Source organism: Protopterus annectens, chromosome 1.part1 (genome assembly GCF_019279795.1).
Source record: "Protopterus annectens isolate FY-2018-M chromosome 1.part1, PAN1.0, whole genome shotgun sequence".
NCBI classification, from domain to species: Eukaryota; Metazoa; Chordata; order Ceratodontiformes; family Protopteridae; genus Protopterus; species Protopterus annectens.
In genome coordinates, this window is record NC_056726.1 from 1,035,239,064 (window position 1) to 1,035,383,242 (window position 144,179).

A 144,179-nucleotide genomic window follows, 5' to 3' on the forward strand; every position below is an offset into this window, starting at 1 on the left:
ACACAAATCCATCACAAACCAACATTACCAAACACTATCTTTATATATGATAAAATTAAATGTATATTATATTAATAATATCTGTTCTATACTAAATTAAAAAACAATAATAATAATAGTATTAATAATGATAATAGTATGTATAATAAATAAGTACCATATAAAAATGTAAGGTGCTTTATTTTACTTTGTCTGAAGAAGTGCAGGCAGTGTCCTGCATGAAAGGTTTGGGATTTTATCGACTGGCGTTATTTGTTTAGCCTCCACTTTTTTGTAAACTGAGGAAACTAAACTGCACAAAGCACATGTTTCCCCACAAGAGGGAACTGCAGATAAAACATTCCTTAGGCTTTCAGAATTACTCAGAGCAAACGTAACATATGAGTCTGACAGTTCAAAATTTTAACAAATTAAAGCTGCAGAAACATGCACTTATCAATTGTTTGGCCATCTTTGTCAGAAAGAGAATTATTAGAATTAACAAAACACTTAGCAGTAGTTGGATTAATTAAAACTACTGTATATCTGCTGGGTCAAATCTGAGATGAGTGTATAAAAATTTGAAAGGCTGAGGAAATTTGTACATTGTATCTGCTTTCTGAGGAGCAGCAGGGTGACTGGCAGGAAAACCACAGATTGTGACAAACACATCTCCAATACTTCAGCAGTGCACTGCTGGAATGGGAAGAGATTCTGCGAATTCCACTGTAACAGCTCATACTAACTTCTGATGGACTAAGAAACCTCACTGCTCTCCCTCTGAAAACACTAGCACATTCTGGAAATAGTCTCAGAGAAAGAGAATTCCTCATAGGGAGATTTGTGTACCATGCTTTCTTCTGCATCTGAATCAGAAATCTGAAGAGAAAAAGGCATCACCTGTCTAATCGCATTCCTCTACAGATTCAATTTCCTCAATCTAATTAGGAAACGAGGAATCTCTTCCTTTTTCTTTTCCCAGAAACCACCATTTACGAATGGCAAACAGCCTATACAAGACCCTGAGCCAGACCTCATTAATTAATCCTGTCCAGTTGAACTGGTGGAGAAGGTAAATGTTTAGAGTTATGTTTCTTTTTAACAGTAACATTGAAACAAATAGGATTATTAGTGACAGCAGCAGCTTTTCCAAGGATGGACACAACATTCTGGCTAAGCAATGGCACTTTTCCTACCCCTTCTCCCAAGGCCAACAAGACTGACCCTCCTTTGCCTACTGAGGAGACTCCAATAGCTGCAGAGACATGGCTGACCTCTAGCCTATAGTGGCTGTATGTGCTACACAAGTGAGATCTGTGGAAAATGAAGAGTGGTCAGAGGAACCTGCTTTAGCCATTGCAGTCACCCACCTGTGGCTGAGACAAAGAGCTAGCCTGCTGTGGCGGCAAAGGCTGTTTAGTTATCTTTTTTTTCTTTTGTGTCTGGAAGAAGGACTGGCCACTGGACAAGTAGTTTGTTCTGTGGTCAAGCCAAACCTGGTGCTGCTTTCATGGGTAAACTAAGCAGCTCGAGCTGGTAAAAATTTTAAAGCATTTAAAATTAGCTTTTCTCAGTTAAAACACAGTAGAAAGCACTGTAATATACTTTATTAGCTCCTAAAAGTTAATTAAACACAGTTTCAATACAGAGAAAAAAAAGTTTTAGATTGTTTAAACTAACTTCTCAGCTGTCAGAAACACAAGTGCATTCCCATGTAGCCATACAATAGCCATTCAGAATCTCGGGACCTGTTAGACTGAGGCCTAAAATGTGGAGACTGTATGGCCAAAAGATCAGACTTGTATATACCAAATCCAAGATGCTATTTATTAGACTATTCCCTTTTCTCTGAGGTATGGGGAACTTAGAGTTGATATATAAAAGTTTGTAGGGTGTGGGGGCTTGCCCCCCTCCTAAAAGATATTTTACAGAGAAGACTGATTTTCAAGATCCCCTCTTCTCTGGGTTTCCATTCTTTTTCGGCACTTGGCATTTTGAATGCTGACATTTCAATACAGAGCCAAAGTACAGTAAAGTTGCATGACAGTCAACAAAAACACATACTCCTAACTTAAAAAGGAAAGTAAATTTAAACAATGAAAACATAATAACAATATTTTTATTTTTTAGGTATTTACAGTTTGTTAACCAGGAAAGTCCATTTGGCTGAAGTGAGCCTTTTTCAATGGAGGCCCGGGGAGAAAAGCTCCATGTACATACAAATTTACAAAACAGAGACTTAAAATAGGATTAATATAAAATATGGCAAAAGCAAAACTGACAGAAATGAAAGCATAAGATTGCACAACTTAAGAATTAATTATGAGGTTATGTAGGCAGAAAGGGAGTAAGTGGTAGTAAGAGAGAGATGAGGAAGGAGGGAAGCATGGCAAGTGTTAGCAAATAAGCAATTGTACGAGTGAGAATGAAGGAAGAAAAAGTATAGCTGGTGTTAGATAGAACTTTGGGAGAGAAAGATTGGAAAAGTGGGAGGTTAGGAGGGGTGAGTGCAGGAGCATTCCCAAGTAGAAGAGAGATAGGAATGGAGCAATGTCTTTAAAGAGGAGAGGTTCTGCGTAGTTCGGATATGGGGAGAAACAGAGCTCCATTTTTGTGCTAGGGAAAATGACAGTAGGAATTGCACAGGAGTACATAAGGGTGTGTATACTTTGAGAAGATTCTGATTATTAGACCTGAGAGATCGATCATGGAGATACAGAGTAAGGATGGAGGAGAGGGAGGGGCAGAGAGATGGTTTAAAAATTAGTTTATGAGTGCTAGTGAGCTGAATGTAAGACAGATAATTTGGACGTTCCGGCCAGTTCAAGGAATGTAAGGCATTACAGTGGTGGGAGCAGGATTTGGAGCTGCTAGCAGACTTGGAGATCTTATTGTAGAAAGATGCCAGTTTAGTCTTAAGGGTGGCTTGTAGATTGGAGAGGGAAGGAGGTAGGTGGTAGAGACTGTAAGCTTAGTTGAAGAAGTAAGTTAATGATTATGGAGATAAAGCATTCTGAGCTTCTGTTGAGTCATCTTGATGTTACCTTGAAGGTGAGTGTCAAACTTTAGTTGTTCATCAATATTGACACCCAGAAGCTTAGTATGGGGGACTATTTGGATAGGAGTCATGTTATGGCTTACTATAGAGAAGGAGTTCTTGTTTAAGTTGCTGTTTTTAGATGGGGTAAAGATCATGATTTTGGTTTTAGATGCATTTAGAGGAAGGTAATTGCTTAACATCCATGTCTCAGTGCATTTAAATGCAAGCTGAGTTTCATGCATGAGTTTGGGGAGAGATTGAGTGGAGTAGATGATAGCAGAGTCATCTGCATATTGGGGGATACTATGATGAAACTCATTAATGAAGATGTTAAATAGTAAAGGACCCAGGATAGAGCCTTGGGGATGCCTGTCAGAGTGTCAAGGAATGGAGAGGTACAATTATTCCACTCGATGGCCTGCAGCCTATTTGTGAGGTAACCAAAAAATCAGTTGATGGAAGAGGAGGAAAGATTGAGTTGAGTTAGCTTGGACAAAAGTATTCTATGGGAAATGGTATCAAAGGCCTTGGATAGGTCTAGGAGAAGGGTAGATACAATGTTGCCAGTCGCGTGCATGGTTGATGATATTGAGGAAAGATAGAAGGGCTGTGGTGGTACTATGTCCGGGTCTGAACCATGCTATGTCGATGAGAAGGTAGTTGTCTAACAGGTATGGTAAAAGTTGCAGATGAATACATTTTTCAAGGATTTTGGAGATAGGAGAGAGAATGGCTGTAAGACAGAAGTTGGAGATGTTGGTGTTATTGCCTTCTTTGTGTAAGGGAATGATATGGGTCTTTTTACAGAGGAGGGGTAAATACGACTCTTGAATGGAATGATTAATTAGTATGCAGATAGGGAAAGCTGTGCCATCAGCAGCTAGCTTGAGGAAGGTAGTTGGTAAGTTGTCAGGGGCATTAGAGCAGGGGTTTAAGCACTGGAAATGTTTTTTATAGTGTTGACAGGAATGGGTTTAAGGGAGAATGGAGAGTGATGGCTGGCTGTGGTGATAGAGAGAGGAGTTGTAGATGGGAGATGTGGAAGGAGCTGAAGAGTTGCTGGGGAAAGATGTGGTGAGCTTGGCAACATAGTCTATGAAGAAGGAGTTAAATTTAGTGACTATGATATGATCTACGGCATTTGGGTCGAGGTATGGGTTGTCTTTCCTGCTGGTGTTAAGGAGGGCAGATATACTACTCCAAAATTTCTTGGGGTTGCAGTGATGACTATTTTGAAGCTTAGAATAGTAGGATTTGTGGTCGGCAACAATTTGTTTTTTAACTCTATTACAAAATTGTTTGAATTCAGTATGGAGGTTGGGAGTTTTTTATTTTTGTTAGAGTTTCCATGTTTTTATCATGGGTATGCATTAGTGTTATTGTTTCTTTGGAAAGCCAGGGGGCAGTTTTTGATTTCACTCTTTTAGTTCTAGGAGGAGCAAAGTTGTTCATGATGAATGTAGTATTAAAGTAACAGCATTGTCAAAAGGAAGAGGTTTCAAAGAGTTCCAGTTCATTTGTTTTAAGCAGTCAGAGAAGGATTGAGTGTTAAAGTTTGTGAGGGTTTGGGTTAAGATATAATTATGCTGAAGGTTAACAGAGGAATGTGAGCAGTGGACAAAGGTAAGGGGAGATCACTTAGGGAATCGGGCAAGGTCAGAGATATTATTGGGGGGGGAAACTAGTATCCAGTCCATAATACTGCCTGAAGAGTTATATTTGTTGGGCCTGGTAGGAGAGTTAATTAAATGAGTGAAATTGTAAAAGTTAATATTCTGGGAGGCTATGGCTGAGTGAATAGAGGTCCACTGGATGTTAATATCCCCTAGGTTAATTGTTTCATTACTTATATTAGAAGAGAACCAAGAGAGAATATCTTCAAAGATGGGTATTTTGTTTCTGGGTGGACTATACATGGCAGCTATAGCTCTGTTTTTATGGTTATTCATTTTTAGCAGGCCAGTGTTATTTTGGCTGTGGAAAATTGAGGTATAGGGTTGGTATAAGGTGTTACTGTTAGAGAGGAGGAAAAATGTATGGCTATTCTACTTCCTTTCTTATGGGTTCTGTTGTTTCTTATGATTCTGTAGTTGGGGGCAGTGATTTCATAGTCTTTCAGGTGTGGTTTGAGCCATGTTTCAGAGATTGAAAGAATGTCAGGATGGTTATGGGAGAACCAGGTGTGGAAGTTGAGTAATTTGTTGCAAAGGCTTTGGACATTAATAGTAGAGAAGAGGAAAGTTTGGGAGGGAGGGGGTGAAGGTGTTGAGATAGAGTTTTTATTTTGTGTGGCAGGGGATCCAGGGTTTGGGTACATGTCTCCAGAGAGGAGGATAGAGATTAGTTCAAGAAGGAGGGATAAAAGTTTTTTTATAATCCCCAGAGTTGAAGTAGGAGTGAGGATAGAATTATGCGATAAAGGTTTTGAGGAATGGGTAGTATATTAGAGGTGATCAAGAGCTTTCTTTTAAAGAGGAGAGAAACATTGGTGTAGTAGAGATGAGAGGAAATGTAGGCTGAGTAAACAGGTTCATTTCTGGTGTGTGTGGAGTTTTTGTGGTAGGGTTAGGAATAAGTAGAGTCAGAGAGGCAAGTGAGGTGGAGTAGAAGGTAAAGAGACAAGGGAAGAAGATTTGTGAGTATTGCCTGTACCAGTGTGGTATGTACAGTCATTGTAGTGTATATAGTGGAGACGAAATGAAAGTATAGAAGGGTATAGTGATAGGTGAAGTGGTGAGTGATGTTAGGAAGATTTAAATGTTGAAGTTGGGGTGTGAAATTAACAGAGGAGGTAAGGAGGAAAGATTTCTTTCCAGCAACATGTCATGTGTTTTTCCAGTAGATTTTAAGTAGTGTGATACCTCTACAATTAGAATACATCTTTCTGTTCTCCTTTTGCAAATATGAACCACTATCCCAATAAGCAACTTGAGAGGCAATGTCCTGTCCTTCCACACAACATAGAAAAAGCATGCTAACCATGACAGCTCTACAATATTTAGCACCTTCAACATATGTGCCTAGATCTGGTCTATTCTCACATCCATATCACAGTGGAAAAGTTTAATTGTCACAGGGGGATGGAAGGGTGGTCTAATGGTTAAGGTGTTTGCCTTACAAACACAAGGTGCAAGGTTTGAGTCTCACAAGGAATAACTGGCTAGGCTTAAAATGGCTTGCAAGGGCAGTTAGCCTAGTACTAATCTATGAACCTATGAACAATGACCTAGTAAACAAAAATGAATCTGGGTCTAAAGCCTGTTTCTGACACTATGTCTCAAGAAGATATGTCCAAAGGATCCAGAGGTTCATCAAAGTGCCTTTCCATTTCTTGACAAGGTCCCTAGTTTAGGTCATCATTTCTCAGCCTTTACTGGCAACAGTCTAAGAAGTATTCTACCGCCTGCAACTTCTAAATCCTTGTGTATTAGTTGAAATATATTTGAGGATGTTGAAATGTTATTCTAAATAGCCTCATATTTGCATTAATTAGATTATTTTTGTTGAGAACTAACAAAATGTTTGTGCTCATGTCTTATTTTCTTTTTAGTAAAGCAAAACTTTAAAGTCCCTTACGTAATTTTCTTCTTTAGGAAACACACGCACACAGACACACACACACACACACACACAGACACACACACACACACACACTCATGAACATATGCATATTTCATAAATGGGCTCTAATGTTCTTCTAGCCCACCAATATGCCAAAACATTTACCCCCATTCTGTGTCTAAGTTGTTCTTAAAAATATCTAAACTAGTGATTGTGTTAAAGAACAACTTAGACACAGAATGGGGGTAAATGTTTTGGCATATTGGTGGGCTAGAAGAACATTAGAGCCCATTTATGAAATATGCATATGTTCATGAGTGTGTGTGTGTGTGTGTGTGTGTGTGTGTGTGTGTGTGTGTGTGTGTGTGTGTGTGTGTGTGTACATGCATGTGTGTGTGTGTGTGTGTGTGTGTGTGTGTGTGTGTGTGTGTGTGTGTGTGTGTGTGTGTGTGTGTGTTTCTTTTGCCTGTACATCTCAGAAAGCCCTGAAACAATACACAGTAAAATGTGTTTGAATTCATAGTTTGTGGATAACTGATAATTGACCATAGGGTCATTTAAGATGCAGACACTGCAATGAATTGAATTTTAAAATTATTGAATTAATTGCTCTTTGTCACATTCAGTGGCAATTTATTCTATATACTAACCATGGAAAAAGAAATTTAAATCAAAATGTTTCAACTCATGGGTTACTGACTGTTACATTTTCATATTCCCATATTAAATTATATAAACGTAATTCTTTGATACTGCTTGATTTTTAAAGGAAACAGATTCTGACATCTCCATACACTTATGAAGAGTACAACACCTTGTGTATATTTTGTCGTTATCATTGAAGGTGCAACAAGTTACAATTTTATTTCAAAGTAAACTTTTTCTGAAAAATGTAACACTCACAAATAGCTTTGCTATTTGGTTATAAATTTTCAGATTCTAGATATAATCCTATTACATGGTACAATTAAATGCATTTTGTTTAATTGGCTCTGCTTACAAAGTAAAATAATTACTCTTCTTTGTTTTGCCAAGTGAATTAACTTGATTAGATCTTAGTTTGTTGGTGTTTTTCTCATGTACTATTTTGTACAAGAATGCCCAGAGATAGGTTGCTCTTTGTTTTACAAGTAGTTATTTAAGCTGAGAAGAAGGTTACAGTGGTGATTCTGAGAGCTATCTAGAAGTACACGTTTACAAATGTTATTCTCAGTAGACTGTAGTCTTTGGGTAATGTAGATGGGATGAAAGGTAAGAAGTGGTCATCCATTTTCCTGTTTAGGAAGGATGACATTTTTGGCTAAGGTCATACATAAATATGATATTGTGTAGCAGAAACGTAACTGTAAAAGTACTTTATTAGTGATGTTGTCCATATGGGCAGAGAAAGTAAGAGTGGAGACTAGGATGAGTCCTAGGTATTTTGATTTTGTCAGACTTGGAAAATATTATTTTGATTATCAGTGATGGAAATGCAATTAACACGAGGTAATTTATATTCAGAAAGAAAAATAATAACATTGTGTTCTTGTAGTTATTTACAACCCTATTACAAACTTTAGAGAATGATTGTTGCAGCTGATCCTTTTGGTTTGATAGGCATTTGTTGGACTCTAGTAAGAGGATGTCATCTGCATATAAAATATGGTAAGATTTGGAAAGGTCTTCAGTTTTGTCAGTGAACAGAAAAAAGAGCAGGAGCTCTAATGCATAGCCTTGTGGGCTCAAGTATTGAGGGTGCCTATTGTGGAGAGAGCATTGTTTGGGGTTACTTGAAAGGTTCTATTCTCCAGATAACTTTGGAAGCATTGAATAGTATTCTGTCCAAAATTTGTTTATTCATTTAATTATTTTTCTGTTTACTGTATCAAATGCCCTGATCATGTCTACATATACTCCAGCAGTTATTACATCATTACTGAAGTTACTGTATATGGAGTCTGTTAATGCCACTCAACCTCTTGGAGTAGGGAATCTGGACAAACCTATACATAAGAGGGGGACAAAGGCCCAGAAATAAGTACACTTTTTAAATATTGTTCTCACAAACTTTGAAAGTTGCTAGAATAACAGGTTTTGCATTAGCATGAATTTTCTGAAGTGTATGAAGTCTAAAACTCAAATGTATGTCACGATTGTCTGACTTTAATTCTCAGTGATTTGCCAGAAAATCAAACTTTTGTGAGGAACAGAGCAGAAATGAGAGGCAAAAACCTGGGCATTCTTTGAAAATCTGGTTTAAAATATGGTATGCTAAGTTGAGAGGTATGTGTCAACTGCAGACAGCAAAGGTTGTGAAGCCATGCTTTTAATATGATGGAGTATCATACCTATTCAAGGCCTTGAGTAGTTGTTTGTACAGTATCTTTTCAAAGATTTTTGCCAGTGGACATACAGTAGATAGGCTGATAGTCGTTCAATGCTTTGGCAGAGTCTACTTTAGTAGAGGTATAGTAATGGTGGTATAGTAATGACATGTGGTATATCTGGGGGTACTATTCCAGTAGTAAGGGACAGATCGTAAATGTAGCAAAGTGGACTGACAATTTGGTCAGTTGCTTTTCTAATAAAATTTAGGTAGCGTAAGAATTTATTTATTTATTTATTTATTTTATATTTGTTGACTGGGCTAGTCTAGCTGGATACATATCCATTTTCAGCAGAGGCCCGGGGAGAAAAGCTCCATGCACAAATACATTAAGGCATTAAAAACTTAGAAAAAATGACTATCTTAAATTATACAGCATAATATGTAAAGAAAGTAAATTTTGTGAATACTGTACAGAGACATTAGAGTAGATTTTGGAGATAAACATGTTTTAATTCAATAGAGGGGTTACAAATATAATCAGGCAACAGTTAAACATAGTAATTAAGCATCAACATTCATTTGAGAGTAAAATAAAAACCAATAAGTAAGAAAAAGAAAAATAGAGACTAGGAAGGACAAAATGCAGGTAAGAAGGGGTTAGTAGTTGATAGTCAATGACTTTCAAGGTGGGGTATTTGTTATAAAGCATGAGGTGAGGGGGGAGAAAAAGTGAAGAGTATTTTTCAATCAGGCTTTGAGCAGGGACAAAGCCATTGTCTTTTTAGGTAATGTTTGAGGTGTTTCTTAAAGAGTTGTGTAGATGAGAGAGAAGTGAGTGTATTTGGAAGCTTATTCCAGATTCTACCAACAACATTGGAAAAGAGTGAATCTCCTGCTTTGTTATTAGATATATTGTTGGCAATCTGTAACTTATTAGCTGAGCGTAGTGTTGTAATATTTTTGTATGGGGAGATCAGATTAGATAGGATAGGGGTGTTGGTGAGGTGGTGCAGAATTTTTTGTGCAATCAGCAGTTGATTGTATTGTAGTTGGTTTTGTAGATCTAACCAACTGAGTTGTTGAAGGTTGAGACAGTGGTGGGTTCTATAAGGTGAGCCAGTGGCAAATCTAGTAATATTATTGTAGCTAGTTTCCAGTTTGGAAAGGTTAAGCTTAGATAGATTGGTATAAATGGCAGAAGCATAGAACAGGGTAGAAGTAAGCTGAGTCTGGGCAATAGATTTCCTAGCTAGTGGGGTAAGGAAGGGTTTTATTCTATACAGGGAGCCTAGTTTTTTATTGATGGTTTTTATAGTATTGTTAACATGGACATCGAAGCTGAGGTTATGGTCAATAGTTATGCCGAGGAGACGAGCAGTAGAGTCAGGGGAAATACAAGTACCATTGTCAGAAGTAATGGTAAAGTGGATATGTGGGGATTTTTGGGTGGGAGTAAAAAGTAAAAGTTTTGTTTTTTTGGGGTTAAGGAGGAGGCAGCGTTGGGTAAACCATTTTTCTACTTTGTTAAATACAGTTTGGGTAAGGGTCTGGAGGGAGGAGGAAGACTTGGCAGTACAGATAAGCGTAGAGTCATCAGCATATTGTATACAGGTGGTTTGAGGAAAAGCAGTGTGGAGATCATTAATGAAATGGAAAAAAGAAGAGGTCCTAGGATAGAGCCTTGGGGTACTCCAGTGTCCACTGGGAGGGTGGGGATAGTTTATTGTCCCAGAGTACTGCTTGTTTTCTGTTTTCAAGATAGGATTTAAACCAAAGGATTGCTTGTTGGTCAAGATATTGGGCTTTTAGTGCATTGATAAGTAGGTTATGATTAACCATGTCGAAGGTTTTGATAGATCAATAAATAGAGCAGATGAGAGAGAGTTGTTGTTTTGATTCTTGTTAATACAGTCAGTAAAAGTTAGCAGGGCAGATGTAGTGCTATGAAAGGGCCTAAAACCGTGTTGGCAATTAGCAAGCAAGTTACTGTGGAGAAGGTGCTGAAGTAGTTGATGGTGGATACATTTTTCAATGATTTTAGCTAAAGGGGAGAGTAAAGCATTTGGACGGTAGTTGGAGATATCAGTGGATTTACCTCCTTTGTGTAAGGGGATTATATGGGAGATTTTCCATAAGGAAGGGATGTAACCTTCTGAGATAGTTCTGTTTATAAGGATAGAAACAGGGTATGCGATGGCTTTAGCAGTAATTTGAAGGTATTCTGCTGGGAGACAGTCAGCAGAAGGGGTGCAGGGTTTAAGTTTGTGAAGGAGTTTGCAGATAAAGGTAGTTGGTACTGGTTGTAAATGAAAGGGGGCAGAGAATTGTTGGTATGTTGTGTAGGAGTGGGGGTAGGGGGTGATAGTGTTTTAGTAAGGGTTTGAATGGCTTCAATGAAGTAGTTGTTAAAAGCATTTGCTATTTGCAGAGGGTTGTTATGGGGGATATAACTGGGAGAAGGAGTTCTAGCCTGGCCTGGTTTGAGAAGTTTATTAATGCCAGACCAAAACTTTTGAGGATTTTTAGAGTTTGAATGTTGAAGATGGGAATAACAGTTCTTTTTATCTAAGATTATATCTTTTTTGACGGCATTTCTTAACTGTTTAAAGTAGAGGTGATCTGCTGGGCATTTGGAGGTTCTCCATTTTGCCCAAATTTTGTTCCATAGGAACATTTTTTCTTTGGTTTGTTTTGTAAGCCAAGGAGCTATTTTGGTCCTGACTCTGGAGGAGTGAATGGGAGCATGGCTATTTAGAACTTGAAGGAATGTAGAATTAAAGAAGGAGATAGCTTCATCCAGATTGAGTAGTTTTAGTAATGACCAATTGCAGGCTTTTAGTTCATTGATAAAGTTCTCAGATTGGAAGTGTTTTTTAGATCGATACGTGATAAAATTGTTGTCTTTGGGGCTAGATTTCTTTTGCTTAACTATGTAGGTTAGAATATGGTCACTAATGTCATTTGGGAGAGATTCTGTCAAGTAAGTTTCAGGGTGACTATTAATTAGTATCCAGTCAAGAGTAGTTTCTTTAGTACTAGGCTTATGGATTATAGTGGGGGTATTTATTGTTTGAGGGAAACCAAATAGATTTATATGGGTCTTAGGGTTGGAAGAATTGCATAAGGTCCAGTCTATATTAAAATCTCCTAGTACTATTGTTTCTTGAGGAAGGTGTGTGGATAGGCTACTAAGTATGTTTTCTAGGATGGTAATATTATTTCCTGGAGGGATATATGAACAGATTATATAGATTGATTTAGAGCTATTTATTTGGAGTTGAACAGTAAGGGTCTCAGCATTGGTATTTGAGGGTAGTGCTACATCACAGGGAGAAACAAGGAGTTCAGATTTGAACAAGATTGCTATGCCGCCGCCCTTTTTTGAAGTGCGGTCACATCTAAGGATATTGTATCCAGGTGGGATTATTTCTTGGTCATGAGTAATAGGTTTTAGCCAAGTTTCTGTTAGACAAAGAATGTCGAATGCATGGGCTTGAAGGAGAGCATGCAGTTGGCTAATTTTGTTGTTGATACTACGAATATTAAGATGTGCTATTCTGAGGGAGTTATCTAATCCAGAAGAGGAGGAAGCATTGTTATGCAATTGTTTTTGTAGATTGACATTTAGAGGGGATGGGCCAGGATTAGGATGAATGTCTCCACCTGTTAGTGGTGTTGGGCCAGGATTAGGATGAATGTCACCACCTGTTAGAATGTTTTTGGATAGTATCAAAGAAGTTTTTAAAATTTTATTAAGTTTGGGTGAGCTTAACCTATTGAGGAGGTAAGTAACATGAGTACATCTATGGAACTTAGGATGCAGATAAGCTGAGGTAGAGGTAATGTTACAATGAGAGAGGCAGTTGGGAAGTAAGGTTGGGAGAGTTTGTAGATGGGACACTTTATGGGCCAACACATAATGCTCATAGGCAGTGAGGGTATAGGTTGAGGTTAGAAATATAAATAATAAACAAGACAGAAAAAAGTATGTAAGCAAAGGTTTATGTGAGTAGGCCATTTGGAATGGCAGAGTAAGGTTAATGTAAAGTCAAAGGTGGTTTAGAATATAGTTGAAGTGTAGGATAGGTTAATTGATATGGTATAGAAGGATAAGTAGGTAGAAGGGTAGGAAGAATATAGTGATAGATGTAAGAGTAATGGCTATAGTTGCGGAGAATGGATAGAGGAGATGAGGGAGTGTGCTAAGCAGAGGGGTAAGAAGGAGAAGCTATAGAAGAGTAGGGTAGGTTAGTGCTGATAAGGTATAGAGATAAGGGGAGGAGTTTATAACTATGTAGTTGTGGTGTTGTGATAGGAAGTATAGTAGGTGTGGTTTGTTAAGTATAAATGTAACAGCACTGGGGGTGGGTGGGAATTGGGGGTAGGGTAGAGGAGCGGAGTGAGCCCGTAGGGCGAACGGAGCGGGATACAGCAAGTAGTGAAGGAGACAATCAGTAAGCAGAGCACTCCAGACAGAGAAGATGAAGCAGGTGAGTGGCTTCAAGCGGAGCAGGTATAGTTGTAGACCAAGGATAGAGAGAGGAAACAAAATTGCATACTAGTCTGCTAATGGTAGACAGTGATAGGAGTAGAGGTTAGGGGCAGTGAAGGAGAAATATAGGAGTGATTATGCAAGAGGGTAAAGGAGGAGAAGCTGGAAAGAATAGTGTACAGGGGCAAATTAGAACAGATGGAAGGGGGGTGAGGGTAAAGTCCTGGTTAGACTGCCACCTGGTGTTCAGTGGTTGTACAACAACAGGTGACAGAGGGCAGAAAAAACTAGTAGGGAAGGCTAAGGAAAGCAGTGAGTGAAGGAAAGAGATAGACAATACTGGACTTGGAGAGGACTCTGGCTGCTAGCATTCCTGACTCAGGGGCCAAAGGTAATTCAGTACAATTGCAAAATACAGCTGTGAGTAATTATCAGTAAGGGTCATGTCATAGGACGTACTTTGTAAAATACTGCACAGGCCGTAGTAAGGTATTGGGACAGCACAGTAACTGGATCCAACTGGACACGGATTGAAATTGTTGAGGGTATCCTTAATGGCCAGGTAGGTTCCTTAGTGCAGAGTAGTGGATGGTGGGTTTGTAAAATACTGCACAGGCCGTAGTAAGGTATTTGGACAGCACAGTAACTGGATCCAACTGGACACGGCTTGAAATTGTTGAGGGTATCCTTAATGGCCAGGTAGGTTCCTTAGTGCAGAGTAGTGGATGGTGGGTTTGTAAAATACTGCACAGGCCGTAGTAAGGTATTGGGACAGCACAGTAACTGGATCCAACTGGACACGGCTTGAAATTGCTGAGGGTATCCTTAATGGCCAGGTCGGTTCCTTAGTGCAGAGTAGTGGATGGTGGGTTTGTAAAATACTGCACAGGCCGTAGTAAGGTATTGGGACAGCACAGTAACTGAATCCAACTGGACATGGCTTGAAATTGTTGAGGGTATCCTTAATGGCCAGGTAGGTTTCTTAGTGCAGAGTAGTGGATGGTGGGAATTCAGATAGTAGGGTCTGGGTCAGGAGCGCACAGCAGCCAAGTAAGATAGCAGAATAGTAAATAGGTGAGTTTCATGTTTTAATATTTTGATTCATTTCTTTGACTGTAATTTTAGTGACATGAAAGGTGACTGATTATTATCAATAGTATAGAGGTCAGGGTGTTACACTAGGAGATGGATTTAGGTTTGTGTATTTCAGAAAGAAACTGATGATATATTTGGTGATAAATATGATAAAGTTTTTGTAGTCCTCATCCTGTTCTGTGTCAGAAAAAGTATTTTGTGGAGCCTTTCAGGGATAGCACATTTACTTGTTTAATCTCTTTCCAAAATTTCTTGTAATGCCAATAGCAGAGATGTGTTTATCGTCTAGGTAAATAGCTTTCACTGATTTGGTGACTATTCCACTTTGTTTTCTCTGTGAGATGCATTCCTGATGTAGTCAAATTTTGCAAGCTTCATCCCTCTGTTTCATGAGTTCTAAAATACAAATTGAAAGGCATGGGGATTTATTTTTATAACATTGAAAGTTATACTTTAGATTCAAAGTGCATGTATAGCAATGAACTTTCCTAACTGTTGGCAATGCTAGGTATTCATTCATGAGCCTGTCTTAATTTCAGGTTATTAACATGTCAGCATTTTGCCTTTTCAGTCAGCATCAGAACAACAGCAGCAACAACAACAACAATAACAACTACAACAATGACAACAACAACAGCAAGTAAATAACATTTTTTTTTATTATAAATACTTATAAATATTTATTTATTTAATTTTCTATTGAAGTTCACTGTTAATGTCATGTATATTGATGCAAAAAAAATAACATCTGGTTACATCTTTATACTAAACAGGCATGCAGTAAATTTGAAGGAAATTATATGACAGAATATCAAGAAATAAATTATTAATTTTCTATGCGTCCATTTGTCTTCTGAATATGCCCAGGAGATTACCCTTGGCAAAACATGCTTGGGCAGGGTATAAAATTAGCCTAGTTCTCTGTGTGCAGGGATTAACATGAGCTTAGTTCTCTCTGGGCGGGGTATATGGCTAGCCTAGTTCTCTGTGGGCAGGGTATAATATTAGCTAATATTAGCCTAGTTCTCTGTGGGCAGGGTATAACATTAGCCTAGTTCACTGTGGGCAGGGTATAACATTAACCTAGTTCTCTGGGGCAGGGTATAACATTAGTCTAGTTCTCTATGGGCAGGGTATAACATTAGCCTAGTTCTCTGTGGGCAGGGTATAACATTAACCTAGTTCTATGTGGGAGGGTATAAGATTAGTCTATTTCTCTGTGGGCAGTGTATATCATTAGCCCAGTTCCCTGTGGGCAGGGTATAATATTAGCCTAGTTCTCTGTGGGCAGGATATAACATTAGCCTAGTTCACTGTGGCAGGGTATAACAGCCTAGTTCTCTAGGGGAAGGGTATAGCATTAGCCTAGTTCTCTGTGGGTAGGGTGCAACATTAGCCTAGTTCACTGTGGGCAGGGTATAACATTAGCCTAGTTCTCTGTGGGCAGGGTATAACATTAGCATAGTTCTCTGTGGGCACTGTATAACATTAGCCATGTTCTCTGTGGGCAGAGTATAACTTTAGCCTAGTTCTCCATGGACAGGCTATAACATTAGCCTAGTTCTCTATAGGTAGGGTATAACATTAGCCTAGTTCTCTGGGGGCAGGGGTATAACATTAGCCTAGTTCTCTGTGGGCAGGGTATAATGTTAGCCTAGTTCTCTGTGGGCAGGGTATAACTTTAGCCTAGTTCTCTGTAGGAAGGGTATAACATTACCCTAGTTTTCTGGGGGCAGGGTATAACATTAGCCCACTCTCTGGGGCAAGGTATAACATTAGCCTAGTTCTCTGGGGGCAGGTATAACACTAACCTAGATCTTTGTCAGCAGGGTATAGCATTAGCCTAGTTCTCTGTGGGCAGGGTATAACATTAGCCTTGTTCTCTGGGGGCAGGTTCTAAAATTATTCTAGTTCTCTGTGGGCAGAGTATAACATTAGCCCAGCTCTCTTGGGGCAGGGTATAATATTAGCCCAGCTCTCTGTGGGCAGTGTATAACATTAGCATAGTTCTCCATGGGCAGGGTATAACAGCAGCCTACTTCTCTGTTGGCAGGGTATAACATTAGCCTAGTTCTCTGTGAGAAGGATATAACATTAGCATAGTTCTCTGTAGGCAGGGATTAACACAAGCCTAGTTCTATGTGGGCAGGGTATTTGGTTATCCTAGTTCTCTGTGGGCAGGGTATAACATTAGCCTAGCTCTCTGTGGGCAGGGTATAATATTAGCTAATATTAGCCTAGTTCTCTGTGGGCAGGGTATAACATTAGCCTAGTTCACTGTGGGCAGGGTATAACATTAACCTAACTCTCTGGGGCAGAGTATAACATTAGTCTAGTTCTCTACGGGCAGGGTATAACATTAGCCTAGTTCTATGTGGGAGGGTATAAGATTAGCTTAGTTCTCTGTGGGCAGGGTATAACATTAGCACAGCTCCCTGTGGGCAGGGTATAATATTAGCCTAGTTCTCTGTGGGCAGGATATAACATTAGCCTAGTTCACTGTGGGCAGGGTATAACATTAACCTAGTTCCCTGTGGCGGTGTATAACAGCCTAGTTCTCTATGGGGAAGGGTATAACATTAGCCTAGTTATCTGTGGGCAGGGTGTAACATTAGCCTAGTTCTCTGTGGGCAGGGTATAACATTAGCCTAGCTCTCTGTAGGCAGGGTATAACATTAAAGACTCTGAACAGTAGTTCGCGCACGCAGGACAACGTGCACGGCCCCAACAAACCCGTAAATTCGAAAAAAGTGAGCCAGCATTATCGCTCTTTCAAAGACCAATTTATTAAACAAAGTATAATGGCAGATGACCATTATACAGCAACAGCCGCTTATGATATAGCCTTTATCAATGTTACATGTGAAACAAACCACCATATGAGTCCCAAATTTATAGTACTCATTTGAAGGGGCATGTATATGAGAAAGGGAGAAGGACACAAACATTTGGGAACAAAAAAGATTATTCATACATGCAGCAACACCAAACCTATCAAATCTATAAACATATTTCATATCATAAAAATTGAAAATTATTGCAATAATCAACCTGTCTCAATTGTTTCATATGAATACATATAAATGTACCATAAATTTTTGTATAAATATACATTCACAATGAGACATATGAATTTGTATGAATATATTCCATATAGTTGAAAACTAAAAGGTATAGTGTCCGACCAACCTATCCCATTTATTGTTTACTTCAATACCTATAAATATAACTGCATATAACATGAGAACAACCTAATATATTTTACAATTGCCCTGTGGTCTCGTATTTCAATTATTACTGTCAATAAACATGACCATTGAAACTCAATATTGTATGAAAAAAAAATGGTACATAACAACACCCCCACCCTTATGTTTCATGGTATTAAGCCTATTCTAAAGTGTTTAGTCCAGGTCTAAATAAACCACCCAATTTAATTATCCATATTTTCCATCCGATTAAGTTTTGATGCCATCCAGCTTAAAACCCCTGTGTAGAGTTATCCTATCTATAACGACAAACTTGAAAGCCGCAGATGGATTCTCCATGGCATGTTTAAAAGAGCATTGGCAACACGCTTATTTTTGCATAGATGTTCCTATTCTGATTTCACTGGTCCGACGTCTCCAACATAAAATGCAGAACAGGTACAGGTTGCAATAGACAACCCAATCCATACCGCAATTAGCAAAAACCCTTTCAAAATTCTGAGGTGTTTTGCTAGAAAATTCTCTGGTTTTATGTAAATGTTGACAGGCCACAATGGATGCAGCCCTGTAATATTTCTCCAGATAAAGTTCTTTGCTGTGAAAGACTTGGAATATATCTTTTGTAGTGTAAAAATATGAATTCACAGTTTCCGCCGGGAAAATTGGCATTGCTCAGGCAACACCCTACTTAAGACATCTTGACAATAATTCCCCAATGCTGATTGATGAGATCTCTAGCGATTAGTATTACTATAGGCCGTTATTACGTGGGTTGCTTATTATTCTGCCTCCTAGATTCCTATCCTCTGATTTGTAACACTCTCGACGTGTTAATCTATTGGTTTGTCCTACAACATTAGATAGAAGTTGAGAATTGTACCGCGTTGTAAAATCTGTAGGATAAATCCAACTAGAATCAAAATAATCCTGATCAGATGAACAGATATGTCTAATTCTCATAATTGAGACTTTGCTATGCGGATGATGTGGCGTGGATGGAACTATTGGCATGTAATAAAGCATTGTATTTCGACAATACTTTATTACATGCCAATAGTTCCCATCCACCACATCATCCGCAATATTCCAAAGTCTCACTTATGAGAATTAGACATATCTGTTCATCTGATCAGGATTATTTTGATTCTAGTCTGATTTATCCTACAGATTTTTACAACGGGTTACAATTCTCAACTTCTATCTAATGTTGTAGGACAAACCAATAGATTAACACGCCAGAGTTGTTGTGTTACAAATCAGAGGATAGGGAATCTAGGAGGCAGAATAATAAGCAACCCTTATGGTTAATAACAACCTATGGTAGTAATACTAATCGTTTTAGAGATCTCATCAATCAGCATTGGGGAATTCTTTTGTCACAAGATGTCTTAAGTAGGGTGTTGCCTGAGCAATGCCAATTTTCACCCGGGAAGAAACATGAATTCATATTTTACACACTACAAAAGATATATTCCAAGTCTTTCACAGCAAAGAACTTTATCTGGAGAAATATTACAGGGCTGCCATCCTTGTGGCCATTGTATGGCCTGTCAACATTTACATAAAACCAGAGTATTTTCTAGCAAAAACACCTCCAGAATTTTTGAAATAAGGGTTTTTGCTAATTGCACTACGGATTGGGTTGTCTATTTGGCAACCTGTACCTGTTCTTCATTTTATGTTGGACAGACGTCCAGACCAGTGAAATTCAGAATAGGGGAACATCTAAGTGCAATTAAAAATAAACGTGTTGCCAATGCTCTTTTTAAACATACCATGGAGAATCCATCTGCAGCTTTCAAGTTTGTCGTTATAGATAGGATAACTCTACACAGGGGTTTTAAAGCTGGATGGCATCAAAAACTTAATCGGATGGAAAATATGTGGATAATTAAATTGGGTGGTTTATTTAGACCTGGACTAAACACTTTAGAATAGGCTTAATTCATGAACTTTAATACCATAAACATAAGGGTGGGGGTGTTTGTTATGTACCATTTTGTTTTTTTCATACAATATTGAGTTTCAATGGTCATGATTTATTGACAGTAATAATTGAAATACAGGATACATTTTAGGGCATAATTTGTAAAAATATATTAGGTTGTTCTCATGTTATATGCAGTTATATTTATAGGTATTGAAGTAAACAATAAATGGGATAGGTTGGTCGAGACACTATACCTTTTAGTTTTTCAACTATATGGAATATATTCATACAAATTTCATATGTCTCATTGTGAATGTATATTTATACAAAAATTTATGGTACATTTATATGTATTCATATGAAACAATTGAGACAGGTTGATTATTGCAATAATCTATTTTCAATTTTTTATGATATGAAATATATTTATATAGATTTGGTAGGTTTTGGTGTTGCTGCATATACGTATATGAATAATCTTTTTTGTTCCCAAATGTTTGTGTCCTTCTCCCTTTCTCATGGTACATGCCCCTTTAAATGAGTACTATAAATTTGGGACTCATATGGTGGTTGGTTTTTTCACTTGTTTCCAACATGTAGCATTGATAAAGGCTATATCATAGCCGAAACCGGTTTGCTTGTATAATGGTCATCTGCCATTATACTTTTGTTTAATAAATTGGTCTTTTTGGAAAGAGCGAATTATACGTGCCGGATCACTTTTTTCGAATTTAAGGGTATAACATTAGCCTAGTTCTCCGTGGACAGGCTATAACATTAGCCTAGTTATCTGTGGGTAGGGTATAACATTAGCCAAGTTCTCTGGGGGCAGGGTATAATATTAGCCTAATTTTCTGTGGGCAGGGTATAATGTTAGCCTAGTTCTCTGTGGGAAGGGTATAACATTACCCTAGTTCTCTGGGGGCTGGTATAATGCTAGCCTAGATCTTTGTCAGCAGGGTATAGCATTAGCCTAGTTCTCTGTGGGCAGGGTATAACATTAGCCTAGCTCTCTGTGCAGGGTATAACATTAGCCTAGCTCTCCGGGGGCAGGGTATATTATTAGCCTAGTTCTCTGTGTGCAAGGTATAACATTAGCCTAGTTCTCTGGGGACAGATTATAACATTAGCCTAGTTCTCCATGGGCAGGGTATATTATTAGCCTAGTTCTCTGTGGGCAAGGTAAAACATTAGCCCAGGTCTCTTGGGGCAGGGTATAATATTAGCCCAGCTCTCTGTGAGCAGTGTATACCATTATCCTAGTTGTCCATGGGCAGGGTGTAACAGTAGCCTAGTTCTCTTTTGGCAGGGTATAACATTAGCCTAGTTCTCTGTGAGCAGAATATAACATTAACATAGTTCTGTGTGGGCAGGGTATAATATTAGCATAATCCTCTGTGGGCAGGGTGTAACATTAGCCTATTTCTCTGTGGGGAGGGGATAACGTTAGCATAGCTTTCTGGGGGCAGGGTATAACATTAGCCTCGTTCTCCGGGAGCAGGATAGAACATTTGCCTGGTTCCCTGAGGGCAGGATATAAAATTAGCCTAGTTATATGTGGGCAATATATAACATTAGCCTAGTTCTCTCTGGGGCTGGGTATAACATTAGCCTAGCTCTCTGGGGGCAGGGTATAACATTAGCCAAGTTCTCTGTGGGCAGGGTATAATATTCATCTAGTTCTCTGGGGACAGGGTATGACATTAGCAGAGTTCTCTCTGGGGCAGGATATAACATTAGCCTAGTTCTCTGGGGGCAAGGTATGACATTAGCAGAGTTCTCTCTGGGGCAGGATATAACATTAGCCCAGCTCTCTGGGGCCAGGGTATAACATTAGCCTAGTTCTCTGTGGGCAGGGTGTAAAATTAGCCTTGTTCTCCATGGGCAGGGTATAACAGTAGCCTAGTTCTCTGTGGGCAGGGTATAACATTAGCCTAGCCCTCTGTGGGCAGGGTGTAAAATTAGCCTAGTTCTCCATGGGCAGGGTATAACAGTCGCCTAGTTCCCTGTGGGCAGAGTATACCATTATTCTAGTTCTCTTTGGGCAGGGTATAATATTAGCCTAGTTCTCTGTGGGCAGGATGTAACATTAGCCTAGTTCTCAGGTTGCAGGGTATAACATTAGCCCAGCTCTCTCTGGGCAGAGTATAACATTATCCTAGTTCTCTGGGGGGAGGATTTAGCAGCCTAGTTCTCTGTGGGAAGGATATAACATTACCCTAGCTCTCTGTGGGCAGAGTATAACATTAGCCCAGCTCTCTGGGGGCAGGGTATAACATTAGCCTAGTTCTCTGGGGGCAGGTATAACACTAACCTTGTTCTCTGTCGGCAGGGTATAACATCAGTCTAGTTCTCTGGGGGCAGGTTATAACATTAGTCTATTTCTCTGTGGGCAGGATATAACATTAACCCAAGTCCCTTGGGGCAGGGTATAATATTAGCCCAGCTCTCTGTGGGCAGTGTATAACATTAGACTAGTTGTCCATGGGCAGGGTATAACAGTAGCCTAGTTCCCTGTTGGCAGGGTATAACATTAGCCTAGTTCTCTGTGAGCAGGATATAACATTAGCATAGTTCTGTGTTGGCAGGGTATAATATTAGCTTAATTTTCTGTGGGCAAGGTATAACATTCGCCTAGCTCTCTGTGGGGAGGGTATTACATTAGCATAGCTCTCTGTGGGTAGGTTATAACATTAGCCTCGTTCACTCTGGGCAGGGTATAAAATTCACCTGGTTCCCTGGGTGCAGGGTATAACATAAGCCTAGTTCTTTGTGGGCAAGATATAACATTAGCCTAGTTCTCTCTGGGGCTGGGTATACCATTACCCTAGCTTTCTGGGGGCAGGGTATAACATTAGCCTAGTTCTCTGTGGGCAGGGTATAACATTCATCTAGTTCTCTGGGGGCAGGGTATAACATTAGCCTAGTTCTCTGGGGGCAAGGTATGACATTAGCCTTGTTCTCTCTGGGGCAGGGTATAACATTATCCTAGCTCTCTGGGGGCAGGGTATAACATTAGTCTAGTTCTCTGTGGGTAGGGTATAACATTCACCTAGTTCTCTGGGGCAGGTTATAACATTAGTGTAGTTGTCTGTGGGCAGGATACAACATTAGCCCAGGTCTCTTGGGGAAAAGTATAATATTAGCCCAGCTATCTGTGGGTAGTGTATAACACTAGCCTAGTTGTCCATGGGCAGGGTATAACAGTAGCCTAGTTCTCTGTAAGCAGAATATAACATTAGCATAGTGCTGTGTGGGCAGGGTATAATATTAGCCTAGTTCTCTGTGGCAGGGTATAACATTAGCCTAGTTCTCTGTTGGGGGGGTACAACATTAGCATAGCTCTCTGGAGGCAGGGTATAACATTAGCCTCGTTCTCTGGGGGCAGGGTATAACATTCACCTGGTTCCCTGGGGACAGGGTATAGCATTAGCCTAGTTATCTGTGGGCATAGGTTCATAGGTTGGTACTAGGCTATCAGCCCTAGGGCCTATACAAGCCTAGCCATAACAATTCCCTGGCTATTTCTTCCCACACTATTTACTTCCCTGGACCCCTGTCTAGCAGGGCGATTGACGTGATCCCCGGGGGTGAATTTCCTTTCTCCCATCCAGTCATCAAGGTTCCTTTTGAAGATGACCAAAGAGGCACTCTGCTTGACATGTATGGGCAATCTATTCCAGAGTCTGTGGAGTCTCTGGGTCAGGAACCTATCCTTCCAGCATGTTTTGTTTATTGTGATGACAAGGTTTAGATCCCTGGAGCGTGTGGCTCTGAGGGATTGGGATTTCTTTAAGTGTAGCATGTCCACCAGCTCTGGGTTTGACATGGCCTTGTATGTTAAGCCAAGATCGTCTCTGAGTAGATGATATGCGACAGAGTATAGCTGGAGTTTTTTAAGGTGGTCAGCGTAGGGCATCTGCTTCAGGCCTGTGATTCTTGTAGTGAGGTATTTCTGCGGCCTTTCCAGTTGTTGCAGATGTGTTGAGAGGTACATACCAAACGGGGTGTTGTATGTTATAATGGGTCTAATTAGGGATGAGTACAGTGGGACAATGACCTCCTTTTTTCTGGATGAAAAGCCCTTAGTGATGAGGTGTGCCACATAGAAGGATTTCCTGACTGTTTTGGTGATGTGGTTATCAAAGGTGAGACCACTGTCCACCAGTGTCCCTAAGTCTCTTATCACACTTTCGGTGTTTAGTGTACTGCCACCTATATGGTAATTCACAGATACATGTTTTTTCCCAAAGGGGATAACTATACATTTCTTGGCATTGAGCTTGAGCCCATAGCTCTGGCACCAAGCATTGTTTCTGTAAGGCCCTTTTGTAGAGTATCCACATCATTTGAGGATTCAATAATGGCTCCCAGTTTGCAGTCATCTGCGACGTTTGTTATCCAGAGTCCCTTAGTGTTGGCCTGTACTTCAGAGAAGTAGATGCCAAACAAGAGCTGTCCCAGGACTGAACCTTGAGGTACTCCACTTATCACTTGTCTGGAGCTGGATTTGGAGTCGGCTACTTTTACAGTGTGGGTTCTATCAGTAAGCCAGTTAGCAACCCATTGGATGACGTAGGGATTAATGCCCAGCTTAGAACGTTTATCTATAATTCCAGAGTGGGGGATGGTGTCAAAGGCCTTGGCAAGGTCTAGATAGGCTGTGTGGACCACCTTACCCTTGTCCATGGCTCTGTAGACTGATTTGAAGAAGTCAATCAGGTTCAGGAGACAAGATCGGCCCTTCATGAACCCAAACTGGGTGGGGTCCAGTGTTTTATGGTTGCCAATGTTGCAAGATATAACATTAGCCTAGTTCTCTCTGGGGCTAGATATAACATTAGCCTAGCTCTCTGGTGGCAGGGTATAATATTAGCCTAGTTATCTGTGGGCAGGGTATAACATTCTTCTAGTTCTCTTGGGCAGGGTATAACATTAGCCTAGTTCTCTGGGGGCAAGGTATGACATTAGCCTAGTTCTCTCTGGGGCAGGATATAACATTAGCCTAGCTCTCAGGGGGCAGGGTATAACATTGGCCTAGTTCTCTGGGGGCAGGGTATAACATTAGCCTACTTGTCTGTGGGCAAGGTATAACAGTAGCCTAGTTCTCTGGAGGCAGGGTATAAAATTATACTAACTTTCAGAGGGCAGGGTATAACATTAGCTAGTTCTCTGTGGGCAGGGTTTAATATTATGGTAGTTCTCTGTGTGCAGGGTATAACATTAGCCTAGTTCTCTGTGGGCAGGGTATAACATTAGCCTAATTCTCCATGGGCAGGTTATATTTTTAGCCTACTTCTCTGCGGCAGGGTATAACATTAGCCTAGTTCTCTGGGGGCAGGGTATAACATTAGCCAAGTTCTCTATGTGCAGGATATAACGTTAGCCTAGTCCTCTGGGGGCAGGGTATAACATTAGCCTAATTTTCCATGGGCAGGGTATATTATTAGCCTAGTTATCTGGGGGCAGGGTATAACATTAGAGTAGTTCTCTGTGGGCAGGGTATAACATTAGCCAAATTCTCCATGGCCAGGGTATAACATTAGCCTTGTTCTCTGGGGACAGGGTGTAACATTAGCCTAGTTCTCTGTGGCAAAGTATAGTATTAGCATTGTTCTCTGGGGCAGGGTATAATATTAACCTTGTTCTCTGGGGCCATGGAATAACATTAGCCCAGCTCTCTGTAGTAAGGTTATAACATTAGCCCAGCTGTCAGGGGGCAGGGTATAACATTAGCCTACTTCTCTCTGTGCAGAGTATAACATTAGCCTAGTTCTCTGTGGGTAAGTTATAACATTCGCCTAGTTCTTTGGGGCAGAGTATAAGTTTAACCCAGCTCTCTGTGGGCAGGGTATAACATTAGACTAGTTCTCTGTGGGCAGGGTATAACATTAGGCTAGACTTTGTGGGCAGGGTATATCATTATCCTAGTTCTCTGGGGGCAGGATATAACAGCAAAGTTCTCTGGGGACAGGGTATAACATTATCCTAGTTCTCTTTGAGCAAGGTATAACATTAGCCTTGTTCTCTGGGGCAGGTATAACATTATCCTGGTTCTCTGTTGGCAGGGTATACATCAGCCCAGCTATCTGGGGGCAGGGTATAACATTAGCCTAGTTCTCTGTATGCAAAGTACAACATTATCCTAGTTCTCTCTGGGCAGGGTATAACATTAGCCTAGTTCTCTGTGAGCAGGTCATAACATTACTCTAGTTCTCTGTGAGCAGTGTATAACATTAGCCTAGTTCTCTGGGGGCATGGTATAACATTAGCCTAGTTCTCTGTGGGCGGGGTATAATATTAGCCTTTTTCTCTCTGGGCAGGGTATAATATTAGCCTAGTTCTATGTGGGTAGGGCATAACATTAGCCTAGTTCTCTGTGGGCAGGGTATAACATTAGCCTAGTTCTCTGTGAGCAGGATATAACATTAGCATAGTTCTGTGTGGGCAGAGTATGACATTAGCCTAGTTCTCTGTGGGCAGGGGATAACATTAGCCTAGTTCTCTGGGGTCAGGGTATAACATTAACCTAGTTCTCCATGGACAGGCTATAACATTAGCCTAGTTCTCTGTGGGAAGGGTATAACATTAGCCGAGTTCTCTGTAGGCAAGGTATACTGTTAGCCTAGTTCTCTGTGGGAAAAGTATAATATTTGCCTAGTTCTCTGTGGACAGGGTATAACATTAGCCTAGTTCTCTGTGGGCAGGGTATAACATTAGTGTAGTTCACTGTGGGCATGGTATAACTTTAGCCTGGTTCTCCATGGATAGGCTATAACATTAACCTAGTTCTGTCTTTGCAGGGTATAACATTAGCATAGTTCTCTGGGGGCAGGGTATAACATTAGCCTAGTTCTCTGTGGGCATGGTATAATATTAGCCCAGTTCTCTGGGGGCTGGGTATAACATTAGCCTAGTTCTCTGTGTGCAGGGTATAACATTAGCTTAGTTCTCTCTGGGCAGGGTATAACATTAGCCTAGCTCTGTGTGGGCAGTGTATAACATTACCCTAGTTTTCTGTAAGCAGGGTATAACATTAGCATAGTTCTCTGGGGGCAGGTATAACATTAGCTAAGTTCTCTGGGGGCAGGGTATAACATTTGCCTAGTTCTCTGGTGGCAGGGTATAACATTAGCCTAATTCTCTGTGGGGAGGCATAACATTAGCATAGCACTCTGGGGCAGGAATTAACATTAGCGTAGTTCTCTGGGCAGGGTATAACATTAGCCTAGTTCTCTGGGGGCAGGGTATAACATTAGTCTAGTTCTCATTGTCAGGATATAACATTAGCCCAGGTCTCTTGGGACAGGGTACAATATTAGCCCAGCTCTCTGTGGGCAGTGTATAACATCGGCCTAGTTGTCCATGGCCAGGGTATAACAGTAGCCTAGTTCTCTGTTGGCAGGGAATAACATTAGCTTAGTTCTCTGTGAGCAGGACATAACATTAGCATAGTTCTGTGTGTGCAGGGTATAATATTAGTGCAGTTCTCTGTGGGCAGGGTGTTACATTTACCTAGTTCTCTGTGGGCAGGGTATAGCATTCATCTAGTTCTCTGGGAGCAGGGTATAACATTAGCCTAGTTCTCTGGGGGCAAGGTATGACATTAGACGAGTTCTCTCTGGGGCAGGGTATAACATTAGCCTAGCTCTCTGAGGGCAGGATATAACATTAGCCTAGTTCTCTGTGGGCAGGGTATAACATTTGCCTAGTTCTCTGGGGGCAGAGTATAAAATTAGCCTAGTTCTATGTGGACAAGGTATAACATTAGCTTAGTTCTCTCTGAGGCAGGGTATAACATTAGCCTAGCTTTCTGGGGGCAGGGTATAACATTAGCCTACTTTTCTGTGGGCAGGGTATAACATTAGTCTAGCTGTCTGGGGACAGGGTATAAAATTAGCCTAGCTCTCTGTGGGCAGGGTATAACAGTAGCCTATTTCTCTGTTGGCAGGGTATAACAGTGTCTTAGTTTTCTGGGGGCAGGATATAACATTAGCTAGTTCTCTGTGGGCAGGGTTTAATATTACGGTAGTTCTCTGTGGGCAGGATATAACATTAGCCTAGTTTTCTGTGGGCAGGGTATAACATTAGCCTAATTCTCCATGGGCAGGGTATATTATTAGCCTACTTCTCTGGGGCAGGGTATAACATTAGCCTAGTTCTCTGGGAGCAGGGTATAACATTAACCTACTTCGGTTTAACTTTTCCTTCCTAACAGTTAACTTGATTAAACACCTCTACCCTATCTAAACTTACTCTACCCTCACTTGTCTTTTTCCACTTAACCCTTTCTCCCTTAACTTTACTACCAACTTTTCTCCTTACCTTCTAACTTGCTTTTTTTTTTTTTTTTTTTAGCTTGCCTAACTACTAGCTTTCTCTTCACTCTGTGTAATACCATCACTCTTCTCTACCTCGGACCATTGATTAATTTTTATATACCTCCACTACAGTTATCCTTTACTCAACTGTATTTTCTTGTGCCTGAATTTATTTCCTCAACCACATAGCGTGAACTGTTATCTTAATCTTACTGTAACATACTTAAGTTAGTTAAGTCAATCTGTATTCTGTTGAGACTTTTTGATTTGATTTGTTTTGTGTTTTGTTCTCTGTTAAAAAGTTTGAGCTACTTAGTTAAGTAGTTTTCATGTATGCCGTAGTCTATTAGTGGAGCTTTTCTCCTCGGGCCTCTGCTGAAAATGGACATGTATCCAGCCAGACTAGCCCGGTTAACAAATGTAAAATAAAATAAATAAATAAAATAATATAAGCCTAGTTCTCTGGGGCATGGTATAACATTAGCCAAGTTCTCTATGTATAGGATGTACCATTAGCCTAGTCCTCTGTGGCCAGGGTATAACATTAGCCTAATTCTCCATGGGCAGGGTATATTATTAGCCTAGTTCTCTGGGGGCAAGGTATAACATTAGACTAGTTCTCTGTGGGCAGGGTATAACATTAGTTTAGTTCTCTTTCGCAAAGTATAACATCAGCCTAGTTCTTTGGGGACAGGGTATAACATTAGCCTTGTTCTCTGTGTGCAGGGTATAACATTTGCCTAGTTCTCTGTGGGCAAGGTATAGTATTAGCCTAGTTCTTTGGGGACAGGGTATAACATTAGCCTAGTTCTCTCTGGGCAGGGTATAACATTAGCCTAGTTCTCTGTGGGCAGGGCATAATATTAGCCTAGTTCTCTGGGGGCATGTTATAACATTATACTAGTTCTCTTTGTGCATGGTATAATATTAGCCTAGCTCTCTGTAGGCAGGGTATAACATTAGCCTAGCTCTCTGTGGGCAGGGTATAACATTAGCCTAGCTCTCCGGGGGCAGGGTATAACATTAGCCTTGCTCTCTCTGGGCAGGGTATAAACTTAGCCCAGCTCTCTTGGGGCAGGGTATAATATTATCCCAGCTCTCTGTGGGCAGGGTATAACATTAGCCTAGCCCTCTGTGGGCAGGGTATAACATTAGCATAGTTCTCCATGGGCAGGGTATAACATTAGCCTAGTTCTCTGTGGGCAGGGTATACCATTAGTCTAGTTCTCTGTGGGCAGGGTATTATATTAACCTAGTTCTCTGTGGGCAGGTTATAACATTAGCCTAGTTCTCTGTGTGCAGGATATAACATTAGCCCATCTCTCAGTGGGCAGGGTATATCATTAGCCTAGTTCTCTGTGAGCAAGGTATAACATTAGCTTAGTTCTCTGTTGGCAGGGTATAACATCAGCCCAGCTCTCTGGGGGCAAGGTATAACATTAACCTAGTTCTCTGTATGCAAAGTACAAAATTAGCCTAGTTCTCTCTGGGCAGCGTATAACATTAGCCTAGTTCTCTGTGGGCATGGTATAACATTACCCTAGTTCTCTGTGAGCAGTGTATAACATCAGCCTAGTTCTGTGGTGGCAGGCTATAATATTAGCCTAGTTCCCTGGGGGCAGGGTATAACATTAGCCTAGTTATCTGAGGGCATGGTATAACATTAGCCTATTTCTCTGTGGGCAGGGTATAATATTAGCCTTGTTCTTTGTGGGCAGGGTATAACATTAGCCTAGTTCTCTGTGGGCAGGGTATAACATTAGCCTAGTTCTCTGTGGGCAGGGTATAATATTAGCCTAGTTCTGTGTGGGCAATGTATGACATTAGCCTAGTTCTCTGTGGGCAGGGGATAACATTAGCCTATTTCTCCAGTGGCAGGGTATAACATTACCCTAGTTCTCCATGGACAGGTTATAACATTAGCCTAGTTCTCTGAGGGCAGGGTATAACATTAGCCTAGTTCTCTGTGGGCGGGCTATACTGTTAGCCTAGTTCTCTGTGGGCAAAGTATAATATTAGCCTAGTTCTCTGTGGACAGGGTATAACATTAGCCTAGTTCTCTGTGGGCAGGGTATAACATTAGCCTAGTTCACTGTGGGTATGGTATAACTTTAGCCTAGTTCTCCAAGGATAGGCTATAACATTAGCCTAGTTCTATGTGTGCAGGGTATAACATTAGCATAGTTCTCTGGGGGCAGGGTATAACATTAGCCTAGTTCTCTGTGGGCAAGGTATAACATTAGGTTAGTTCTCTCTGGACAGGGTATAACATTAGCCTAGCTCTCTGTGGACAGTGTATAACATTACCCTAGTTTTCTGTATGCAGGGTATAACATTAGCCTAGTTCTCTGGGGCAGGGTATAACATTAGCCTAGTTCTCTGTGGGCAAGGTATAACATTAGCCTAGTTCTCTCTGAGGCAGGGTATAACATTAACCTAGCTTTCTGCGGGCAGGGTATAACATCAGCCTACTTTTCTGTGGGCATGGTATAACATTAGTCTAGCTCTCTGGGGACAGGGTATAACAGTAGCCTATTTCTCTGTTGGCAAGGTATAACAGTGTCTTAGTTTTCTGGGGGCAGGGTATAACATTAGCTAGTTCTCTGTGGGCAGGGTTTAATATTACGGTAGTTCTCTGTGGGCAGGGTATAACATTAGCCTTGTTCTCTGTAGGCAGGGTATAACATTAGCCTAATTCTCCATGGGCAGGGTATATTATTAGCCTACTTCTCTGGGGCAGGCTATAACATTAGCCTAGTTCTTTGGGGGCAGGGTATAACATTAGCCAAGTTCTCTATGTGTAGGATGTACCATTAGCCTAGTCCTCTGTGGGCAGAGTATAACATTAGCCTAGTTCTCTGTGGGCAAAGTATAACAATAGCCTAGTTCTTTGGGGACAGGGTATAACATTAGCCTCGTTCTCTGTGTGCAGGGTATAACATTAGCCTAGTTCTTTGAGGGCAGAGTATAACATTAGCCTAGTTCTCTCTGGGCAGGGTATAACATTCGCCTACTTCTCTGTGGTCAGGGCATAATATTAGCCTAGTTCTCTAGGGGCATGTTATAACATTAGCCTAGTTCTCTTTGTGCATGGTATAACATTAGCCTAGCTCTCCGGGGGCACATTAGCTTTGCTCTCTCTGGGCAGTGTATAAAATTAGCCCAGCTCTCTGGGGGCAGGGTATAATATTATCCCAGCTCTCTTTGGGCAGGGTATGTCATTAGCTTAGTTCTCCATGAGAAGGTTATAACATTTGCCTTGTTCTGTGTGGGCAGGGTGTAAGTTTATCCCAGCTCTCTGTGGGCAGGTTATAACATTAGACTAGTTCTCTGTGGGCAGGGTATAACATTAGCCTAGCCCTCTGTGGGCAGGGTATAACATTAGCCTAGTTCTCCATGGGCAGGGTATAACATTAGCCTAGTTCTCTGTGGGCAGGGTATACCATTAGTCTAGCTCTCTGTGGGCAGGGTATTATATTAGCCTAGTTCTCTGTGGGCAGGGTATAACATTAGCGTAGTTCTCTGTGTGCAGGATATGACATTAGCCCATCTCTCAGTGGGCAGGGTATAACATTAGCCTAGTTCTCTGTGTGCAGGATATAAAATTATCCTAGTTCTCTGGGGGCAGGATTTAGCAGCCTAGTTCTCTGTGGGAAGGGTATAACATTACCCTAGTTCTTTGGGGCAGGCTTTAACATTAGCCCAGCTCTCTGGGGGAAGGGTATAACATTAGCCTAGTTCTCTGGGGGCAGGTATAACAGTAACCTAGTTCTCTGTCATCAGGGTATAGCATTAGCCTAGTTTTCTGTGGGCAGGGTATAACATTAGCCTAGTTCTCTGGGGCAGGTTATAACATTAGCCTAGATCTCTGTGGGCAGGGTATAACATTAGCCTAGTTCTCCATGGTCAGGGTATAACATTAGCCTAGTTCTATGATTATTTGACCAGCATCATATATTTAATCCCCTAAGGCTGTGTAAATGTACAGTTTAAAGAGATGTCATATATTTAATCCTCTAAGGCTATGTACAGGTATTGGTTAAAAATATTACTGATTGAAGATAAACAGTCAAGAGCTGTAGTTTCATCTCTGCACTTATATACCTCTAACAGTTTAAGTCCATTCCAAGATCTGTGATAGCCCTGAGAATCAGAGAGTTTATCTACTTTCTGTGTGTAAGGGGTAGTGTAACATGTAGTATGGTCTCAATCTGTGCAATATACACTACCAAAACGATGTCAAGGTATACAGTTAAGAAGTTACAGTGACTCAATAACAGTGTGAAAAGCAATTTTGGAGTAAAGACCTAAACAATATTTACATTTGACAGATAACAGTGTAGTAGATATATACAGTGGACAGGATGACAGATTGGTACAGGTTTACAGGTTGGAGAAATCAGATAACTTTTAAATGGCAGAAATAAGTAAGGCAGGATGACTAGCAGCAAGTGTTGCTGGTGGCATATCTGACTTTTTTCTCACAAGCATGAACAGGTGACCATCTGCTAGGTGCTCCTTACATTTTTTCTTAAATGAAGCTTGAGTGGTTTGTCTGATCTCAGGGCAGATGTGACATCAAGCAGCTGGTCTAAGTTTATTGAAGGCCATGTTTCCTGCAGATGACTTAAACCTAGTTTTTTTAAAAACAGAAAGGTGTCATCTCACCTATGTCTCAGTAGATTGTCACCCTAAAGTGCAACTTGAATATTGGATGGGGGGGGCAACATTCTTGCCTCTCAGCAGCCTGTAGGAAATGAAGTATAGAGATATGGCTTTGTGACAATTTGCATAGGATATTGTCCTTACTTCTAGCATTGTTTTGTGAAGATTGCAGGGCTTTTGCCACCCCTATAGTGCCTTTTTCGGCAAAGTTCAAAGGACAAAACCACCACCGTAACAGTTACAAGCTTGCATATTCTGAAGGTAATGCTACTCAATGCTAGAAGTCTAAACCTCAAAATGCACTCTCTCGAGGCACTCCTAAAAATGGAGAACATCAATATCTGTGCAGTAACAGACCTGGTTCAAGGTACCAGAGAGCACACCCGCAATACCAGGCTACAACTCTTACCACACTTTTCGGCCTCCAAACCAGGACCAAAACACTAAAGGTGGAGGAGTGTCCATATTCACCAAGGATATTCACACCACCAGGCTAGTTGCCCAACACAATGCATCGGAAATTCTCCAGGTGCAACTAACACTAGGTAAGACTGCAACCCAACTTGCAGCTTGCTACAGATCCCCCACCATGCCCCATGATTCTCACTACACCTTTCTAAACATACTGGAAAATATTAAGATACAGCCAAACATCCTAATACTGGGTGATTTCAACTACACTGCCATTAACTGAGAAAATTACTCATGTACCAACACCTTTGCCCAACGGTTCTTGGAATTCATAAATTCCAATGCCCTGGATCAACAAATCCATAGTCCTACCAGGGGCTCCAATATCCTAAACCTGGTCAGTACCAACATGGGAAATTGATGCTCCACACCTATAGTCACCCCCTCATTGGTCAGATCTGACCATAAGCTAATCACCCTTAACATACACATCCTACCCCCGGTAAGGAAACTTCAATAAAAAACTTCTCCAAAGCCAACTTCATGCTACTCAAGTCAGAAGTGACAAACATCATGACACCCATACAGACGGGAACTGAAAGTTTGACTGCTGAATCCTACACTAAGGCACTGTATGAGGACATCCACTCATGCATGAATCATGGCATCCCAAACAGAACCAAGATGCTCTCCAAAAAAATGAAGCCAATCTGGTGGTCCCCTGCCATAAACAAACTTTGCAACAAAAGGAAGAAACTGTTGCAGAAAAGAGGAAAATCCCAGGATGCAAAAAACTCCCTTACCAGCCTCAGTAAGAAGCTGAGATCCCTCATAAAATCCTCCAAAGCTAGTTACGGAAATAAAATTGCCAAAGATTCCAAAGACAACCACAAGGCATTCTATAACTATGTCAAGAATCTAAATGGCAATACTCAGATCTGCCCTGAGCTATAACAGAATGGCATTAAATATACTGATCCCAAGGATATTGCCAATATCCTGGCAGATCAATTCAGTGCTATCTTCACCCCCCTCTCACCCCCTAAGCTGCCCATCTCAATACTGGAAAATTGCCAAATTCCAGTAATAACGGCCACACAGGTAAAAAACGCACTCTCCAAAGCTAAGAATACAGCATCCATGGGACCAGATGACATCCCGGGCTGTGTACTAATTGAGCTACAAAATGAACTGGCACATCACCTAAGTGTCATGTTTAATCATAGCCTCACCTCAGGCTTCATGCCCATTGAGTGGTGCACAACTACAGTTATCCCACTCCACAAGGGGAGATCCACCTTGGATCCCGGGAACTACCACCCCATCAGTCTGACGAGCCTGATCTGCAAGGCCGTGGAACATATTATCATGTAACTTATAAACAAAGACATTGGCAACCTTCAAACACTAGACCCCACCCAGTTTGGGTTCGTGAAGGGCTGATCTTGTCTCCTGAACCTGATTGACTTCTTCAAATAACTACCCTAACATAGACTGGGAGCATTACTCTAGCTCCAACACCCTAGCCCAAAGGTTCCTAGAATTTATAAACTCAAATGCTATGGAACAACTTGTTGCCACTCCCACAAGAGGGGAAAACATACTGGACCTGATCATCACCAACATGGGGACTCACTGGTAAGATCAGACCATAAACTAATCTCACTAGATATTCACATCCCGACCCCAGCCCCTGCCCAGAAAACCACAGTGAAAAACTTCTCTAAAGTAAATTTCACACTCCTCAAAACCGAGGTGAAATCCTTCAAAGCCCCAGGGCCTGTGGAAAATATGGCCCAGACCGCAGAATCCTTTATAAACGCATTCTATGAACACCTTCAGGAATGCATGGATCATGCAATCCCAAATAAAACCAAGGCCCAATCCTCCAAGGTTAGGCATCCTGTCTGGTGGACCCCAGCCATAAACAAACTATACAATAGAAGGAGGAAGCTACTACATGATAGAGCAAAATCCCAAAAAGGGAAGGCATCTCTGATCAGTATTAGCAAAAAACTACGGGCACTTATAAAATCGTCTAAGGCCAGCTTCGAGAGAAAAACTGCACAGGACACTAAGGATAATCACAAGGCTTTCTTTAGTTATGTTAGGAACCTGGGTGGGAATTCCCAGATATGCTCAGAATCAGTCCAAAATGACAAAAAAATACACCGAACCCACAGACATTGCCAACATCCTAGCTGACAGGTTCAGTGCAAACTTCTCCCCCCCTTCCCCACCAAAAGGGCAAATATCTATCCCAGCAGAGTGCTGCCCCCCTGACATCTCAGATGCTCAGGTAAGAGCTGCCTCCAAAGCAAAAACACAGCATCAATGGGACCAGATGGTGTCCCGGGCTGCATCCTACATGAACTCCAAGAAGAACTAAACCCAAACATAAAACTACTGTTCAATCTCAGCCTTACTACAGGATATGTACCCAAAGAGTGGCGTACAGCAACAGTGGTCCCTCTCCACAAAGGTGATGCCTCAACGGATCCTGGAAACTATCGCCCCATAAGCCTGACTAGCTTGGTCTGCAAAGCTATGGAAAGGATCATCATGGACCTCATAAATAAAGATATTGGGGACCTACAGACACTGGATCCTACCCAGTTTGGCTTTGACAACATGTGTCATTTCAGGGGTATGGCTATTGGCCAGTGACATATTGTCAGTGCTGACACAGGAAGGTGGCAGCCTTTTATACACTGGCAGTACACTGACCTTTAGGTATCTGCTGTCCTACTATGCACCATACCTCTCAACTACTGGGAGCCAGACATCTGGACAATGCCATAAGGGATTGGGGGACAGAGGCCTATATATAAGGACCATTTTTAAGTATTGGCCTCACAAACCTAGAAAGGTGATTCAATAACAGGTTTTGCTTAGTATGCATGTTTCTCTAGGGTAGGAAGTCTGACACTACAATCTGTCATTATTTTCTGACTTTAGTCTTACTTGATTTGCTGGGTCTATATTGGAACATCGAATATTTAACAGTTCGAATCACTAAAGATCGACCCTTAGTGATCGAACTGTTAAAACATTGAATGCTCCAAAAAAAAAATTAAAACAAAAAAAAAACAAAATGATGTTGGAAGGGGGTCCCCCCTGCACCCCCACGCACCCCGCTACTTAAATATACCAACTCCAAGACCACAGTACATTGAAGTAAATGGAAATCTCCCCTTACGGAGATTTCCATTTACTTCTTCGATGTTCTGCAGTTCCGCTATTCTCGTGTTGACAATGTCAGATTTGACATTGTCAGCTTTCAAGAATTCAATATAGACCCAATTTACCAGTGAATTGTCAGACAGCCACTATTTCATGTTATACAGACCCCAATTATCATGCAAACCTATGGACATTTTGCAATAGCCCTGTACAATTGAGAGATATGTTAGGCACTGTGTAATTTACTCCAAGCTGTGTACTGTCCATATGTGTGGCCCCCTGTCCATGACCTGTACAGCTTTCCAGCATTAACAGCTATTGATATCTGGACAGTGTGTACAACTCCTACCGTAGGAGTAGCTGACATGCAGAATACTTGGCACTGCAGTTCTTGGAACATAGCCCTGTCAAAGACAGCACTGTACATAGGCAACTACAGCACAACAGCCAGGAGTATGTGCTGGCCACATCCTGACAGTATTAACCACACATATACATAGCTCATTGACCCTGCATATTGTGGACATACAACAAGTTATCATGTTGATTAGGACAGCACTGGCAATGTGTACTCTGCTGCTATTTCCCTGCAAACATACATGTTACTGCATTTCTATGGGAATATGGGAAGGGGCACTCCTGTACACATTTGCACAGACTATGCTGCTATATGCTTTACATCTTTGTTCCATTTAGCATAGCATTGTGCCCTGTCTTGGAGACTGGAGGCATATTACTAAGGGCCACAGGTCAGATTGTAATGGCATAATTTGAGTTTCAGACTTCTTACCCTTCAGAGCCTTACTGCAACTGCAAGACCTGCTGTGCTATGAATGTGTAAGTTTGTAGGGGGGTATTTCATCATTGTCACCATTTGTGGGCCTTTTCCAGACATTTCTTTATGGTTTTCTACAGCTGACTTGCTGGGAGGGGCTGAGGGGTGAGTATAGGACCCCACACTGACATCCATGCCTGTGACCTATGACCCCTTAGTTATTTGGCCCTTCACATATACTGCAGTGGGATTCATCACCTTGGGTACTACTGCATAGTATGGGGAAGCCGGTATTGTGCAAACTTTTCTTGGTGTCTTGCATAGCTGTCAGTTTTCAGTTGTCTGCTGCTATCCAAGTAGGGCACCCTATTCCCTTGCATGCATGCAGCAACACCATAGATATGCTACCAGAACATACTAATACATTAATTTATTGTTAAGAAGACTGACTTATCTTGTGCCTGCAGCAGTTGTGAGGACAGTGCTTGAGGACTCCCTATGTCAGATGCATGCAGTACACTACCTATACATGGTAAGTTACAGGTAGTGTGATGTGTGTTTCGTCCATTTTACTGTGTGTGCAAGTCAGAGTGAGAGGTGTCAGTCCCTGGGTGCCTACAGTGTCAGTGTGTGTGTGCTATGCACTGCCTCTTTGCTAAGGCCAGGGCATACTGGGCATACCTCCATCTGCCTACAGAAGCTAGCTACTCCGAGTCCGTCTGTGCCTGTGGGTACCTTGGCAATTGTGGGGGGGGGGTTGTATGGCCCTTCCCTGTTCTGTTCCTGTCGCAGCTGTTTCCACAGGATCATACTGTGTAGCATGGCACATACTATGAACGTGTGTGCACATGTGTCTGGAGAGTACTGCAAGGCTCCACCAGATATGTCAAGGTAGTGGCACCGTGACTTGAGCATCCCAAATGCTTTGTAATGATCTTGGTTTGTGCATGTGCCTCATTATGGCATTCTTGAGTGGGTGTGTGTGCGTATCTGATGGGTGTCATCATCCATGGCACCAGTACATAGCCATCATTCCCCACCAGATGTCCATCCAGGATGTCCCCTCCTGGCAAATCTCTGACACAGCTGTGAGGAATGCCAGATGGGGGAATCGTGATAGTTTCCAGGGCTGCCAGCGCACACATTTAGAGCATTGTATATGACCTGGCAGTTGATGGAGTGGAAGCTCTTCTGGCTTAGTTAGACCCTGCCCTGCTCAACAGGTGATGCTTTGCTGTGGACGTGCGTGCACTCTATGGCACTCAGTACCTCCAGGTGGTCTGCTACATGATGGAAAAGCACATATTGCTGGTCCACTCCTCACAGGTGCTGGGGAAGTAAATGTGCTCACCAGCATGTGGTAGCATGGCATCAAGGAACTGGTGAAGTACCATGAATGCAGATGCCTGTGAGACCCCCATGATGTCCCCAGTAGGTCTTTGTAAAGTACCTGTAGCTAGTATTCTTAAGGCTACACATATCTTGGTATCCACTGAGATGGGTTCCCCTCTGTTGGCTCGGGGTCTGAGGTGAGACCAGCACAGCTCAATGTCTTGCTGAAGTATGTTCCTGTCCACCCTGTAGTGCTCTACTATCTCCAGATCATGTATCCCCTGGCAGGTTACCTGGGGTCTGAACACTCTTCTCCTTCTCCTCAGTCTGGGATGGTTGCCAGCATTATCCTCTTCTACACCCTCAGCATCTAGCACAGACAGATGTATCAATGTGATGGCAGCCCCTAACATTTTGTCGGTTAAAATTCTCCCGAGTGTGTACACCAATGGTGCAGAGTTTGTAGGAAAAAACAGACAAAAAGGTGTTTGCACAGTTTATACTGTGGTGCTGCACATGCTGCCTGTATGATTGGCTGGCTATGATATATTCCACCTGCCTGCTATTTTATTTGTACTTGATTGCTTTTATTCTATTTACTCTTTTCCCCCTTCCCATTTCTGCCCCTTTTAAGCCCTGAGGCATGCTGCATAAACCCAGTGCCCAAATGTAAACAGTTCTGCTATTTATGTTTTTTTTTTTTGTATTATTTTAGACCCAGTGCACACCATGCAAACCCGTTTAGCTAAAGTAAACACTTTGAAGCAGGAATGGCTCTCCCCTGGATGCAAACATGCTCTTCATTTCATGGAATAAGTCAATACAGCCTCAGACACACACCCTTGTTTAACTGTGCTTAGCTAAGCTCAAATGGGAGCCGAGGAGCTCCAATGTGCTTACATCAAGCATGACACACCTCCTTATCATGTCATCTACCTCTCCTACTTACACCATTGCCTTATGGTTCCTACACGGTTAGGTGCAGTCAGAGAATGGTCTCCCATTCAGTGATTCAGTAAATTTACCCATTTGCATACCCCACTGCCTTAGTCCCTGGTTACATCACTACACCACAGCTTTCCACCTTAACAGCAGGTGTTACCTGTTATTGTTTTGACTCTGCATGCCATACACTATAATGGCAAAATGCAGATTTCACTTGAAATTGTCTTTTCACAATTTTTTTTTTTGGCACAATCCCATTTGCGCTCCACTGTCCTATGCTTAAACAGACAAAAATCGGCCAAAAAACATTGATTTTTATAATTTTGCAACACTTTTCCATGCCAATGGCCATATTTTTGGCCATTGGCATGCCTAATGATTATAATACATGCTTTACTTTGAGCTGTCATGCCACCGTTTTGATTTTTGCAGAAATGTACTTGGTTAGTAATCAAATACATTTCTGCACCTCACACTGTTCTTGCATGGATACCTGCCTGCTTACTGAATCACTAATTCACCTCATTTGCATGGTTTTCACCAGAAAATTAGGTAATTATCATAATTCAGTGGTGTCTGTGCAAGAATAGTGCTAGCAGGCTAGTGCACACTCCCAGCCTTGTTTACTGGATTGCTCGGTGGCCATATTCCGTGCAGTAGCTGCTACACTATTCCTGCACAGAAAAAAATGGCTTATTGAATTCCGGGGAATATTTTTTAAGGTCTATCGTTATAGTGATATTCATGTTGATAAAACTTAGGCTAACTTGTTCAAAAAGGAGCTTACATTGTCAAAATGAGAAAAGCAAAACTCGAAAGAATGTCCTTGTCGAGCTGAGATTATTTACCTGCAAATAAACTTGAGTCTATATTTTAATAAATCTGGGTCAGAGGTCATCCTGTGAATTAATCTATGTAGAAAGCCTAGTGTGTTCAACCCCCTTTACACACTATCATTTCAATTTTTGAAAAAATGTTTAAGTATGACATCAGGAGGATTATTAAATCCAAAAGAAACATTTCTCATTTACAAAATCCAAGTGTTGATGAATGTCAGCTATTGAGGAGTGTCATTAGCAACAGACAAATCTGGTTAGTCAAACCTGATAAAGGTGGTGGTCGGTAGTAATGATTGTGAATGTTTAATTAACAAACTGCTATGCTTCTTTTATGGTGACTCATACCAGGACGTGTCCCTGAATGAAAAGAAAATAATGTATAAATAGCTTAGTACTAGGTTAACTGCCATTGCAAGCCTGGCCAACTATCCCTTGTGAGACTCAAACCCTGCACCTTGGGTTTGTAAGTTAAACACCTTAACCATTAGGCCACCTTCCTAAAGGTGCACTGATTTGTGTTTAGAACAGCTGTTGCTGGATGAGTATTTGAGCTACAGTGACTATGACTTTTTGGTGGTCCCTGAACCAGGAGTTCCCACAATCTTTGGTATCCCTAAAATCCACAGAAATCTTGTGGACCCTCCTTTATGACCAATTGTAGATGCAAGACCTTTTGTGTTGCACATTATATTGACTTACAGTTGAAGAAGGGGGTGAGGGCAATACTGCATTTATATTAAGATTCATGGGATTTTTAACTCAGGTATCTCAAGAATTATGCAATAATGATGTAATATTTGTCAATATAGATGTGAATGATCTTTTTTTGGTCATCCCACATGGGACTGGTCTTGAATGGTTTTACTGGTATTTATGTTTTAAATCTAAATTTGACCATGTGAAGGTAAACATTTTAACTGCCCTGATGTATTTGGTGTTGGAAAATAAGTTTATAGTGTTTGAAGAGCAGTCATTTAAACAGAATTCTGGTGTTGCCATGGGGGCGTAATGTGTCCCAGCATTTGCCAATATTATTATGACATATTGGGAAGAAAATTGTGTTTTTCCCTCACAATACAGGCAGTTTTCTTCCCTATATAGGAGATTCTGGGACAGCATTTTGATTTTCTGGAAGTATTTTTGTATTCTTTCACTCTACAAATACATTTTTAAAATTTACTATAAATTGGCCCTGTCATGAAATTAATTATCTGGACACATTAATTGTCAAGAATCGAACACAAATATGTTTTTAATCTAGTTTGTACAGGACACCAACTTATTCTAAATCTTTATTAGATTATAGCAATTGGCACCCCACTCATCAGAAAAAGTCTTTGGTTAAGGGTCAATTTGTACATTTAATGAGAAAAGACAGTAGGGTTAAAACTGAAAGTGACATGTTAAAAACAATGTTTGAGGTGCAGGGTTATCTTTTATTCTTAATTAATGAGATTCAGAGTGAGGTAGCGTCCTGAAGAGCTAAAGGGCCTTTGTCACAGTACTTGGAACAGGTGGCCTTTTGGAACTGAGAGAGGACTTTGGTGTTGGTATCAACAAATTTGCTAAGCTGATTTCAGTGACATTAAGGCTAGTACTTTTAGAAATCAGACCGTTTTCACCACCAATCCTACTGGTGGAAGTAGTAGACGAGGCTCCTAAGGTAGTATATAAGAAGGACACCTGCTTTAAGGTTCTTATTAAAAGCAATAGAGACCTGGGTTCCAGTGGAGTTATGACCAAGTGTGGCTAATGTAAAGTGATTTTTGGAGGTATCGCCATTTACTCTTCAGAGCTATGGGAAAATTAAACTTAAGCAAGAATTGTCTTGCTACATTAAGGGAGTGGTTTACACTGCACAGTGTCAGCAATGCCCCAGTTTTTTTTTCATTTGAAAGACTATGAAACCTTTCAGATCCAGAATTTATCAATATTTGTATGACATAAATAAAACAATATCAGCATAATGCACTTTACAGACATCTTAGTGTCAAAAGTAACCATAATTTTAAGTTTTATGCCATCCACCAGATGGCTCTTGGGTCTTGTAGGGGTCCTATGAATGATATTTTTGAGTTGGCAGAATTGAAATGGCAACTCAGAACTAATTCTTAAGAACCATGTATTAATGATTTGGTTTCAATTTCCAGTGTTTTAAGGCTCAAAGCAGGTTGTTTCATCTAGCCAAATTTGTTATGCTTAAACTAGTGTTTGGAATTATTAATTTATTTATTTGGATTGTATTAAATTTGTATTTAGCTTTAGTTAAGCATTTCTAGTACATTAATCCTGCAATATTTTATGATATGATAGATTTGTGCACATTTTTAACGTGGAAAGGTTTTTATATTTATGTTTTGCGTTTATTTTTCACCTTTACATTTTTCAAGTTTCTATTTTTAGAAGCTTTACGGTTAATTTTATTAATTCAAGTTCCTACTTTTAGAGGCTTTATGGTACTTGATTATGTAACTGATCATGTGTTTAGCTATATAAGAAGGAAGTGTGTGGATTTCAATCAAGTTCTGAAGAAGTCCTGTCACTTAGACAAAAGTGCTCAAGTATCTGTGGGATTCATTAAAGAAAAATCTCCATGCAGGAACAGTGTAGCTGCTCCCGCACATAATACGTCCACTGAGCGATTCAGGAAACAGCTGATCTGATGGGCATGAGCCTGCTGACACTGTTCCTGCATGGACAGCCATGCAGAATGCTAATTACCTCATTTGCAGGTGAAAACCATGCAAATGAGGTGAATTAGTGATTCAGGAAGCAGGCAGGTATCTGTGCAGGAACAGTGCTAGTTGCAGAAATGTGTATGGTTACTAACCGAACACATTTCTGCAAATAAAATGGAGGCATAACAGCTCAAATAAAAGCATATATTATAAACTTTAGGCATGCCAATGGCCAAATATATGGCCATTGGCATGGGGAAAGTGTTTATTTTAATAAAAAAAAAATCAAAGTTTTTTTTTTTTTTGGCCGATCTTGGCCATTTAAGCATAGGGCAGTGGCGCGCAAAAGGGATCATGCAGAAAATAAAAACAAATATATCAAATATCAATTTTAGGGGAAATCTGCACTTTGCCAGTATAGTCAGTGGCATGCAGAATCAAAACATTACCAGGGAACACTGTTTGTCAAGGGGAAAGACTCTCCCCGGGATTCATGAAGCTCGGCGCAAGAACGGCGTTAGGCTTACGCCGACCATGCGGCATAGAGATGGTGCAGTAGCACCATATGCATATTAATGAAGGCTCGCTGCTGCCACATCCACATGCATAGGAAACATGTGCGAGTGCAGGGGGCGTGTCCAAGAGCCGCACGCAGGCGTGGACATGTCGGCTCCTTCCGTGCAACCTAAAATGCTGAATAGTACAGCCTGCCTCTAATAGTAATCACACCTGTCAGTGTCCGTGGATATTGAAACGTATGCAAAGCATGCAAGACAGTTTTGCGAACACAAAAATAAGAAGCAAACATAAATGCACTTAGCTGAATATTGAGTCCCCATCCCTCGAACAAATGACATTTAAAACCCCGTGCCCGTATTCCATTGTAGTGTCGATAGTTATACCAAGTGGAAGCGAAACGCATCATTTTAGCGAGCTGCCAATAGCTAAGCCTAGCCCAATGGTCAAGGTTACCACCTGTCCCACATTGTGAGGGACAGTCCCCCTCTGGGCAGTTGTTTCCATACCAAAACCATTATAAATGTAAAGTGTCCTGCGATCATAGAACATAATTATGTCCCAAATCTTATGTAATAGTCACATACAATACTTATTTCCATATGTAAAATACCTACATGTTACAAGAAACAAAATAAGCAAGTAAACAAAACAGAAGAAGGAGCTAAACTGCTACAACAATAAGCTTACATTTAGGCATAAAACAAAAGTACTATCTGTTGTACTGACCATGGGTATGTGTTAGCCTGTAAAATCTGATGTGTGTCCCAAATATATCCCATCCTGGCAATATGAAAAGGTGGCAACCTTACCAATGGTCAAAGCATTCACCCAAAATCTGATCATTTGTGGTCCAAGGCATCCTTGTCAGGATAGGCCAAAGATGAATGGGTATTGCCCAGGTCTACCTACCATGTCATGAAAGATAAGTACTTGTGTGTACCTATGTGCATGATGTACAGCATGTGGAAGATGAAAAATGCTAGGGTTGTCCTCACAACCATACAGGTACCAGAGATATGTAGTGTATGCAATGTATTCCCATAACCGTGCCATGGGCCATCAACCAGAGAAGGGATGGATGGAGTGTGTGGAATATGGGGGTGGGGGGACGGGTAATGTAATAATTCGCCAAGGGGAGACTGTGTTGGATGCACAATAGGTGAAGTGGAGGTGTATGAGGGAGCAGTGGGTGAATCAGAAAGAAACACAAAGAACAAACATACACATCTGCAATACAAACTGACAGGCCATACTGTAGAACACAATTCCACAAACATATGAATATTAAAATGTGCAATACATATGTACAGAAACGTCACCGGCACATACCCACATAATGGTCCGGCCTGAACTGAGCCATCCAACCACAACACACCTAGATGCATAATTGAATACCCATCATCCCCTCTACAGCACACAACCCCCCGTTCCTGAACATCCACCAAATCCAGCCATACTCGGGCTGCTAGCTTGGTGCAGCCATATCTGCACATAGTGACCACTACTCATATCTAGTAGGCAGTTTCACCCTAGGCAGTCTCAGGATTGCAAACTATGTATCCCTTGCATGTATAACCCTATCACATTTTTGTAAATCCAAAAATATCAACGTTTATTGGTCTGTTCAATTTTTGGACATCCCTCATGGGATAAGTATCCTGTGTAAACATCAGACTTGGTGTCACGACATGATGTCCAGTCATGTAGACATCTGGAGAAAAGTTTTATGTGCATTAGTGGTTCACGAGACTGCTCAACCTCCAGCCGGTCATGCAGAACCTACTACCTGACCATGATGCATGGCTCCCCACATGCATTATCGAGAATATATACCTTACACATTCGCATAGTGGCAGTTGGATATAGGGTGATTAAGGTGCTGACGTAAGCAGGGTACCTCCTGTCCCACTTTGTGAGGGACAGTCCCTGTTTGGGCAGATGTGTCCTGACCAAAAATAATACAATGACAAATGTCCTGTGATTGCAGGAAATAATTATGTACCATATTTCATGTAACAGTTGCATAAAACAGTTATTTCTGTATGTAAAATATGTAAATTTTACAAGAAACAGAATAAGCAACTAAACTGCTACAAGAATAAGCTCTCATCTAGGAAAATAAGTAAAGTTCTAAACCCTGTACTGACCATGGGTATGTGTCAGCCTGTAAAATCTGATGTGTGTGTCCCAAAAATGCCCCACTTTGTCTATTAGAAAAGGTGGCAACCCTAGACGTAAGTGAGTATGCAAGCCAGTATGTGGAATGCAAAAATGTATGTAGGTGTATATGCATGTGTATGTACAGACCGATATATAGGGAGAGAGATATAAAGATACACATAGTTATGAAGAATGAACATGGTCACAATATAGGAGTCACAACGAATGTGAAGGGGAAACAGCAGCGGAACCAGCCGTAATATTTAGTGCTGTTATATATCAGGATGGCCATCGGTGAGCACACCTCTGCATCCCCAACCACAGGTAGAACACTAAAAGTGGAACGAATGATCTCCCCTTGCTAAGTCTGACTTTAAACTAGGTACAGGGCAGTCCTGGTCCCCAGTCACATAAGCCTAAACCCGGAAGACCATATGAACACCCTGACAATCGGGCACACAAAAGCTGCCCAGGAGTGAGCAGAGCACAGCTACTCACACCACAGGCAGGGTATTACCACTGGGAGTAACATCATTGAAATGCTAGGTCTACTTTGCACACAGGCAGAATGTAGTCCCATTTCTGTTTCTGTCAAAAATGTCATGTTTTTTATGTTGGGAAGACCAACAGAATTCTGAAAGACAGAATCCTAGAACATATACGGGACATTAGAAATAATAAAAAAACTAATGCACTTGCTCAACATGTCATGAACACAGACCCGTCACATTCTTTTAAGTTCCTTGTTTTACAACATATTTATTGGAATATGAGAGGAGGGGACATAGAAAACTTTACTGAGATTTGTGAACAAAGGTGGATTATGAAGCTTAATGCTGATAAATATCCAGGGCTAAATGGATGCACATCACTAGTTCCTTTTCTTAAAGCAAGACGTCTTCTACACAAATAACAGATTTTTATAATATTTGCATACATCCTTTCATGCATTTTATACAACCCCTTATATTTATATTAGACTATATTTGTATTCTTTGCATATTTATACATTTTACATTTAGTACACGTGTTTTTAAGAAATATACATAGATACACATATACATATCCCTTATATTTACAGTTACCATTTATAGTTATACTATTTATATATGAGATACATACAGAGTTTTATTATATGCTTATATATGTTTTCATGTTTTATATATTTTTATGTTGTCTTTTTTAGCAGTTTGACTTTGTATTTTGGTTGAATACAACTTTAAATTTTTAAATTGTATGATGTCACCAACTGAGAGTTAATTGAGTGTACGAGTATTTTAGCAACAGAATGTTTTATATCTATGTCTGATGAAGCAACTAAGGTTGCGAAAGCGCTCACCTCTCTTTTATATATTTTATTTGTTTGGTTAATAAAGACGTTATCGTGTGGTTCCCAGTATAGTTTTGTTTTTTACAAGTTTTGTTTTTTACAAGAATGTAGTCCCATGCTGGGACCTCCAAAAATTGGAAAGCGCAAATGGATGTATCCCATAACACCAGAAAAGGCACGTATGTGCAAATATACATGGCGGGAGACCCTGTGAATACACGAGGTGGGACAGAATGTGTGTAGGGCCCCAAAAGCTCTGGAGAGGGAAATGTGTAAAGGTGTGTCATGGCTGCAATAACAAGTGGATAATGGATGTTACACCTGTAAATTTAACATGGGTGGGGTGGAGGAACTATGGGTATGCAATTATGGATCCAGGCGTGCCAGGGTTGGATGGGCCAGTTCTAATGGACCGCCCCGTGGAGGTCAGCTAGGTCATAATAAGTATATATGCATACTCACATTCAGACAACAATATATGTTAATGTACAAATTCTGTAACACATGCATTCCATTTGCTGACATAAATAATAGGAATGTGCCCATACAAACATCGACAGTACATGGAATAATAGGGTGAGCAGAAGAGGGATGGGTCGAATCACACTATCACATTCCAATTACCATTGGTAATCCCTACATGAACATATAGCAACATCTGTCCACTGTATAACATGCTACATACTGATTACAAGATAACTGGAGTGTGTCGGCATTATAATGAATAAGGCACTAGTATGGTGGTGAAGCTTGTAAACACCATTAAGCATGTGTAGGTGCGTATGAGTGGGGAATGTATTGACACACTGATGTAAATATATATAATCATATATATAGATATATATATATATATATATATATATATATATATATATATATATATATATGTATACACACACATATGCATATACATACACACATACATATATATATATATATATATATATATATATATATATATATATATATATATATAAAACAGCAAAATATGAATATACATGTATGAATACATATGCAGATATGTCTGTATATATATTAATGTAAATATATATATATATATATATATATATATATATATATATATATATGTTACAGTAAATATACACATGTATATACCTAGGTTATGTTACAGCAGTTATGGGTAACATGTTTAGACCGAGCATATGTTGGTGGGAGGTCCACTCAACAAACGTCTACTTATCACCCACCACAGCTAGGCTGGTGAGACATACAGACACACAATAAAGGTAAATACAACACTGGTTCCCAGACCACCAACAGGAAACTACCAGTGGGAGAGATCTACAAGATCTACATTTTAAACATGGACAGTGACGTCCCTTGCGGGACACCAAAAATGTGGTACCTTTCAACCAATGGGGGAACACCATTATGACCAGGATGTAGCTGTACACAAAACAGTAGGTTGTGCATGCCTGATAACACATGGGTTGACACAACGTACGACATGTGTCCCGACATGGGGAGAGTGGGCAGTGTGTAGGGTTGTGTTCATATCCCACCTGCGTCCACCTGTGCCCACAGTAAGGATGAGTGCTGTAGAGTTGTGGCAGGTGGGGGAATTATGGGGCTAGACGTGCATGTGTTGGCTGGCAGACATGTATTAGGACTGCCCCGTGGGTGTAAGTAATATTCTGATGTGGGTAGAGCAGATGCACATACCTCCCAAACTATAAGAGCTCATCTACTGGACAGTCTGTGAACCATTGGGGGAATACATAGGGACCATATAATTGAGCTGTCTCCGATTACCAGGGACGTCCGTGATTATGAATCAGAATCCTAACACAGTCTCAACTAAACCATCCTAGAACTAGTGATATTAGGAAGAAAGGTGGCGGAATACACGTAATGAATAATGACAACATGTAAGAGTCATAAACTGCATGCACCTCAAAAAATGTGTATGAATACATATGTGCTTGTGTCCGTCAATGTGTCAGGTTAATAGCACCAACCTTCTAAATGTGTCCCTGAGGTCATTATGCAGTGTCCCTGATTCAGTGTTTATTCTTCCCCATTCGTATGAGAGGTCTGATAGTGAGAGAAAGTGCATGTTCTGCCGACTACATTAGAAGATTGATAGAATAAAAAGTATGGGGTTACCACCTGTCCACCTTTGCGAGGGACACTCCCCTGTGGGCAGTTGTGTCCTGCATAATAACTGTAATTAAGGCAAATGTCCTGTGATTTAGGGCAAAGACTAACTCTATTGTCTGTAGTAGTAGCATAAAATAATTATGTTCCAATGAGACACCTAAATGTTATAGGGAACAGTATAAGCAACTATAATGCTACAAGAGTAACCTTTTATTTAGGAGAAACAGTGAAGTACACCCCTTTTTACTGGCTGTGTGTGTGTTGCCCTGCAAAGTCTGACATCTGTACATACAGGTCCCATAGGGTTGCCACCTTTCCAAATGGCCAGAGTGGGACATATTCTGTAGAAAGGTCAGACATTCCAGGACTAAACATACCTACAACCATGCATAGTACAGGATTACACTTATTTGCACAAATAAAAGCTTCATCTAGTTGCATGTGAATTGCTTATGCTACTTCATATAACATATAGAAGTGTCATATATAAAATAACTGTTGTATGCAATCATTAATGAAACGTAGAATATAATAATGTCTTGTAATCTAGACATGTGCTATGTCTTGATTATTTTTGCACTGTCCCTCGCAAAGTGGGACAATTGGTTACCCTAAAGTCCTACCTTGGCCATTTGAGAAGGTGGCAAACCTATAATAGGTATGCGGTAGCATGACCCATCCGACGGATGTGGCTACCACAACCCAACTACCCATTTGTAGTGCAGGGTCTTGGTTCCCATGTATCAGCCCGATGGGAGCAGAGTGCATGCACAACACACAAATATGATTAATTCACTGGACAGGCCGCTGATTCCGTACAGTCGAATGCCATGTCGTCGCCTAATGGGCAGCCATTCCCAATACTGTAGTCATGTAGTCCGATGTGATAGGGATTACAAGGTGGGAGCAGATTGTAAGAGGAACACACAATTATGAATGATTCACTGGACAGGCCGCTGATTCCATACATTCGAACGCCATGCGGTCGCCTAATGGGCAGCCATTTTCGAAACTGTAGTCAGGAGTGGCCTTAGGTCAACTGGTGCCCTAGGCAGAGGGCACAATGGCACCCCCCACCACCCAGTGCCTCAATCCTGGTCTATATACACCAAATAAATACTGGTAAAGTGCACCCACTAAAGCGGTGCCCTAGGCGGATGCTTAGTTGGCATATGCCTAAGGCCAGCTATGACTGTAGTCATGTAGTCCGATGTGATAGGCATCACAAGGTATGCCTAAGAGGAACACACAAATATGAATGAATCTCTGGACAGGCGGCTGATTCCATATAAACGAACTCCATGCCGTCGCCTAATAGGCAGCCGTTTCCGATACTGCATTCATGTACTCCAATGTAATAGGCATCACAAGGTGGGAGCACATTGTATGAGGTACACACACATAAGATTGTGTCACTGGACAGGCCGCAGATTCTGTACAGCCGAACGCGATGCCGTCGTCTAATGGGTGGCCATTCCTGATACTGGAGTCATGTAGTACGATGTAATAGGTATCACAAGGTAATATTGTGATCCTCCCTCACACCCAGGAGTGTGAGTGACAGATGCAAGCACCAATCCTGGTGCATTAGCAAGTGCGGGAACGAGCGGGTGTAAGTGTGTTTGGCTACCAGTATGCGAGTATTGGATTGGTTAAGTAATGTTGAGGCTAATTGAGCATAAGAGGCTGTAACCAGAGGATATCATACAGCGTGGTCATTCAACAGTATAGGAATGTATCCCATCATGTAGAAGGCCATGTGAAAGTGCTTGACGGCATGGCATTTGACTGCCAGTGTTTATGTCCAGCATATAGGTACATACATATATAGAGATGTATCAGGGACATGCCATGTGGCAATAAAGCATTACAAATGAATGAAACGGGAAACATCAATGACGCCTTTATTATGTAGTGGTGTTGCTCTATGTGATCACAAGACTCCCTCAGACAGACAGTAGCTGCACATTGGCCGTATACATCATTCTGTGCATGTAATGTACATTAATACAGCAGTACCTGTCCAATCATTATGTGTGAACAGTACCCCTGCAATGTGCAACATCATTATCATGATAAAGGTAAATGGGGTAACCATAGAGGGACCAGTAGTGTTATATGTACAATGGGGTCGTCCTCCTCACGTGTACCTGAACCATGTAGGAGTGATGTGCATACCAGGACCATGTGCTTGAGGGACAGTGGTGAGGATGACAGTAGTATGTTATGATGCATATTACAAGGGTTTCATGTGTCCAGTGGATACATGTTTGTAATGGACAGCTATGTATAGGGCAGATGGTGTCCTAGGAGCTGAATGGCCTTATGTGTCCATAGGTGAGGGTTAGATGTTGGGGAAGGAGTGTAGGTATGGCTGTGGAGGATAGGTAGGAGCACAGAAATGACAGCATACAGGGTTGGTATATGACACATGTGGGGGGGATACACCCTTGATGGGGATGGGTCTTCGGAATTCAAAGCCCATGGGAACAGTGGGATGGAGGTCTCCAGCCATGGGCAACTGCCACTGCACCTACACAGCTGCAAAGGAGGCAGTGTTGTGGGCTGTCCAGGACAGGCAGAATCACCCTGTAAATGTGACACTCCACCCTTGTACTTGCGTATCTGGCTTCGTAACCCCTTAGGAAGCCACCTATGAAACATGTCTGGGACCACACAACAGCAGATATGTACCTGTTTGGTCCTTCTACCAAGGGGGACATGCTGCATCCTCAGTGGTGGAGTGGTGCATAGTCAACAGAGGTTGATGTTAATGGCTGGGCACCAGATGTGCTAGTGCCTGGTGCCATGGTCAGCTGAAGTGGGACAGGAGGATCTGCCAGGACCTATCAACCCATTCGGCCTATGATGTTGCATTTTAAACCCACATATGGCTTAGTGATAGACAACAGCATACACGATTACCTATGACAGTATGCATAGATATCACCAGCAACCCAACAGATTGTATACATTTGCAGAGGGAGCACAACACATGCATCTATACTGCATGGCAACTGTACAATGTGTAGTAGACGTGTGACCACAGCTATGAACAGTTGCCCATCACTGGCTTGTCACTGGGAATCCCACACAGTGTCAGTCATACCACTGTCTTATGTGACATATGTCCAGTCAGGGATGAGATGGCAGTAACACATCCCTATCATCATGTACTGTTTGCAATCCCCACACCATGCTTCTGTTGTCCACAGAAGTGTGTTCAGTGTGTAATACAGGAGACAAATGGTTGTACACACTGACCTGTTCACAGATAGCCCTACAGATAGGGTTCCCTCATGAACAGAGTACTGTCATGTCTGTATTTTAAGAAGCAGAATAGCCAATACCACACACATGTTAAACAGGCAGTAGTCTCAATGCAACATAGCTACACTTACATGCTGTAGTTGTGTGGCACATCACTCTCCTGTCATTAGGCTATTTCCCACTGTTGAAAATGATTGAGGTACATCCAGATATCATCTGCGATGCCGTGTCAGAACACCACATCCAGGTACCACTCACAGTGACTGTCATGGCCAGATAATAACATCTTTCCCTAGACAGTGTACTGTCTTTATCATGCGGATGGCTATGGGAACACCATCACAGCTGTACCACATGCAATCAGCTAGAGGAGGACTGCAATAGGTGCAGAGGCCATCACCTGATCATTTCCATCTGTTACAATACACATGCTGCTGCTGTGCAGGTATACACCTTCACATCCACCAGAGAGTGTGTGTGCGGGACAGGCAATGCACACCAGGGAAGGGCTTGGAGACTTAACCATAATCTGCCACACGCCGAACAGTACAGGGTCAAACACCTGACTACTCATTACTATTACATGTGCATGACATTAATACATGTGCCACAGAGGTGCCATGTTGCAGTGCTGTAAGAACATGTGTGTAGGTGAGTGACTGCCATCTGCAACAGATATAGTAGACATACATTTGGTGTGGCACACATGTCAGTTCACGTGAACGGATGCCATTGTCACCACAACCACACTTTAATGGACACACATTGACACCTTTGCCAGGGCAGCAAATACACAATGTGACTACTTAGTTTGCCACACCGCAGTAATGCACAGGACCACATGCACCACAGGGGATATCTGGAGGTTCAATGGGCTAGGCCATGTGAAAGTGCTTGACAACTATTGGTATGCCAATGGGGTTTATACTGGGAGTGACTGTGGTTGGGAGCATCACAACCCACATGCAGACACTGGGTGCCAGTACTGTAATGCAGGTATGCATTGCTCCATGGGTGTGTAATGTTTGGCTGTGCAAGATGGCTGTACAAGGCTGGGTTAGGGGTAATCCTTGCCATTGTGTCACCAGAAAATGGTGTGCAGTGCATGGGGTGTAGTGTCTGCAATGTCCCACAAAGATGGGAACTGCAATATCTGGCCTGACATCCTGGTTACCAATGTGTTGGGCCATAGCTTTGCAATGCATGCCATGTCTGTGTTTGATAGTCCTTCACATTGACATTGCCTGGGATGTGCATATCCCACAATACTGTACAGTGACATGTACATGTGTACCTGGTTTGGCAGACACATGTAGTGTACACAGCCTGTTATACCCCGATATGCCAATACTGGCCTGGTGTGGTGAAACCTGCTTACAGTGAGCAGGTCGGCCCTGCACCTGCATGTATAGAATGGACAGGTATTCTGTGGTGTCAGTGGCATGGGATCCATACAGGGCACATGTGTACAGCATTGTCTGGCCTTAGTGGATCACATATTATGGCACCACATATGTTTCAGTCATTCAGTGTGGAACATAGTGAAGGCACAATGTCCGCATATATGTGCCAGTTGTACCGCTGTACAGGGTGCCATGTCCTTTGCAGGCCAATGCGGTCACACCATGCCTACTATCTGTCCTCAATGTGCATGTTACTAGCAACATAGTGGGATATCCTAGGCAAGGTTGTATGTGCATGGCACATGGGTGCAGGACATATATGAGTAGGGCTGCATACTTAGTTCACCAGCCCTTTTGCCAGTTGTATGGGTATGACTTGCCAACTCAGTGCCATGATTGACTGACAGCTGTACTCCTCATGAGGTGACCAATGTGCCATAAGATGGATACTATATAGGAAAACTACAAAACCCACTCCTAAACATGTCCAATGGTAAGACAATCATGGCCACCTCTACACAGGCTCTGACAGACAAACACACACTTGCCATGTCCTGTATACAAACCCCTACCATATCACACTGCAGCAACACACGTTTAGGGCACGCCCTACAGCAAATACTACAAAGCACTGTACTTGTCTCATGCAGGCAGACATACACACACACACACACACACACACACACACACACACACACACACACACACACACACACACACACACACACACACACACACACACACACACACACTCACACACACACACACTTGGCATGTCTGGGGTTAGAACACTGACCTAACTTACTTTACTACACTACAGCATTACGCAGTTACAGAACATGCTACTGAGATTACTGGGACCCAGCACTCCCAGAGGTGTATTTGTAGATAGGTGACATCATCTGCCTTGCTAACGGTGGGTATAAGAAATGTATGGAGTGTGAGCAGTATAAAGGTATTACTCAGTCCTCAGACAAATGGGGAGAGACACATACACAGACACACAGACACGCCAAGTGTGGGACTACAACACCGACCTAACTACTTTATTACACTACAGCATTACGCAGTTACAGAACATGCTACAGAAATTACTGGGACACAGCACTCCCAGAGGTGTATTTGTAGATGGGTGACATCATTGGCCTTGCTAACGGTGGGTATAAGAAATGTATGGAGTGTGAGCAGTATAAAGGTATTATCCAGTCCTCAGGCAAATGGGGAGACACACACACACACACACACACACACACACACACACACACACACACACACACACACACACACACACACACGGCAAGTGTGGGAGTAGAACACCAACCTAACTACTTTATTACACTACAGCATTATGCAGTTACAGAATGTGCTACTGAGATTACTGGGACACAGCCTTCCCAGAGGTGTATTTGTAGATGGGTGACATCATCAGCCTTGCTAACAGTGGGTTTAAGAAATGTATGGAGTGTGGCCAGTCTAGAAGCAATTTAGAGTCCACTGGCAAGTGGGGACAGACATACACACACACACACGCCAGTGTCGGGTACGGAACATCTGCCTATTTACAGATTACTATTACAATACTACATATATACGAATCACGCCACACAGACTACACATGTCAAGGCTGTCATTATTACCATCTGGGAATGCGGACATCAAAAGGGATGATGGCAGTTAAGATGTACATACCTGTGAACCTGTGTGTTTAAAGTATGAATCTATCCTGACCTGGAGTATGCTCATCTGTGGAATGGGCGACTACTACCACTATACAGGGTTACAATGGCCATGCCCATACACAGAGGCACATAACCAACACAAGGTGTCACTGGGCATGCTCACACAGTAGCACAGGGCTGTTCGGAATGCACTGTGTCCATCTACACAAGGCTATACTGGGCATGTTCATACACTTAGTAGCACAGGGCTGTTCGAAATGTGCTATGTGTCCATCTACACAAGGATATACTGGGCATGCTCATACACTTAGTAGCACAGGGGGGATGCTCACACACTTAGTAGCACAGCACTGGTCGGAATGCACTATGTGTCCATCTACACAAGGATATACTGGGCATGCTAATACTCCTAGTAGCACAGGGCTGACTGGGATGCACTCTGATGCTAAACATGGAGGGCCACAGTGGCCATGCTATTACAGGTAGACATTAATAACACATTGTAATGGGCTCTGGTGTTGGTAGTTGTCATTGTTAGTGGGAACGCTGCTCTACATATATTTGACACCGGTCTTTAACAAATCAGCTGTCATTCTGGGATGACATGGCTGACAGTAGGCAGGCCTTTGTCACATATCACATGCATCCATGATACAAGGGAGTGTGGATATTACCCAAGTCGCATCCGCCCACACAGTGCCATTCCAAGTCAAATGTCCTAAACACAGGTTAATTCCCATACACGTACAGGACAACTGCATTGTTTTCTTATGCTAACCACTGCTAGATGTGTAATGTCCATATTCACAGCTGGCCACTGTAGATCCAACAATGGGGAGTACTGACATCTGTACAGTGAGGAACACCTGGCTGATGTCTCTGTAGTGCACAATAGCACTACCACCACATACCTCAGAACCTAGCACTACCACCATATACCTCAGAACCAGACATGTGGTGATAACACAGGTACAGACTGCTCCAGGTGATGTACGCACATGCATAAAGGCAACTCACATGTACTGACCGATCCCCCCATGAAAGGCATCACAGATGAGCCATGTGTAGGACACAGTGTCACATGCATTCTAGGATGCAAACTGCAGACACCACCATGCCCTCAGACCACCACCACACAACCAGACATGTTGTATGACAGACGAGTACGCCACCATGTGACCCTTGACCTGTGTACTGTACTAAGCTCTACATCAACTGTAGACAGTACACATGTACTGAAACAGTTGCAATGCAATGATACCACTGTCTGTGATCAGGTCAGCTGTACACATACCAAGGGCCCTCAGTACTGTCCACCATTAGCAGATGTCTGTTGCTGTACACCAGTACACACCCTCATGTATGGGTATGACATACATGTACCTGACCTGGGTATGTACATGCCACACACACAACATACCTGTAAATAGCATAGCATCTATCCCTTCAGCATGTTCTGTTTATTGTGGTGACAAGGTTAAGGTCCCTAGAGCGTGTAGCTCGGAGGGATTGGGATTTCTTTAAGTGGAGCATGTCCAACAGCTCTGGGTTTGACATAGCTTTGTATGTTAGGCAGAGATCGCCCCTGAGTAGGCGATATGCGATGGAGTAAAGCTGTAGTTTTTTGAGACGGTCTGCATAGGGCATCTGTTTGAGGCCAGTAATCCTCTTTGTGAGGTATTTCTGTGGTCTTTGCAGTTGTTGTAGATGTCTTGTGAGGTACATACTAAAAGGGGCGTTGTACTCTATAATGGGTCTAATGAGTGATGAGTAGAGGGGAACAATGACTTCTTTTTTTCTGGATGAGAATCCTTTTGTGATGAGATGAGCCACATAGAAGGATTTCCTGACCACTGTGGTGATGTGATTATCAAAGGAGAGACTACTGTCCACCTGTGTCCTAAGGTCTCTTATCACATTTTCGGCATTAAGTAGACTACCAACTATGTAGTAGTTCATGGGTACAGAGTTTTTACCAAAGGGGATGACAATACACTTTTTGGCATTGAGCTTCAGGCCATGGCTTTGACACCAAGTATCTGTCTCAGTGAGGCCCTTTTGTAGTTTGTCCACATCGTTAGGAGTTTCGATTATGGCTCCTAGCTTGCAGTCATCTGCAAACTTTGTTAGCCAAAGACCTTCTGTGTTGGCCTGCACTTCAGAGAAAAAGATACCAAACAGGAGAGGACCCAGGACTGAACCCTGTGGTACTCCACTTGTCACTGGTCTGATGTTGGATTTGGAATCCGCTACTTTCACAGTGTGGGTTCTGTCCGTGAGCCAGTTGGCAACTCATCTTGTGACATAGGGATTTATACCTAGTTTAGTGAGCTTATCTATAATTCCAGAGTGGGGGATGGTGTTGAAAGCCTTGGTGAGATCTAGATAAGCTGTGTGAACCATTTTACCCTCATCTATAGCTTTGGTGACTGCTTCAAAGAAGTCAATCAGGTTTAGGAGACATGATCTGCCTTTTACAAATCCAAACTAAGTAGTACCTTAAAAGATAACTGCAACAGCTTGGAAGACCACACCAGTACCACACCAAGAGGATTACTAACCTCAAACAGATGACCTATGCAGCCCAACCTACGAAACTCCAGCTGTACTCAGTTGCATACCGCATACTCACAGGTGATCTCTGCTTGACATACAAGGCCCATGTCCAACCCTGTATTGCTGGATATGTTCCACCTAAGCAGAAGCCCCTGAGAGCCACATGCTCTAGGGATATACACCTAACCACAACGATGAGTAGGACGTGCTGAACGGATAGATTCCTGACCCGGACACTCCCTATGCTTTGGAGCGTGATTCCAATGTAAATCAGGCAGGGCCCCTCATGAGCACTCTTCAAGGGAAACCTTGCCATGTGGATGGGAGACAGACATGTACCCGGGGATCACTGCAGTGGCTCTGCTGGACAGAGGCACAGGGAGCTATTGGCTCTGCCATTCAGTGGCACAGGGAACCAACCTATGGGGGTGATGAAAGACAAAACATGCTAGCTTGGCTTACAGATACCCTTGATAAGATGGCCTAGTACCTACCTTTGCACATATTACATGTCTTATGTGCATGGATAGTTAAATAGCTCTTCCATTTTACTTTGCTATCATGCTGATAAACTGTCGGCTCACTAAAAGACATATGTATCATGTTATTGTGTATTGTAAATGCTGATTGACATAACTAATGTTTGCCTACCATTACAGTAATGCTATGTAGCTTGTAATACATATCTGCCTACAATACTGTACATTACACAATTATTGGCACAATATCCCACAATGCAAAACATACTTGCACAGTGGCCCAACCTTCCACATGTTATTCTCTCTATTACACCCACACATATGGCTACAGTTACAATATATCAGCATATACTATCCCCTGTTATAGCACATACTTGTTGGACCAACCCTGCCACTGACATCGGCTGGTGAGGAGTATTTCTGTTCAAAGCCCTTATATAGCATCCCTTGTGGTGTATGCGGTGTTTGCCTTGTGACCTACAGCAGTACACACAAATACTACAAGCATGACTATGCTCAACAATACATCACTACAAGATAGCTGTTTCCACTATATGGATTGCGTGCTCTTTAAATACTACAGAATAGTACTACATACACAGACATACTGACTGTTCTACATACCTTATTAGTAACCCGATGTATCATTAACAGTTGATTCAATCCTGTTCAGTTTGTGTTTCAATGTTAGTTGTAATGTTCCGCTGGTATATACGGATGGTTTGAATGTGTGATGACACATCCTTTTCTAGTTACATATCAGTAACATGTGGTATCTTGTCCACCAATTGCTGTTCCAAAGTAGTTAATTGGATGCACATCAACTGTGCAGCTACTCCATTAGTTGATACCATGGCAACAGTGGTGTATAAGTGAGTACTCCTTTTAGCATTGTCCGTTTGCCTTACTTTCGAGGGAGACGGCCTAGATGTGTTATTGTGATATATTTCAACAGCTATATGGAGACACACAGAGATATATTAGCTTCATGACTCCCGTGGACTGTGTGTAATGGCTAGACGATTTCATTCTACATGTGAGTACAGCTGTTATATTTTGGAACAGTGCTACTTATGCAGGGTTTGTTTGTACCTGATACTTCTGCAGATGTTTAAGTCTGGCAAGGATGTTTGGCCAGCTCAAGGCCGTATGGCTATGCATGAACTGTTATGTGGTGTACAGTGTGCTCACCAGACATCCTTGATTTGGTGTACAAGTGTAGCATACTGTGCTGTTACTCACTAATTGCTAACACATCCCGGTGTACACACAACCCTCTGAAATGGGATTAGTGCAAACAAACCCTATTACATCAGCAGCTGTTCCATTGTATAACAGCCGCTATTTCACTTAGGGCCATGTTAGTGTGTCACTGACAAGGTATGTTAAGGCTTCTGCAGATGTTGTACAGTGTGTGAATGATTTGTGATGTTATTACAGTTTGTATTGTAATATGTTTGGGTGTGGGGGTGATGTTGGTGGGTGTGCTTAGCACATGCAGGTGTGTAGGAACTGCTTTTATACATAATCGCTATGTGCGTGAAGGTTCCTTCCCTATTTGAACACCTATCCTTTTGTGGACTAATACAATGGTATTTGCAGGCTGATTCATTAAGGCACTGTTATGTGATTCCTGCATAGCATGCAGGTGATGTTAGTCCTTTAATCCCTTCGGTAATACATCTGAATGTAATAACGTGTTGCTACATGATAGCTGTGTATTTCTGTCATAGGTATTTGCAGTCATCTTAGTTGTGTTGGTGACTGACCCTCTTTGGCTAGGGTTGCCACCTTTTCATATGTCCATAGTGGGTCCTTTTCGGGACACACATCTGATTTTACAGGCTGACACAAACCCACGACCAGTACAAGGGATAGAACTTTCCTTTCTTGCCTAATTATAAGCTTATTCTTGTAGCAATTTAGTAGCTTATCCTTTTTCCTGTACCATATAGGTACTTTAGATACAGCAATAACTATTGTATGCAACTATTACACTACATATGAGACATAACTATGTCCTACAATCCAAGGACATTTGCCACATTTAATATATTTGGTCAGGACACAACCGCCCAAAGAGGGAGTGTCCCTCGCAAAGTGGAACAGGAGGTAACACTATCATTGATTCATGTCCATAGCACATATTTGTAATGGTGTGTAGGCATATACTCTCCATATCCTTTGTCCATAAAGGTTGGTAGTGGCGGAATGTGTGCTTGCTATGATCTATGTTATACACATATGTGAACACTTCAACCGCTGTATATGGGAGACCTATGGAATTCTGAAACCACAGTGTTCTGACGCACACAGTCCCGGGAACAGACTCCCATACCTCACATTACCGACATCGACAGTAACTTGCGAAGGTAACACGAACATGGAACACACACATACACACACAGACACACTGCTACCCAACACATCCAAACATACCATCCTACACTAAGTATGAGCAGGTGGCCAAGCCCCCCTACACACTCCATGTAGGTGTCTGTGCCCCACACACCACCCACTACTTTAATATTCTACATCCTAGGTTGCGCAGATGCACAAAGCTAACCCACAACAACACATTACAGTCCCCCAACAACACACACCACACACAGAACACACACTCACACATACTACAGCCCTAAGAAACACGTACACACAGTAACCTACCCAAACCGCAACACCAGAAGCACTGACTAACTGTCCATTAACATCCTGAGATTACACCTCGTGCATCTGGTGTATCGGTACTATGTTCTTTTGGACCTTAAGCCATAGGATTACATGTGTCGGTATGTAAAGCAGTCGGTATGTGGTAGGTATTCCATTTATATGTACCTCCATGGTTATGTAGATGTTGTTAACCTATCTATATATCTACATATATATGTATATCACCATATATCGACATATATATATCTCTCTCTCCCCCTCTCTCTCTCTGTATATGATTGTGTGTATATATATATATATATAAATATATATATATATATATATATATATATAAATATATATATATATATATATATATATATATATATATATATATATATATATATATATATATATATATATATATATATATATATATATATATATATATATATATATATATATATATATATATATATATATATATATATATATATATATATATATATATATATATATATATATACATATATAAAAACATACACCTTTCATTGTGTACATGCCGGTTTGTCCTATTTCAACAAATTCCTACCTTTTGTGTTTTATCCTGTCAGTATACATGACTGCCATTGGTACATCTCAGGTAGCTTAGTGGTATGTTATTGTGATGAATGTGTACATGGTTGCATGTTCTAATCCTGGCAGTGATATCTTACCTGTCAGAGCAGGCACTGGTAGTGCAAGTGTGATGAATGCACATTTCAGTGGTTGTGTGTTCCACATGTTTATTATTCTGTGGAGAACTACCTATAGATGCAAGCTGTGTTTAAGGTATACTATATAACATGTACACATCTGTGAAGATTCCTGTCAGGGATACTCCTCATTATTTGTAAACACATTCCTGATTATGTTATACAAAACCCCTCACTAACTCTTCAGGGAATCCTTGCAGAGTGGGTGGTGAACAGTAGCTACACCCCAGGGTTCCCGCAAGTGGCTCCGCTCCACAGAGGGGCAGTTAGTTGATCGATGGGGTGGTGACAGCAGACACGTTTTGCCTATGCTTATGAGTGGCCTCGGCAGTTGGGCATGTACCTACCTATGTATCTATGAACCTGTACATACAGTATGGACACATGCTGATAGCTTAATATACTATTCACATATTGACTTACCTTGTGCCAATGGCGGTTGTGTGTACAATAGTTGAGGGCTACCTATGTAGGATGCACACAGTAGACCACCTATACATGACAATTTATAGGGGGGGGTGTGTGTGTGTGCCATCCATGTTTGTTGTGTGTGCAGGTGGAGAAGGGTGTCAGTCCATGAGTGCCTACACTGTCAGTGTGTGTGCTATATGTTCCCTCTTTGCCAAGGCATGGGCATACTTGGCACACCTCATTATGGTGTTCTTGCATGGCTGTGTGTACATTTCTGATGGGTGTCATCATCCACGATTCTAGTGCATAGCCAGCATCCCCCACCAGGTGGCCATATGGGATGTCCCCCCTGGCAAATACCTGATACAGCTGTGAGGCATGCCAGATGTGGGAGTCATGATATCTTCCAGGACTGCTGGCACAAACATCCATGATAATGCCCTGGGCATTGCACATGACCTGTCAGTGGATGGAGGGGAATCCCTTGCAGTTTATGTAGTGCCTACCCTGCTCACCGGGTGGTGACTTGATGTGTATGTGCATGCAGTCTATTGCACCCAGTACCTCCAGGTAGTCTGCCACATGGTGGAAGAGACGCATATTGCTGGCCAACTCCTCCTGCGTTCGGGGGAAGTCTATATGCCCATTGGCATGTGGTAGCATGGCATCCAGGAAATGGTGGAGTACCCTGGATGCTGATGTCTGTGAGATCCCCATGATATCCCCAGTTGACCTTTGGAAGGTACCTGTGGCTAGTATTCTCAAGCTTACACATACCTTCCTGTCCACTGGGATGGGTTCCCCTCTGTTACATCTGGCTCTGAGGCATGGCTGGCACAGCTCAGCAAGTTGCTGTATGATGTTCCTGTCCACCCTGTAATGCTCTACTATCTCCAGATCATGTAGCCCCTGGTAGGTTACTCTGGGTCTGAACACTCGTCTCCTCCTCCGGTGCCTGAGATGGTTGTTAGCATCATCCTCCACACCACCATCAGTCTCCAACACATGCTGGTGAATCAAAGCTATGGCATCACCTAACATATACATATTAAAAGTTCCTCGTCTGTATACACCAATGGTGCAGAGTGTCTGGGAATACACAAGTGTATGTGTGGGGCTTTCCCACCTTATACTATTGTGCAATGGATGATGCTGGTGTAATTGAGTATGTTTGTGCTACTCCAGCTGCAGGGTATCTTAATTATTGGTTTTATAGCAGGTACTGCTATTGTGGGGCCTTTGGTGTTGACTTACGCTTGTCTGACATGATTCAACTATTGCCCTTTACTTCTATTTTCAACCCGATTCACCTCCCATTGTCAGGCATGCATCCAGTTGCTGCCTTTCTTGTTTTGTGCTTCCACAACCCAGGATTGTGTTGGGAAATGTGTTATGTAGCTGATCTACAGCAAGTTTGCTTTGTTCTGCTGTGACAGTTCTCTTTTCTTTGCTGTACGGCACCTCCACTTTCCTGTTCTGCAGGTAGCTGCTAGCAGCATTGTTAGCTGTTGTCTATGGACCACTGTGAGTTTCTAGGTGTTAATTACTCATTTGTACTCCAATTAACATGCTGCAGCATTTCTTTATTGTCTTCCCGTAACCTTTCTGTTTCACCTAAGTTGTGCACCATGCACGCACGGTTTCCGGCATTTGAGTGCGTTTTCATCCACGTTCACATGCACTTTCGGTCACCTTGTGTGCTCTCAGCTAAGCATAGCTATGGCTAGGTACACATCCCTATCCTGCGGCTTTGCTTAGCAAGAGGCAACCCGGATTACCAATGCTCCAATGTGCTTACAGATACGGCGGCACACACCTCTCATGATGTCATGTTTACTTCCAGGCCACTCCTTGGTGTTGTACCGCTGCGCCGTGTGGTACATCCTTATGCCGGCGGGACATTTGCAATTCAGTATTACTTGACTCATTTGCATGACATTGACTACTAATTCCTAGTTACTGCGTGGAACACTGTCACAGACCCTTAGCAACCCTTGCACCTTGGTTGTGGTGTAGCATGCGTACCATTGACTATTATGGCAAAATCATGATTTGTGTTACATTGCAGTTTTATGACATCTAAATATATTTTCCTTGTGTTCCCGTTTGCACACCCATGCATTGCGGTTGTACTTTGCATTAGTGTGGCCATGACATTAAATGTTATTTTTTATGTGTTGTGCATGTTTTTTTATGCCATTGGCTGTATATTTAGCCATTGGCATATGTTAACATTGTAAAATGTAAGTTTGGTCTACTTTCACGTCTCCGATATTCTGTTTGAAAAAATGTAAACCATTTTTTTTTTGGTTTACATTTCGGCATGCTTATGCTACTCCTGCACCACTTCATGAATCATTATATACCTTCATTTGCATGCTGCACTACTGCGCATGCGGTGATTAGCATACATGCGCCGGGAGCTGCGCAACTCTTGCGTATGCTGGTAGTGCACTTAGAATCGGCTCGTACCTGAATCGCTCGGCGGCCATATTTGGCATTAGAACACCTACACTACGCCTGCACCTGGCACAAGCTTCATGAATCCCATGATCTGTTTCAGAGCAGTAACTATGGATTAAGGCAGTGGGGTTTGCAAATGAGTGGAAATTTACTGAATCATAAAATATTCTAAGTCCACACAATGCACCTAACCATGTAGGTGCTAGAACAGGATAGTGTAGGCAGGTGGAGCAGCTAACATGAAAAGGGGGTGTATCATGCTTGCTGTAAGCACATTGGAGCTCTGTTGCCCAGCTTTGCACTTAGATAAGCACAACTAAGCAAGGGAGTGTGTCTGAGGCTGTATAGCTTTGTTTACATTGCCTTAATGGGTGTTTATGGCTCGCACCGGGTCTTAAACAAAAAAAAAAAAAAAAAAAAGAAAACAGGAAGTGGCAGCACTGTGTACTTGTTAGCAAGGGGTGTGAGTATGATGCTGTATAACTGTGTTCACCTTGCCTAAAGTGGTGTGCATGGTGCACAGCGGGACTTAAAAAAAAAAAAAAAAGGAAATTGCAGCACTGTTTACATTAGGGCAGCATGTTTGCTCGGCGCACCTCTGTAATTAAAACAGTGAGAAATGATAAGTGGAACAAAAGAATAAAAAAGGGAAACAGCAGAATACAGCCAGTTCAATGCAAGTAATATAGCTGGCAGGTAGAATGTATCATAGTCAGCCAATCACGCAAGCAGCATCAGCAGCACAGCACTATAAACTATGCAAACACCTTTCAGTTTGGTTTGGCCTAAAAACTCTACACCATAGGTGTATACACACAGGGGATTTTTAACTGACAAAACTAACAAAAATGTTGTAGGCTGCTATCGCTTTGATACACCAGTATGTGCTAGAGGCTGAGGGCAATGAGGAGGATAATGCTGACAACCATCCCAGACTTAGGAGGAGGAGAAGGGTGTTCAGACCCAGGGTTACCTATCAGGGGCTACATGATTTGGAGATAGTAGAGCACTACAGAGTGGACAGAAACATTCTTCAGCAAATCACTGAGCTGTGCTGGTCTCAACTCAGACCTAGAACCAACTGAGGATAGCCCATCCCAGTGGATACCAAGATATATGTAACCTTAAGAATACTAGCTACAGGTACTTTCTAAAGACCTACTGGGGACATCATGGGGGTCTCACAGGCATCTGCATCCAGAGTACTCCACCAATTCAGAATGCCATGCTACCACATGCTGATGAGCACATCTACTTCCCCAACACCTGTGAGAAGTGGACCAGCAGTATGCATCTCTTCCAGCGTGTAGCAAAATACCTCGAGGTACTGAGTGCAAAAGCCTGCACTCACATCCACATCAAAGCACCATCCAGTGAACAGGGTAGGGCCTAAATAACCTGCAAGGGCTACCCCTCCATCAACTCCCAGGGCATTATCATGAATGTGTATGCTGGCAGCCCTGGAAGCTATCATGACTCCCACATCTGGCATTCATCACAACTGTACCAGACATCTGCCAGTGGGGGCATCCCATATGGCCATCTGGTGGGGGATGCTAGCTATGCACTGGAGCTGTGGATGATGACACCAATCAGAAATGCACACACACCCACACAAGAACACCATAATGAGGCACACGCACATACTAGGATCATTATAGAGCATGCGTTTGGGATGCTCAAGTCACGGTTCCGCTGCCTTGACATTCCCGGTGGAGCCTTGCAGTACTCTCCAGCCACATGTGCACACATCTTCATAGTGTGTGCCATGCTACACAATATGATCCGGCAGAAACAGCTGCAGTAGAAACAACATGGAGAAGGGTCACACAGCCCCCCACCATTGTCAAGGTCCCAACAGGCACAGAAGGACTTACAGGAGGAGGATCCTGAGCCTGCCACTGTAGGAAGATAGAGGCATGCCCAGTATGCTTAGGCCTTGGCAAAGAGGCAATGCATAGCACACACACTGACACCGTAGTTACCCCAGGGACTGACACCGCTCTCTGACTTGCATGCACAGTAAAATGGATGACATACACATCACATTACCTGTAAATTACCATGTATAGGCAGTGTACTGTGTGCATCTGACATAGTCAGCCCTCATGCACCATCCTCACAACTGCCTCAGGCACAAGGTAAGTCAGTCTTCTTAACAATAAATGAATGGAATAGAATGTTCTGATAGCATATCTATGGTATTGATGCAAGCATTCAAGGGAATGGGGTGGCTTACTGGCATAGCAACAGACAACTGACAGCTATGTGGGACAGCAGGGAGTGTATGACCAGTACTGGGTTATCCACACTATGCAGTACTACCCTAGTTGACAAATACCACTGCAGTATATGTGGTGAGCCAAATAACTGGGGGGGGGGGTCATAGGTCACATGTATGAATGTCAAAGTGGGGGTCCCATACTTATCCCCAGATTCACCCAACAGATCAGCTGTAGAAAACCATATAGAAATGTCTGGAAAAGGCCCCCAAATGGCAACATCCATGAAATTCCCACCTACAGACTTTACACAGTGATATCACAGCAGGCCTGGCAGCGGCAGTATGGCTCTGAAAGTTAAGAAGTTCAAAACTAAAAATGTGTATGCCAGAACAATCTGACATGTAGTCAATACTGCAATGCTTGTAATCTCAAAGATATGGCACATCACTATGCTAAATGGGACCAAGATGATAAGCAAATAGCAGCACAGTCTGTGCAAATGTGTATTGTGTACAGGTGTGCCCCCCACCCCCACCCATAGTCCAATAGAAATGCAGTAACATGTCCCTAGCCTTAAGCAGCATCCAGCTGCCAACCAGAGTTATGGCTCAATATGAACAGAAAGCAATTGTCAGTAACACCCATTCAACCTACTGGTGCCATCCCAGGGGGTGTCCAATGCCTGTCAGCGTGGGAACATATGATCATCAGAATGCACTGCTTTGCTACAGATGGCCTGCATCTGTCACACCTGTCTTGCACGCCTGTGGCAAAGGCCCAAGACTCACCCACAGTGCCCTTTTAGGGAGTGTCATGGGGTCCATAACACCAACATAACACAGTCAACAAAATGCAAAGAAAGGCCATGCTGCTAATTGCTAGGAGAAACCTGCCAACCTCAGAGAGCCAGATATCTGGACAAAGCCATGAATAATGGGGTGATAAAGGTCCAAAGAGGAGGACACCTTTGAAATACTGCTCTAATAATGTTAGAAAGTTGATGGAATGATTGCATCAGCATGGAAAGTCTGAAGGTTATGAAGTCTGAAACTGCAATGTCAACTGTCAGTAATATCTGACTTCAACCATGAGTGAGTTGCAAAACACTTTTGCTTGAAAATAACACTTGTTTGGGTAACCGGATAGATATACAACTCATGAATTTGGACATTAAGTGAAACTGTGTACAGTCAACATGTATGGATAGGAGTCTAAACATGGGAATGCACTCCTTGCATACAGTCCTAATCCTGGAAGATGGTGACATGTCTGCACCCACAGAAACCTAGCCCACAGGAATGGGGAGTAGCACATCCTTCCCTAATCACTCAACCTATACAACATCCTGACCTCAAAATGTGGGTGGCCAAGCCAAATGTGAGACACACACACACCTCCAGGCTGGTCTAACAGTCTGACATACACAAGACCCTCCAAGTGCCATCAACCCATGAGAAGACCCCATATTCAAAGTTTTGGAAGATACAGGCCAATATATCTGACCCAGGACACCCCCCGCCACATATCTTACCCTCTACAAATCTATCTGGAATCCACCTGTCACTCTGATCATGCCTGACTTATATTACGCAAGCTTGGACTGGAAATCAAACCATGCCAGAACAGAAATGCACAGAGATTCCCCCATTGTAATATATCACCAAGGTGCTGGACCATTTACACAGCTTCAGCAGTCAATTGGTTGTAGGCACACCTCTCAACAGGCTGGAATGTGCAAGAATGCCTAGCATTTGGCCCATAATTTTGGTTTGTGCATCATCCATTCTGTATTCCTCTGGTAAATCACTGTGATGCTCTGAGGAGGTATGTCACGAGGTAGTGAAACAATACATTACAGTTTCACACGTCATATATGTCAGATGTCTGCTAAAACAAATCAAGTAACTCTAGTAACTCATACATTACTAAGAGAAATAGTCAAAATCACCCTATGTATGGCCCATTGTCTCTCCATTTTGATAGGCTATCTCCAGCTATCCTGCACCAAAAGGTTGAGAGGTATGGCTGTAGCACAAAACACACCGGACTGGAGTACAACAATCTCAGGGATGGAGTCCCACATTTACTATAGAAGGTCACACTGGGCATGCTCATACACTTAGAGAATTGTTAGTATGATCTAGGAAAGAGAATTGTCAGTAGTTTCTAGGAATAAACAGGCCTTTCCCACCAGTGCACTTTCCATTGCCCTACTTTAGCAGTCCTGCAGATATCAGTCACCTTAGAAGTATCTTTCATCAGCCTTCAGCCCTGTAAGCTCTGTGGCACATGTGATAACTATGCAAAACTATAGTACAAAAACTAGTTAGGTAGGAGTTCTAATACCAGTCCTGGTAAATGTAACTGTGTGTGTGTTTATAAGTCAAAGATTTTGGGTCCTGTCACACCCAGTACAATTAGCAGTCTTGCAGATATCAGTCACCTTAGAAGTATATTTTGGCAGCCCTCATGCATTTTCACATCCTGTTCCATGTGTGACATACAGTGGTGATATATGTTTCTTTCCAGTTGCACAGAACTTCTGGCTACATTTGTGCAACGTGTTACATAAAGTTCTAATATCTGATCTTTTCCAAGATTACTGCACATCCACCTACATCCATATATCCTGCTGTCTATTTGTAACACAACAGTCCTTATAATCTCTGTGGCATGTGCTATAACTGCGTTACACTATAGTACAAATAACTAGTTAGGTAGCAGTTCTAACCTCAGTTCTGGCAAATGTTTGTGCGTATATGTGTAGGTTAAAGTATTTTGTGGCCTCTCTCACCCAGTACATTACCAATTGCTGTACTTTACAAGGGCTAGTGATGTTCCTCACCTTAGAAGTACCTTTGGCCAACCTTCACCCTATTAGCTCTGTTGCACATGATAAATGCATAACACTGTAGTAGTAGCAAATAAATAGGTAGGGGTTCTAATCCCAGTTCTGGCAAGTATATGTGTGTGTGCAAGAACAGTATCCTGTCTGTGGTGGTTTGATGTGTTTGTGTGAGAAACATATCCATTGGGGGGGTGGGTTTTGCTGATTTCTGCTGTTGCCCACCCAGTACATGTCTCAGTGTTCACATTACAAGGCTCACAGTTGTCATCCACTGAAGCGGGAGCTGTAGACACTCTGCAGTCCTATCAGCATTGTGCCATGTGCAATAACTATGTGACAGTATGGAACATATATCAAGATAGGCAGCCCATTTAATCCTTGGATACCACTCCCACTCAGGAATCATACACAAACACACTCTACTAGGCATCACCCCTATTTCAGTAGGTGGCCTGCAAACCAGCTCACAGATAGAACCCACAGTGTTAAAGAAGCGGACACCATGTCTGACTACTGACCAGTCATGAGTGGAGACCCACAGGGTGTGGCCCTGGGTCCCCTCATGTTCATGATCCACACCTCTGAGGTCCAGCCCAATACGAAGGCACCCTGACTGACAATGTTTGCAGATGACTGTAAGGTCGGTGCTATCATTACCCCTCTGGTGATGTTGACATCCTTCACAATGGCCTTTCCAAGACCTATGCTTTTGTCAGAACCCTGGACATTAGCTCAACACCAGAAGATGTGTTGCCATCCCCTTTCAGTACAACATGGATCCCATGAAGTAATACATTGATGGTAGTCCACTGGACACTGACATTGTTATAAGAGAACTGGGAACACAGGTTGACAGTGAGCTCTCTGTTGACCACCACAGTGTCACTGTCTTCAGAAAGTCCATCTATGTGTCACTTCTCTTGACCAGGAAGTAAAAGGATAGTGTCTCCCTGTACTCTCCCCTCAGTAGGCCAATCAATGTGTACAATGGCTCCTTTGCCATGTATCCCACTGGACACCTGCAACAACAGGAGAGGCTGCAAAAGTACCACACAAAGAGGATTGTATGTGTTACACATTTTCCATATACAGACAGACTCCAATAACTTCAGTGAATCTCTGTCTCATATTGTCTACTTAGGTGTGATCTCTGTCTGACTTGCACAGCCATGTCTGACCCAACTCTGTCAGGAATGCTGCATCTGAAGCAACTAATCTGTCCACATCACATGCCCAAGAGACCTCAATCCCATCCTCACAATCAACAGGACATGCTGGAGGGACAAGTTACACCCAGAGACTCACCACACTATGGAATAGACATCACATACATGTCAAGCAGAGCACATCACTGGCCCTCCTCAAGATAAATCTGCAAGAGTGTATGGGAAATAGAATATACACCCAGAGGTTCAGTCCAGTGACTATAATCAGTAGATACACTAGGGAGTATCGTCATGTGGCATGATGCCACGATATTTTCATGAGCTAGCCTTGTAAAGCCTCCATGGCCATTTGCCTAGTACACACTTATGAAGCTATGAACCTGTGGCTCTCAGTCTTGGCAAGTGTGTGTGTGTGTGTGTGTGTGTGTGTGTGTGTGTGTGTGTGTGTGTGTGTATGTGTGCACTAGTGTGTATAAAAGTGTTTGTGAGTGTGTAAACATGTGGGTGAAAGTAGTTTGAGGCCCATCTCACCCTGTCCAACTACCATTGCCAAACCACACAAGTGCTGTTGATGTTATTCACTGTATAGATACCTTGGGGCACTCTTCACCTTATAAGCTCTGTGGTGCATACAGTAACTGCATTACACAATAATGCCAATAATTACATAGGTAGGGTTTCTAATCTGAGACCTGATATGCATGTGTATTTTTGTGTGTAAGTGTGTATATGTGTAGGTTACAATATTTTGTAGCCTCTCTCACCCAGTACATCACCCATTGCCATACTTTGCAAGGCCTGGTAAGGTCCTTCACCTTATAAGTACCTTTGGGCAGGTGTCACCCCATAAGCTCTGTGGCGCATGCAGTAAATGCGTAACAATGTATTACCAATACATAGATAGGTAGGGGTTCTAATCTGAGTCCTAGCAAGTGAGTATGTATGTGTGTGTGTGTGTGTGTGTGTGTGTGTGTGTGTGTGTGTGTGTGTGTGTGTGTGTGTGCATGTGTGTGTGTGTCTGTGTGAACTGTTTCCTCTGTTTGAGTGAGAATTATATCTTTTGGATTGCTGGGTTTTACAATTTTAGGCCATTGTACTCTGAGGACACATCCCAAGGTCCGCTTTACAAGACCCACTGTCTTCATCCACTGTACAGGTATCTGTTGACACTCTTCTGCACAATAAGGCCCATGCCACATGCAGGAACTATGTGGCAATATGGACTGACTAACAAGATAGGCAGGCCTGCTAATTTCAGTCCCACCAAATGTTGTGCATGACTGTAATTCTGTGTGTAAGTGTGTATAACTGTAGGGTAAGGTATATTGAGTACATTCTCACCCAGTACATCTCCCATTGCCATACTTTGCAAGGCCTGGTTATTTTGCTCACTTTACATGTACCTTGGGACACATTTAATTCTGTAAGCTTTGTGACATGTGTGATAAATGCATACCACTGTAGTAACAATACATAGGTAGGTAGCAGTTCTATGCCCAGTCCTGGCAAGTGTGTTTGTGTGTGTGTGTGTGTGTGTGTGTGTGTGTGTGTGTGTGTGTGTGTGTGTGTGTGTGTGTGTGTGTGTGTGTGTGAAGGAAGAGTATCTTGTGTTTGTGTGAGAACTGCATCCATTGGATGGCCATGGTTTAATATTTTATGCCATGGTACTCCCAGTGCACATTCCTAGGTCCACTGTATGAGGTCCACTGTTCACTTCAACCTTAGTGGTATCTGTAGATACTCTTCAGCCCTATAAGCCCTGTGCAACAGATTTGAACAGTAGGGTATGGATAACAAGATTGTCAGTACTGGCAAATGTGTGTGAGTGTGTGTGTGTGTGTGTGTGTGTGTGTGTGTGTGTGTGTGTGTGTGTGTGTGTGTGTGTGTGTGTGTGTGTGTGTGTGTGTGTGTGTGTGTATAGCAGTGGTCGTGAGTGTGTAGACTTGTATGTGACACTATTATGAGTACTCTCACATCCAGTACATCCACCATTGCCATACCTCACAAGGCATCACAATGGCAGAGTGTAACAGTTATCTGCACGTTCACATGCATGACCTTAACATGCCTGGGTTAATGGTGAGCCACAGCAGGGAAATCCCATACTTACTGGCTTCAGGCTGCTGTCCCAAGTGCAGACCAGAGATACCTATGTAGTTATGTTGGAGAGGTATTGTCAGCAAACTCATGTATGGCATTGCTACAAAATGAATGCTACATTTCTGCACAGGTACAGTACATACTATGATATTACACAATTTGCTGTCCTTCACCGCAGATGTACACTTGTGTGCATTACTAAACCTCACCCACTAATTGATTTTTCACTAACATATACATCTAGAGACTCTATAGAAGACAGTTTCACTGCTACCTCATTACACTGATGTGCACTTTGGCCTTACCTGCATGCTCTTTGCCTGTTGCCTGGGGGCCACACATCTCCTTGACTGGAGTTTCACGTGTTTTATGTTGTGTGGAGGCTACCCCAAGGTTGGCAAGGAGCTCCTCTGTTGCCGTAAGTGGGGCCTGTGTGGCTGGACCCCCACTGGTACCAGTACAGTCCCTCGCTGCAGCAGTGGCCCTTTGCCAGCGGGCATGAGTATCAGGTTAGTTGCTCTATGCCTGACCTGATCATATGTTCATACATGGTGGCCCAAGATGTTCTCTGTTGATAAGATCATCCCATAGGGCAGTCCGCTCCTGCAGATTTTGTCGTTTATGGCCGAAAAGAACAGCATAGTGTGTTATCACAGCTTCCGTGATGGTTGGTGTCTCCACAGCAGTGTATACAGGTTGACTCTGCATGGCACCTGGAAGTCATAAACAGGGAAACATATCACAGGACTTCAGACATTGCCCAGAGTTCTTTACAGAGCCAGCACATGAATATTGCCTATTGTTAGCCACCAATTACAAACACATCATACACTTGTACCTAGCAGCACTGTATGGACATGCATTGTACTCCTTGTCCTGATGTGTCATGTTCTCTCCAATGAGGGCCAGTACATTACATTAACCACCATTCATCACTGACATTTGTGTAGAGGGATGACAGTGGCCTTGTTCTTTGCAGATGGGATGTCAATGCTGCTTAGGCTTTGCTTGCATACAGTGTTTAATGGAGCTGGAAGCATATGCCTGGGTTCATGTAGGATGCAGACATGAATGTTATCAGGTCCTAAGGGGACTTGCTTTTGTTAACTTTGATTATATAGTTTGCACCTGATCCGTGATGATGACGGGAGGGGTGCATGTGTTGTGCATATCCACCTATACTGATGGTGAGCCAGGAGGGTGATGTTTGCCCTAAACCTGTATGCAGCAGGTTTGCTGTAGCTAGGATGTGTGTGTGCGCATGTGTGCGTGTGCGTGTGTGCATGTGTGTGTGTGGTGTGGTTGACCACCATTACAAGGTGGGTTCAGTTGTTGCCTCTGAGACTGCAGACATATGTGAAGATGGCCTTGTGATTGCCCTTAGTGGATGTGTCCAATGTGCACTCACAGTTAGCCTTACAGTAATCCACCTGTGACCTAATATGCTCATGCAGACAAAGGTTGACATGCTGCCCATTTGGTGCATGATCCTACTTTGCCCTGTACAGCCAATATACTACCCCATTATATGTTTTGTGCATTGCTGCTGTCCAACAGGGAATAACTACTTTGTTGGAGACAGGTTTTACAAGTAAGGTTTTGCTGAGGCCATACAGCTATGTGGGTGGTCATATATCTGTTTGTAGTAGGCATGGATGCAAGGTCATAACATAGTTGGAAATCTCTCCAATTTCAATGTGATACTCATGCTTATTCTAGTACCCATGTCTATGTCAGGGCAATGCAACAACCATTAGCTGCAGAAGTGTAACTCTGTTGGATGCACAGAAACTAAGATTACACACGTGTACATGTACTGCTTATTTACCTGATGTTTTGCATCCCATGTCAGTTGCTATGAGGCAGCCAGGTACACCTACTCATACATACATATGCACAGGTAATACCTGCTATACATTTCTCTTCCATGTCAGTATGGCACACTGTAATTACAATCTTGCTGCTCAGTCATTCATGTCAACCTGGAAGTGCAGGACATCTGGAGGACATCGCACATACATGACGGGCTATGGGCAAAAATTAGTGACACTTTCTTCATATTGCTGTAACACATGTATGTCATTTGATAGTACAGTAGCCTTTGCATTCACAGACATACCCTGGAGGATGTCTGATGCTCATATGGCAGGCAGGGAGGATAAAGGCTAGGAGTGTGGTAGTGAGTGTAAGAACTGATAATGTTGTGAGTATGACTGGTATGGGGACAGATAGCTGATATGATGAACAGAGGAAAGGTGGATATATTGTGTGTGCCAGAGACCAGATGGAAAGGGTGTATGGCTGTGTGTATTGGAGTCAGGTACAAATATTTCTATCATGGTGTGTATGGGAGGGGAACAGGTGCAGGGGTTAACCTGAAGGAACATTATGCCAAGAGTATTTGAGGGGGTGATAAGAGTGTCAGCTAGAGTGATGTTTAGGAGGCTGGGAATTGATGTTGTAATGATGACAATTGTTAGTGCATATGCTCCACTAATTGTGTGTGTGATGGATTAGACAGACAGTGTGCATGGCAAAGAGAGCGATGGCAAATGATGAGGATGGGGCATCTGAATGGGTTGTATGTAAGATTGTACACCAAGGATAGAGAGTAGGACCTGTACCAATTGCCTAGACAGAGTCACGTAGCTAGGAAGTGTCTATATCAGTTTATTGAAAGCTGATAAGAGGGAGCATTCTTTGATTGACCCCTAAACATTGAACAGCCTAAATAGTGAAGACATGGCAAAGCGATTTTTTTCCCCAGCCAAAAAATCACTGGGCCGTTGTCAGGAGTTTGCCATTTCTTCAACCGTGGTACAATCTTGGAGTTGGTGTATTTAAGTAGGGGGGTGTGGGGTGTGAAGCCCCCACTTTATATTTTTTTTTTTTTTTTTTTTTTTTTTTTTTTTTTTTTTGCAGAACAGCGATGTTTTTTTCCTGGGAAAAAATTTGCTGTTCTGTGTCTTCACTAATTAGGTTGTTTGACCTTTAGGGGTCGATCAACTAGCATTCACTCTTATCAGCTTTTGATAAGCTGATTTAGACCCGCTAGAAAAGCTGTGCAGCAAATAAGGCTGATATAGGATAATGGTGGAAGTGTACTCAAAAGTGAAGAAAGTGTGTCAAGCAGGTGGAAATAATACTTTGATGGGCTGTTGAATGAAGAGAATGAGACAGAAAGAAGGTTGGATGATGTGGGAATGGTGAATCAGGAAGTGCAACAGATTGTCAAGGGGGAGGTAAGGAAAGCTATGAAGAGGCTTATGAATGGAAAGGATATTGGTCCAGATGACATACCTGTGGAAGCATGGAGGTGTTTAGGACAAATGGCAGTGGTCTTTTTAACCGGATTGTTTACTGTAATCTTGGAAAGTGAGAGGATGTGTGAGGAGTGAATAAAATGTGTTTGGATATTGATTATGAGAATAAGGGTGGTCTGCAGAGCTTTAGTAACTACAGAGGGACAACACTGATCATTCACAGCATGAGGTAATGGTAAAGGGTGGTGGAAGCTAGGTTAAGAAGGGAGGTGAGGATTACTGATCAGCAGTATGGTTTCATGCCAGGAAAGAGCAGTACAGATGCAATGTCTGCTCTGAGAGTGTTGATGGAGACATACAGAGGAGGTCGGAAGTAGCTGTATTGTGTCTTTGTGGACTTAGAGACAGCATATGACAAGATACCTAGAGAGGAGTTGTGTTATTATATTTGAAGGTCGGAAGTGGCAGAGGAATCCGTAAGAATGCTACAGGATATATACAAGGCTAGTGTGACAGCAGTGAGTTCTGCATTGGGAGTGACAGGTGCATTTAAGGTGGAGGTGGGAGTACATCAGGGATCAGCTATGAGCCCTTTCTTATTTGCAGTGGTGATGGACAGGTTGACAGACATGATCAGTCCCTGTAGACTGTGCTGTTTGCAAATGACATTGTGGTCTGTAGTGAGAGTAGGGAACAGGTTGCAGAGACCCGGAAGAAGTAGAGGTATGGTCTAGAGAGGGGAGGAATGATGGTCAGCAGGACTAAGACAGAATAGATGTGTGTGAATAGGAGGGAGGCTAGAGGAATGGTTAGGATGCAGGGAGTACAGTTTGTAAATATGGATAGGTGTAAATACTTGGGAACAACAGTTCAGAGTAATGGCAAGTGTGGGGGAGAGGTGAAGAAGAGAGTACCGGCAGGATATGAGTGGTGGAGAAGAGTGTCAGGAGTGATTTGTGACAGACGAGTACCATTAAGAGTGATAGGGAAAGTCTATAAGAGGGTAGCAAGATCAGCTATGTTATATGAGTTGGAGACATTGACACTGAAAAAAAGGCATGAGTCAGAGCTGGTTTAGCAGAGTTAATGATGTTAAGATTTGCACTCGGTGTGACGAGGGTGGACAGGATTAGGAATATGTACATTAGGGGGTCAGCCCGGGTTGGATAGCTTGGGGACAAAGCCAGAGAGTGGCAGGATTATGTTAGTTTGGACAAGTGATGAGGAGGTATGCTGAGTATATTTGGGAAAGGATGAGGCTGGCAGGTAAGAGGAACAGAGGTAGGCCTGAGATAAGGTGTATATATATGTGGTGATAACGGACATTTATTTATTTATTTATTTTTTATTTATTTATGATTTGTTGACTGGGAAAGTCCAACTAGGTTCCACAGAGCCTGTTTTCAGTGGAGGCCCGGGGAGAAATGCTCCAGATGCATGTCTTTGGAATGTGGGAAGAAACCGGAGTACCCGGAGGAAACCCATGCGAACACAGGGAGAACATGCAAACTCCACACAGAAGGCACCCCAGCTGAGAATCAAACTGGTGAACCTCTTGCTGTGAGGTGACAACATTAGCTGCTGTACCACTGCGCCGCCCATGCAGGTGGTTGGAGTGGCAAAGCAAAATGCAGAGGACTGGAAGACATGGAGACAGATGATCTGCTGTGGTGTCTCCTAACAGTTGCAGCCAAAAAAAAAGAGAAGGTGATGTTGTAATGTCAGTGTTCACAGGTTTACAATTATTTGCCAGACATAACACAACTCTTGATGACATATCTACAAATAAGAGGCACACATATGGTCAGAGTGCATAACACTGGCATACTCAATAGCATGGAAACACACTCCTATAACTGGGTACTTCACGTGGGTGTTGCCCATTTTCCTTGCTTGCGAGGAGGACTTCATGGAGGTGTGTGACAAACAGCATCACAGGGGGTAGTTGGAAATACCTCTTACAACAAACACTGTGGAGACAGCCCAAAAACTGGGGGAGAATGTTCCAGACATAGGGACAGAATGTAAGTATTGCTGTTATGTAGTTGAAGTAATTCTAGTCTGACAGGGTTTGTGTAGCTATGGCTGTTCTGTGTGAATTTAAGTCTGATAGTGTTATGTGGTTGACATAACTCTCAAATGTAGGGCTATCTTCAGACTGGCCAGAGTTTGGACTCTTACATGTGGTGTGTTACTCACACATTTTTTGCCCTTGGAAATTCAGTAGCATACTCTGAGGATTGCAGTCAGTAAATAGTAACATCCATGTGTGTTTCTGACTTCATATCCCTCAGAACAGATATGTTACAACAACCCTGTTACACCAGCAACATTCTCAGCTTGTAAAAGCAATATGTCAATAATGCCCCTGTGTTTGGGATTCTGCCCCCCAAGTATGTCAGGCTTTGTCCAGATGTCATGCAGTAAGAGGTGGATAGGTATAGTATATCCTTATATAATGACTTCATTCCTGATATAATCCCAGTGATGTAACAGACTTCCAGACGTGTTATGTGTAGGAGGCCTTATATATGAGGACAAGGCCTGGATGTTCTGTGGGACTCAATACTGTTAAGAAGACTGTGTATTTCTGGCAATTGTTGACAGACTATCAGGATTGTGTAGCAGTGTATTGTGAATGTGTTATTTGGCCTGTGTAGGGAGGGGGTAGATGTAACTGTTATGGGTCCTTTTCTATCTGACTTTGCATGCTGCTCCAGTTTCTGGTGCTCTGTCAGCTGTATATGTTTGTAGGGGCAGACTGACACATGTCCCACACACAGTCAGGCATCAGACTACACTGTGAATTGGGCCAGTATATGTAGGGGTAGTATGTAAGTGTCAAACATGCTGATGATTTTGTTCACACAGTCCATATACTTTACTGTTCATGTGGCTTACCAGTATGTCACTTTGAATGTGGTGAGATTGGTTATGGGTATGCACTTTCACACTTATGTCTGTTTGTCAGTGCAGTTACATCCCTGTAGTGGCTGATATATTTGCAATTGCATGTGTATTCCCCCATAGCAAAATTGGGTAAGTGTTGTGTCAGTCTGCCTGTACTTTACGCAGTGCTTGATGACATTCCTAGCAGCTCAGTGTAGTTTCCCTACTGTGATGTTATGTCCAGATATTTATCAGATGTACTGTTGCCTGGCCCTGTATGTGTTGTGTATTTCTGACACATTAGTGGGATGATGTGAAGATTTGTGTCAGTAACTAGTGGGGAGTAATTTGGTTGTGGACTTGGGCTAATCCAGTCAGTATATGTTACAACAGACAGGAGGGTGTTACTGCATCAACTGTGTCACCTTATCTACTCCAGTATTTGGGATATGTTCCCAGTTTCATGGTTTTACCCCCCTTCCCTTTGTCAGGCTTGGTCCATATTTGTTGCACTAAGGGGTTCTGAGCATACCACTCAACTGGCCTGATTGTTTCAGACTGTCCAGATTTATTGCTCATATTTATGTTCTGTTCTACAGAATCATTATTTTCATTTCTGTGGTGAATCACTGTGATGATGTCAGGATTTCTGTCAGTAAATGATGACATACATTTCAGTTTCAGAACTCACATCCTTCCGAACATGCATGCTGACACAAACCCTGTTACTGTAGCAACATTCTACATTTATAACTTTAGTACGTACATTATGTCCCTCATCTTGGCCCATTGTCCCCCATTTTGACAGCTTTTATCCAGAATTCTTGTGGAGAGGTATGGTGCTGGTTATGACTCCACTACATATTATGAGCATGTGTATATAGATATATATATATATATATATATATATATATATATACATATATATATATATATATATATATATATATATATATATATATGTATATAGGGATCTAGGACTTTTGAACGAACGTTTAAAAGCCCAAATCCATTACCACTGAACACACTTTAACAAAAGTGCTTTCATCAAAAAAGCGAATTCGTTAAAGTATGTAAAAAAAAACACAACATCTACTTGAATGCAGGAGGCCTGTGCCCCCCTGTGCCCACCACACCCCCCTACTTTAATATTCTCACTCTGAGGTCGCACTACAGTCCGGGAAATTAGAAGTTTCCCTTACCGCACAGTAGTACACTGGAGCAACAAGCATACTTACGTGAAAGTGCTGCTTCATTGAACAGCACTTTTGCTCAAGTATAGTCACCAAATTGGGATTTGGTAAAAGATGCAGTCGAGCATCTATTTGGATCCCATGTATATATATGTATATATATATATATATATATATATGTTCTGAGTCTTTTTCTTAATTTCTTTTAAGTTTGTAGTGTTTTTGCACTTTTTTTGGTTGTTATGTCTTTTGAAGATGTCAGGCTATAAACGTGCGTGTCCAATCTGTTTTTACACATTTACTGCATCTCCTAAGGACAGAATAAATAATTTTACTAAACTTTCAGGATTTTATAAGAAGTAACAAACATTCTATGCACATATTTTCTCATAAAAACTTTTTAGTATAGACTTGAAAAAGTTTGACTAGCAGATTTAAGTAGAAAGTTTTATTCATACCATTGATTAAGTCACTCAAGTTACTATTATCTAAAACGTTATAGAGTTTTACATCAAAATTATTATTATTTATAATTAACTTAGATAACTTGGGCAAGTTTCCTTTGCAGTACAATTTACCTTTGGTGATAGCATTTATATATTCATATAAAGAGGAAGAGTGTTCTGTTCCTGTTCAGTCATTCCTGCATAGATTTTTGTCCATAATTCTTGATATTCTCACACGTTGTCCTTTGATCAAATTTCTTATATGCCAAAAGGGATTGCTGCTGTTAAAAAGTAAATACCCATTTGAAAAGATAAGTTTATTATACATGGCTGAATCAAATATGTTTGATATTTACAAAAAACTGGTATAGCAAATTAATATTAATATGAATAAACAACCAGGTCAGAACTAAACTATTTCTATTATGAGTGTTTTAAGCATGAAAGCAGTGAAACATTAAGATATGTTTCTCCATTAATTGTATATTTAAAATTTCTTCCTGCTTGTGATATTTTTATGATGTACATATTTTGCTAAATCTGTGCTGCCTTTTCATTAACTGTACATCATATGATTTTAAAAGTTTATAGAAACTATTTATTACACAGCTCTTGATATTACCATGTGTTTCATGAAGTGCTGACCTATATGGATGAAAGTGATTAAATACATTGTTTTATGTTCTTAATTGGCTGATATATTTGTCATTTATATTTTTGCTTGTTTTTAATAGTATTTTATATAAGCCAACAATCAGGTGGTTTGCTTCTTTCTTGTATTGAATTGCTGTTACAGATTTAAAATATGGAAGGTAAAGCATTAAAAATAATTACAATTTATGCATAAGGTAAGGCATCAGTGATTATAGTTAATGTTATATGATTCCTGTTATACTGTTAAGATTTGCAAAGTAAAGCATTAGAAAAAAAGATAATTCATATTCGAGGTTTACAGTGTGCAAGGTAAGTTGCTGAAGATGATAATTCCTCTTACATAGTTATGCAATAAACAGAAGCATGGTGCTCTAAGTTCTTCCACGGATTGGCTGGATAATGTCCTAGAATGTAATGTTTAGTATAGAAAATGCAAGAGTGGAGGCAGCAAGTATATGTAACAGCCTGGTTATTATGGTTGCACAGTAATACAAATATACAATGTCAGCATAGGATAGTATCTGCATCCAGCAATATCACAACCAGATCTCTGATTTGATTAACTACATAAAGCTAAATTAGTATAATAAAATTAAAAAGTAGAAAACAAGTAAAATTTGCACTAACTAGATTTAAAGATTATAGCAGACTTTTCGTGTATACTAGGTTGCAAAGATTCTAAAACTAAGAAGGTATAAATTCTATTATAACTAAGAAAAAAGTTCACCCAAAGCAAGTATTTAAAACTAGAGTAGAGCTAAAAGAAGTTTAAGGAGACATTATTTTAATAGCAATTAAAATCATCCTGGAACTTTTTCTTGAAGTATAGGAAGCTTCCTCACTGGATTGAACATTTGAATATTTCATTGAAATATGTAGTGTTGTTTGTAGAACATAGGCTGGGATTCAATAAAGGAAACTCTCTGCGTCAGAATAAGGTAGCAGCTTCTGCACAGATTATGGCTACCAAGCGATCCAGTAAACAAGGCTGGGAGCATGCATGGGTCTGCCGGCACTATTCTGATATGGACACCACTGAATAATGCTAATTACCTCATTTGCTGGTGAAAAGGCATGCAATTGAGGTAAATTAGTGACTCAGTAAGCTGACAGGCATCTGTGTCAGAGCAGTGTCCATTGCAGAAATGTATTTGGTTACTAACCATGTACATTTCTGCAAAAATCAAAATGGGGGCATGACAGCTGAAAGTAAAGCATGTATCCTGACTATTAGGCATGCCAATGGCCAAAAATATGACCACTGGCATAGAAAACAGTTGCAAAATTACAAAAATAAAAGTTTATTTTTTGGGCCAATTTCAGCCATTTAAGACTAGAGCAGTGACGTGCAAACAAGATCATGCAGAAAATAAAAAAAATGTAAAAAGACAATTTTAAATGAAATCTGCATTTTGCCATTATAGTGGGTAGCATGCAAAACAAAAACAGGTAACACTGGTTGCTAAGGAGAAAGATCTGTTGTAGTGGTGTAACAAGGGACTAAGGCAGTGGGGTATGCAAATGAGTTAAATGTATTGAATAGCAAAATGGGAGACCGTGTTCATCTGCATCTACCCATGTAGGAGCTATAATGCTGCAGTGTAAGCAGGAGAAACCGCTGACATGAAAAGGGAGTGTGTCATGCTTGGTGTAAGCAAACTGGAGCTCCTCTGCCTCTATTTGGGCTCAGCTAAGAACAGCTAAGCAAGGGAGAGTGTCTGCGCTAGTTCATGAAATGCTAAGTGTGTTCACGCCCCTAGGAGGTTCTTTCTTATCAAAAGTGTTTACTATAGCTGCAAGGGTTTATGCAGCACACCATGGGGCTTAAACACAAGGGAAACAATGAAAAAAAACAGGAACCCACAGAAATGTTTACATTTGAACAGTGGATTTGTGCAGTGTACCGTGGGGCTTAGAAGGGGCAGAAATGAGAAGAAAAAAAGTGAAATAGCTGAATAAAGGCACTCAAGTACTAATAATATTGCTAGACAGTGGAATGCATCATAGTCAGCCAATCACACAGGCAGCATCTGCAGCACACCTGTATAAACTATGCAAACACCTTTCAGTCTGGTTTTTCCCACAAACTCTGCACCATTGGTGTACACACGTGGGGGAATTTTAACTGCAAAAATGTTAGGGGCTGCTGCCGCTTTGATATATCAGTATGAGCTAGAGGCTGAGAGTGGTGAGGAGGATAATACTGACAACCGTCCCTTACTGAGGAGGAGGAGAATAGTCTAATAGAATAGACCCAGGGTAACCTACCAGGGGCTACATGATCTGCAGATACTAGAGCACTACAGGGTGGACAGGGACTTACTTCAGCAACTCTGTGAGCTGTGCCTGCCTCACCTCAGACCCAGAGCCAACAGAGGGGAACGTATCCCAGTTGAAACCAAGATATGTGTAGCCTTAAGAATACTAGCAACAGGTACCTTCCAAAGACCTACTGGGGACATCATGGGGGTTTCACAGGCATCCAAATCCAGGGTACTTCACCAGTTCCTGGATGTTATGCAAACACATGCTAGGGAGCACATATATTTCCGCAGCACCCACTGGCTTCCCTAGACAATGCCATACTCCTGTAAGTGACAAATCTCACTGCAGAGGATTAACAAACTGGGGGGTCATAGGTCATATGCATGGATGTCAATGTGGGGGTCCCATACTCTCTCCTTAGCCTCACCCAGAAAGTCAGCTGTAGAAAACCATACAGAAATGACTAGCAAAGGCCTATAAATGGGGACAATGTTGAAATATGCCCACACAGACATACACAGTGATTTCACTGCAGGTTTTTCAGTTAAAGTAAGGCTGTGAAGAGTGAGAGTTCTGAAACCCAAATGTCTGCCATTACAATCTGACTTGTGTTTTTTAGTGATATGCCTGTATTCTCCAAGACAGGCACAATAATATGCTAAATGGAACCAAAATTTAAAGGGAACGTCAGCACAGCCTGTGCAAATATGGACAGTTGACAGGTGTGCCCCCCCACACACACCCATATTCCCATAGAAATGCAGTAACAGTAATGTTTTAGGGTATAATCAGCAGAGCACACATACCCAGGGCTGTCTTAATCAACTTGATAACTTGTTGCATGTCACCAATACGCAGGGGTCAATGAGTTATGATATATGTGTGGTCAATACTGTCAGTATGTGGCCTGAACTTACTCCTGGCTGTCGTGTCTTACTGACCTAGGTACAGTACTGAGGCTGACAGGGTCCATGTGCCAAGAAAAAAGTGCCAACTACTCTGCATGTCAAATACAGCTACTGTAGGAGTTGTGCACACTGTCCAGACATCAGTATCTGTTACTGAAGGAAAGCTAGATAGGTCAGGGACAGGGGGCCATACATATGGACAGTACACAGCTCAGAGTAACCTATACAGTGCCTAGCATACCGCTCAACTGTACAAACATTTTACAGAATGTCCACAGGTTTGCATCATATTTATGGTCTCTTTATCAGGAAATTGTGTTTCCTGGCAAATCATTGGCAAATCACAAAAGACTAAAGTCATAAAATAATGACAGATTGAAGTGCCAGACTTCATACCCTTTAGGAAAATGCATGCTAATGCAAAACCTGTTATTGTATCACCTTTCTAGGTTTGTAAGACCAATAGTTAACAATGGTCCCTATATGTAGGCCTTTGTCCCCAAATTACTTATGTCTTTGTCCAGATGTCTGGCTCTAAAAAGTCAAGAGGTATCATGCCTAGTAGGACAGCAGGTACCTGAAGGTCAACGTATTGCCAGGTTATAAAAAGGCTGTCAACTTACTGACAACATGTCACTGGCCAAGATCCATACCCCTGGAATGACAGGTTGTCACAGAAGGAGCACAAGTTTGCCTTGTATATCTGTTCTCCTTATCCTAACATTGCATTTGCCTGCCAACTATTTGCAAAACAAGAAAGGGTCATGTCAAAATAGCAATGGCAGACAGTGTGGAAGCAGATGTCATACCCATAAGAGAAAGAAAGCAATTGCTAAACTGGTCTCCCAACTATCTATGTTTGGCAGAACATTATTTATACCCTGTCCCCTTGTGTGGGCCTTTGTCTGACTGTCATATATGGGCCTGTCTAGATGTCAGTCTGTGATGGCATGGCAGCTAGGCCCACATGTAGCCTCATATAGCAACAGAAACTGTCTAAGGACCACAGCAAATGTAGTGGTGCAATAGGTTCATAGGAGTGTACTAGGCTAATGGCCCTGGAGCCTTTACAAGCCTAACCCATAGGATTGCCTTGGCATCGTGCCACCCAACCTTAGTTCCCAGTGCCTCTGTTGAGTAGAGCCACTGGTGTGATCCCTGGGGTAAATTTTCTATTTCCTATCCACTCATCAAGATTTCTCTTGAAGAGGGTTAGTGAGGTGCTCTGCTTGACATGTATGGGAAGTCTATTCCATAGCATAGACAGTCTCTGGGTTATGAACCCATCCCTCCAACTTGTTCTGTTGATTGTGGTAATGAGGTTGAGGTCTCTGGAGCATGGAGTGTGGAGGAATTTAGATTTCTTTAGATGTAGCATTTCTAACAGAGCTGTGTCAGACATGGCTTTGTAAGTCAAGCAGAGGTTCCCTCCAAGTAGGTGATATGAGACAGACAATAGTTGTAATTTTTTTAGTCTGTCCATATAGGACAAGTGTTTAAGGCCTAGGATCCTCTTTGTGAGGTACTTTTGCTGCTTCTCCAGTTGTTGCAGGTGTCTAGTGAGGTACATGCCAAATGGGGCATTGTACTTGATGACTGGCCTAATGAGGGAAGAGTAGAAGGAGACAATGACCTCTTTCTTCCTGGATGCAAAACCCTTAGTAATGAGATTTGCCACACAGAAGGACTTTCTGACCACAGTAGCAATGTGGTGGTCAAAAGAGAGGCTGCTCTCAACCTGTGTTTCCAGATCTCTTATGATGCCTGTGAAGATAGTTGAAGACTGCCAGCCTAGCCAGATAGAATTTTGTAGATAATTCTCTCATTTGTAAATATTAATATAAGTCACAGGCTTGTTCTCTTAAATGGGAAAAAATTTGTGTTAAATGTGGAACTGCAAAAATGTAACAACAGTGCACCCTGCTGTAACAAAGCTGATAAGCCAAGCATTTCATGACTGTTTTTGGTCTCAGGGCTTGGAGCAGATATGTCTGGATGAAGGAATTCTGGCTATTGTCTTGAGACCAGATATAATTGCTAGAATTTGCATGTATAATTTCTTTTATTGTTCTGGGTTTCTGATCAGCTGCAAGATCAAGGGCTATTCACCTCTAAGAGTATGTTAACCTGGGAAACAGAAATAAATGATGTAATCTGAAGTGAATCAGGGGTACTGTGTTATCAATTTAAAGACAGAAAGAATGAGAACATTAGAGCATTTGTCTTGAGAGCATCCAACTCACTACCAGCTCTGCCTGTGTCTGTATGTGCATTTATCTTAGACTTTAATGTTTCTCTTAGAAATAGGTAGGAAATAGGAAGATTAGACTAAGTGTTTTTCTGTGTTGATGTAGGAACTATTCTACTGTATAATTTTAAACATTTCTGCATGATCTCTCAACTCTTGACTAGCATTGTGTGGTAAGAAATATTGTCTTTTGTGTTTTTATTATTTATTATTAAATATTTTTAAATCTTTCAACTGTGGCTATTTTGTGTAGAGACAATTTAAGCTCCTAAGAGTGCTTGCATGTCTTTGGTAAAACTGTACAAAGTGCTCCAATAGCATTAGCCCTGGGCTACACTACCCATTTACATAATAATATTACTCAGTAATAATTGGACAGCCTTTCATAAAGGCCTTTTGAGTAGTTGATAAATATTAGCTGGGTGGTGGCAGTGATTTCTACCATATAGTCTGGGTAAAAAGGGCACAGCTGTAGAACCTGTGCCAGCCTTCCCCAGGAGTGCCTGTGTGGTTGTATAAACTCTTTTCTCAAAGTGTGTGTGTGTGTGTGTGTGTGTGTGTGTGTGTGTGTGTGTGTGTGTGTGTGTGTGTGTGTGTGTGTGTGTGTGTGTGTGAGCTACCTGGACAGGCACATGAAGCATTGGTTGGACAGAGAGCATGCTGGAGGTTTTAGCTTGCCCACTAGGCTGAGATCTGGACCCTATAGCTGTGCCAGTGCAAAGTCTTATTGGGGACCTGGAGAGAAAGGTTGAAACCAGCCCTAGACTGACTGTGAACTCTGTGTGCTCTTAAGGGAAATTGTACTTTATCGTGTGTGTATTTATTATACTTTCCCTATATGAACACCCCTCACTGGTGTTAGTGGTGAGGATTGAGGCTCCTTAATTGGTGGGCCAGTGCATGGGTGTCACATATTAATTGTTTGGCCATGGTGGGATATCCACACCACATATTAATTGGTTGGCAAGCACTAATTGGCTTGTAGTGGTGTGGATAGAGTGAATTCCTGTAGCTTGTATACAGTGATCACTGAAGGTGTTTTGTACTCTAAATCAGGCACGCAGTGAATACTCAGAGTTCAGATCACAATTGTTTTATTTCTTTTGTTAGCTTAGTTAGTCAGGGAGAGCAGGTAGCATGTCATCAGAGGAGCATGGAAAGCTGACAAGAAGCCTGGCTAGGGGACTGGTGCATGGAAACCTGACTAAGGCAGGCATGATTGCAGCTTTGGTCACAGCTGCATCAGAAAATAGCAACCAGAAGGATGATCATACTGGCAGTGAAGATGTACCACCCTCAGAGAATGGACAGCTCAACCTTTCTGCAGAGGACTTAAAAATCCATCTGGAGCTAAAGTGACTTGAGTTAGAAGCCAGGTGTTGGGAAATACAAGCAGCTGAGAGACTGAGACATCTGCAGGCTGAGGAGAATAAGAAGCTGCTATGCCTGGAAGCTGAGGAAAAGGAGACACAGAAGCAACATGTGAAGGAGATGCTGACTCTTTGCCAGAGTCATAGAGGTAATGGGGAAGGGAGGAACTGGACCCCAGAAGCACAAAAGGTCAGTAAATGCCTTCCACAGTTTAAAGAGGGGGATAATTTTGATAGTTTTATTCATATGTTTGAGAGGGTATGTAAACAGTATGATGTTGACCAAAGGCTCTGGGTATGGTTCCTGACCTCCTTACTCCATGGTAAAGCTATAACTGTGTTGTCTAAACTTGCTGATTGTGAATATTTTTATTATACTGCTGTTAAAAATCACTTGTTAGAATGTGTTTAGCTAACATCTGAAACTTATAGGAAAAAGTTTTGTGAGGATAGACACAAGGTAGATGAAAGTGTATGTGACTATGTTTCTGAACTGAGCACTTATTTTCATAGGTGGGTAAATGGATGTCAGGTCACCACTTCTGAAGAGCTGGCATATCTTTTGGTGAGGGAACAAACCCTTAGCACTTTGCCTGAGGACATGAGGATCTGGTTAGCTGATAGACAATGTGCTACTTCATATGAGTTGGGGAAGAAGGGAGACCAATACCTAGCAAGCAGGGCATCCCTGCACAGGAAAGGGACCCCAGTACTGATCATGGGTATAAAGGAACCCAAGGGGGGCAGCACAGATTGCCGCAACAGAATCTATCAGTAGTAGTGGAAGCCACTAGTCCAGGTACACACCCAGGATGTAGGGTTAAATGTTTTGAATGCAACCAGTAGGGCCATGTGGCATACAGATGTTTGGATGAGGCAGTACCATGTGTTTATGCAGTTACACACAGTCAGGCTAGGAGACAGGCATGTGTGTCTGGTAGCCTAGGGGAGACCCAGACAGACTGCATACTTGTAGCCAGGACTGGTATGGTGGTTACTTCAGGAAGGGAGCTACTCTGTAGCAGTGAGACTGAAGGTGAGCCACAGCTGCTTGTGGGTACTAATGTTCCCTTGGACAGAGTGACTGCAAAGGTAGAGGTAAGTAGTAGTACCCAGGCTGACAATGAGGCACCACTATCAGAGGATGCCAGACTTCCTGTGGAAGGGGAGCTGGGAAGGGTTACAAAGAGAGAGTTGAGACAGGCTCAGCTCTTAGACCCTACATTGCAAGGCCTGAGGCAAGTAGCTAATGAGGCACCTGATTCTTAAGGGAAGGGGGAATCTGTATACTGGGACAAAGGGTTACTATATAGAGAGTGAACCCCTAAGGGAGGGCTAGAAGGTGAGAGAATACAGCAGTTGGTAGTTCCTAGAACCTACCATCTGGTGCTTCTAGCCATAGCCCATGATATTCCCTCTGCAGATCATATGGACATAAAAGAGATGTATTATGCAGAACTTCTATTGACCTGGAATTTCCAGAGATGTAACAATGTACTGCAGGACCTGTGAGCAGTGCCAAAAGGTAGGCAAGGTAGGAGACAAGGTGAGAGCTCCTTTGATGCCTTTGCCTGTGATTGAGAAGCCATTTCAAAGGGTAGCTATGGATATTGTGGGGCCTATGGGTACCCCAAGTTTCACAGGGAAAAAAGTATATCCTAGTAGTAGTGGATTATGCTACATGATACCCTGAGGCAGTGGCTCTTTCCTCCATTGAGGCAGAAAAGGTGACAAATGCTTTGCTAGAGGTTTTCAGCAGTGTAGGTTTCCCAAAATAAATACTGACTGACAGAAGTACCAATTTCATGTCAGACCTGTTGGCTTGTCTGTGGAGGTGCTGTGGGGTAAAGTACCTGAAGACCACCCCTTACCATCCCCAGACCAATGGTCTGGTTGAGAGGTTAAACTCTACGATCAAGTTCATGCTACGGGCATTTGCAGACCAGTTTAAGAGGGAGTGGGACAAATATTTGCCCCATATTTGCCCCATCTGCTGTTTGCTTACAGAGTGGTTCCCCAGGAATCCGCAGGTTTTTCACCCTTTGAGTTGCTGTATGGGCATAGGGTAAGGGGATCTCTAGCTTTAATTCAAGATGAGTAGAAAGGTGAGTGTGAACCTCACAAGGAGTCTGTTGTGACATATGTCCTAAAGCTCAGGACAAGGCTCAAGGAACTCATGGGCTTGGCCCAGGAGAACCTGGCAGAAGCCCAACAACAGAAAAAAGGTGTGGTATGACAGGAATGCTCAAGCTAGAGAGTATGCTGTGGGGCAGCAGGTAATGGTTCTCATTCCTGTCAGACACAACAAGCTGCAAGCAGCTTGGGAGGGACCCTACAAGGTGGTAAGAAAGGTAAGTGATGTTAACTACATGGTGGAACTGCTAGGCAGGAGGCAGGGGCACAAATTGTACCATGTTAACATGATGAAACTTTACCATGATAGGGAGGCCCTTGTGCTGAGTATTTGCTGTGGATTGCAGGAGGAGTCTGAGGGAGATCTGGTGACTGATCTCCTCAGTGAGGCTCGGACTGACACCTCAGTGAAAGGGGTAGTATTGTCCCATTAGGTATCTCCTACCCAAGTTCAAGAAATCCGAGCAGTATTACAGGAGTTTGGGGACATGTTCACTGGAAACCAGGGTGCACCTACCAGGTGCAGCACCAGGTGGATACAGGACCCCAAAGGCCTATTAGGCAGGACCCTTATACGGTGCCTGAGAGAGTCAGTCTCTGAGGGAGGAAGTACAGGAGATGATGGAACTAGGGGTGATTCAAGAGTCCAACAGTCCCTGGGCCTCCCCAGTGGTACTGGTGCCAAAGAAGGATGGCAGCACCAGATTCTGTGTGGACTACAGGAAATTAAATAGTCACACAGAGTCAGATGCTTACCCTATGCCTAGGACAGATGAGGCCCTAGAGTATCTGGGTGGGGCTAAGTATCTTACAACCATTGATCTTACCAAGGGTTACTGGCAGGTGCCCTTGACTTCCAGTGCTAAAGAGAAGTTAGCCTTTGTGACTCCTTTTGGCTTGCATGAGTTTACAAAGATGCCCTTTGGGATGACAAATGTCACAGTGACTTTCCAGAGGCTGGTAGATCATATCCTAGCAGGAGGGTTTGCCTTTGCTTACCTTGATGATATTACCATCTACAGTTATTCCTGGCAGCAGCACCTTCAACATGTCAGGGAGGTGCTGGGCAGGCTACAGAGGGAAGGGTTGACCATTAAGCCAAGCAAATGTCAGGTGGGTATGACAGAGGTGTCCTACCTGGGACATAGAGTAGGGAGTGGTAAGATCAGGCCAGAACCTGCCAAAGTAGAAGTCATTCAGGCGTCACCTCTACCTGTTACCAAAAAGAGGGGGCATTCTTAGGGACAACAGAGTACTACATAGGTTCATATGTTCATAGGTAGGTACTAGACTATTGGCCCAAAGGTCTAAGTAAGCCTAGCCAACAAGGTTTCTTGACTTACACCCCCCAAGAAAGTTAATTTTTTGTGCCCCTGTCAAGCAGAGCCACAGAAGTGATCTCAGGGGAGCACTTCCTATTTCTCATCCACTCATCAAGATTTTTCTTTAAGAGTGCTAATGAGGAACTTTGCTTGGCATAGATGGGTAGCTTGTTCCAGAGTATAGGAAGTCTCTGGGACAGTAATCTATCCCTCCAGCATGTCCTGTTCATTGTGGTGAAAAGGTTTAGGTCCCTAGAGCATGTAGCTTGGAGGGATTGGGATTTCTTTAGATGTAACATGTCCAACAGCTCTGGGTTTAACATAGCTTTATATGTTAGGCAGAGATCTCCTTGGAATAGGCGATATGCTACAGAGTAAAGCTGGAGGTTTTTGAGATGGTTAGTGTAGGACATCTGTTTGAGGCCAGTAATCCTCTTTGTAAGGTACGTCTATAGGCTTTCCAGCTACTGCAGATGTCTTGTGAGGTACATTCCAAAAGGGGCATTGTACTCTATAATGGGTCTAATGAGTGCTGAGTAGAGGAGAACAATTACCTCTTTTTTCCTAGATAAGAACCATTTTCTGATGAAGTGTGCCACATAGAAGGATTTCCTGACTACTGTGGTGATGTGATTATCAAAGGAGAGACTACTGTCCATCTGGGTTCCAAGGTCTCTTACCACACATTTGGCATTAAGTCGACTGCTGTTTATGTGGTAGTTCATGGGTACAGAGTTTTTACCAAAGGGGATGACAATGCACTTTTTGGCATTGAGCTTGAGGCCATGCCTCTAACAACAGGCATCTGTCTCAGTGAGGCTCTTCTGTAGGATGTCCACATAATCTGGGGACTTGACTATGGCTCCTAGTTTGCAGTCATCTGTGAACTTCATTAGCCAGAGGCCTTCTGTGTTAGCCTGTATTTCAGAGAAGTAGATACCAAACAGGAAAGGTCTCAGGGCTGAACCCTGTGGTACTCCACTTGTCACTGGTTTGAAGTCAGATTTGGAGTCTGCAACTTTTACAGTGTGGGTTTTGTCAGTGAGCCAGTTGGCAACCCATCTTGTGATGTAGGGATTTATACCTAGTTTAGTGAGTTTAGCTATAATTCCAGAATGGGGATGGTGTCAAAAGCCCTGGCAACGTGAAGATAGGCTGTGTAAACCACCTTACCCTCGTCTACACCTTTGGTGAATGCCTCAAATAAATAAATCAGGTTCAGAAGGTATGATCTGCCTTTCACAAACCTGAACTGGGTAGGGTCCAGAGTTTGGAGGCTACCAATGTCTTTGTTTATGATTTCCATGATGATACGTTTCATGGCCTTGCAGACCAGGTTTGTCAGGCTAATAGGGCAATAGTTCCCAGGATCAGTGGTGGCTCCCCCTTTGTGGAGTGGGATAATTGTTGCTGTGCACCATTCAGTGGGCACAAAGCCTGATGTGAGACTATGATTGAACATGGTGCTTAGGTGGGGAGCCAGTTCATGTAAAACACAGCCTGGGATGTTGTTCGGTCCCATGGATGCTGTGTTTTTGGTTTTAGAGAATGCAGATTTTGCCTGCATAGATGTGATTACAGGGACTCAGCATTCTTCCTGTATAGATATGGGCCCTTTAGGGGGTGAGAGGGGGGTAAAGTTAGCACTGAACCTATCTGCCAGGATGCTGGCAATATCAGTTGGTTATGTAATTTTTGTTCGGTTGTGCTGTAACTCAGAGCAGATCTGGGTGTTGCCATTGAGATTCTTGACAGAGCTATTGATTGCTTTGTGGTTGCCCTTACAATCAGTGGTAATTTTGTTTTTCTAGCTAGCTTTGGAGGATCCTATAAGGGATCTCAGCTTCTTACTGAGGCTGACCAGGGATCATCTCCACTCATGGGATTTTACTGTTTTGCAACAGTTTCTTCCTTCTGTTGTAGAGTTTGCTTATGGCAGGGGACCACCAGATTGGCTTCCTTTTTTTGGAGGATAGCGTCTTGGTTCTGTTAGGGATAGCACGATCCATGCACTCATGTAAGTGCTTATAGAGTGCATTTGTGTAGGATTCAGCAGTCGTAACTGTATTGTCCATCTACAGAAAGTTCATCCTCAGTTATGGTACCATAACTGCACCCCTCACAGACCTGACAAGGAAGAACAGGCCAGATAAGTTAGTATGGACCCCAACATGTGAGCAGACATTCCAGGAGCTTAACGAAGCTTTGGGAAGACACCCTGTGTTAGCCAGTCTAGATTACAGCAAAGAATTTATTGTGCAGGTGGATGCTTTGAACCATGGGGTGGGGGCTGTACTTAGCCAGATTTCTTCAGAGGGAGTAGAGCACCCAGTGGTTTATCTCAGTTGTAGGCTCCAACCCAGGGAGGAATGCTATGCAGCTGTAGAAAAGGAATGTCTAGCCATAGTGTGGGCACTGCAGAAACTTCAGACTTATCTGTATGGAAGAAAATTCACTGTAGTGACAGATCACAATCCCCTAACATGGTTAAACAGAGCCAGTCAGCAAAATGCCAAGTTGTTAAGATGGAGCCTAGGGTTGCAAGCATATGATATGTCAGTGCAGCACTGCAGTGGGATTAGCAATGCCAATGCCAAAGGGCTCTCAAGACAGGGAATGGAGTAAGGTATACTCAGATAGACCTAACCCTCTCAAGCAGCATTTCTCAAGGTCACTTAGGTTCATAGGTTCATAGGTTCGTACTAGGCTATCTGCCCTAGGGCATTTATAAGCCTAGCCAGAGTGTGTGTGGCTTTCACCACCCCTTAGGATGAGAATACTATGCCCTTTTAGGGTTTAGTTTACTGTGCCTCTGTCTAGTAGTGACACAGAGATGACCCCCGGGGTAAACTTACGATCTCCCATCCACTCGTCAAGATCTCTCTTGAATAGAGTCAGTGAGGGGCTCTGCCTAACATGGATTGGGATTCTGTTCCAGAGTGTAGGGAGCCTCTTGGTTATGAATCTGTCCCTTCAGCATGTCCTATTTATTTCTGTGTTGAGGTTTAAGTCTCTTGCTCTCGTGGCTCTGGTGGATTTGGATTTACTGAGGTGGAGCATGTCCATTAATTCTGGATTGGACATGGCCTTGTACGTCAGGCACAGATCACCTCTGAGTAGGCGGTATGCGACTGAATAGAGCTGGAGTTTTTTCAGTCAGGCAGCATATGATATATGTTTAAGACCCTTTATCCTCTTGGTGAGGAACTTTTGGGGTCTTTCCAACTGCTGCAGGTGACGGGTAAGATACATCCCAAATGGGGCATTGTACACAATCATTGGCCTGATAAGAGAAGAGTACAGGGGCACAATGACCTCTCTTGATCTAGATGTGAAACCCTTCATGATAAGGTGGGCAATATAGAAGGTCTTCCTAACCACTTTGGCAATGTGAGTGTCAAATGAGAGGTTACAGTCAACCTGGGTCCCAAGGTCCCTGATTACCTCTTCCGTACTTAATGGATTACCACCTATGTGGTAATTTGTGGGTACCTTGTTTTTCCCACAGGGTATCACTATACATTTTGCGGCATTCAGCTTAAGGCCATGGCTCTGGCACCAATTATCCGTTTCTATGAGGCCTCTCTGAAGGATGTTTGTGTCCGCTGGAGTATCAATTATGGCCCAGTTTGCAGTCATCTGCGAACTTTGTCAGCCACAATCCTCCTATGTTTGCCTGTACCTCGGAAAAATAAATGCCGAACAAGAGGGGTCCCAGGACTAAGCCCTGTGGGACACCGCTTGTGACTGGCTTAGAGTCTGACATAGCTCCAGCAACTCTTACCCTGTGGGTTCTGTCCTTGAGCCAGTTTACAACCCATCTTGTGACATATGGGTTTACATTTAAGCTGGTGAGTTTGTCTATGATGCCCGAGTGGGGTATTGTGTCAAAGGCTTTTGCAAGGTCAAGGTAGGCTGTGTGAACTGCCTTACCCTCATCAATGGCCTTAGTGACTGTTTCAAAAAAGTCAATCAAGTTCAAAAAGCAGGATCTGCCTTTGACAAAGCCAAATTGGGTGGGATCCAATGTCTGTAGGTCCCCAATATCTTTGTTTATGAGTTCCATAATGATCCTCTCCATAGCTTTGCAGACCAGGCTCGTCAAGCTTATGGGGCGGTAATTTCCAGGGTCCGTAGAAGCACCGCCTTTGTGAAGTGGTACCACTGTCGCGTCGCCACTCTTTGGAGTGCGTATCCTGTAGTAAGGCTAAGATTAAACAGCAGCCTTATGTGTGGGTTTAGTTCCTCTTGGAGTTCATGGAGCACACAGCACTTGAAATACTAGCTTAAGTTCTCCAGGGGTAGATGTGTGAAGATAGGTGAAGGCTGCCAGCCTAACGAGATAGAATTTTGTAGATAATTCTGTCATTTGTAAATATTAATATAAGCCACAGGCTTGTTCTCTTAAATGGAAAAAAATGGTGTCAAATGTGAAACTGCAAAAATGTAACAACAGTGCACTCTGCTGTAACAAAGCTGATAAGCCAAGCATTTCATGACTGTCTTTGATCTCAGGTCTTGGAACCGATATGTCTAGATGAAGGAACTCTAGCTATTATCTTGAGACCAGAATTAATTGCTAGAATTTGCATGTATAATTTCTTTTATTGTTCTGGCTTCCTGATCATCTGCAAGATCAAGGGCTATTAACCTCTGAGAGTCTCTTATCCTGGGAACCAGAAAGAAAAAATGTAATCTGAAATGAATCAGTGGTACTGTGTTATCAATTTAAGGACAGAAAGAATGAGAGCATTATAGCATTTGTATTGAGAATATCCATCTCACCACCAGCTCTGCTTGTGTCTTTATGTAAGTTTATTTTAGACTTTAGTGTTTCTCTTAAAAATAGCTAAGAAATAGAAAGATTAGACTAAGTGTTTTTCTGTGTTGATGTCAGAACTATTCTACTGTATTATTTTAAACATTTCTCTGTGATCTCTCAACTCTTTACTAGCACTGTGTAGTAAAAATATTGTCTTGTGTTTTTATTTATTAAATATTTTTAAACCTTTCAACTGTGGCTGTTTTGTGTAGAGATAAGTTAAGCTCTTAAGAGTACTTGCATGTCTTTGGTAAAACTGTACAAAGCCAGTCCAATAGCTTTAGCCCTTGGCTATACTACGCATTTGGATAACAATATTGCACAGTAATAATTGGACACCCTTTCATAAGGGCCTTTGAGTAGCTGATAAATATTAGCTGGGTGGTGGCAGTAGTTTCTACTGTATAGTCTGGTTAAAAGGGGCACAGATGTAGAACCTGTGCCAGCTTTCTCCAGGAGTGTCTGCGTGGTTGTATAAACTCTTATTTATCTCAAAGTTTGTATGTATCAGCTACTTGGGCAGGGACATAAAGCTCTGGTTGGACAGAGAGCATGCTGGAGGTTTTAGCTTGCCCACTAGGCTGATATCTGGACCCTATAGCTGTGCCAATGGGGAGTCTTATTGGGGACCTAGAGAGTAAGTGAGAAACCAGCCCTAGACTGACTGTGATCTCTGTGTGCTCTTAAGAGAGATTGCACTTTACTGTATGTGTAGTTATTATCCTTCCACTATATGGACACCCCTCACTGGTGTTAGTGGTGAGGATTGAGGCTCCTTGATTGCTGGGACAGTGCACAGCCATCACCACACCTTCTGTGTTCAGTGGACTACCATTGATGTGGTAATTCATGGGAACCGGGTTTTTCCCAAAGAGGATAACGACACATTTTTTGGCATTGAGCTAAAAGCCATGGTTCTGACACCAGTCGTTGATCTCACTGGGACCTTTCTGTAGGATATCAACATCAAGTGGGGCATTAAGTATGGCTCCCAGCTTGCAATTGTCTGAAAACTTTGTCAGCCAGAGTCCATTCGTGTTGGCCTGGACTTCAAAGAAGTAGATACCAAACAGAAGAGTACCAAGGACTGAACCCTGTGGGACTCCACTCATGACTGGTCAGCAGTCTGACTTGGAGTCAGCTACATTCACACTGTGGGTTCTATCTGTGAGCCAGTTTGCAACCCACCTAGTGATATAGGGGTTGATTCCTAGCTTAGTGAGTTTTTCTGTGATTCCTGAGTGAGGAATGGTATCAAAGGCCTTGGCCAGATCAAGGTAGGCTGTATGAACCACATTGCCTTAATCCACAGCTCTGGTGACTGACTCAAAGAAGTCAACCAGGTTGAGCAGGCATGATCTACCCTTTACAAAACCAAACTGTGTGGCATCCAGAGTTTGGAGATTTCTTATATCCTTGTTTATTAGGTCCATGATGATGTGTTCCATAGCTTTGCATATCAGACTTGTCCGGCTAATAGGGTGATATTTCCCAGGGTCTGTAGTCACTCCTCCTTTGTGGATAAGGATGACTGCAGCAGTGCACCATTCGGTAGGGACAAAGCCTGAGTTGAGGCTGTGATTGAACACGGCACACAGGTGAGGTGCCAGTTCACTCTGTAGCTCATGTAGAACACAGTCAGCCAATGATGGACAACCTGCTAAATAAGTACACTTACAGGTGTAAAGTCCACAACCTTGTGTGTGATGTTATGGCATTTACCCCACTCACATCAGAGTTACAAATGCATAACAGCACTGTTCAAAAGGATTCCATCAGAGATCACCTGCATCCCCTGGTAAACTTGTTAAATTCAATTATATGTTCCTTCTAACTCAATGACATGTCCAGTATTATACTAATGCACACCTTGGTAAAAGAAAACTGAAAAATGTATGGCATGGTATGTAGTATATACAACAAAACCGCATAAATAATTACTGGAAATTTACTCAGAAGTACTTCCTTCATAGTAATCTTAGGCTGCTTATTTGTTCTCTCATATATGAAATGTGATGTTGGAGCTTTTCTCCCAGGCCTCCGGTGAAAATGGACATGTATCCCAGTCAGACTTTCCCAGTTAACAAATGTAAAATAAAATAAAAAATAAATAAATAAATAAATTAAATAACAGCAGTCACTGTGGCCAAAGCCTGTGACTGGACTACAGAAGGATAAAGATAAGGGGAAGGGGAATCACTGGCCAGACAAATGGTGAATGTGCACACCAGAACTAATTGTGCAGTAACACAGGTGCCATGCAGTGTAAGGAGTCAGTAAACATCACCTGCAAATACACAACACACACTCATGTAAGTGGAGGTCCGTAACAAAACAAAAACCCAAACAGAGGACACATCAGAGGCAAAAACAGATGAGAACTTCGCAAACCTAAACACCACAGACCATGTAGACTCCATACACCAGGGTCTTGCAAACACTAAGGCCTTACCCCAAACCCCAAAAACCTATCCCACACAGATAGGCTAAGAGCACTGTCCCTCTACCCTATTCCATACAGACTCTGCTGAGGTGATCCCTATCTGGCATACAAAGCAATACAGACCCTGCCTTGATGGGATTGTTGCACATCTGGAAGTCAAGGCTCACTCCATCACCTGTAGCTGCAGCATCAACTTGGGTTGTGATAGCAGTACAACTTGTTGGTGTGAGAGGTATGTGTCCACACACTCCCCATCTGTGGAATACACTCCCTGTCTACAGCAAGCCAAGTGCCTCAATACCCCTAGTGATGTGCTCCCTGTATAAGTGCAGAGACACAAAATACAGTCCTTGATTCCACGTGTCCCTACTGGACAGGGACTCTGTGTGCTGACATGTCTTTGCATGGGCTGCACTCTCATCTATTTTATGTCTAAAGAGTGAGTTATAAGGGCTTCAGGGCCAATGCCTTACTAGCATTATAGCAACCTGTCAACCTACACACAACTGTCAGTGGTTCACCTCATTACTTTATACTGCTCTGCCACTGACATACCTGGAAGTCATAGTGCTATGTGGAATGTACTACACATATAATGGACATTTCTGCACAGTAGAATGTACTCTGTACCCACACCCATACCTCTCAGCGTCTGACAGAAAGACATCTGGACAATGTTATAAATAAAACTGGGACAAAGGCCCAATGATAGGCGTGTTGTAAATATTGCCCTTATATACTGAGAAAGTTGGTAGAATAATGAGTTTGCATTACCAGGACTTGCCTGAAGGTTATGAAGTCTAAAACACTAATGTCTGTCATTATTTTGTAACATCAGTCTTCAATTATGCAACTAACTTGCCATAAAAATGCAGAAGTTTATGTAGACTGGATGAAACTTCTAGACAAACACCTGGACAATCTGACAAAAATGTACAGTTGAGAGGTATGGTATGACTTTTCAAGTAAGAAGAATACCATACAAGCAGAAGATCACCAGCCAGTATATCACCAAGTTTCTGGACTGTTTACTCAGCTTCATCAGTCAACCAGCTATAGCCACACCTCAACTGGCCTTTTGGGCAGAATGTCTATAGTTGGACTCATAATATTAGTCTGTGCATCATACATCTTGTATTCCTCTGGTAAAACACTGTGATGATCTGAGGATGTCTGTCACTAGGTAATGACACAATACATTCCAGTGTCAGACTTCAGATATGTCAGAAAATGTCTGCTAAAACAAACCCTGTACCTTTAGTAAATTCCTGCTTACTTTTGAGAGGTATGGTTTTAGCGCACAAAACCCCAGACTGGAGTACAACTAGCTCTGGAAGAGTCCAACTCTCACTACAGAAAGGTCATACTGGGCATGCTCCTACACTTAAAGAATACTCAGGCCATGTTGGAACCCACATCAAACTAGATAACTGTATTGTGCATATATGTCTTTGCATACAAACAGCTATGTATTAACCTTAACTGTCACTACACACACACCCATCAAACAGGATTTCCCTCAGCTATCTGGTTTAGCCTATAGGTGATATGCATCTGGATCTGTTGGTGATACACGAGGCACATATGGGTAACATATAGCAATATGTCAAGCATGCACACACATAGACATGGGAAGTGAGAGACAGAATAGTGATAGAGACAAAGACACACAGGGGACACACAGAGAATGGAGTCATACACAGGGATACCCTGAATGGAATAGAGTGATGTCCTGCTGTGGACAGTGGCATACTAGTTTTTAACCAGTTGCATGGGCCAACATTAAGGTGAGCTCCATTGTGTCAGCATATCATCCCAGGCTGACAGACATTGGATCCCCCTAGAATGACACCCAGTGATTAAGCCAATTGTTAAACTGATCATTTTGTCTTTGTACTGAGGCATCATTCTTGGCGAAGGCAGGATGCTGCTCAGGGTCAGGGTCATACCAGTCTGGGCTACATAATCGGAGAGCTCCTCAATGTCTCTTTTCATGTAGTCCAGGGAGGTACGTCTCAGGTCATTCACACCCGCATGGACAATGACTGAATCATATTTGTACTTGCTTTGGAGTGACCTGAGTGCGTGTGTAATGTGGCGGATCCTAGCCCCGATAGGCAGCTCACCGTTACCCTCTCCTTATTCAGCCTGGTAAGTGGAACATCGGTGTGTCTGACTATAGAGTCACCTATTACTAATGTCTCTGGCATAGTATTTTGCCTTAGGGGCTGTGAATGTGTGACACACCTGTTGCTTGAGGTATGTGCTGTAGGTGTTCTGTTTTGTGGGGGTGTATTTCTGGGGGTCTGCTTTGGCCGCCTCTGTTGTTTTGGTAAGTTTTACAAGAGCCTCCGAGTATGTCTTTGTGTTTTATTGTGTTTGGTTTGCATTGGTGGTGGTTATATGTGTGACTGGTTTTGCTTTGGGTGTGGGTACCATCTCTTCCTGACTGGTCTTGCCAGTCCTGAGTTGAGAGAGTTCAGCCTCCAGTCTGGCTATATAGTTGCATCTCTCACAAGTATATGTGTTAGTAGGAAGGAGGAGAGGGTTGTCTGTGTACATGAGACAATTGTAACATTGTCTTAAGATTCCCAGATTAACCAGCTGGACAAGGGAGGATGCTAGTGGTCTACCACCACATACTAGAATATTATAAGGAGTGTTGTGCCTTTAAGGGAAGTGGGTATTCACAGGGTAGTGGATGCCTGTAGTGCTTACTTTAGGGTAAGAGTGCTTGGTTTTTTATGAGTGCTTGCTAAGGATAGAAGTTCAAAACAAGTGCTGATAAATACAACTAGATAGACTGAGTAGAGTTTCTAAGGGAAAAATTGAAGAGCAGACTTGGCGGAGCCAGAAAAAGTTAAAACCTGTATAGAATAGGTTACTCCTGTATAACCGCTGTTCGCTTAGGCGCCTGACCCCAAAGCATAAAACGCTTTGAGGCGGATTTTTATACAGGAACTTGAAAAGAGCTGGAAATGGTCCAAGGCAACCAATGACTTACAGCTCAAGTGCTGAGATCACTTCGCCCAGGGACAGATAGGCTGCTCAAGGCTCCCCACTCCCACTGGTGAGCTCAGAAACTTCCTTCTATCCAAGTAAGGCAATGGCCAACACAGGAACTACACACAGCCCAGAATACAGCAAAGCCTGTATACTGGTCTTAACTAGTCGAGCAAAGGCGGAAAACAAGGAGTATTTTTTTTTTTTGTTTTTGTTTTTTTAGAGAAGAACACAGAAATGCAGTTAGGCAAACAGTAAAATCGTTTAACACAGGCTAGCACACTTTAGTGAGCAGCCTCAGCAATTAAATTATCAAAAAAACAGTAATATTCGACGAGAGTTGACCAAAATGCTACTTTTAAGTGCAGATACTTTAGAATACAGCAGAAAAGCACAAAACAGATGTATCTTATTAAATGAAAGCCAGAGAGGACAATGCAGATAAAAAAGCCAAAAAGTACTTAAATCAGGAAAGTGGTCGCTTCTTTCAGTTCTCTGTAGCCAGGACCCCTCTCTGCAGGACCACGTGGAGCTCTGCTTGGGTATATAGCCAAAAAAAACGCCCTGAGGCGGATTTTTATACAGGGAACTTGAAAAGAGCTGGAAATGGTCCAAGGCAACCAATGAATTACAGCTCAAGTGCTGAGATCACTTCCCCAGGGACAGATAGGCTGCTCAAGGCTCCCCACTCCCACTGGTGAGCTCAGAAACTTCCTTCTATCCAAGTAAGGCAATGGCCAACACAGGAACTACACACAGCCCAGAATACAGCAAAGCCTGTATACTGGTCTTAACTAGTCGAGCAAAGGCGGGAAAACAAGGAGTATTTTTTTTTTGTTTTTTGTTTTTTTAGAGAAGAACACAGAAATGCAGTTAGGCAAACAGTAAAATCGATTAACACAGGCTAGCACACTTTAGTGAGCAGCCTCAGCAATTAAATTATCAAAAAAAACAGTAATATTCGACCAGAGTCGACCAAAATGCTACTTTTAAGTGCAGATACTTTAGAATACAGCAGAAAAGCACAAAAACAGTTGTATCTTATTAAATGAAAGCCAGAGAGGACAATGCAGATAAAAAAAGCCAAAAAGTACTTAAATCAGGAAAGTGGTCGCTTCTTTCAGTTCTCTGTAGCCAGGACCCCTCTGCAGGACCACGTGGAGCTCTGCTTGGGTATATAGCCAAAAAAACGCCCTGAGGCGGATTTTTATACAGGGAACTTGAAAAGAGCTGGAAATGGTCCAAGGCAACCAATGAATTACAGCTCAAGTGCTGAGATCACTTCCCCCAGGGACAGATAGGCTGCTCAAGGCTCCCCACTCCCACTGGTGAGCTCAGAAACTTCCTTCTATCCAAGTAAGGCAATGGCCAACACAGGAACTACACACAGCCCAGAATACAGCAAAGCCTGTATACTGGTCTTAACTAGTCGAGCAAAGGCGGGAAAACAAGGAGTATTTTTTTTTTGTTTTTGTTTTTTTAGAGAAGAACACAGAAATGCATGGGTTTAGTGTGTGGGTTTAGTTCCTCTTGGAGTTCATGGAGCACACAGCACTTGAAATACTAGCTTAAGTTCTCCAGGGGTAGATGTGTGAAGATAGGTGAAGGCTGCCAGCCTAACGAGATAGAATTTTGTAGATAATTCTGTCATTTGTAAATATTAATATAAGCCACAGGCTTGTTCTCTTAAATGGAAAAAAATGGTGTCAAATGTGAAACTGCAAAAATGTAACAACAGTGCACTCTGCTGTAACAAAGCTGATAAGCCAAGCATTTCATGACTGTCTTTGATCTCAGGTCTTGGAACCGATATGTCTGGATGAAGGAATTCTAGCTATTATCTTGAGACCAGAATTAATTGCTAGAATTTGCATGTATAATTTCTTTTATTGTTCTGGCTTCCTGATCATCTGCAAGATCAAGGGCTATTAACCTCTGAGAGTCTCTTATCCTGGGAACCAGAAAGAAAAAATGTAATCTGAAATGAATCAGTGGTACTGTGTTATAAATTTAAGGACAGAAAGAATGAGAGCATTATAGCATTTGTATTGAGAATATCCATCTCACCACCAGCTCTGCTTGTGTCTTTATGTAAGTTTATTTTAGACTTTAGTGTTTCTCTTAAAAATAGCTAAGAAATAGAAAGATTAGACTAAGTGTTTTTCTGTGTTGATGTCAGAACTATTCTACTGTATTATTTTAAACATTTCTCTGTGATCTCTCAACTCTTTACTAGCACTGTGTAGTAAAAATATTGTCTTGTGTTTTTATTTATTAAATATTTTTAAACCTTTCAACTGTGGCTGTTTTGTGTAGAGATAAGTTAAGCTCTTAAGAGTACTTGCATGTCTTTGGTAAAACTGTACAAAGCCAGTCCAATAGCTTTAGCCCTTGGCTATACTACGCATTTGGATAACAATATTGCACAGTAATAATTGGACACCCTTTCATAAGGGCCTTTTGAGTAGCTGATAAATATTAGCTGGGTGGTGGCAGTAGTTTCTACTGTATAGTCTGGTTAAAAGGGGCACAGATGTAGAACCTGTGCCAGCTTTCTCCAGGAGTGTCTGCGTGGTTGTATAAACTCTTATTTATCTCAAAGTGTGTATGTATCAGCTACTTGGGCAGGGACATAAAGCTCTGGTTGGACAGAGAGCATGCTGGAGGTTTTAGCTTGCCCACTAGGCTGATATCTGGACCCTATAGCTGTGCCAATGGGGAGTCTTATTGGGGACCTAGAGAGTAAGTGAGAAACCAGCCCTAGACTGACTGTGATCTCTGTGTGCTCTTAAGAGAGATTGCACTTTACTGTATGTGTAGTTATTATCCTTCCACTATATGGACACCCCTCACTGGTGTTAGTGGTGAGGATTGAGGCTCCTTGATTGCTGGGACAGTGCACAGCCATCACTACACCTTCTGTGTTCAGTGGACTACCATTGATGTGGTAATTCATGGGAACCGGGTTTTTCCCAAAGAGGATAACGACACATTTTTTGGCATTGAGCTAAAAGCCATGGTTCTGACACCAGTCGTTGATCTCACTGGGACCTTTCTGTAGGATATCAACATCAAGTGGGGCGTTAAGTATGGCTCCCAGCTTGCAATTGTCTGAAAACTTTGTCATCCAGAGTCCATTCGTGTTGGCCTGGACTTCAAAGAAGTAGATACCAAACAGAAGAGTACCAAGGACTGAACCCTGTGGGACTCCACTCATGACTGGTCAGCAGTCTGACTTGGAGTCAGCTACATTCACACTGTGGGTTCTATCTGTGAGCCAGTTTGCAACCCACCTAGTGATATAGGGGTTGATTCCTAGCTTAGTGAGTTTTTCTGTGATTCCTGAGTGAGGAATGGTATCAAAGGCCTTGGCCAGATCAAGGTAGGCTGTATGAACCGCATTGCCTTAATCCACAGCTCTGGTGACTGACTCAAAGAAGTCAACCAGGTTGAGCAGGCACGATCTACCCTTTACAAAACCAAACTGTGTGGCATCCAGAGTTTGGAGATTTCTTATATCCTTGTTTATTAGGTCCATGATGATGTGTTCCATAGCTTTGCATATCAGACTTGTCCGGCTAATAGGGTGATATTTCCCAGGGTCTGTAGTCACTCCTCCTTTGTGGATAAGGATGACTGCAGCAGTGCACCATTCGGTAGGGACAAAGCCTGAGTTGAGGCTGTGATTGAACACGGCACACAGGTGAGGTGCCAGTTCACTCTGTAGCTCATGTAGAACACAGTCAGCCAATGATGGACAACCTGCTAAATAAGTACACTTACAGGTGTAAAGTCCACAACCTTGTGTGTGATGTTATGGCATTTACCCCACTCACATCAGAGTTACAAATGCATAACAGCACTGTTCAAAAGGATTCCATCAGAGATCACCTGCATCCCCTGGTAAACTTGTTAAATTCAATTATATGTTCCTTCTAACTCAATGACATGTCCAGTATTATACTAATGCACACCTTGGTAAAAGAAAACTGAAAAATGTATGGCATGGTATGTAGTATATACAACAAAACCGCATAAATAATTACTGGAAATTTACTCAGAAGTACTTCCTTCATAGTAATCTTAGGCTGCTTATTTGTTCTCTCATATATGAAATGTGATGTTGGAGCTTTTCTCCCAGGCCTCCGGTGAAAATGGACATGTATCCCAGTCAGACTTTCCCAGTTAACAAATGTAAAATAAAATAAAAAATAAATAAATAAATAAATTAAATAACAGCAGTCACTGTGGCCAAAGCCTGTGACTGGACTACAGAAGGATAAAGATAAGGGGAAGGGGAATCACTGGCCAGACAAATGGTGAATGTGCACACCAGAACTAATTGTGCAGTAACACAGGTGCCATGCAGTGTAAGGAGTCAGTAAACATCACCTGCAAATACACAACACACACTCATGTAAGTGGAGGTCCGTAACAAAACAAAACCCAAACAGAGGACACATCAGAGGCAAAAACAGATGAGAACTTCGCAAACCTAAACACCACAGACCATGTAGACTCCATACACCAGGGTCTTGCAAACACTAAGGCCTTACCCCAAACCCCAAAAACCTATCCCACACAGATAGGCTAAGAGCACTGTCCCTCTACCCTATTCCATACAGACTCTGCTGAGGTGATCCCTATCTGGCATACAAAGCAATACAGACCCTGCCGTGATGGGATTGTTGCACATCTGGAAGTCAAGGCTCACTCCATCACCTGTAGCTGCAGCATCAACTTGGGTTGTGATAGCAGTACAACTTGTTGGTGTGAGAGGTATGTGTCCCACACACTCCCCCATCTGTGGAATACACTCCCTGTCTACAGCAAGCCAAGTGCCTCAATACCCCTAGTGATGTGCTCCCTGTATAAGTGCAGAGGAAACACAAAATACAGTCCTTGATTCCACGTGTCCCTACTGGACAGGGACTCTGTGTGCTGACATGTCTTTGCATGGGCTACACTCTCATCTGAGTGAGTTATAAGGGCTTCAGGGCCAATGCCTTACTAGCATTATAGCAACCTATCAACCTACACACAACTGTCAGTGGTTCACCTCATTACTTTATACTGCTCTGCCACTGACATACCTGGAAGTCATAGTGCTATGTGGAATGTACTACACATATAATGGACATTTCTGCACAGTAGAATGTACTCTGTACCCACACCCATACCTCTCAACGTCTGACAGAAAGACATCTGGACAATGTTATAAATAAAACTGGGACAAAGGCCCAATGATAGGCACGTGTTGTAAATATTGCCCTTATATACTGAGAAAGTTGGTAGAATAATGAGTTTGCATTACCAGGACTTGCCTGAAGGTTATGAAGTCTGAAACACTAATGTCTGTCATTATTTTGTAACATCAGTCTTCAATTATATGCAACTAACTTGCCATAAAAATGCAAGTTTATGTAGACTGGATGAAACTTCTAGACAAACACCTGGACAATCTGACAAAAATGTACAGTTGAGAGGTATGGTATGACTTTTCAAGTAAGAAGAATACCATACAAGCAGAAGATCACCAGCCAGTATATCACCAAGTTTCTGGACTGTTTACTCAGCTTCATCAGTCAACCAGCTATAGCCACACCTCTCAACTGGCCTTTTTGGGCAAGAATGTCTATAGTTGGACTCATAATATTGGTCTGTGCATCATACATCTTGTATTCCTCTGGTAAAGCACTGTGATGATCTGAGGATGTCTGTCACTAGGTAATGACACAATACATTCCAGTGTCAGACTTCAGATATGTCAGAAAATGTCTGCTAAAACAAACCCTGTACCTTTAGTAAATTCCTGCTTACTTTTGAGAGGTATGGTTTTAGCACACAAAACCCCAGACTGGAGTACAACTAGCTCTGGAAGAGTCCAACTCTCACTACAGAAGGTCATACTGGGCATGCTCCTACACTTAAAGAATACTCAGGCCATGTTGGAACCCACATCAAACTAGATAACTGTATTGTGCATATATGTCTTTGCATACAAACAGCTATGTACACCTTAACTGTCACTACACACACCCATCAAACAGGATTTCCCTCAGCTATCTGTAGTTGGCCTATAGGTGATATATCTGGATCTGTTGTGGTGATACACAGGCACACATATGGGTAACATATAGCAATATGTCAAGCATGCACACACATAGACATGGGAAGTGAGAGACAGACAGTGATAGAGAGACAAAGACACACAGGGGACACACAGAGAATGAGTCATACACAGGGATACCCTGAATGGAATAGAGTGATGTCCTGCTGTGGACAGTGGCATACTAGTTTTAACCAGTTGCATGGGCCAACATTAAGGTGAGCTCCATTGTGTAATAGTACTGAGGTGGGGGTTATAATATCACATCACCTGCCTTTGTGTGTGTGTGTGTGTGTGTGTGTGTGTGTGTGTGTGTGTGTGTGTGTGTGTGTGTGTGTGTGTGTGTGTGTGTGTGTGTGTGTGTTTGCAGGTTTAAGTATTAAGAGGTCATTCCCACTTAGTACACTTCCTATTGCTCTACTTCACAAGATCTGCTGATGTCATTCACCTTAGAAGTACCATTGGACACCTCTCAGCCCCATAAGCTTTGTTGAGTGTGCGATAACTGCATAACACTATAATACAAACAACTAAATAGGTAGGGGTTCTAATCTCAGTCTTGCCAAGTGTTTGTGTGTGTTGGTTTGTTTGTAGGTGAAACAGTTTTAGGCCATTGCCACCCAGTACACTTACCAGTGCCCTACTTTAGCAGTCCTGCTGATGTCATTCCCCTTAGAAGTACCATTGCACAAACCCAGCCTTATAAGCTCAGTGGTGCATACAGTAACTGTAGTATAGTATAAATAACTAAATAGGCAGGGGATCTGTTCTCAGTTCTGGCAACTGTGTGTGTATAAATATGTATGTTTGCAGGGTGAAGTATTTTGAGGACTTCCTCACCCACAACACTTCCCAGTGCCCTACTTTAGCAGTCCTGCTGATGTCATTCACTTTAGAAATACCTTTGGACACTTGCTAGCCTTATAAGCTCTGTAGCACATGTGATAACTGCATAGCACTATAATACAAATAACTAGATAGGCAGGGGTTCTATTTCCAGTTCCAGCAAATGTGTGTGTATGTTTGTAGGATGAAGTATTTTGAGGACTTCCCCACCCACAACGCATCCCAGTGCTTTACTTTAGCAGTCCTGCCAATGTTATTCACCTTAAAAGTACCTTTGGTACTTTGGACAGTTGTCAACCCTATAAACGCTGTAGCATGTGTGCTGATTGCATAACACTGTAATACAAATAACTAGATATGCATGGGTTCTATTCCCAATTCTGGAAAATGTGTGTGTATACAAGTGTTTGTAAGTATGTATTCTTGCAGGATGAAGCATTTTTGAGGACTTCACCATCCACAACACTTCACAGTACTCTACTTTAGCAGTCCTGCTTATGTCATTCACCTTAGAAGTACCTTTGGACACTTGTTAGACCTATAAGCTGTGTAGTGCATGCAATAACTGTGTAATGCTATAATACAAGAAAACTAGGTAACTGAGAGTTCTAATCCCAGTCTTGGCAAATGTGTGTGTGTGTTTCTTTGTAGATAAAACAGTTTTAGGCCATTACCAACCAGTACACTTCCTAGTGCTCTACGTTAGCCGTCCTGCTGATGTCATTCCCCTCAGAGGTACCTTTGGACAGCCCTCAGCCATATAAGCTATGTGGCATGTATAATCACTACATAACAATATAGTACAAATAACTAAGTAGACAGAGGTTATAGTCTCATTTCTGGCAAGTGTGTGTGTGTGTGTGTGTGTGTGTGTGTGTGTGTGTGTGTGTGTGTGTGTGTGTGTGTGTGTGTGTGTGTGTGTGTGTGTGTTTGTAGGACAAAGTGTTTTGAGGACTTTCCCACCCACAATTTCCCAGTGCCCTACTTTTGCAGTCCTACTGATGTCATTGCCCTTAGAAGTACCTTTGGACAATGCTCAGCCCTATAAGCGCTGTGGCACATGGGCACATGTAATAACTAAGTAACAGTATAGTACAGATAACTAGATAGGCAGGGGTTTTAATCTCAGTTATAGAAAATATGTATGTATTTTGATGCCCTTCCCACCCAGTACATTTCCCAGTGCCATACTTTTCAAGGGCTCCTGATGTAATTCACCTTACATGTACCTTGGGACACTATTAAAAACTATAAGCTCCATGGCACATGTGATAACTGTGTAACACTGTAGTACACATAACTAGATAGGTAGGAGTTCTAAATCCAGTACTGGCAACTGTGATACTGTGTATGTAAAAATCATATCCTCCCTATGTGTGTTTGGGTGAGAAGGATATCCTCTGGGAGTGTGGGTTATACCATTTTGAGGTGTATACCACCCAGTACACATTCCATTGCCCTACTTTACAAGGCCTGCTGATGTCATTCACCTTAGATGCACCTGTATACACTTATCAGCCTTCTCAACTCTATGGTGTGTGCAATAACTGTGTAATACTATAGCACAAATAATTAGATAGGTAGGGGTTCTAATGTCAATACTGACAACTATAGTAATGTGTGTGAAGCATATCCCCTGTGACTGTTGTGTGTAGGTTATATCATTTTAAAGCCCGTTGACCCCCTACCCATGACATTACTTTAAAGAGCCTGTTAATGGCATCTACCTCACATGTAACATGTAACTCTATACAGCCCATAACAGTCATCTGTACAGATGTACATGGAATATCCACATGTCTGAACCTATATGTAGTCTGTGTCCCCTAACAATGAGCATTCCTGTGATATCATTGCCAGATATATCACAGTTACCATAGTGACACACATGCCAGCATCAGATATCCTACCTGACTGATGCATCATGCTGCTACATAGTCTGTCACTCAGGCATTTGTGCAACTTTGAAGGAGCAGTATATGAGACCAATTGCTATTTCTGGTAGGTTATCCCACCATCCATGATGGCATTCACAAGATTATTTATTGTAAGAGGTTGTGTGTTATGTCCCAGTCATATAATCTATGTGGAGCATGTTGTGTGTACATAGCACAATAGTACAGACAAGTGGATATGTAGGGTTACTAATATGTGTATTGGCAACTGTGTATGTGTTTCTGTATGCACAGCCCCTGTGCTGACTTTACTGTGTGTATGTTATGGCTTGTGTGCCTCTTCCACCCTGTGAACTCCCCCATTGCCAACCTAGTTTCAGCCCATACAGATGTCATCCACTGTACAAGCACAGTTACACAATTTCTAACACAAAGCCATTGTGGCCCATGCAATGGTTGTATCACTGTGTACTGTACATAAATAGATGGGTAGGTCATCTACTCTGAGAAGTGTCAACTCCATGTGCATGTGTGTTTCAATGCATGTCCTCATGCAGCAGTGTGTGTGTGTGTGTGTGTGTGTGTGTGTGTGTGTGTGTGTGTGTGTGTGTGTGTGTGTGTGTGTGTGTGTGTGTGTGTGTGTGTGTGTGTGTGTGTGTGTGTGTGTGTGTGTGTGTGTGATGGCTCTAACATGTTAAGGGCCTCTGAACCCACAATTGGCAATCTGAACAGCCCCTGCAGGTGTCACCCACTTGAATAGTAGTGTCAGACTCTACCACACTACATTACTTCTGTGCTATTTGTGTTATGTATCTAGCACTATCATTCATAAGACTTTGCAGGTAGGGGCTGTACTTAGCCCTTCATCAGCTGCCCCAGGTACAGGAGTATGACTCTGTGTGCACTACCAGCATGAGAGGCCAGACATGCATATGAGTTAGCAGACACACATGCTGGTGATCATCAGGTTAGACTAACACAAGCTGACATGTGTCAGGAATACATACCCCAAACCTGTCATACACCATACCAGGCATACCATCATCAACTGCATGAAGGTTGAGTTGTTGGGACAGGCATGGCAGGGGCAAAAGATGCTGATAGCTGAATCTGTTGCAGTTAAAGTAATGGCTAAGCTTGTGAGGGACCTAGTGCCAGTACTCAAGTAACCTCCTCTGTATGTGTGAATCTGCAGTCCTACAGAACACCCAGGTGACATGTGCAAAGGCTAACTGGCTGTGTCAATGGTATGTATGCAAGGTCACACTGGCTGCCACAATGTCACACACTGTTGCATGTAAACACATTGGGTAAACATGTACATATACAGCTGTACCTTGGCTATGAAAAGGTCACTGTGCTTCCACTCCACCTTACTCATCATTGCTACTGTCAGCAGGCCGACAGCCGGCAGACACACAGACATCTGGAGCACAAACAGAATACAGTACGTGACACTACTGTCAGTCAGTAGTACTAACAGCAATAATGCATCATGGCTAACAAGGTACATACACCTTAATGTATACCCATAACTATTGCCAGCAGACAGCACCTTACACAGCATTACATTGCTATAACTACTATATTCACCCTATGCATCAGGCCCATATGAGCATATCCCTGCATCGATGATATGGATAACAGGGTTATGGCACTAGTATCATCAGATGCACAGGGTGTAGTGCGGGATTGTCAAAGGGCTAGGCTGGGCCATATGGCTGACATCATGTGTGCATGTGTGTCTGAAGGGGTGGTGTTCAACTGGGCAGTGCAGAGGAGCTGTGCGTGTTTGGTGGTGACCGACCTGTGATAGGGATGTGTGAGTGTCTGCACACAGTGAAGCCATGTGGATGGATGACACAGGGCTATGTTGGACAGCCATGGACCGACCATGGCAGGATGTATGGTTCATCATCTCCTGACAGGGACATGGGAACTGGTTCTGCCAGAAGTCTTACTGGCACCACGAGGCCCATGGACAGATGCAGTACTAATCCCTGATGGTGACTGCTGTATGCTGGATCCATATCCCTGACAGGACTGGCAAAGACCACATGCCTATGGCCTGTTCTGGTGTGGTGTGGACAGCACCCTCCCTTCGGTAGTGTTGGTGGTACTGTCACTATGAGACTGTGAATGTGCACAGCCACATGGGCTGTCAGCTAATCATGTTGCTGACCTGCGTCCACCTGGCCAATGCCTTACTCCCACCACATGCTCAAGCACAGACATTGCACGGTCGAGCAGTGACAATGTCTCATCCCACTGTCTATCCATGACATTGTCAAAATGACGTATTTTATTTATTTTATATTTGTTGACTGGTCTAGTCTAGCTGGATACATATCCATTTTCAGTAGAGGCCCGGGGAGAACAGCTCCAAGCATGAGTAAATTACAGCATGCAATACTTAAAATAAAATGACTAACTTCAATTACATAGCAAGATATGATTAGAAAAAAAATAAAATATATTTTTGTGAACAATGTACAGAGACTTAGCATAGGTTTGAGAAACAATCAAGTCCTAACTCTTTAGTAGATTTCAGGTACAATCAACCAACAGTTCATATTGTAATTTGAACATTAACATTCATTTGAAAATTAGCAATCACTAAGTCAAAGGAGGAGCAAGACAATAGGCAGGAAAATACAAGTAGTAGAAAGGGTTAGCTAATAATTATTCAAGAAATGTAGGTGGGCACTAGCCCAGGAGGCAGGGGGAAAAGGGGGAGGAGAAATAAGACGATGAGTATGATTCAGTTAGGCTTCGAGCAGGGACAAAGCCAATGTATTTTTCGGTGATCTTTGAGCTGTTTCTTAAAGAGTGGTGTAGATGAGAGAGAACTGAGTGTTCTAGGAAGCTTGTTCCAGGATCTACCCACAACATTGGAAAAGTGTGAGTCTCCAGCTTTGTTATTAGATTTGTTATTGGCAATTAGAAGCTTATTAGCTGAGTGTAATGTAGTAAGATTTTTATATGGGGAGATCAGATTAGAGAGGATAGGAGTATTAGTAGGGTGGTGCAGGATTTTTTTGTGTAATCACAAGTTGATTGTATTGAAGTTGGTTTTGTAGTTCTAACCATCTGAGTTGTCGAAGGTTGAGACAGTGGTGGGTTCTATAAGGGGAGCCAGTGGCATATCCCGCTATATTATTATAGCTAGTTTCAAGTTTGGTAAGAAGTAAGATGAGTCTGGGCAATGGAGTTTCTCACTAGTGGTGTAAGGAAGGGTTTGATTCTATACAGGGAGCCTAGTTTTTTATTGACAGTTTTTATAGTATTGTTGATATGGTAATCAAAGCTGAGGTTATGATCAATGGTTATGCCAAGGAGATGAGCAGTAGAATCAGGGGAAATACAAGTTCCATTATCAGAGGTAATAGTGAAGTGGATCTGTGGAGATTTTTGGGTGGGAGTAAAGAGTAATAGTTTAGTTTTTTTGGGGTTAAGGAGGAGGCAACGATGGGTGAACCACTTTTCAATGGAGTTAAATACAGTTTGAGTAAGGGTCTGGAGAGGGAAGAAGACTTAGCAGTACAGATTAGAGTAGAGTCATCAGCGTATTGTATACAGGTGGTTTGTGGAAAAGCAGTATGGAGATCATTAATAAAAATGGAAAAAAGAAGAGGGCCTAGGATAGAGCCTTGAGGGACACCAGTGTTTACAGGGAGGGGTGTGGACAGATTATTGTCCCAGAGTACTGCTTGCTGTCTATTTTCTATATAGGATTTAAACAAAAGAATTGCTTGTGGGTCAAGAGATTGGGCTTTTAGCATATTTATAAGTAAGCTATGATTGACCATATCAAAGCTTTTGATAGGTCAATAAATAGAGCAGATGAGAGAGAGTTATTGTTTTGATTCCTGTTTATACAGTCATTAAAAGTTAGCAGGGCAGTAGTAGTGCTATGAAAGGGCCTAAAGCTGTGTTGGCAGTTAGCAAGTAAGTTATTGTGGAGAAGGTGCTGAAGTAGTTGATGGTGAATACATTTTTCCATTATTTTGGCTAATGGAGAGAGTAGAGCAATTGGTCAGTAGTTGGAGATATCAATGGATTTACCTCCTTTCTGCAAGGGGATTATATGGGAGACTTTCCATATGGAAGGTATGTAACCTGCTGTGATTGTTCTGTTTATAAGGATGGATATGGGGTAAGCTATGGCTTTAGCAGCTATTTGAAGGTATTCTGCTGGCAGTCAGTCAGCAGAGAGGGTGCAAGGTTTGAGTTTTTGAAGGAGTTTGCAGATAAAGGATGTTGGCACAGGTTGTATCTGTAAGGAGGGAAGTAAACTGTTTGTATATTGTGAAGGGGGGAGGGTAATGGGTGCTAGTGCTTTTCTTAGAGTTTGAATAGCTTCAGTGAAGTAATTGTTAAAAGCATAAACTATTTGCAGAGGATTATTATGGGGAATAGAGCAGGAGGATGGAGTTCTAGCCTGCCCTGGTTTAAAAAGTTTATTAATGCCTGACCAAACCTTTTGAGGGTTTTTAGAGTGTGATTGTTGAAGGTGGGAATAATAGTTTTTTTGTCTAAGATTATGTCCTTTTTGATAGCATTTCTTAACTGTTTAAAATATAGGTGGTCTGCAGAGCTTTTAGAGGCTCTCCATTTTGCCCATATTTTGTTCCATACAAACATTTCTTCTCTGGTTTGTTTTGTGAGCCAAGGGGCTATTTTGGTCCTAACTCTGGAGGAGCAGAAGGGGGCATGGCTGTTTAGAATTTGAAAGAATTTAGAATTAAAGTAAGAGACTGCTTCATCCAGAGTAAGTTGCTTTAGAGTTGACCATTTACAGGCTTTTAGCTCATTTTGAAAGTTTTCTGCTTTGAAGTGTTTTTTCGAATGGTAGGTAAAATAATTGTTATTATTAGGGCTGTATTTCTTTTGTTTTATTATGTAGGTTAGAAAGTGATCACTAATGTCATCTTGGAGAGTTCCTGTTTTGTAAGTTTAAGGGTGACTGTTTATAAGGATCCAGTCAAGAGTAGTTTCTTTATTACTAGGTTTATGGATTCTAGTGGGGGAGTTTATTGTTTGAGTGAAACCAAATAGATTAATGTGGGTGTTAGGGTTGGGGGAATTACATGTAGTCCAGTCTATTTTAAAGTCACCTAATATTATAGTTTCTTGAGGTAGGTGGGTGGAAAGGCTGCTGAGAATGTTTTCAAGAGTGCTAATATTATTTCCTGGAGGGATGTAAGAGCAGATTATATAGATACACTTAGAGCTATTAATTTGGTGTTTGACAGTAAGGCTTTCAGCATTGGTATTTGAAGGTAGTAACACATCATAGGATGAAACAAGAAGTTCAGATTTAAACAGGATGGCTACACCCCCACCCTTTTTTGATGTACGGTCGCATCTTAGGATATTGTATCCAAGTGGGGTTATTTCCAGGTCATGAGTAGAAGGTTTCAACCAAGTTTCTGTAAGGCAAAGAATATCAAATGCATGTGCTTGTAAGAGAGTATGCAGTTGACTGATTTTGTTGTTAATGCTACTGATATTAAGTTGAGCTATTTTGAGGGAGTTACCTGATCTTATAGAGGAGGAAGTGTCATTGAATGACTGTTTTTGTAGATTGTCAGTTAGTGGAATTGGGCCAGGATTAGGATGAATGTCCCCATCTATTAGAATGTTTGTGGATTGTTTCAGTGAAAGTTTTATAGTTTTATAGTGCTTGGGTAGGCTAATCTTGTTGGGGAAGTAAGTAACGTGGGTATATCTATGGAACTTAAGAAGCAGATAAGCTGAAGTAGAGGTAATGTTGCTGTGAGAGAAGGAGTTGGGATGTGTAGTTGGTAGTGTTTGCAGGTGGGACACCTTATATACCAGAGTGTAGTGTTCATAGGAGGTGAGAGTATAAGTTAAGGTTAGAAATATTAATAAAGAAGAAAATAGAAGAGATTTTTTGAGGATAGGTTTATGTGAGTTGGCCATTTGTAATAGTAGGGTAAAAGGTTATGTAAAGTTGATAGGTAGGTTAAAATACAGTTGTTGGGTAGGGTTAAATAAATGTTGTAGTGTGGTAGGATAGTCAGAGGAGGTTGAGGGGAGGGGTAGATATGCTGATAGAGGTAAGGAGGAGTGGTATAGTTACTGTGATAGTGTAGAGATTATTAAGGAGTGAGATAAGGGGAGGAGTCAAGAGGAGTGGTTATAGATACTGTGATGGAGTAGAGATGATTAAGGAGTGAGATAAGGGGAGGAGTTGATAAGTATATGTTTAAGGTGATAGGATGAGTAGTATAGTGGGTGTGACTTGATAGGTATAAGTTTTATAATTGGGGGTAGGGTAGGGGAGCAGAGTGAGCCTGTAGAGTGAATGGAGCGGGTTAGAGCAAGTAGTGAAGGAGACAATCAGTGAGCAGTAACAGCCCAGAGAGAGAAGGTGAAGCAGGTAAGTAGCTTCTAGTGAAGCAGGTATGGTTTAAGGCAAAGGGTAGAGAAGAGGAAAAAATGTATAGCTTACTAGTCTACTGAGGATAGAAGATGATAGGAGTGCGGACTAAGGGCAGAGAGAGAGAATTAAGGGAATAGCTAGGCAGCAGGGCAAGGGAGGAGAAAATAGGAAGGAATAATGTAAAGAGCTGAAACTAGTATCAATGGAAAGAGGGTAAGGGTTCCAGGCCATGTTAGACTGCCACCTAGTGTTCAGAAGTAATATTACAACAGATGACTAAGGGCAGAAAAAATAGCTAGTAAGGAAGGAAAGGTATACGGTAGGGGAAAGAAAAATTAGATAATACTGGTCTTTGAGAAGAGTCTGACTGCTGGAATTCCTGACTCAGAGACTATAAATACATTAGTACGATTACACAACAGAGCTGAGAATAGCTTTTCAACAGGGGGCAAGTAATAAAACGTACTTTGTCAAATACTGTTCAAGCAAGGGAAAAGTATTGGGACAGCACAAAAAGAATATCCAAATTGACAAGGCTTGAAGTAGATGAGGGGATCCTATGGACGTATGGCATCACAAATGCCATGGAGGCTGTCATGCATGGCAGAAAGCGCTGCATTCATGACCTTGAGCATCTGTCTGGTGTTGCGGTCAGTATGTGCCTATGCCTCTATGATGGACTATAACAAGAGTCTGGTGACACCTGCTGTGGCACTTGTGACAGGGGCTTGATTGACAGCAGTCCTCCATCGAGCACCCTCTCCATCTGCATGTGTGTGACCTCTCCTGCTCTCTGGCTATGGCTGGTGTCTACACTCACACTTGTCATAGTCACCACACTAGCCTGTTTTATGCTGCCACCCTCCAACTGTCCACTATCTGTGGCTGCTGGGGACTGGGTATGTGTGGGCATACTGACTGTGTGCAGGGACATTGTGGGTGAAAGTGGGATACCAACCAATGGCAAAGATTCCGGCCCTGACAACCCTATATGTGCCTCACTATGACGACCATCATCATGGGAGTCTGCTAAGACACTGACATCAGGTTGTGAGGGGGAGAAGTACCAACCTCCATGTTCACCTATGAGGGGAAGACAACATACGTAAATTAATGATCTGCAGTATTATGTTTACTGATACACACACACACACACACACACACACACACACACACACACGTGCACACACACACACGCACACACACACACACACACACACACACACACACACACACACACACACACACACACACACACACACACACACACACACACACTCCTGGTAAAGTCTGCCACAGCTTTGCCACCTATGGGCCTTTCAGGCCAGACCTTATGGTAGTTCTGCCTGCCACAATCCATCTCTTTCACAGCAACTGTAAGGCCCTGAAAAAATGGCAATTTCCACACAGGGAAACAATTTGTTTGGGTATTACATGGATTTTGCCCTTTCTACAGTGTGAGGTGATCTCACAGTTGGTGTATTTAGTTAGCTGGTCTATTGGGGGCACAGTCTCCCACATCGGGGGTGTGGGGGGGGCAAAGCCTCCGCACTTGATTTGTGTTTAGTGTTTTTTTTTTTTTCAGTTGGGACAATGGCATTGTCTGTGACTTGGGGCAGTATATGTTGGTGTAGTGTGTGACTGGCAATCAGGATATGTTTGTTCAAACAGTCATTATACTCTAGAGTTCATTTGGGGTACTGGTATGTTGCTGTGATTGTGGTGCAAATGGCAGTGGGTGGACAATTTCTCACTGATGTCTGCTTTTCCCTACAGTTACATCCCTGTAGTGCATGATATATTTGCAAATGCAGGGGTAATTGCCCAGAGCTGATTTGGGGTAGTGTCATTTTGGTCTGACTGCAGTTCAGAAGGTGCTGGATGAAATGGGTGGTAGCTCTCAGTCTTTTTTCTCTTCTGTTACATGACTGCAGTCATACCTATCCACTGTCCAGATGTCTATACACTGTCCAGATACGTGGCTCATATGTTTGGTCTGTTCCCCATAACAGTTGTGGGTTTCTGACAAATCACTGGAATGATGTGAGCATTGACATCAGTAAATGTTGGCAATTATTTGTGTTTCAGACCTGGAATCTATCAGAAACTATATGTTAAAACAAACCACGCGACTCGGGCAAACGTCTACGCATATAACAGCCATATTTCAAATATGTCACTGTTGTTTGCCGTTTATCCCCTCACTTTGTCAGGCTTTTTGCAGTAAGCAGTTGAGTATCTATATATATATATATATAAAAGAGTACTTCTTCTGGCTTTTCCCAGTTAAGGGTTGCCACAACGAATCACCTGTCTGCTCATGATTGGCAGTGGAGTTTTACAGTGTCACATTGCCAGCCCAGCACCCAACCTTCCATGGAAGGCACACACATGCACATTCTCACACCTAGAGCCAATTTATAGCATCTAATCCACCTACAGCATGTCTTTGGGATGTGGGAGGAAACCGGAGGAAACCCATGTGACCACAGGGAGGACATGCAGACTCCGCACAGAAGATACCTTAGCTGTGGATTGAACTGGAGAACCTCTTGCTATGAGGCAGCAATGCTAACCACTGCACCACCGCGGTCACCCTAGCTATATATAAGAGTACTAAGGATGTTTATTTTTCTCTTATGTTAACTGACTGCAGTGCATGACATGTTTGTAAAAGCATTACAGACTCTCACAGTTCAGATGGTGTAGTAGTACATTGATGTGATTATAGTGCACAGGGTCCTAGGTTCAAAACTTGGTAGTGATTACTTTTTTTTTTTCATTAATGTTAAATGACCATAATGCATGATATGTTTATAAAAGCAGTACAGATTATCACGGCTCAGATGGTGTAGTGGTACATTGCTATGATTGTAATAATCAGGGTCATGGGTTTGAGACTTGGTAGGGCTGACTATTTTGCTGCTGCGCAGAACAAGGGCTGAAAGAGACAGAGTGATCAAAGCACTTTTAAGCAATTGTAAGTGGGTTTGCACACTTTTCTGCAAAGCTAAGTGATGCTAACAGACGGTTAAGTCCTCTTAGCTTTCCTTAGCGGCACTTACTCCCACGTACACCGGAACTAATTTTAAATAAAGGAAAGAAAAAAGGGTGATTGGAAAGTGGTGAAATTGGGGCAAGCAGGGGGTAAAACATTAGGAAAAGCAGCTAGGGATGTGCAGTATATGTGTAGGAAAGGACCATATCTCTACATGTCTACTGCAGCAACAGCTGGATGATGTGGAAAATTTGGCATTTACAGCCTCACACCCCACAGGGAGGGGTGTTGGCAACATACATTTGTACAGTAATTTCAGTGTAGATTGACTTACATCACTGTACACGGGGGTGAAATGTAGAGCTATGTATGGGGCAATGATTTTTTTGTGGGACAGATGCCCCCCCTTTTTTTTATTAAGGTGAGAGTGTGATGTTGGGAAAGGGCTGTAGGTATGTTTGGAGAGGTAGGTTGGGTAGGATAGGTTGCATTCATAGACAGACAGACAAGACACACAAGACAGCAGACAGGTGTGGTATATGACGCAAAAGGGGAGTAAACACCTTTGACAGGGAGGGTGGCTGGGAATCAGAAGCCCATGCGCCCCCAAATGGATGCAGTGAGACTGAGATCCCCAACCATGGGCAGTCACTACTGCACCTTCATGGCCCCAAAGGTGGCTGTGCTGGGGGTTAGACAACAAGGGCAGCCTGCCCCTCCAGGTGCACCAGGCGGCCCTCCATCTGGCACAGCCATATATCCAACTAGGAGAGGATGACACTGCACACCATACCCCAGAACATGCTAAGGGTGACAAGCTACTCTCCACACCCATGCCCTGGGGGGATGGGTCCCATCACCTGAGGCCATTCCACCCAAATGTGGTGCAAGACCAGCGGAGACAGAAGTTCCAGGTTGGGTCCCAGATGTGCTGGGGCCCAGTGCCATGGCTAGATGGGGTAGGACAGGCAGTTCCACTGGGATCTGCCTTCTCAAATGTGCTATGGTGTTGTGGTTTTCCAAGATATATTGGTTAGTCATGAGCAAAACATGCATGGGTGTTCCATTTAACCCAAACCAACAGATTTGAAACAGTTGCATAGCAAACAGAACACATGCATAAATGGAACAACAGTAAGCATTGTAACAGCATGCCAGTTACACTGATGGCAACAGTCCACCAACAATGGTATTTGAACAAGGGATGTTATTATGTAACCAATGAAATATATGAAAAATAATAGAACACAAGTCCCAACATTAGGTTTTGAGAAAAACATACCCGTAGTATATGAATAATAATTACTGATGCAGATGAAGGGTGGGTGGAGAGAAAAAAGTCCATTAACAACTGTATAGGCTTCTATTTTTCACAACAGTACTGCTCAATACTTTACAGGTCTGCCCTCACTTAAGATCTACCTATGGTCCATTGCTTTTGTAGCACATACATACCTGTTATCGACTGCCAACCTGTAATGGTATGGGGCAGACTGGAGGAACTATGGCTACATTAGCAGAGGGGGCTTGTACATGTCAGGCTTACATATTTGGCAAAGAAGGGGTACCTTGCACTGATGTGTGAGTCTGCTACTGGCATACTTCCCCTGGATTCCTATCCGTGTCCAAGGTGATTGGTGGCAGTGACCACACCTCTCAACCTCTTAGAGTAAGAAATCTGGACAAGGCCATATATAAATGTATAAAAAGTCTCAAAAATAGGGACAATTTTTAAATATTGCTCTTACAATCTTAGAAAGTTGACAGAATAACATGATTTGCTTTAGCATGCATTTTCTGATAGGTATGAAGTCTGAAACTCAAATGTCTGTCATTATTTTTTAACTTCAATCTTTAATGATTTGCTACTAAATTGCCAGAAAAACATAAATTTTATGACAAACAGTGCAAAAACATAGGGTGAAAATCTGGACATTCTGCAAAAATCTATAAGGTTGAGAGGTATGGCAGTGACCACTAGCCGTGACAGCGTGACACTTGAGAGACATGTATTGGAATGAGTGCATGGTCTTTATACCTATCCTGCTGTCATTTGCAGGCATGGGGTTGGATAGTGGGACTGTTGTACACAGTGTATTGGTATACCCTTTACACATCTACTACAAACATTTCTTTACCTGTAAGACCTGTGGAGAAAATATCTGTTACCACTATCTGACTATTCCTATAAATATTCAAGATTTCCTCAGTGTATATATTCACACATTTCAGTACCACTCCCTGGATTTGAACCATGTCTGGGTATGCTAAAATGAACACCTAAGCTATTTCTCTTCACACTGAGCTACTGGGGAACTGCTGCCTTTTGTTTGACTATTTTCTGTCTAATAATCTGTGGGTTAGATAGTCTGAGCTTGTAATCCTGTGATTCATGCATGACAAATAGTGTACTGTGTATTAATCCTTTGAAACAATACCATCTGGAAAGCAAAGGTTAACACAAGAATGCAGTGCTGCAGGGGACACACTATAATACTGTAGACATTGCTATTCAGGGTTCAGATCTTACTGCATACAGTATTAAATATTTCCTTTATATCTTGTTTTACAACTCCACATTCTACTGTTTTGCATACTAGCTGGTTCTCAGAACAACCTCAGTTAATTCATGCTGTCAGTACTATATTTGCTGTGAAAAACCTGTGCACACTCTATTTCTACAATAACATACCAGAGTAACCACAACTGTTTGTAGTATAAATCTTTATTACAGTGAAATTACACTTTTATTAATGGATATCCAGTGATATTCAATATTAGTGTGACAAATGTCATTTATTCATTAGACACAGTACACACTATACTTACCAGCCTGTCAGCACATTTGTGTCAGTCTGTCCGCATGGGCTTCAGTATTGCTAACCCTCTCTGCTGCAGCTGTAGGATTGAGAAACAAACATTATGCATAACCTATCACATACGTAGACTAGACTTTGGTACAGTTGTATCTGAGATACTTATAAACTGCTGGAGCATGGTTGTCATGAGCATCTTGGATCCACTGGGCCAAGAGTGCCACCATCCCCTGCTTTAGATCAGCAGAATGATGCTGTACCTGCTCACCAGTTCGGGAGATACCAGTGGCACTGGTGAGGACATGTGCCAGATCGTCCCAGGCCTCCGCTTTATACTGTGAGCCCTGGTACTAGCCCTGCAGGAGTCTGTCATCATGGTTTGATACGAAGATCTCAGCTATGACCCTGGATTCCAAAATGCCCCAGCACTGCACCCGAAAGCACGAGCCAACCCAACTCCTGACATAGTTCCTGCACAGATCAAATTACAACAGGTTGTGGCTGTATTCCCACCTGCATGGTATAAATAAGGCCATATTCCCACTCTTTGCCATCATTGGACCATTTCAAAAATGCTAAGCTCTGCTAAGCAATGTGCAAACCTGCTATGATGAGTTGAACCGTGCTTAAAGGAGTAAATGCTGAGCACTGTTTAACAGTGCGCAAATGCACTTAGCTGAACTGACTGCTGCTTAGAATTCACATCTAAGCAATGCTTAAACTGGCTAAGCATAGTTGAGCAATACTTGGTATTGCTTAGTTTTCATTTAAAAAAATATCAGAATTGTAGATTAATTCATCATTACTGACATATTATTAGGTGTATATGATTTACTTTACATGACATCCCCCCACCTTGGGGTGTGACTAGGAAGCAGGACTATTCGACCCTGGACAGTTCGACCTTAGACAGCTTGCCCCCGGACAGTTCGACCCCAATGCATTTCAATGTAATTTCATGTATTAATTTATATGTGATTTTTTTAGTGGACAGTTTGACCCCAGACTATTTGAGCCCAGACTATTCGACCCCAAACATATTTTAATATATACTTTATCATTATTCAATAATAACACTTTTTTGTATGTCTTTTTCTTTGTGCTTCAGTTAATTTACTACCAAGAAGTTCACAGTGCTAGCTAGCATTCTTGTCTCATCTGTGCTAACTTCCTTATTACATCTGTCAGTCTTGTTCAGGTCATTTTTTTAATAAGTCTTTTTTCAGCTTTCTTTGTTTCAATAATAACACTTTTTTGTATGTAATTTTCTTTGCATTTCGGTTAATTTACTACCCAGAAGTTTGTAGCACTAGCTAGCCTTCTTGTCTCATCTGTGTTAACTTCCTTATTACATCTGCCAGTCTTGTTCCGGTCATTTTTTAATAAGTCTTTTTCAGCTTTCTTTGGTGATTTTCTTTTTAATTGATAGACAAAACTTTTCTACTGGTTAATTTGCTGTTTACAGGTACGTTGTTTTTTCAGCTTACTCAAGGATTTATGATGTATAAACTTTAGACCTGCACTGATGTATAACATTCTCTTTATGGAGTGTTCGGGGATAAGTTATGACTATATACTGTTTTTATTCATATGGCAGATTCTTTCCTCAGATATGGCATCTTTTAATATTAAGGTTTCTGCCTTAACGTTTTTATACAGGATTCCTTGAGCTACTTGATCCGGTAGTATTCCTTAAGTACAATGAATGTTCTGTCTTTAGCATGTTTGATGTGTTCGTTTTTGTCAGTGACAGTTTTTTTTTTGGCATCATGTAATTTCTAATGTAAACTTGTACAGTACATGTTTGATAGCCATTCTGTACAATTTCACTTTTCCTTTTTTTTTTGTACTGATTAAACATTTTTACAACGTGGAGTTTCAAGAATAACTCACTTGTCTATATCTTGGCACTGATTTTTGAATACTTCAAGTTATTTTTTTTTGGCAATGAAGATCAATGGAAGTTGTTCGTGATTCGTGATTGTATAAGTAAAGCAGTGCATTCTCAGAAGCAAATTCATTTCCTGTGCTTTCCTTCTTGAGCAAGTCCGCCCACAATGTGTACAGTACCATAGTTTGTGCGGTTGCAGCTTTCTGAGGTCGAATCGATCGTGGGCAAATTGTCCGGGGGTGAATCATCTGAGGGCCAATCAGCGGGGTCAAAATGTCCTGTACCCTGTGACTATACTGTATAGGACACTTGTGTATACAAGGGTGATTTCACATGTTATATGCACTCACACTTCCATTTTGGACCAGCTACACTACCCTGGGTGACAAATACAAAAATTAATTTTAGCAATGTCTTCCCATGTAAAAATAAAGTGCTTGTCTTGGTACACGAACTGTGAACACCTGCATGCAAACCCGGGACTCTAACCACTACACTATCTCGTCATTGAGATTTTAGCTATACATTTTTATTTAGCTGCTGTGAGATGTTTAAGTAATGCTGAACAGAGGGCCCTAATGCGCAAACCCCCTCAGCTATGCTTAAACATACCTTAGAATGGAAAAAAAAGGAAATTAATAAAACCACTTTATTTACATGTATCAATACTCGTTGTCAGTCACAGTAAGGGCAATTGTAAGGGGACACATAGGGACAGATTTTAAATATTGCTCTTTCAAACTTAGAAATTTGATAGAATAATAGGTTTTGCATTAGCATGACTTTTCCAATGGATGTGGACTCTTAAACTCAAATGTTTGTCATTATTTAATGACTCCAATCCTCTGCTATTTGCCAGGTAGGGACAGATATTTGGAGGAGCACACCAAAAATGTGATGAAAGAGGCAGACAGCTGGACATTCTGCAAAAACTTGTACAGTTGAGGTGTATGGCCGTACGGCACTTTCACAATCAAGGGATGATTTCAGGAAATGTTTAATATTTATGGACACAATTCTTAATAACAACTATATGTTTTTCCAAGGAGAATTTTTTAAGCAAAAGAGGGGAGTAGCAATGGGGGCTAAATGCGCCCCCACATATGCGAACATAATTTTGTCTAGATGGGAAGAATTATATGTATTAAACAGTCCTTTTGTTGGTTGCTGGTCCCTATACAAAAGGTTCCTAGATGATATAGTCATATTTTGGACTGACACACATCAAAGATTTATTGAATTTTTAGATTATTTAAAAAGTTCCACCAATTTTTTAGATTTTACATATAGTTACAATTCAGAAACTCTCACTTATTTGGACGTCAGTATTTCTAAAAAAGTTGATGTTTTTTCTTCTTGTATTTATCGCAAGGAAACATTTTCTAACTCTTACTTACATTTTAAGAGTGGTCACCCCTTTTTCCAAAAGAAAAATCTGGTAAAGGGGCAATTAGTAAGAGTTAGCAGAATGACTTCTGATGATTGTGATTTTATCATTGAATGTGGAAAGGTTTTAGAAATGTTTAACACACGAGGTTATCCTGATACGTTATTACAGGAGATGTTTGATTTAGTAGACCAGGGAAGAAAAGATAGATTTGCCCCCATTTTAGGACAAAATATTCAAGCTACAGAGGTTATAAATACCCATATTAATGAGGTCAAGAAGTGGGATGATGCATTTATTTTAGACTATTCGGGGGATGCTGTTGTAATTAAGGAAGTTATTTTCAGGGAATGGAACAGGTTCGTGGAAATTTCTGATTTAAATGCATTTAAAAACAAATCTTTAAAGTTTTCTTATAGGAAAGATTTAAATTTTAAACAACTATTCGAGTTTGGTATAGAAAATAGGGTTAGTACATCTTTAAAAAGAGCGGGCACTTTCAAATGTGGAGCCTGCTCACAGTGCCCTTATATTGCTAATAAAACTAGCATTTATATTACAGCAAGGGACAAGGAGATTGTTGCTGACAGTTTTTGCAACTGTAATACCTATGGAGTGGTTTACATTGCTATATGTAAACAATGTAATTCTTATTATGTTGGAAAAACTGAGAGAAAGCTAAAGAACCATATATACGAGCACTTGTATGAAATAAAGAAACAAAATAGTAAGAATGCCCTTTTTAGACACACTTTGAGTTGTTCCCAGGCTACATTTCTATTTTTTGTTTTAGAAGTTATACCAAAAGAAACAAGAGGTGGAATGTGGGAAGCCAAACTCGAATATAGAGAGTTGTATTGGCAGATTATTTTGGATTCCACTAAGTTACCTGGTTTGAATGATATGATTTCTATTTCCTCAGTTCTTAAATTAAGGACTGCTAAATTATGATTTTTGGTTTTGGCAAGAAGGTGGCAATATAACCATGGAATTTGGGTTAGAGTTTTTAAACAACAATCCAGTTTATTTTATAATTATTTATATATTCAAGTGAGTATACAATTTTTTAATAAATCTAACATGTATCTTGAATTATTAATTTATGTATTAATATATATTTTTTTCATTTAGAGCACTTACAATTTTTAAACATAAATAGCAAAGGTAATTAAGTTCTCGAAATGATGTGTTTAAACTTGTTTTAGTATTAAGAATTTTATTGGATAGAAATTGTATTATTTAATTGAATAATGAATTGAAAGGCTATTTAAATGTTTTATCTGTGGTTTGAATGTGCTTTCTAATGAAGACTTGGTATTGTCGAAAACGTACAGATTGGTTTGGCGTTAGGCATTATTGGTGTTCTTGGCATTCTGTGGAATTTAATAAATACTATTTCAAGAAGGAACTGTGGCTTCTGACCTTCATTTGGACACTCCTTGCAAGTCTTATTTTTGGTTTTGGTTGTTTTTTGACTTGCTTCCATCTTTTATATTGGTTCAGGTAGGGACAGATATTTGGAGGAGCACACCAAAAATGTGATGAAAGAGGCAGACAGCTGGACATTCTGCGAAAACTTGTACAGTTGAGGTGTATAGCCGTACGGCACTTTCACAATGCAGGGGGTGTATGACAGTGCCTGTCACACACCCCCTGCATTGCTTCATATCTACATAGCTGCTTTCAGTGTCCGCAGACACTGAAAGCACTTGTAAAGTGCCGTATGGCACTTTGACAATCCAGGGGGTGGGTGACAGTACCTGTCACACACCCTCTGCAATTATTTCAGGATCTCCTATTTATTCCAGTAATCATGGACACTGTTTTACTATTATATTTGCTTTCAGTGTGCATGGACACAGAAATGTATTTAAAAAGTGCCATACAGCACTTTGAGAGTGCAGGGGGGCATGTTAGATTTGTGAGCACTACTTAAACACACCCCCTGCACCAATTGGTGTTCATGTCTGCTTAGCCTTAGCAGTAGCATGCCTTCATGAATATGCAAGGCGCGCTGCTGTTAAGGCTATGTGGAAACATGCATGGTTCACTCCATGCAGGAATAGCACTATTCCTGCATGGAGTTTATTGGACCCTGGGGATAATGTTTTGAGATGCTAATTATGAAGTATAGTTTCTGGCTTAATTAAATGCTGGGCATATTGTCACAACTGTATGCACATTTTTAACTTCAGTATAAAAATCTGAGGACAAGGTATGTTTAGCTTCTTTCTAATTAGCATGTTCTTTATGTCTAGAATGTACAAAGGTTTAATGGAAAGCCTTTGAGGCCTTTCCTCAGTTGTGCATTGGGCTGGATATAATGACTGACAGGAATTTTCTATAACAATGTGGCAATGTCTTAGAAGGACCATCTATTTACAGTATGATAATGTGTACAGTTTCATTCCTGTTTTACTAAGGGATAACTTCTTGAAGTCCTTTAAGAAGCTGCTTCTTTCTGACCATCCTTCTAGGTCCAATGTTTTTAGACTGAAAAGTATTTATAATACAAGAAACCATGGGCATCATTGCAAGACATAATTTGGTCCCTCATGTCAGTGATGCATTTATTCTTAGTGTCCATGCTTTGCTAAATGTGCTTGTTTACAGTTTAATTTTATGTGTAAATAAAACTAACTCATGTTGTGCTTGATTTATTGACATACGTTTTTAGCAGATGGGCAAATTATTTTTCTATAACACAGCTCTGAAGCTATTTATTGCACAGCTCTTGACAATACCTGAAGTTTTAGTAGTATGGTCTTCTGTACATGAACAACTGAATCATTTATTCCTAAAAAACCTTTTGCATTTTTGTAATTGTAAAAATGTCATACATACCAATGTCTTTCGGATTTAAGGTCTTGGCCTTGGATATTATGTTGGTGCATGATTTTTGTTTCTTTTTATAAGTTCATAGATTCATTGAAGGTTACTAGGCTAATGGTCCTAGAGCCTTGACAAGCCTAGCCATATTTATTCTGTGTTGCTCCAATTGTCAGTGATTAGGTTTACATAGATATTTTGAATACATTTGTTAACCAAGTAACAACTAGACGCATATCCAGTTTCGGGGGACAAGCAAGGAGCACTGTCTGCTTAAGTGACATGTTCAGACTCATTCAACAGACAAATGGAGGCAGAAGGAAACAAATCCTGTACTCTGGGCTACATGGAGCAGCTCATTAACAGTTGAAAGATTTAATTACCCTTAATTTTCAGAGTATATATAACAAATCAAGGCAATGGCTTGATTCTGGCTTTTGATAAAAACAACATTAGATGCAGTTTTAGATTTTTGTATGCCAAGATATTAGATTGTTTTGCATTATGAATCTTAAGAAGAGGGCCTCTGCATACTATGTCTCTTGAATAGAAAGTCAATGTGAATCCAAAATTAATCACTTTTGGTAATTTTATTCTCTTGATTTTCTGCTAGGTACTTCTACAGAACTGGGAATAACAGGCCAATTACCAGCTGGGAGTTCAGGTATAGTAAGTAAGACATCTGAGTAAACTTATACCAGTGGCATATTGTTTATTAGGAATCTACTTTTCTTAATTAATTTGACACCTAGCAAAGAAGAGAAACCATTTGATATGCATAGTCATCAACTGAAATGATTGCAGGAAGAAAATTTAAAGTATTGTAACCATCTCTCTTTCCTTTCTCTCTTTCCACAAAAAAAAAAAAAAAAAAATGTATCTGCTTTTACTGTATTTCTGTTTCTTCCTACTTTATTTTGTTTTTGCGTCATCTTAAAAGTACTCAGTTGTATTTATTACTGCTTGGTGTAACTCATTCTAAGCCTTTTAGTTTAAGCACTTGGGCTTCAGACCAGTTGTTTTACATTAGGAAGGTTTGTGGTCTGCACTGTAGTGGCAGTGGCAGTGGGTTGGGAGGGTGACCTAATGGTTAAAGTGTTTGCCTTACAAACACAAGGTACAGGGTTTGAGTCACACAAGAGATAATTGCCTAGGCTTGAAATGGCTCGCAAGGGCAGTTAGCTTAGTACTAACCTATGAACCTATGAACAGGGAGCTTACATCCTTCTAAGTTGGGAAATGCTGATTGAGGGCTCAGTGTCTGTTATTCTAAAAGTGTATTAATTCTGGTTTAAGCACTTGGGCTTCAGGCCAGTCATTTTACATTAAGAGGGTTCATGGTCTGCACTCTTGTGAGAGGAGAGGCTGGACTCTGCCCTTCTGAGCTGGGAATTTCTGGTTAAAGGCTTATAGTGCCTGCATATTTGAACTGCTTCTTAATGAAATTGGTACACCTTGTTTGCTGTAGCACAGACTAGATCCAGGCCTGCTGAATCTAGATTTGTTTGTATAACTTGAGCACTAATCCAGGCATTCTTTAAAGTATTCAATTGTATTTATTACTGCTTGGTAGTAACTTGATTAAAGTGTAGCTATCATTCTAAGTCTTTTGGATTAAGCACTTGGGCTTCAGACCAGTTGATTTACATTAGGAAGGTTTGTGGCCTGCACTGTGGTGGCAGGACAGGTAGCTTACATCCTTCTAAGTTGGGAACTGCTGATTGAGGGCTCAGTGTCTGTTATTCTAAAAGTGTATTAGTTCTGGTTTAAGCGCTTGGGCTTCAGGCCAGTTATTTTACATTAAGAGGGTTCGTGGTCTGCCCTCTTGTGGGAGGAGAGGCTGGACTCTGCCCTTCTGAGCTGGGAATTTCTGGTTAAAGGCTTACAGTGCCTGCATATTTGAACTGCTTCTTACTGTAATTGGTACACCTTGTTTGTTGTAGCATAGACTAGATCCAAGCCTGCTGAATCTAGCTTTGCTTGTATGCTTGTTGTTTGTTTGTTTGTTATTTCCCTGAAAAGCTAATTCCACCTAAAACGCGGCTTTTCAGCGCTTCTGTGGATCCCTAGTGATATCTGCATTGCTTACTTACTTGTTTCCTTGTTTCACTTGAAAGAAAGCAACTGTTTGTCATTTTTGCATTTAAGTTACCTGTAACACATTGCATTTATGTTACCTGGCACTTGCTCACTAAAGCAATTATATAAGTCAGCACTAAAAAAATAAAAGCACTAAACCCTCACAAACTCCCCTTGAGTACCTTGTTCCCCATTGGCCCTTTTTTTCAATTATAAAGGAATTCCCAATACTATTCTAGCATGTCCAAAGGTCAGTTGTCAATATCCTCTCCGGTCCAGCTGGTGAATCTGGGAATCTTGAGGCAATGTTACAACTGCCTCATGTACACAGACAACCCTCTCCTCCTCCCAATAAATTCCAACACATGTGAGAGATGCAACCATATAGCCAAACTGGAGGCTAAGCTCTCTCAACTCAGTACTGGCGTAACCAGCCAGGAGGAGAAGGAAACCAAACTCACTACAATTCCAGTCTCACATAGAACTACCACGACAGCAAACCAAACACATAAACACACAAAAACATACTCAGAGGCTCTAAATAAAAATCTGCCTAAGCAGCAGAGACCTCCAAGGCAGACACCCAAGAAACCGCTACCCCAAAACAAAAAACGTGCAACACATAGCTCACAAAGACAGTGTGTTGAACAGTCACAGCCCTTAAGGCTAAACAACATACCTGATACACTTGTAATAGGTGACTCTATCGTCAGGCACACTGACATCCCACTCACCAGGCTGAACAAGGAGAAGGTCATGGTGAGCTGCCTGTCGGGCGCTAGGATCCGCCACATAACACAAGCACTCAGGTCACTCCAAGGCAAGTACGAATATGACTCAGTCATTGTCCATGCTGGTGTGAATGACCTGAGATGTACCTCCCTGGACTACATGAAAAGAGACATAGAGGAGCTCTCTGAGCATGAGGCCCAGGCCGGTATGACCCTGAACTTGAGTAGCATCTTACCCTCACCAAGAATGATGCCACAATATGAAGACAAGATGATCAATTTCAACAATTGGCTTAAGTATTGGTGTAATTCAAAGGGGATCCAATGCCTGTCAGCCTGGGATGACATGCTTGACAAGCCACGATGCTTTGCTAGGGACGGCTTGCACCTGTCACCACTGGGCTTTTGGATATTGGCAAAGGCTCTTGCTACCCCCATAGTGCCTTTTTTAGGCAAGGCTCAAAAGACAAACCCACCTCCATAGGTATCACAAGGGATAAGAAACTAAGAGTAATGCTACTCAACGCCAGAAGTCTAAACCTCAAGATGCACTCGAAACTCTCCTTAGCATGAAGAACATTGATATCTGTGCAGTAACAGAAACCTGGTTCAAGGCTCCCGAGAGCACCCCAGCACTACCAGGTTATACCTCATACCATGCTTTTCGGCCCCAAAACTTGGACCAAACCACAAAAGGAGGGGGAGTATCAATATTCGTCAAAGATACCCACACCTCCAGGTTGATGGCACAGCACGAAGCATCAGAGACTATCCATGTGCAACTAACAGTGGGTAAAACTGCCTTCCAGTTTATAGCCTGCTACAGACCACCCTCCCAAACCCAGGAACCCCACTAGGCCTTCCTGAGAACACTGGAAAATATGAAGGTCTCTCCAAACACCATTATATTGGGCGACTTCAACTACCCAAACATAGACTGGGAGCATTACTCTAGCTCCAACACCCTAGCCCAAAGGTTCCTAGAATTTATAAACTCAAATGCTATGGAACAACTTGTTACCACTCCCACAAGAGGGGAAAACATACTGGACCTGATCATCACCAACATGGGGACTCTATGCTCCAGACCAGAAGTGTATCCCTCACTGGTAAGATCAGACCATAAACTAATCTCACTGGATATTCACATGCCAACCCCACCCCCTGCCCAGAAAACCACAGTGAAAAACTTCTCTAAAGCAAATTTCACATTCCTCAAAACCGAGGTGGAATCCTTCAAAGCCCCCAGGCCTGTGGAAAAAATGGCCCAGACCACAGAATCCTTTATAAACACATTCTATGAACACCTTCAGGAATGCATGGATCATGCAATCCCAAATAAAACCAAGACCCAATCCTCCAAAGGCAGACGTCCTGTCTGGTGGACGCCAGCCATAAACAAACTATACAATAGAAGGAGGAAACTACTACATGATAGAGCAAAATTCCAAAAAGGGAAGGCATCTCTGATCAGTATTAGCAAAAAACTACGGGCACTCATAAAATCGTCTAAGGCCAGCTTCGAGAGAAAAATTGCACAGGACACTAAGGATAATTACAAGGCTTTCTTTAGTTATGTTAGGAACCTGGATGGGAATTCCCAGATATGCTCAGAATTAGTCCAAAGTGACAAAAAATACTCCGAACCCACAGACATTGCCAACATCCTAGCTGACAGGTTCAGCGCAAACTTCTCACCCCCCTCCCCACCAAAAGGGCAAATATCTATCCCAGCAGAGTGCTGCCCCCCTGACATCTCAGATGCTCAGGTAAGTGCCGCCCTCTCCAAAGCAAAAAACACAGCATCAATGGGACCAAACGGTGTCCCGGGCTGCATCCTACATGAACTCCAAGAAGAGCTAAACAACACACCTGATACACTTGTAATAGGTGAATCTATCGTCAGGCACACTGATGTCCCGCTCACCAGGCTGAACAAGGAGAAGGTCACGGTGAGCTGCCTGTCGGGCGCTAGGCTCCACCACATAACACAAGCACTCAGGTCACTCCAAGGCAAGTACAAATATGACTCAGTCATTGTCCATGCTGGTGTGAATGACCTGAGACGTACCTCCCTGGACTACATGAAAAGAGACATAGAGGAGCTCTCTGAGCATGTGGCCCAGGCTGGTATGACCCTGACCTTGAGTAGCATCTTACCCTCACCAAGAATGATGCCACAATATGAAGACAAGATGATCAATTTCAACAATTGGCTTAAGTATTGGTGTCATTCAAAGGGGATCCAATGCCTGTCAGCCAGGGATGACATGCTCAACAAGCCACGATGCTTCGCTAGGGACGACTTGCACCTGTCACCCCTGGGCTTTCGGATATTGCAAAGGCTCTTGCTACCCCCATAGTGCCTTTTTTAGGCAAGGCTCAAAAGACAAACCCACTTCCATAGGTATCACAAGGGATAAGAAACTATGACTAATGTTACTCAACGCCAGAAGTCTAAACCTCAAGATGCATGCACTCGAAACTCCCCTTAGCATGGAGAACATCGATATCTGTGCAGTAACAGAAACCTGGTTCAAGGCTCCCGAGAGCACCCCAGCACTACCAGGTTATACCTCATACCATGCTTTTCGACCCCAAAACTTTGTCCAAACCACAAAAGGAGGGGGAGTATCAATATTCGTCAAAGATACCCACACCTCCAGGTTGGTGGCACAGCACGAAGCATCAGAGACTATCCATGTGCAACTAAAAGTGGGTAAAACTGCTTTCCAGTATATAGCCTGCTACAGACAACCCTCCCAAACCCAGGAACCCCCATCAGCCTTCCTGAGAACACTGGAAAATATGAAGGTCTCTCCAAACACCATTATATTGGGCGACTTCAACTACCCAAACATAGACTGGGAGCATTACTCTAGCTCCAACACCCTAGCCCAAAGGTTCCTAGAATTTATAAACTCAAATGCTATGGATCAACTTGTTACCACTCCCACAAGAGGGGAAAACATACTGGACCTGATCATCACCAACATGGGGACTCTATGCTCCATACCAGAAGTGTATCCCTCACTGGTAAGATCAGACCATAAACTAATCTCACTGGATATTCACATCCCGACCCCACCTCCTGCCCAGAAAACCACAGTGAAAACCTTCTCTAAAGTAAATTTCACACTCCTCAAAACTGAGGTGGAATCCTTCAAAGCCCCCGGGCCTGTGGAAAATATGACCCGGACCGCAGAATCCTTTATAAATGCATTCTATGAACACCTTCAGGAATGCATGGATCATGCAATCCCAAATAAAACCAAGACCCAATCCTCCAAAGACAGACGTCCTGTCTGGTTGACCCCAGCCATAAACAAACTATACAATAGAAGGAGGAAGCTACTAAATGATAGAGCAAAATCCCAAAAAGGGAAGGCATCTCTGATCAGTATTAGCAAAAAACTACGGGCACTCATAAAATCGTCTAAGGCCAGCTTCGAGAGAAAAATTGCACAGGACACTAAAGATAATCATAAGGCTTTCTTTAGTTATGTTAGGAACCTGGGTGGGAATTCCCAGATATGCTCAGAATTAGTCCAAAACGACAAAAAATACACCGAACCCACAGACATTGCCAACATCCTAGCTGACAGGTTCAGCGCAAACTTCTCCCCCCTCCCCAGCAAAAGGACAAATATCTATCCCAACTGAGTGCTGCCCCTCTGACATCTCAGATGCTCAGGTAAGAGCCGCCCTCTCCAAAGCAAAAAACACAGCATCAATGGGACCAGATGGTGTCCCAGGCTGTGTCCTACATGAACTCCAAGAACAGCTAAACCCAAACATAAAACTACTGTTCAATCTCAGCCTTACTACAGGATATGTATTCAAAGAGTGGTGTACAGCAACAGTGGTCCCTCTCCACAAAGGTGGTGCCTCAACGGATCCTGGAAACTATCGCCCCATAAGACTGACTAGCTTGGTCTGCAAAGCTATGGAAAGGATCATCATGGACCTCATAAATAAAGATATTGGGGACCTACAGACACTGGATCCTACCCAGTTCAGCTTTGTTAAGGGCAGATCCTGCCTCTTAAACCTGGTTGATTTCTTTGAAACAGTCACCAAGGCCATTGACAAGGGGAAGGTGGTCCACACAGCCTACCTGGACCTCGCAAAAGCCTTCTATACAATACCCCACTTGGGCATTATAGATAAGCTCACCAGCTTAAATATAAACCCCTATGTCACTAGATGGGTTGCAAACTGGCTCAAGGACAGAACCCACATGGTTAGAATTGCTGGAGCCATGTCAGACTCCAAACCAGTTACAAGTGGCATCCCACAAGGCTCAGTCCTGGGACCTCTCTTGTTCGGTATATATTTCTCGGAGGTACAGGCCAACACGGAAGGACTGTGGCTGACCAAGTTCGCAGATGACTGCAAACTGGGTGCCATAATCAACTCTCCAGCCGACACAAGCATCCTCCAAAAGGGCCTCATAGAAACAGACAACTGGTGCCAGAGCCATGGCCTCAAGCTAAACGTCAGAAAGTGTATAGTCATCCCCTTTGGCAAAAACAAAGTGCCCACAAATTACCACATAGGTGGTAATCCATTAAGTACAGAAGAAGTAATTAGGGACCTGGGGACCCAAGTTGATAGCAGTCTCTCCTTTGACAAACACTTGGCCAAAGTGGTTAGAAAAACATTTTATTTAACCCACCTAATCATGAAGGGATTCACATCTAGATCAGGGGAGGTCATCGTGCCTCTTTACTCATCCCTCATCAGGCCCATAATTGAGTACAATGCCCATTTTGGGATGTACCTTACCAGACACCTGCAGCAACTGGAAAGACCCCAAAAGTACCTCACCAAGAGGATCAAAGGGCTCAAACAGATGCCATATGCTGCCCGGTTAAAGAAACTCCAGCTCTACTCAGTGGCATACTGCCTGTTCAGGGGCGATCTGTGCTTGACGTATAAAGCCATGTCCAACCCGGAATTAATGGACATGCTGCACCTCAGAAAATCCAAATCCCATCGAGCTACGCTCACGAGAGACTTGAACTTCAACACTGAAATAAATAGGACATGCAGGAGGGACAGATTCATAACCCAGAGGCTCCCTTCACTCTGGAATAAAATCCCAGTCCAGGTTAGGCAGAGTCCCTCATTGACTCTCTTCCAGAGGAATCTTGATGAGTGGATGGGAGATCATAGGTTTAACCCGGGTATCACTTCTGTGTCACTGTTAGACAGAGGCACAGTATACTAACCTCGAAAAAGGGCATAGGAAAATTAATTTAAAATGGGTGGCAAAAGCCAAACACATTCTGGCTAGGCTTATAAATGCCCTAGGGCAGATAGCCTAGTATGAACCTATGAACCTATGAACCTATGAGCTAAACCCAAACATAAAACTACTGTTCAATCTCAGCCTTACTACAGGATATGTACCCACTGAGTGGTGTACAGCAACAGTGGTCTCTCTCCACAAAGGTGGTGCCTCAACGGATCCTGGAAACTATCGCCCCATAAGCCTGACTAGCTTGGTCTGCAAAGCTATGGAAAGGATCATCATGGACCTCATAAATAAAGATATTGGGGACCTACAGACACTGGATCCTACCCAGTTCGGCTTTGTTAAGGGCAGATCCTGCCTCTTAAACCTGGTTGATTTCTTTGAAACCGTCACCATGGCCATTGACGAGGGGAAGGTAGTCCACACAGCCTACCTGGACCTCGCAAAAGCCTTCGATACAATACCCCACTCAGGCAATATAGATAAGCTCACCAGCTTAAATATAAACCCCTATGTCACTAGATGGGTTGCAAACTGGCTCAAGGACAGAACCCACATGGTTAGAATTGCTGGAGCCATGTCAGACTCCAAACCAGTTAGAAGTGGCATCCCACAAGACTCAGTCCTGGGACCTCTCTTGTTCGGTATATATTTCTCGGAGGTACAGGCCAACATGGAAGGGTGCCATAATCGACTCTGCAGCCAACATAAGCATCCTCCAAAAGGGCCTCATAGAAACAGACAACTGGTGCCAGAGCCATGGCCTCAAGCTAAATTCCAAAAAGTGTATAGTCATCTCCTTTGGCAAAAACAAAGTGCCCACAAATTACCACATAGGTGGTAATCCATTAAGTACAGAAGAAGTAATTAGGGACCTGGGGACCCAAGTTGATAGCAATCTCTCATTTGACAACCACGTGGCCAAAGTGGTTAGAAAAACATTTTATATAGCCCACCTAATCATGAAGTAATTCACATCTAGATCAGGGGAGGTCATTGTGCCTCTTTACTCATCCCTCATCAGGCCCATAATTGAGTACAATGCCCCTTTTGGGATGTACCTTACCAGACACCTGCAGCAACTGGAAAGACCCAAAAAGTACCTCACCAAGAGGATCAAAGGGCTCAAACAGATGCCATATGCTGCCCGGTTAAAGAAACTCCAGCTCTACTCAGTGGCATACCGCCTGCTCAGAGGCAATCTGTGCCTGACGTATAAAGCAATGTCCAACCGGGATTTAATGGACATGCTGCACCTCAGAAAATCCAAATCCCATTGAGCCACGTGCTCGAGAGACTTGAACCTCAGCACTGAAATAAATAGGACATGCTGGAGGGACAGATTCATAACCCAGAGGCTCCCTTCACTCTGGAATAAAATCCCAGTCCAGGTTAGGCAGAGTCCCTCATTGACTCTCTTCAAGAGGAATCTTGATGAATGGATTGGAGATTGTAGGTTTACCCTGGGTATCACTTCCGTGTCACTGTTAGACAGAGGCACAGTATACTAACCTCGAAAAAGGGCATAGCAAAATTTATTTAAAATGGGTGGCAAAAGCCAAACACACTCTGGCTAGGCTTATAAATGCCCTAGAGCAGATAGCCTAGTATGAACGTATGAACCTATGAACCTATACCTTGATTAGATTGTCTGGAACAGTCTATGGCTTTCCAGAATATTTTGAACCACCAATCCATCTATCCATCCTCAACTCCTTTTTCTCATTTTGCATATGGGGTTGGGGTGTCACTTCAACAGTGGCAATCATTCTGAGTCAAGGTTTACACCATCAGGTGATTAGCCCTGATATGGATTTTGAGCCACCAATCTTACTGGTTTTATTTTTGAGACTACAAATATTTATGCACTTTAGATTTTACATACACAAAAGTGTTAAACACAAACATACTACAAACATCCCTGATCACTGAGTTGGTCATTTATTTGACATAGTCTATGTTAAGTTCAGGTATGGAATATTGTCTTTATCTGAATATCTTGGACAATAAATCCAATGTATTTATGTATGGTAATAAAGAAATGCCATCTTCTTTTGCTTTCAGTGCTGTGTTAGCTTGATTATGTGCAGTGTACATTTTACTTTCTATCACAAATTCTTAAGGAAGAGCAATTTTCTTGACATTTTGGGTATGATTCATGAACATTGTACTCCAAGAAACAAGGTTGATATGGAGCAAATGGGCATATCAAGGGGGCATTCCAAAGCCCTGTCTGATTCATAAAGAAAACTACACAATGGAATAAGATCCTGCCTTATCCCTTTCTCTAGACAAAGTGCCTCATGCATATAGCCCACTTGCAAATCATATGCAATTCAGATACAATACACCAGATGTATATTAGCTAGTCTTAACAACATAAGTTACACAAAAAGAGCTGTGACATTACAATTGCTGTAGATATATATAGCATAGGATCATATGAGATTACTGGGGTATTGACCCGGAGGTCATTTTAAGCCTAGCAATTTCATCCTGATGTAATACCATAGAAATGCTAGTCAATATCCAAGACTAAATTTAATTATGACTGCCCATGTCCAGGAGGGTTGTGCGTGCTATCCCAGGTAAGAATTTATGGTACCCCATCCACTCCTCCAGGCTCCTCTTGAACATTGTCATAGAGCTGCTTCATGTCACATGAACTGGTAGACTGTTTCAAAGACACAGCAGTCACTGGGAGATAAATCTGTCCCTCCAGCATGTCCTATTTAAGTTGCAAGCCATATTTAGGTCCCTAGAACAGGTAGCCCTAGTCCTGTTTGATTTACAGATATGCAGTAATTTCATTAGGTTTGGGTCATGGATTTCTCTGTAAGCCAGGCATAACTCTCCCCTAGGAAGTCTATATGATATGGAGTATAGTAACAGGTACTTTAGTCAGTCTGTGTAAGACATGTGCTGGAGCCCCCTGATCTTCTTTGTTAGAAACCTCTGAGGTCTCTCTAACAGCTTGCAGGTGCTTAGTAAGGTGCATGCCAAACTGGGAGGGCGTTATACTCACTTATGGGTCAGATAAGTGCTCTCAAGATGACGCATTTACTAACTAAGTGTGCTACATAGAACATTTTCCTTACTACAGTAGACACATGCTGGTCAAATTTAAGGTTACAGTCAACTTGTGATCCCAGGTCCCTTATCACTTAGTGGGTACTTAGGGTATTGTTGGTAATTTAATAGTGTGATGCATTTCTTTGCATTCAGTTTGAGACCATATCTAATACACCACTCATTGGTCTGTGTGAGACCCTCCTGGAGTATACTGACATAATTTGAGGATTCAATGATTGCACCTAGTTTGCAGTCATCTGCAAACTTGGTCAGCCTCAACCCCTTAGTTTTAACCTGAACTTCTGAGAAGTATATACCGAACAGTAAATGGCCCAGCACTGACCTCTGTGGCACCCCACTGGCAACAGGTCTGCTGGATGATGTGGAGCCACCCACTTTGATAGTGTGTGTCTGGTTTGTGAGCCAGTTGGCAACTCATCTTACAACAAAGGGGTTTAAATTCAGTTTGCTAAGTTTATCAGTAATGTCTGAATGTTGGATTGTGCTAAAAGCTTTTGCTAAGTCAAGATATACTGTATGCACAGATGTGCCCCCAGAAGTGACCTTGGTCACATTTTCAAAGAAATCCACCAGATTTAACAGGCAGGATCTGTCCTTCATGAAGCTGAATTGGGTAGGATCCAAGGTTTGGAGGTCACCCATGATCCATAATTATACTTTTCCTGACCTTACAGATGAAGCTGGTCAGGCTTATGGGTCTGTAATACCCCAGATCTGTTGCTAGGCCACCTTTGTGGAGGGGAATAACTGTTGCTGTTCTCCATTCTGCAGGAACAAAGCCTGTGGTTAGGCTAAAATTGAAAAGGCTACTTAGTGGTGATGCTATTTCATGTTTTAGCCTGTTTAGAAGATAACCTGGGATGTCGTCTGATCCCATAAAGGTTGTGTTTTTTTACTTGGATAGGGCATTGAGGACCTGTTCTTCAGATATGTAGGGTTGGGGGGGGAGTTTAGGGGAAGGTTTGTTGTACGTTAGGAGGGGAATAAGGGAGTGAAGTTTTCACCAAACCCGTCTGCTAGCAGGTTTGCTATCTCTGTGGGGTCAGTGATACCACTGGCCACTAGTTCTGCACATGCTTGTGTCCTACCCTTTAGGTTATATATGTAGCTGCAAAAGGCCTTATGGTTATCCCTGGATGTACTTGCTAAGTTTCTCTCAAAGGAGCCCTTGGAGGATTTGATAAGTTGTCTTATCTGCTTGTTGAGGCTGAGGAGGGTGCATTTCCATTGTTGGGGCCTTGCCTTTGTTGTCTTGGACAGCAACCTTTTGTGTTTATTTCAAAGTTTGTTGATGCTGGATGTCAACCACCACAGCTTGTTTTTACTTGAGGCTCTGGCTTTTATTTTTTTTTAATACAGCTGACTTTATGCACTTATGCAAGTGATTGTACAAGGCTTTAATATAAGCTTCGGCATAGTTACCAGTTCTAGCTTGGGGTGGGGCTTGGAATGCATTTATACCTTTGCTTAGGAGGGTATAGTTTGCCTTGGAGAAGTTTTTTAGTCTGATTTCACCCTTTGTGAGTTCTGGTGTTAGTGCCAGCATGAAGGTGACTGTTTTCTAGTCAGTTTTAACTAAAGAGGGTCTTACAGTTGCAGAAGTGCACCTGGTTGACATATTGGTGAGGACCAGATCTAAAAGGTTTGTTCCTCTTTTCAGGGTATGGACAATTTGTTCCAGGGCATTTTAATTAAAAAAAGTCAAGGAACTTTTGCGGTAGTGAGTTAGCGCTAGCAAAGGTTTCCCAATCGATGGTTGGATAATTGTAATCCCCAATAACCAGTGTGTTCTATAACATTTGGATCATCTCCAGTTTGGTCAAGTAGGCTTCTTGGGTATTGTGACCATGGAGGGGGATCTGTAACTGGCTATGACTTGAATGGGGGTCTTACCCTCAATAATCTGTACCTGGAGTAACTCCATGGAATTATCCAGTCTACCTGGATGGGAGGTGAATTTATCTCTAATGTAGATTGAAACACCACCTCCTTCGGTTTTTACACATTCATTTTGCAGTCTAAAGGTATGGAAGGCATTGTAGCCTTGCAAGGTCTGGGTACTCGAGGCTTTAACCAGGTTTCTGTGACTGCACACACATCTACATCTTGTAGTGATAGAAGTGCTTTGAGGGAGTACAATTTTTGGTTAAACACCTAGCATTTAGCACCATGACCCTTATTTTGTTCTGACAGGTTAATTTGGCAGCAGTTATGTTGTTTTTGAAATCTTGCCTAAAAAGGCGCTATGGGGGAGGCAAGAGCACTTGCCAGCAGCCAAAAGCCTAGTGGTACCAGGTGCAAACCTTCTCTGGCAAAGCAGCGAGGTTTGTTGACCATGGCTTCCCAGGCTGACAGCTACTAGATTCCCTTTAAATGACACCAATAATTGAGAAAATTACTGAAATCAATATATTTTTTATATACTGTGGCATCATTTTAGGTGAGGGTAGTATGCTGCTCAAGGCTAGGGACATACCAGCCTGGGACACATACTCAGAGAGCTTAACCATGTCTCTCTTCATATAGTCCAGTGAGGTATGTCTCAGGTCATTCACACCAACATGAACTATGGCAGTCATAAAGGTAGTTGCTGCTGAGAGACCTGAGTGCATGTGTGATTTGATGAATCCTGGCAAGGGACAGGCAGCTGACTGTAACTTTTTCTTTGTCCAGCCTGGTGAGTGTGACATCTGTGTGCCTCACTACTGAGTCTTCAATGACAAGAAAACTTGATTTTTGAGTGTTACGCCTTATGGGCTTGGTAGGTGAGACACTGGTGTTGCAGGTTCTGTGGGAACTGTGTTAGTTGTAGCAGCCTTGTGTTTTGAATGTCTCTGGTGCTTTGGTAAATTTTTTAGGAGAACCTCTGCATATGTGGATTTAAGCGTTTGATGCATACTATATGTATGAGTAGTGGTACTAAGTGCATATGTAGTAGTGGGTGAGTTGGCAACCTTCTCTGTGTTACTGTTTTGAGTGAGAGAGAGCATGGATTCTAGAATTTTGGTGTAAATACATCTCTTGCACTCTGTACTAGAGTGTATTATTAGTAGAGGGTTGTCTGTGTACAGGATGCAATTGCTACACTGCCTCAAGAGCAACAAAAGTCCACAAGGCTGGCAGGAGAAACAAGGGTACTCCAGCTGTCCATAATGCTAGGTTGAATACTGTTGCCACCAGGGTTGGCTTTTCATAATCAGTCATGGAAGAGTTCAGTGGATAGATATTTCTGCCTGGGTTTTAGGGAAAATGTGTTGAATTAACTGTCTGGCTTTGGTGGATAATTGCACTACGGTGTGTGGTGCTGCACAATATGCAAACAAGCAGAGTCCAGCTCAAATGCAGGGCCTAAATACACAAAGTAAAAACTTGAAAAAAAAACTCTAAAAAGATTCAAAAGTACCAGTGAGCATGCTTCCTCCAGGCCATAGACTGGCCTCACCTCCCTTTACCAGATAGGTCCCAATCAGCACAGTTCTTTTACAAAAGTGCAGATAGGCCCCTTCCAATCTAAGATGGCCTGGAAAACATGCTCAGAACAAAGAAACCACTACAAACAGTCCCAGGAAACCTGTGTCAGGTCTATGCTATGGCTAATACATATATATCTGTATATGTATATATATATATATATATATATATATATATATATATATATATATATATATATATATATATATATACATACACACACACACACATATATATATATATATATATATATATATATATATATATATATATATATATATATATATATATATATATATATATATATATATATATATATATATATATATATATATATATATATATATATATATATACATATATAAATATATATATATATGGATCTGTTCACTATTGAATCTCCAAAAGATCAAGGTTGCTAACACTTAAACACATCAACAAGCAAACAAACGTTCAACATACTACTGCTCGTGTTCCAAGGCTAATCCTCAGAACATGCAAGAAAG